The sequence below is a fragment of the Rhamphochromis sp. 'chilingali' genome, assembly GCF_963969265.1.
Source record: "Rhamphochromis sp. 'chilingali' genome assembly, chromosome: 2".
NCBI classification, from domain to species: domain Eukaryota; kingdom Metazoa; phylum Chordata; class Actinopteri; order Cichliformes; family Cichlidae; genus Rhamphochromis; species Rhamphochromis sp. 'chilingali'.
Window position 1 is genome coordinate 38925286 of NC_137930.1, and position 142741 is coordinate 39068026.

General features: G+C 40.5%; 7 protein-coding genes and 1 pseudogene across 12 annotated transcripts; 2 read left to right on the forward strand and 6 right to left on the reverse strand.

The window, feature by feature from the left end:
- Positions 1-8168: 8168 nt before the first annotated feature.
- On the reverse strand, positions 8169-23184 carry LOC308391882 (leukemia inhibitory factor receptor-like; annotated as a pseudogene). The gene is made up of 17 exons (XR_013974769.1): positions 23071-23184; positions 17315-17466; positions 17073-17223; positions 16719-16982; positions 16477-16603; positions 14877-15022; positions 14650-14795; positions 14397-14550; positions 14246-14307; positions 13751-13973; positions 12933-13112; positions 12751-12852; positions 12513-12671; positions 11761-11889; positions 11566-11659; positions 11414-11471; positions 8169-9223 (listed from the first exon to the last, which is right to left on the reverse strand). The product of XR_013974769.1 is annotated as a leukemia inhibitory factor receptor-like (transcript).
- A 4768-nt stretch (positions 23185-27952) lies between these two features.
- On the reverse strand, positions 27953-41091 carry LOC308392823 (leukemia inhibitory factor receptor-like). 3 transcript variants are annotated; one of them, XM_080876086.1, is made up of 19 exons: positions 40698-41091; positions 40452-40608; positions 37766-39734; positions 36410-36555; positions 36168-36318; positions 35818-36081; positions 35381-35507; positions 34595-34740; positions 34368-34513; positions 34125-34278; positions 33972-34033; positions 33465-33687; positions 32872-33051; positions 32690-32791; positions 32452-32610; positions 31123-31251; positions 30928-31021; positions 30768-30834; positions 27953-30431 (listed from the first exon to the last, which is right to left on the reverse strand). In XM_080876086.1, exons 3-19 carry the CDS (start codon positions 37827-37829, stop codon positions 29970-29972), a joined length of 2676 nt encoding a protein of 891 aa, XP_080732212.1. In that variant the 5' UTR covers positions 37830-39734; positions 40452-40608; positions 40698-41091; the 3' UTR covers positions 27953-29969. The 3 variants fall into 3 exon arrangements, with proteins under 3 accessions (XP_080732212.1, XP_080732214.1, XP_080732213.1); XM_080876088.1 differs by lacking the exon at positions 40452-40608; XM_080876087.1 differs by lacking the exons at positions 40452-40608; positions 40698-41091 and having other exon boundaries at positions 37766-40441.
- A 3972-nt stretch (positions 41092-45063) lies between these two features.
- LOC308393013 (leukemia inhibitory factor receptor-like) lies at positions 45064-59359 on the reverse strand. 2 transcript variants are annotated; one of them, XM_080876445.1, is made up of 18 exons: positions 59269-59359; positions 57990-58173; positions 53163-53308; positions 52921-53071; positions 52571-52834; positions 52335-52461; positions 51192-51328; positions 50966-51111; positions 50723-50876; positions 50546-50607; positions 50039-50261; positions 49446-49625; positions 49264-49365; positions 49026-49184; positions 47540-47668; positions 47345-47438; positions 47184-47250; positions 45064-47005 (listed from the first exon to the last, which is right to left on the reverse strand). In XM_080876445.1, the coding sequence occupies exons 2-18, from the start codon at positions 58051-58053 to the stop codon at positions 46532-46534; spliced, it is 2679 nt and encodes an 892-aa protein (XP_080732571.1). In that variant the 5' UTR covers positions 58054-58173; positions 59269-59359; the 3' UTR covers positions 45064-46531. The 2 variants fall into 2 exon arrangements, with proteins under 2 accessions (XP_080732571.1, XP_080732572.1); XM_080876446.1 differs by lacking the exon at positions 59269-59359 and adding an exon at positions 58251-58269 and having other exon boundaries at positions 57990-58124.
- Positions 59360-62805: 3446 nt separating this feature from the next.
- LOC308393015 (uncharacterized protein) lies at positions 62806-65519 on the forward strand. The gene is made up of 4 exons (XM_080876449.1): positions 62806-63115; positions 63763-63918; positions 64152-64247; positions 64443-65519. Exons 2-4 carry the CDS (start codon positions 63847-63849, stop codon positions 64680-64682), a joined length of 408 nt encoding a protein of 135 aa, XP_080732575.1. The 5' UTR covers positions 62806-63115; positions 63763-63846; the 3' UTR covers positions 64683-65519.
- Positions 65520-71896: 6377 nt separating this feature from the next.
- Positions 71897-79519, reverse strand: LOC308393014 (leukemia inhibitory factor receptor-like). Of its 2 annotated transcripts, XM_080876448.1 has the most exons (12): positions 79501-79519; positions 79273-79378; positions 76535-76680; positions 76293-76443; positions 75943-76206; positions 75707-75833; positions 74558-74694; positions 74331-74476; positions 74088-74241; positions 73549-73662; positions 73358-73448; positions 71897-72910 (listed from the first exon to the last, which is right to left on the reverse strand). In XM_080876448.1, coding segments are annotated over exons 2-12 (1395 nt in total). In that variant the 5' UTR covers positions 79337-79378; positions 79501-79519; the 3' UTR covers positions 71897-72909. The 2 variants fall into 2 exon arrangements, with proteins under 2 accessions (XP_080732574.1, XP_080732573.1); XM_080876447.1 differs by lacking the exon at positions 79501-79519 and having other exon boundaries at positions 79273-79476.
- Positions 79520-84677: 5158 nt separating this feature from the next.
- crata (carnitine O-acetyltransferase a) lies at positions 84678-93778 on the reverse strand. The gene is made up of 14 exons (XM_080875383.1): positions 93737-93778; positions 92547-92837; positions 91857-91975; positions 91086-91139; positions 90773-90938; positions 89188-89362; positions 88927-89105; positions 88343-88443; positions 87999-88118; positions 87249-87371; positions 85784-85919; positions 85562-85624; positions 85240-85377; positions 84678-85065 (listed from the first exon to the last, which is right to left on the reverse strand). The coding sequence occupies exons 1-14, from the start codon at positions 93761-93763 to the stop codon at positions 84850-84852; spliced, it is 1908 nt and encodes a 635-aa protein (XP_080731509.1). The 5' UTR covers positions 93764-93778; the 3' UTR covers positions 84678-84849.
- Positions 93779-93837: 59 nt separating this feature from the next.
- Positions 93838-124804, forward strand: ptpa (protein phosphatase 2 phosphatase activator). The gene is made up of 10 exons (XM_080875384.1): positions 93838-94252; positions 96846-96955; positions 98774-98860; positions 99216-99341; positions 99428-99545; positions 99866-99965; positions 101076-101200; positions 103474-103574; positions 117532-117639; positions 123765-124804. Exons 1-10 carry the CDS (start codon positions 94180-94182, stop codon positions 123837-123839), a joined length of 1023 nt encoding a protein of 340 aa, XP_080731510.1. The 5' UTR covers positions 93838-94179; the 3' UTR covers positions 123840-124804.
- Positions 124805-139634: 14830 nt separating this feature from the next.
- ier5l (immediate early response 5-like) lies at positions 139635-142216 on the reverse strand. Its single transcript, XM_080875496.1, has one exon. The coding sequence runs from the start codon at positions 142040-142042 to the stop codon at positions 141161-141163; it is 882 nt and encodes a 293-aa protein (XP_080731622.1). The 5' UTR covers positions 142043-142216; the 3' UTR covers positions 139635-141160.
- Positions 142217-142741: the final 525 nt, after the last annotated feature.

The following is a 142741-nucleotide window of genomic DNA, read 5'->3' on the forward strand; positions in this document are numbered from 1 at the left end:
ATTTTAACAGTTACTGAAAGATGTTTCAATGATCAGTAGTTCATGCAACAGTAAAAAGTGTGACAGCCAACCCCGGTCCATCCTATATTTATATATATCCCTGCAGGGAATGTGTCGTAACGGCAGCTGTGAAAACAGATTCTTAAGGGAACTGGGAACAGTTACATTTTACAGTTACATAAGAAAGTTGTTTTTAGTGTCTACAAAGTAACTGATTTTAAATTAATAACTTAGTAAAGAAGAATTCAAATGATTTGTGAAAATCTGTCAAATTTTAGAACCAAAACTGGGTCTGTGGTGTGAGCAGCAAAATGATTCCAACCTCCAAATAAGCGTTTTTCACCAGTTAAAAGAGGAAAATATTTATTTTGTGTATGTGGCTATAAACAAGTGCATACATGATTGTGGTCAGGTTGAAAAAAATATGCCAAATACAGAGCAATACAAAAGTGGCCCAGACCAATAAAACCAGAGCATAAAGCTTGTAAAAAAACAAAACAAAACAAAAACTATATATGTTTAGACAGCCTATAAAAACATACAAGAATATTCTCATTTTGCGTTTTAAGAAAATCAAGTGCCATTTTACAGTATGTCTCCATGTTTGACAATTTGTTGTTCCACTTTCAGTGAATCTAATAAGTAAAAAAAAACTTATTGTGTTTGGTTCTTCTGTAATTTTCTGACTCTTCGTTGGGCCTGTTGTAGCCTCAGTTTTAGCCAGTTTATGTTACCTCTTCACAGGTGATTCAGTTTCCGTTCTGCAGACTTTGGAGGACGTACATAATTATAACTTTTGTGTATATCAGTTAAGCTATGTGTTTATCTGTGTTTACTTAACTTTTCTTCTTATGCCTCTATAACATCTTTCACCTTTCTGTCATTCAACTAAAAGTTAATTTAACTGAAGAAAGTAAGCAAGTCTGCAAACACCATTTTAAAGAGTGAGAGTGCTTTGAGGTGTTCATATCCTCTTTAATTTATTTTTAATACTTTTATGCTGCTGTATCTTCTTCCATGAAGGTTTAAATATAATTTTAAAGAATTCTTCACACTGCCGGAAACATCAGTCTGATGTAAAAGCACCAAATTACCTTGAAGTCGAGCGAGGTTACAGTACAGTGGATCAGACCTCTCTGACATCAGTGGGAACAGATGCATTAATCAACAGACAGATTTAATTAAAAATACTATTAAATAATAGATGATAGATGAGTAATGATATGAGATCTGATCATGTTGTGATTTGAAACTGTTTCTGTTGATAAGTAAACATGATTGAGCCTCGCTGTATTCAGCCAACAGCCTAAAGACAAGCTGACAAATAACCACAGTGTGTGTGTGTGTGTGTGTGTGTGTGTGTGTGTGTGTGTGTGTGTGTGTGTGTGTGTGTGTGTGTGTGTGTGTGTGTGTGTGTGTGTGTGAGGACAGATCAGTGTGTTTTACTTGGCAACCAAAGTAATTACTGTTCTTACCGTAGGTGGAGCAGCCAACACACACATACAAAATGTTCAATGCCTGTTCAGAAGATGATGAACTGAGTCTTCCTTCAGCTCAGAGAAGCGTGCTGGAGACCACAACACAAGCATATTTAGATATCTGTAAAAAATAATTGTGAAAAAAGTATTTGCCCCCAGCCTGATTTCTTAGTTTTCTTGTTATTTTAACCAACCTCTTTCAGTGCACCATAGGGCAGCTGTGGCTACAATGTAGCTTACCATCACCAGTGTGTGAATGTGTGTGTGAATGACTGAATGTAGTGTAAAGCGCTTTGGAGTCCTTAGGGACTAAGTAAAGCGCTATACAAATACAGGCCATTTACCATTTAACCTGGCCCTGTGCGAAAGTCTTTACCCTCTTTGTAAAATCACTTTTTAGAAAGCTGAGTTCAAGTTCATTAGCCACACCTATTACTGCGAGACCTGTTGAGCCAAGGAATCACTTAAACAGAACCTGTCTGACAAAGTGAAGCAGGTTAAAAGATATCAAAAAGTAACATGACAGTTTCATTCTACTGTCTAGAAACATCAAAGCCACTCTGGTCAGTCTGGAAAGTGTTACGAAGCAGTTTCTCAGGTTTGGGACTCCATTGAACCATGGTGAGAGCCATCATCTACACATGGAGAAAACCTGGAACAGTGATGAGCCTTCCCTTCTAGGAGCCTACCAACATAATACAAGAGAGCACCAGTGACTCATCCAGGAGGCCACAGGAGAACGCACAACAGCATCGAAAGAACTACTGACCTCACCTGTCTCAGATAAGTTCATGAGTCACCAATAAGACCGGGCAAAAATGGCCTCCATGGGAGAGTTTAAAGAGAAAGCCACTGCACTGCTGTCCAGAAAGAACACAGAGGCTCGTCTCACGTTTGCATCTTGATGATCCCCAAAACTTCTGGGAAAATACTCTGTGGTCTGACGAGACGAAAGCTGAACGACTGAAAGATTGTCAACGACAATCTTTCCTAGCACATTAGAGAGGCCCCTTCACTGTCCACTTTTAAAACACGTCTTAAAACCCATTTTTACTCTTTGGCTTATGACACAGTCTGACCCTGATTTTATTGTTTTAATCTAATGTGCTGATTTTATTGTTTTAAATGTTTTGTTTTTTTGTTTTGTTTTTTTATATATATATATATTTTACCTATCTTATATTATTATTACTATTTTTCTCATTTTTTTAACATGCTCAATGTATCATGTTTGGCATGTCAAGTGTACAGCACTTTGTGTTCAGCTGGTGGCTGATCTGAAAGCGCTATATAAATAAATTGCTTGCTTGCTTGTCTGCTTGATAGATTTGACTGCAGTGACAGAGACTAAAGCTAAAGACACTCCTTGTTTATTTTTATGCCAACATTATCGTTTTACTTTTTTTAAAAACATCTAGCAAGGCCTCCCAGCTTCAGAGTGATTTAGGAAAATTTTCACAACTTAACAAGCAGAGAAGGGATCTAAACTTTTACCTCCAAGATGAGCTGTGGTTTCTATATATGACAGGCTCTCTAACTCTACACATGGCAGACTGAGGCACGACTGAACGTGCAGTAAATCTAGAAGGATGCAGATCATTTGACTTGCCTATGGGGTATTTAAAAGATGTTGCAGTTACTCCCGGGAGCATCTGCTGGTCACGTAGTGATCAAAACCCTCACCAAAGTCGAGCTGTTACACTAAAAACAGGAAAAATTGTCCGCAGAGTGAAACAGATTTCCCTCAGAGGACAGTTGGCTGTTCAGGTCGAGTTCACTGGAATGCAACGAGGGGGAGAAAAAAAAACTCTGAAACATCTGAAAGCGATCAGCGAACATGACATCATCTGAGCAAACAGGCGTGATGACATCATACAGTGCAGGAGATCAGAGAGGAGACTGCAGGAGACGAGGGGGGAAAAGAGGAGGCTGGAAGGGTTAACTCCTCATATTTGAAATGACGTTGACTGTGAAACATCCAAAACAGAGAGTCCGTTTAATCCGCACATGTTTCAAATACAAAAGCATAACAAGTACATAAAAGCTCCAGGCTTCATTACTGTATGGAACAATGAGTGGAAAGATCTGCGTGGGGGACCTTTCAGCACTAACCATGGTGGCCAAAAGTTTATGGGTTCAAAAGTAACTGGACATGATCCAGTGGAGAAAAGAGCTGAGCTCACTGGTGGATTACACATGACTGAGAGACTTGGACTGAGATGGAGGTGACAGCACAAGTGATGATAATGAGCCTCAAACACACAATACAAACAGTAACGTGTGTTAGTGTAAGCTGCAGCCACCAGGAATGACAAATGAAGGCAGTGTGGAAAAAACTGCTGTTCCTCCAACGTCCACTAGAGGCAGGCTCTAAAAGTGAGTCAGTCCCATTTAAAATTCTAATTGACTGTGTGCACGTTAGCATATGCTACTTCCGGTGCGGAAACTCCTGTGGGGAGCTTTGTTTCCGGCGCCTGGTTTATGGTCCAAAACAAGTTAAGCAAATGAATGAATCAAGCGGCGATTTACATTCCTATAGATGTCTTGGGCATTTACCCAATATATCTGTAAATGATGTTCATCGACTTGTCGATATTTTTTCCCCGCGCCTCAGAGCAAAAGAGAAAATGGATTCAAATGTTATATTTCTCAGCTGTCCCTCGTTTATCGCGGGTGTTATGTTTTAAAAATAACCAGCGATGGGTGAAATCAAGTAGCCAATTTTATTTTTTGACGGTGCAAAACGTTTCGTGGACATCGTGGACATACAGTACTGCACTTCAGAGTCACACTGCTAGCGATCGATGCAGCGATTCTGTACTGTACAGGAGAGACGTCACGGAGGAGATCGTCTGCAGCGATCAGGACGCAGGACACAATGTGATGTAAAAAAAAAAATAAGCATGCAAACTTGCACTAAAAAATCCGAAACAGCGAGGTGAAAGGTGAACCGCGTTATAGCGAGGGACCGCTGTAATTTTTAAGGTAAGTCACAACATACCCTTCGTACATACTAATGTATAGAAACCCTTACCAGCAATCATTCATTTTTTGTGTGGCTTTTTTCACGGTTTGTTAACATGCTGTGTAGGTGTGTACTTGACTAGCTGATCTCGACATAATGGGGGAAACATCTGGTTTGACTATTCTTCACCTGTAGTTTGAATGCTGAACATTTGCCTGTTTAAATCATAAGACCAGTCACTATACAGAGATGTGCTTCTGAATGTGGACGATGTGTCTTCTGCTGCAGTGATGCAGTTCTGCTTGTGTTGAGTGATGTAAACAACTGATCGATCTAAACTCTTTAAACGTCAAAATTGATCATTAGATTTTTTATGACACAACAGTGGTGAGTGTTCCCACCTTCTGCTCTTTGTAACTTAACGCGATCTTTCCGTTTTCGAGTTTTGGACATGATTTTGGAGTATATGTTCGCAGTAGCGATTGACCGCAAAGTAAAGCTACCGGAAATGTACAACCCCACATCCGGTCTCAAACCAGGAAGTTAGCGTTTTCTCGTGCACAGGGTCAATTTCATAGCCAAAATAAACACGTTTACAGAGAAAGGTTTGGCTATCTACAGACAGTTTGATCCTTCATAACTACATGTGGGGAATTTTTACTTAACATAGTTGTTTGAAAAATTAAAATGTGGACTTAGCTGCTAGCTATTTCGCGTGTTCTAATTCCTGGAGATAAAATACTGCTGTTTTGTCAAATCATAAATAAAATGAATTGCTCTCAATTTAAAAATGTTTCAGTTTTTGTTGTTTTTTTATTTTTGAAAAAACCATAATCTTTTCATCTAAACCAGGGGTGTGAAAATCATTTTACATCCTGGGCCACATACAGACCTGTTTCCTCTTCATGTGGCAAACCACTAAAACTGCTGCTTAAAGATTTATGAAAAACACACGCCCAGTTAAAGTACATAAAGCAGTTTAAGAACACATCAAACACTGCTGAGTTTTTCTACCATATAAAAAATGTTGCTGCAGTAAATCAAAGAAACCTGTTTGTGAAGCTCACCCTAAGAACAGACTGTGGGGACTGATTCTGTTCTAGAGTCAACCTCATGTGGACGATACAGGAACTGCATGTGTTTCTCCAGTGTTTGATTTCTCATCTTGGTCAGAAATCACATGTATCCTCGCTGACTTGTTTTTGTTAGTTTTTTTTTTTCTGTCATTCCAGGAGGGCTGAGGACATGTAGGAGCACAAAAAGAAGGTTGAACTGTTTTTCTGTTTTTATCCATCAAATCCTTTTGTTATGCACAGTAAGTACAGCCAAGCAATTTGAGATTTCAGTGAGTTTTTTTTTTTTTTTCAACTAACAAGTCATCTGAAATGTGAAAGAGTGCCTGACTAAACTGCTGAACTTAAAGCGATTCATGCCTCTGGCTGTTACTAAAGCATGTAGCTCATTTAAACAAAAGAATCTGTACATGCAGAAAGAGTAGAAGTACCTCAGAAATACAGCTAAGTGCAATTGCTGTGTAAATGTATACATTGCACCAGGGCCGGCTCGTGGCATAGGCCGTATAGGCAAATGCTAAGGGCGCCGTCCATCAGGGGGCGCCACGCCAGTGCCACAAATGTTGAAAAGAAAAAAAAAAAAGTTAGTACTATTATTTCTAAATACAAAAAATAATCCCACGTTAATTAAAATGCAAAGTAAAGCTTATTTAATAGAAATATTATTTGTTACAACATTACACTACACTGCTGATGTAGGGGGCGCCACCTAAAATCTTGCCTAGGGCGCCAGATTGGTTAGGGCCGTTTCTGCATTGCACTCCTAATGTGCGACAGTTCTGGTTGAAACAAACTACAATAAAAATAAAATACATTTAGAGTGTATATGATACATATATTCTGAAATCTCTTGGTAAGTAAGGTACAAAAAAAAGAAGCTTAAGTTTGTTCTCTTGGTCTCATGCAATAGTCTTGATATACTCCCACATTGTCTTGTACCCATAGATTGGTGTATGCTTTTCGTCTGAATGTAATATAATTCCTTCCCTTCATAAACAGTCGGAAATGTAGGTGTCCTGCAGAACTAGTCAAAATGTGCAAAAATACTTCAAACTGTGGAACAAGGAATAAAATGGAACAAAAATGTAGCGCTTTCTCACATGAAGAGGGACACTTAGCCCCCCAAGTGAGAGCGCACCCTCATCACTAATGCTGCACTGGCTCCCTCTAGTGTTCATTACTCATTAAGACAACATCAGTGCAGGAGGTCACATGTTTTTCATGGCGCTTCACTGTCAGTTTGAGCTGTTTCTTTACAACTTTTCAAGTTTCATTGGTTTACAGCATTGAATCAAAGGTTATTTCAGGGTTTTTATGAAAACAAATCAACAGAAGAGACCTCTCAGCAGCTACATGAAAGAAAGATGCTTAGTGGAGAGCAAAGCTCTCAGTCATCACTAGTGATGGGAGTGTTTATGTGTTTGGTCACATGACTGCATCACATGACATGACTTCGCTGTCCACACTGCGATGCGGAAGCACCGTCTTCAAATGTATGCGTTTTCGAGAGCGTTATGAAAATACTGTGTTTTCCTTTGGGGAAAACACCGTGTCAGTGTGGACGGGAGGCCAAAATGGAGAACAAACGATGCATTTTCAAACAAAAACACATTAGTGTGGACGTAGCCTCAGTCAGAGATGGCGAAAGATGGTGATATTCATGGTAAGTGTAAGTGTTAGGTCTGAGCTTGCAGGCCCCGCTGGTTCAGAGACTTATCACCCGTGAACAAAGCAAGACAAACAGAGTTCAACCGGTTTTTAACTTGCACGCAAGGGAAGCCTGGTTGGAATCAGGCCCTTGGAGCTGAAAGTTCCTCCACCTGTTCCCAGCCAACCCCAAAGAACCAGTATTCCCTGCAGCCTTTATTCAGTGAACACACAAGCACCACCCATATGGCCATAAAAGGTTAAAACACTGCGTGTGCGACACGTGCGAACACGTGTGTCTCTGTGTGTGACTTCCTGGTTACAACCGTTTTAACAACATCCCTGGTCATAAAAAGGGTCATCTCCCGCCACCCCTGTATACGGTTTAACCCCTTTAACGGTCCACCATATACAGGCGAGCTCCTAAACGGCAGGGAGTGAACATCCCTTACTAGATAAGAAAACCAGAACCTTCAGATGGAATGTGCCTGCAGTTAAACTCTTTAGCTATAACCTTCCCCACAACCCTACATGTGGGGGAGGAGAACAGAAGAATATCTAAACATGCAGTTTAAGGCAAGGTGTAAGGAGTGTAAAATCTTTCACAATCAGCTGTTTATCTTGTTGAAATCAGTCTGATAGAAACACAACGAGCAGCAGCACAGCTCAGCTAATCCCACTCTGTAACTCTGTACATAAAATCTATTGGAGCTTGTGATGTAGATTATTTTGGTTCTTTTTTGAGTCTTTGAGTCGATACACCTACTGAATCTCATGTTACCCCTGAATGTGATCACTTCTCTTTTAGGTGTGAGGGAAAGTTACCATTTAAAAAAAAAATCATTTGCTTGAGTTTACTACATGCATTAGAATAAGTTTAAATAAAGTTTGCATTTCCTTTTATTAATATGTTTTTATTGTTATACAGTATTAAAATGACACAAGGTTCAGTAAACTTGACAACAAAACCAAACAAAAAAAACCTCCAACTGGTAGAAATGTTCTCTGAAGCGACGTTTTACTTCTGATTTTGCACATAAACAAGTTGAAGAATTGTTGTTAATATGGACCTTTTACCGCTTGGCAACATATATGTGCTGATTTGGCCTTCAAAGAGGTACACATGCTTACCATGAAGTCCACTAATTAACCTTAGGGAGAACTTGTAGGAGTTTTACTGTTCTGCTGTTTCTGAGAACATTCGTTTCTTTCTTTCTTTTGCGTTCTTAAAATATGTGGTAAAGGTGGCTCACAATTACCGGAAAGCATGAAGCCAAACTCACTATTAGAAAGCTTGTTTATGACTATAATTATCACTTCTATAGAGATTCATACATGCATGATATATAGTAATCATACCCAGCATCCACCAGGTTAGGGCTGGGCAGTGAGTCTGAGACTTTATTGAAAGGAAACATCTTTTACACTTAAAATTATGCCTGTTTAGTGTGTGACTAAAGCAAAACCCAACCCTAACCCTAGTTGACTCAATGATGAACTGGTGGATGATGGATGAACTATACAGCAGTTAACGATGCCTGAAGTACTCACATAAGTTTTAAATGTGTTCACACATGCAGCAGCTGCTTGGATGTCTTCTGTGGCAACAAAATGTACGTGAACGAATATGAAAGAGGACTGTCTGGTACGTCCTCAGGATGAGTTGCGGTAAAGGTCTCTTCAGGGCTCTGAGGCTGGTATTCATGAAAGCTATCAATTATACATATGCCCTGCTGGATCTGAAGATGTGATTGTGACTGCTGGTCCTCACCCTGCACTCTCAGGTTATATGAAGGGTTAGGAAATACATCATTTCCTGGAAAAGACAGAACGCCTGGCTGAGATGTGAGGCCTGTAGTGGGTAAAGTAAGGGGTGGCTGGAGTTTCTTCAGAAGCTTATTTTAGTAACCTTTGGGAGTCTGAGAGAAGGAAAAAGAAGGCATGTAGTCCTGGCCAACAACAGGCTGTGGTGCACTAAAATAATCATGCAGCTCCGGAACATCCCAGACCTCCCTGTAGTGTCTCTGATCAAAGTGAAGATGACGAACGGTATGTTCATCCTGAAAAATAAAGAAAATGACCTCACATTCACAGGAAAGACATCTGGATTATGATAGTGAAACCAATAAATAATTGATTAGTACAATAGAAGGATGTATAGATGTAGCATATTAGTCAGCCAAACACTCCTTGAATGGCTCCAGATGTGAGTCAGTACAAAGCATTTTAATTTGCTTGTTTACACGAAAAGAAATGAATTTTGTGGTATTAAAAGGAGAAAAAAAGACATTTTACTGATGCAAACATTTTAACTTGAGTTAAAGTTGTGTTTGGTACCGGAAACGAATTGGTTAGGTATTGTTAAGTGCCCCGTCAAAGTTATCCTTTAATGCAGTGGTTCCCAAACTTTTTTTTGTTTTACAAGAAAAATGTTCGCCCCCCTTCTCGCACGTGCACACGCACACATCCTCCAACCACAAACACCCATATTTTGCTCCATTGCGGTTTATTTCACACTTCAAACATTTAGTAAACAATTAAGCAAATGCAAGTAATCTGCAATAAATCACAGGTAGTAATGAAATAAACTACTAACTCTTTTACGTTACGTCTGCACCTACACGGGTATTTTTGAAAACGCAGCTGTTTCGTCCACACGTAAACAGCGTTTCGAATCACCGAAAACGGAGATTTTTTAAAACTCAATTTTTCCGTTTACATGTGGACGAGGAATACAGAGTTCATCACACAGATAGAGACAAAATAGGGGAGACCGGGGATAGTTGTAACATTTCTGACATTTCTGTCTGTAAATTGAAGCTCTTTTAAGGTAGTGGATTCAAAATGTAATGCAAAGTATTTACATGTCTCTTCTATTAAATAGTGCAGCTATTTTCTCTGCAGCACAATTACTCATTGCATGATATGGTCTCAAACACGAAGAGTGAAATGTTACAATTAACCCCATAGTCTGGGTTAGTTGTAACATATCCTGGGGTAAAATGTAACACAATGAAATAAGGGTACTAACAAAACATTAACATGTAATCTTTGTTTATTCAACACATGAATGCACTTACATCCATTTATGTAGCTCTGTGTGTGTGTGTGACAGAATGCAGAAATCTAGCTTTTGAACATATTCCAACCCCCCAAAAAAGACAAATTATGGAATTTTCTGAAACTGAATATTTCATTAATTTTGGTTGGTCTTCCTTGAGTTTGGCCTCATTGGCTCAGTGGGCATTATAACCTACAACTCTTGCACCAATTTTGAGCATAACAATGAAGCTGAAAAAATGTAGTTGTTCACCAGCATCGCAATTCCATTACTTTTTATCATGGCTTACCTTGGTGTGGTTTGCAGAGTGCTTCAGAAAGATGAGGAAATCTGTTTCTTGCACCCATCCTGATTTATTTCCACTACCAATACTTCCTACTGGTCCATCTCTGACACAGTGGTCTGCATAATGTATGTGTGGGAACACAAACAGTGGAGGAATTGTGTTGCCAATGGCATTAACCGCATATACAAATGCGACCAGTGAACCTCTCTCTGCTGATGTCGTTGCCCCAACTTGTTTAATATAAGTTAAAGTAATAGTGTGGTAAGTTGTAACATCTGCATTATTGTTACAACTGACCCAGACTCCTATAGCCATAAACTAGCTAACATTACAGCCAACGGCTAAAACATTAGCACTAAAGACCTACACAGAATATATCCCCATAGACATACAAATAACATAATTTAAGTTTGATGAGTTTAACTGCAAAGCAGATAATGCTATTAAACATTGAAATAAAGTAGAAAAACTTACTTTTTGGCATACAAATTACTTTTTTTCATGTTAAATTGTCTGTGTTTGACGAAATGTGCTGATTTTTCACATGTGATAGCAGAACTGAGTTGGGCATGCACAGGATGAGTCACATCATTTGAAACTTAGCCCTGATTGGAGAAACTGGAAGTGTTACAACTGACCCACGTTATAACTATCCCCGGATAGCAGACATGCTTCACCATATTTTCTAGTCTTTGGCTTAGAATGAAGTTGGTTTGGAAACATATTCAGCTGTGCTTCATCTCCTGCTTTGCGTTTCTGTGGACGCTAGCCACGCATGCTAGCAGTGTCCAAGCGTTTTGTCTCCCCCCCCCCCCCCCCCCCCCCCCCAACGCAATGGCTCTGCGCCCCTCCTAGGGGCGGGCCCCACACTTTGGGAAGGTCTGCTTTAATGTGACAACTTACTGTTAGCCACTCAGTCAGCACTGGCTTCGGGATTGGAGGACAGACTTTGTGCTTGATGCTGTTGGGTTAAAAAATGAATATAAATAAATGGGGGGAAAATGAGAATGAGAAAAAGAGAGAGATTACAATGAAAATAAATGTGCATTGCTTACCATGCCCAGTGTCTATAGCAGATAATTGTGCTGACAGACAGAATAAGAAAAACTGCTCCCAGGGATATCAAGATCAGCATTATCAGTTGATCAGCTGGTGAAAACAATAAATCACATCAAGTAATTCAAAGAAAATGACAAATGTTGACAGTCTTACTAAATAAAATAGTCCATATGGGGAAATAATTAACCTACTCGGGGGATTCAAGGTGACATTGATGGATGAATTACCACAAAGTCCAAATGCTGTTGATGCTGTCACCGTGAAGGTGTACATACTGATGTTCAGGTTCTTTGCAGTGAGGCTGGTGGCTTCAGGATCATCTAAATCAACACAGAGTGACCGCCATTATTACAACATAAATACATGTTTACGATCATCGGGCAACACTGGAGACTTACTTTATTTATCTCAGTTACAAGCTAATCTTTGTGTGTGGAGAAACAAAACCAGGACTTTGTTATCAGTAGTGAAACTTAATAGTGTGATTAAGTGTGTCATCGTCCGAGTGCCAATCAATTTGTAAACAACTCGTCGGCAACATGTTCAGGTTACTGTAAAGGGTGCAAAAAAAATGGTGTCTAAGAATTTGGACATTTTTGGGGTGATTAGTGTGTGTCTGCAATCAATTCAAAAATTATTTTTAATGAATTATTGCATTCACAATCATGTTTAGCCTAAATCTACAGGCTGAGACCTCAAAAGGAGGCTTGTTTTGTTTTTAGACTACCACAAGGGGGCATTGTGTCCATTTGTTAAAACTTGTGTTATTAGCCATTTCCTGATGCAAATACTGGAAGAGGAAGGTCATCATATGCCAGGAGGTAAATACTAACAATGAATTAAACTTCAGCTAACAGAGCACCTATGAAAAAGTGCTGATCCTGTGCTTAATGTCCAGACTGAAATCATAGCTGGCCTGAGTGAGTATGCCTTCATACTGTACCTGTGCTCACGTTAAAAACGTTCCCGCTCTTGTCCTGGTAGTAGAGAATATATCCATGGATGGAAGCAGTCTGCTTTTCCAGAGGTATGGGCTCCCAGGATACCTCAACAGCCGAGTCTTCCTGTTTGTATTTGAGTTTAAACAGCTCGACTCCTATTTCTGGAAAGATGTGACATGCATAAAATACACTGCTGATTGAACCATCGCATTTTGTGAGAAATCACTGAATCAGTCTTACTGGTCTCTCTGATGTAGCCCTTTCTTCTCTGTAGTAGCACCGCAGCTCCCTCAGTGCAGGCGTATATGGACAGCAGGTATCTCCGACCATCTTCAAAGTTCTCTGGAACAACAAAAGGAGCTGTGCTGAAACAGATGCAAATATGATCTGCAACAGTTTTGTAGGCAAAGATGAGGACGTACTTGAAAAAACTGTGGTATGAGTTCTGTTGGGAGGCACTTTCATCCACTCGAAGGTGCAATTACCGAAGACTGGACACCAGTCCACTATGTAGCCACAGCTGGCATTAGGACTATCAGGCCAGGACAGGAAGAAGCTACCATTGCTGCCACTGATCCAGGAGGTCTTCACCTCGGATGTATCTGAAAAATGAGCCTCGTTAAAAAACAGTTTTACCCATGACTCTACATGAAAAATGAACATAGCAACTTTGAGATCATCCATTGTTTTTATGACCTGACTGAAGCAGAGTGTCCCACTCCAAGGACTCTTAGACTCTAAAGCAAGGAGGTGCCCCCTTATGGGCATTAGAAAGAATGCAGTGCAATTTTTAGGGGATTTGGCTTCCCTTTTAAGATGAGGCCAGAATTTCTATACTCTTCATGAATCACTATTTGTAAACTTATAATATATTACATTATTTGAGCAGGGAAATTAATTTGTCAAATTCTGCATTTGTTTTGAAAACCATTTGCTTACAGGCAAATGTACTTTTAAGGCATTTAGCTTCCCTTTGCAGACCAATAAAATGTGCAAAAATGTACATACTCATCATGACTTGGACATATAGAATATAAACACAACAATTACAAATTTGTATACTTATAATAGATATAATCTCAATCATGTGATCATGAAAACTGCTATTCCTTTTCTGCATTAGTTTGGAAAACCTTTTGCTTACAGCCTTCTGCACAGATTAGATAAAATCAAACCTCTTCCCCAAATGGAAATCAAAGTGAGCTTATCTGTAATGTGTGGTGCTCTGTTAGCTTCATACCTAGATTGCTGCGGGGGATGATGATGGTCGATGGTGATGAGCTGCCGTTTATGTTTCTAGCCGTGACAGTGACCATGTACTCCTCACTGGGGTCCAGCGTGAGTGTAAGACTGTGATTGCTTCTGGACACGTTGGTTTGGTTTGACTGATTTTTGTCTTTGGTCTTTGCCCAGGACACTTTGTAGTCAAAGATTTCTCCATGGCTCTGATTGGTCAGTGGCACCTGTGGAGATGTAACATCAAGACCTGAAATGGTAACTGTGTCCTCTGAAACATCACTTTCTAACTGTATAAGTTGTTGCACTGATATTTTAAATACGTTTATTAAAATATATTTTTTTCCCACATAAGTTTATTAATATTTAGTATTGCTTTACAGACTAGCTGTAAGTAAAAGTGTATTTTTTAATTCCACTGGTGACCACTTGAAACTGAGTCAGTTTCCAGACTTAGTGACTTTAAAAAAACACTTTGTAAAAGCCAACTTGGACTCACCTTCCAGGAGATTACAGCCTGGTCTGCCTTCACCTTCATCCACACGTCAAGAGCATCTGGAACTGTGGTGCAACCAGACAAACGACATCTGTTACATTCACACATTTTTAAAGTCTTTTCTCTTAAAAAACAAAAAACAAAAACAACTTACCATCACCCTTCGTGCGGATTTTGACACTATTGCTCCAGTCACCCCATTTCCAGAAATGCTGTGCTGTTCCACATCGGACCCTCACGTCATAGTCCCAGTGTGGTATCAAGTCCTTGATGACTGCAGCTGTGAGGCCAACTCCAATGTTTTCAGTCTGGTAAACCTACAAGGACAAGAATTATGTTAGCTGACTTCAGTGAAGACTTTTACTTTGAAAAGCCAATATGTAAACTTTCTTTTTTAATCTACTCACTTTGGTATTAGAGTTTCCATCACTGACATCTACTTGGCATGTGATGTTGAGATTACTGTACTTCTTCACAGTCCAGCTCCATTTCAGACTGATGTTTCTGGGGTTCACAGTTGAAGCTGCCACTTTGTCTGGAGCAACCATGTGCACTAAAACAAGAGATCACAACAATCAGCTGATCTTAAAGATTAAGAATAGCCTTTTCCCCCTCGTTTTTTCCAAAGTTTTACCTCTTTTGGTCAGGTCCACCCTGTCATGGAGCTCGAGCTTTCCCAGAGGATTAGTGACTGTTAAGGTCCAGTTCCTCTCAGCAGCATCCAGCTCCACTTTTTGCGAGCATTTACCCAATTGATGCATTGGTCCAATGTTGCATGGGCTAAAATGTAAAAATATACACTGCTTAAATATTAACAACAACACAGAGGCACAAACATACAAAACAATATAAAATCAGGAATGGGGGAAAACAGTTTTTCACAAGTCTACTTAGCTGAAAGCAGTGCTGTTGTAGACCATTGCTATCAAGTTAAAGTGCCAAAAATTGCACTTTGGCCATTTTTAACACATCAAGTTAACACATCAAGTTAAAGCTACTGTCAGCTATTCCCTTTTCACAAGGGGTTACCAGAGCAGGTACCCCTGTGTTTTGATTTGGAAGACTTTTATACTGGATGCCTTTCATACTGCAACTGAAGAGGAAATTTGTATCTCTTCCTGAAATCAAACCAGTGGCCTTTATACTATTTAAAAAAAATTGGCCTAAAGTTTTCAAAAATGACCCGTGGAACTGAATCTTTGGCTTGTCTTTATTTGTTGATGCATAAATTCATTATTGCTGTTTCAGTTTATTATCATTTTTAAATTACAACTCACATTAAAAATGATTTTATCCAGAGAAGAAAATAAAAGCCTTTTGGGTGCATCTGACCATCATGTTGACTAAGCCTGATATCAAGCCATTTCCAAAATAAGTCAAATTATCTGTTTTATTATTGATTCATCTTCAATCTAAACACCAACTGCGTACTGTAAGTTTGGGGACTCTGCTACAACAACATAAAACATTTTAATAGATGAAGTTAAATATTACAGTCATGTAATGACGTTTGTTGCTTAACTGCGTAACAGGCTTGTCAGATAATTTGAAACAAATCATAGAAATTAAACAAAGTCAAACATGAAAAATGAAAAACCACTAAAGGCAGGTAGGTACCATTCAGATCTACAGATAAGATTAACACAAAAGAGGTTGGCACCTCGAGATTTATCATTTTTACTGTTTCTACTCTTCTGTATGTATGTTACTAACAAGCTGCAAAAATGTTTCAGGAGCAAGGTTATAGCGGCGTGCAGTTATTAAATTATTAATTTTTATTTTAAAGAATCCTGATAGATGTTTGATTCTCTTTGTGACTATTAATCACAGTGAGAATAAGGAAGAAATGCTTTAAAACACACACACACACACACACACACACACACACACACACACACACACACACACACACACACACACACACACACACACACACACACACACACACAGTGAAGTCTGGTCAGTTTTAGAAAGACCATTCTCCCACACAGTGAACTTTCCCAGTATGAACTACGGGTAGGTTTTTTTTCCCAGTTTATATTTCAGTGCTTTCAAGGTTTAAATTTGGCAGTGAGCCATGATCTTCCGACCTCTGCTACATTTGAACAGGGGTTCCTAATAAAGTGCCGAGTGAATCAGTGAATCCTTTGAAGTTGTCAGATTACATTTTATTTACTTGTTTATAAGTAAACAAGTAAATTGCTTCCATAGTGAACCCTGTGGTTGTATTATACCTTCCATGAAGCTGGTATTTTCTTCTGACTATGGCAAGTTCCTCCATTTTCCTTCCTATATTCCAAAAACAATCGACAGATTCCAGATCCCGGGTTTCACACTGAAGATCACTGTCACCAGGGGGGTCTAAATTTATGGCAAATACCAAGAAAAAACCATAAGAACCAGCAATCTGTATTTAGAAGATAAATTTAAAAAAACAAAACAAAACCATCATCTCAACCTGCTGCTTCATACTTACAGCCAGCGTGAAAACTGGCTCCACTGATGTCTCCTTTGGTTGTTTCACATATTACATCACTCCAGTTTTCTGATTGTTGTTCCAGGTGGACAGTCAGGGCATGCACATGTTCACTGATCTTTTTTTCCATGCCTTTATACCCATTTACATACATTCTCCTGAAACCTTTTCCTTCTGGCACAATGCAGCAGAATGTGGCTCTGCTGCCTACTTCAAGTATTTTATCCTTTGGGAAAACTGATATTTCTGCTGGGCTTTGCATCCCTGCCAAACAACAACAATGAGGCATAATAAGCACAACTGTAAAATGTGTAAGAATTATGAAAATCTAAATGATTTGAATTCAACAATAACCAGGTAGTGTCTTCTGCATCCATGGGCTTGATTGGTTGTTGTATTGGGACCTGAGCCGGACTGAATGGCGAGCACACTGCGATGGTAAATGGGAAGTCCATTTCCAGGAATGAGTAGATCCTATCTGTGCAGGTGCCACAACAACTTCACCCTACAACATTATCACAAACACATTAGAGCAACAGTTCTTTGTTTGGAGGCTACAGAAGTGAGGATTATAGTTACCCATAATAATCTCTTACATTGTGTTCAGGTTTGTCTGCTATGAGAAGCTGCAGCTCGTACACGAGCCCATCTCGTATCACAGAGCAAGAAGGGTCATCTTCCCACTTTAACAGGAGTGTCTGATCGTTGTGGGCAAGAGTTACATTCTGAGGTCCACAACACAACACACCTAAAGGAGAAATTCCATGTTTAAAGTGGAACACTTTAAACATGGCTTAAAAACATAATTGTTGGGCTATTTGAACAGCAGTCAGTAAAGACACAGGATAGTGGTGCCAATAGCGTTACACTTTTCTCAGTACCGATGCTCTGTTAAAGCCTCTGGTTTCTAGTAATGTCACCTTTAGTGCTGTTACCTTTATCAGTGGCAATCCACTTCTTGGATCTGATACTACTAGTCATTTCCAAATCAAAACACTCCTTAAACTCATAAAATAAAACAAACACTGAGCCACCACTGCGAGTTAAAAACCAGTGTGGCTTTTCTCCTGGGTGCTACAATAAAGTTTAACACCCTTAAAAAATTACTGTACTGTATACGGTCCTTATATTCCGTGAAACAATATTTGCTCTTCTGTGAACCTAGAACTGGATCTAATATTTGAATCTGCAGCTACTTTTTTTTTTTTTTTTACACTTTTTCTCTCAGATCAATCTTCTGATTTACAATCTTCTTGACAAGACTGCTCAAAGACATTTTATATCTATTAAAGGATGATACCACAGACCTTTATGGCAGGGTAATTAAACTACTACTTAAAAAGCAGTCACTTGACCCAGCTAATTATTATAGGCCATTTTCTTTTTCAGAAATTCTTGAAAAAGGTTGTTAAACAGCTAATAATTTATCTGCAAAGGAACAATTTATATGAAGAGTTTCAGGTAGGATTTAGAATTCATCACAGTGCAGAAGCTGCTAGGCTACTGCTGACCGTAACATTTTATCACAGGGATTAGAGCACGCTGTAGGTATTACAGGTACTGCACTGCAGTGGTTTGAATTAGTGGTGTGCGGATCGATATTGAAATATCGATTCTTCCGATACCAGTAATTTACAGGGAGTGCAGAATTATTAGGCAAATGAGTATTTTGTCCACATCATCCTCTTCATGCATGTTGTCTTACTCCAAGCTGTATAGGATCTAAAGCCTACTACCAATTAAGCATATTAGGTGATGTGCATGTCTGTAATGAGAAGGGGTGTGGTCTAATGACATCAACACCCTATATCAGGTGCGCATAATTATTAGGCAACGTCCTTTCCTTTGGCAAAATGGGTCAAAAGAAGGACTTGACAGGCTCAGAAAAGTCAAAAATAGTGAGATATCTTGCAGAGGGATGCAGCAGTCTCAAAATTGCAAAGCTTCTGAAGCATGATCATCGAACAATCAAGCGTTTCATTCAAAATAGTCAACAGGGTCGCAAGAAGCGTGTGGAAAAACCAAGGCACAAAATAACTGCCCATGAACTGAGAAAAGTCAAGCGTGCAGCTGCCAAGATGCCACTTGCCACCAGTTTGGCCATATTTCAGAGCTGCAACATCACTGGAGTGCCCAAAAGCACAAGGTGTGCAATACTCAGAGACATGGCCAAGGTAAGAAAGGCTGAAAGACGACCACCACTGAACAAGACACACAAGCTGAAACGTCAAGACTGGGCCAAGAAATATCTCAAGACTGGTTTTTCTAAGGTTTTATGGACTGATGAAATGAGAGTGAGTCTTGATGGGCCAGATGGATGGGCCCGTGGCTGGATTGGTAAAGGGCAGAGAGCTCCAGTCCGACTCAGACGCCAGCAAGGTGGAGGTGGAGTACTGGTTTGGGCTGGTATCATCAAAGATGAGCTTGTGGGGCCTTTTCGGGTTGAGGATGGAGTCAAGCTCAACTCCCAGTCCTACTGCCAGTTTCTGGAAGACACCTTCTTCAAGCAGTGGTACAGGAAGAAGTCTGCATCCTTCAAGAAAAACATGATTTCCATGCAGGACAATGCTCCATCACACGCGTCCAAGTACTCCACAGCGTGGCTGGCAAGAAAGGGTATAAAAGAAGAAAAACTAATGACATGGCCACCTTGTTCACCTGATCTGAACCCCATTGAGAACCTGTGGTCCATCATCAAATGTGAGATTTACAAGGAGGGAAAACAGTACACCTCTCTGAACAGTGTCTGGGAGGCTGTGGTTGCTGCTGCACGCAATGTTGATGGTGAACAGATCAAAACACTGACAGAATCCATGGATGGCAGGCTTTTGAGTGTCCTTGCAAAGAAAGGTGGCTATATTGGTCGCTGATTTGTTTTTGTTTTGTTTTTGAATGTCAGAAATGTATATTTGTGAATGTGGAGATGTTATATTGGTTTCACTGGTAAAAATAAATAATTGAAAGGGGTATATATTTGTTTTTTGTTAAGTTGCCTAATAATTATGCACAGTAATAGTCACCTGCACACACAGATATCCCCCTAAAATAGCTAAAACTAAAAACAAACTAAAAACTACTTCCACAAACATTCAGCTTTGATATTAATGAGTTTTTTGGGTTCATTGAGAACATGGTTGTTGTTCAATAATAACATTATTCCTCAAAAATACAACTTGCCTAATAATTCTGCACTCCCTGTATGCTCTAGAATCAATTTTCATATTAAAATATCGATATTTTAGTACTTTGGGGTAAATTTGTAGTTTTTCATTAACAGGAACAAAGTGGAAAGAAACTATATCATTCGGATTGTCTAAATTGGAAGGAACTATTTCCTCTTACGCCTTTCATAGTCATGTGCAAAACACAGCTGTATAAATGTGTCCAGCCCCTGGCGTGCGCACTCACAACAATGGCTGAGCATAAATGGAGTCATGTGTGCACGTATTTTACCTCCACAAACGGCCGAGGCGCGGTTTGCGATACATGTGGCAAGACAGTGACGTGTTGTGGCAACACCACTAACCTCGTCAAACACCTGAGAGTAAATCACATCACAGAATATGACGAGCTTATGTTGAGGCGAACTGAAGAGGAGGAGAGGGACAGGTGCTGCTAGGGCGAGACAGACGTCTCTCAGGACTCCCTGAGAGACGTCTGTCTCTCAACATGTTCAAATAGGGCACAACTTCAGGTTTTTTATTTCTACATGATAATTCTACATTATTAAGCAATAAAAAAAGTAGTCTGATGTCCTGCAATAATTATGAAGTTATATTATTACAATTACATAATACAATTATATATTGTATTATGAAATACAATGAAACATTACGTTTTTGTACAGAGTATCGGTATCGGATCAGTATCGTCGATACCACCCTGACTTTTACTTGGTATCGGATCAAAAAGGAAATCAGTGGTATCTCACATCACTAGTTTGAATCATATCTGTTTAACAGACTGCAGTCTGTTCGCGTAAATGGAGAGTCCTCTTCACACACTAATAATTATGGAGTTCCACAGGGTTCAGTGCTAGGACAAATTCTGTTTACATTATACATGCTTCCCTTATCATCAGAAGGCATAGCATACATTTTCACTGCAACTTTATCTGTCCATGAAGCCAGATAACATACGCAAATTAGTTAAACTGCATGAATGTTTTAAATACATAAAGACCTGGATGGCCTCTAACTTTTTGCTTCTAAATTCAGATAAAGCTGAGGTTATTGTACTTGGCCCTGAAAATATGGTAGCTAACCAGATGCTTGATCAGGATGGCATTACTTTGGCCTCCAGTAACACTGTGAGGAACCTTGGAGTTGTTTTTAACCAGGATACCGTATGTTTTGCAATGTGCATATTATAACACAAATATAACTAATTTGTAGGACTGCTTTATTCAATTTAGGCGATATCCCTAAAAATAGAAATATCCTGTCTCAGAGTGACGCTGAAAAACTAGTTTATGCATTAATTACTTCCAGGCTGGACTACTGTAATTCATTATTATCAGGATGTCTGACAGACTGACGGGGACTAGAATGAGAGAGCATATTTCTCCTATACTGACTTCCCTTCATTGGCTTCCTGTTAAATCCAGAATTGAGTTCAAAATCCTGCTCCTCACAAACAAGGTCTTGAATAATCAAACCCTATCTTATCTTAATGAGCTTATAGTACCATATCACCCCTTTGACTACGATGACCTGGATGACTGAGAACCTTCACAGACATCACCCCATTAAAGCACTTCAGGCTTACTTGTGGTTCCTAGAATATAGGATGGGAGGAAGGGCCTTCAGTTTTCAGGCCCCTCTTCTATGGAACCAGCTTCCAGTTTGGATTCAGGAGACAAATATAATCTCTACTTTTAAGATTAGGCTTAAAACTTTATTTTTTACTAAAGCCTATAGTTAGGGCTGGATCAGGTGACCCTGAATTTATCACCCAGTTATGCTGCAAGCTGCGGGACTTCCCATGATGCACTAAGTGTTTCTTCTTTAGACACTATGTGTTTATACACCACGGTACATTAAATGCAGTACTTATTATTGTGTAGCTCTCTTCCATAGAATATGTTTGTCCTGTCTTTCTGCCCTAACCCCCAAAGGTTGGGGTCATTTGCCTTGTTCTGTCAGAGGTTTCGTCCTGACCAAAAGAGTTTTTTCTTTCCAGTGTCACCAAGTGCTTATTCATGAGGGAATTGGATTGGATTGAACTGAATATGAGTCTTTGTGGATCATCCATACACACTGATAACCTTCTTGTCCAAATGTGATCACTTCTGGTTTCAGCATGAACATGGTGATGGCCAAAATGCCGGAGTACAAAACTTGCTCTTATAGATTACATGGTGGCTCCATCAAACTTGTATCTGTGTCAGCTTGTTATGTGCTCACTGAAGTAGATTGATCTTAAGTAAATATAAACATCTCTTAAATCTTAATATGCTAAGCAATCTGACATAGCAATGTAGAGCTTTCTGGTTCTGTGTTAAACATCCATTCCTGTGCATCTTTTTGTTTTTAAATTCTTTGTGGGAGGAACTCAGAGGGCACAGGAAGTGTAAAACTGGGCAATGACAGCTCTGCTCTACTTCTGCACTTAAGATGTTATGCAAGAGAAGATGGGGAATTAGCATGTGATTGCCTGCATTAAGTGTGAGGATAAAAAGCAAGATAAAAAGAAAAGCCATGATGCAATCATGTGATGTTGTACAATCAATACAGCTAACTGATACTCATGATAGCAGCACAGTGTTAGGATGATGTGTAACTGGACACAGAGCAAGTCATATTATTTATAAAACATTTTCATGAATAATTCTCTAAAATCCAGCCACAGCACAAACAAGGTCAACAAGTTCACACAAACTAGTGAAAGTAATTACTAAATGATACCTCGGCTTTGTTCTTCAGCTCAGTGATGCTAGTTCAATGCAAACTGTGCATGATATCGATAACACTATTACTCAAAGCCAACCAATTTATTTTGGAATTCCTGAGGAAAATGATGATGAGGAAAATAATATAATTTACACACACATATAAAAATAGTTAAAGACAACATTTATAACACCCACTTATAATCAAATAATCTCAAATCACTCAATCAACGAGATGATGTAGACACACTCCAAAGTCCCTGAAAATGAGTTGCACCTCCACTGTTGCATGCTGATGTAAATTAAGCTTGACCAGTAAAAAAAGACTCCACATAAAAATGATCTTGTATGCACAGGCAGCTGAAACACAGCATCTGAAATCAATATTTCTTGGCTTTATTAAACATATCAGATACCTTTCATACCTGTAGATTATCAAAGGTAAGATGACGACATACTCACCGTTTTCTTGTCCATCTTGTGTATATTTTCCGAAGAGTGAGAGCAATAACAACCATGCAATCATTATCATAATAATCGTGATGATCCTCTTGTGTAGAACTGTTTATTTCTTGACAGAAAAAACTGTCATGAATCAAGTCGAGTTGTTGTGATAGCTATGGCAATTAACATCCGCTCGAAGGTGGTTGAAAAGCAGATTTCTGTTTGATGACTGACACAGACAGCAGGCAAATGTCACTGTCTGTGTCAGGTTACTTCCTGTAGCCTGCCTTCCTCCATAAACACAGTTTGGAAGTGCATTTGAGTTACACTGTTCTAAAAAATAGTAATGTCAAATTATTTTACTGTGTATTTTACAGTTGTGTGTTTTTCTAGAATATCATTACATTTACATAAGTAGACTGTGATCTGACACAGTCTACTTATGTAAATGTAAAATAACATAACATCACTGTAAATGTAATAAAACACAGTTTACTTGTTTTGTAAATATATTTTGTTGTACATATGCATATTTAGATTGTTAAAATACATTCACAAATGTATCATGATTTCACAAATGTATGTCTGTTATTTGAAAGATTGAACTGTTGAATTCAAATTTAATGCTATGGAAAAGTATATAACATGAGCCCTATAAGCTTGTGTTACATCACATAAGTATTATTATCATTGCTAGTTAGGGCGTTCGTGGCTCAAGAGTTGGCAGTTCGCCTTGTGATCAGAAGGTTGCCGGTTTGCGCACCGGCTCGGACGCTCTCCGTCGTTGTGTCCGTGGTCAAGACTCTTCACCTACCGCCTATGGCCAAAGAGGCCGATGGTGCGATATGGCAGCCTCGCCTCTGTCAGTCTGTCCCAGGGCATGCAATCAGTTATTATTTAAACCAACTGTTAACTGTATATTTCTGTACATTTACGTATTATGATTGTTGTTTATAGGTAATTTCATTGTTTGATCACGTAAAAATGTTCCTAATTTAATGTCTAAAAGCACTTGGAAAAGGCAGAATCCCATGTCAAATTAGCGCAACAAACTCTATTTTCATTACTGAAAATAACCGTATTTTTATGGGACAGTTATTTTTTGTTATTTTACGGTCGTATTTTGGCGCCCCAGCTGCTGGAATATTACCGTTTTTTTTAAAGATGTTTTTTCCCCCTATTTATAGATGATTTCATTGTTTAATGACATTAACATGTTCCTAATTCAATGTTTAGCGGCACTTGAAAAAGGCGAGATCCCATGTCAAATTAGCGCAACTAATTGTATTTTCATTACTGGAAATAACCGTATTTTTATGGGACAGTTATTTTTTGTTATTTTACGGTCGTATTTTGGCGCCCCAGCTGCCGGAATATTACCGTTTTTTCAAGATGCTTTTTCTAACAGTGTAGTAATGATTGTGAAATCCATGTGGATCCCACCACAGGAAATGGAGCAGTTGTGTTCTCGTAACTGTGACTCACAGCAGCGAGCTCAGACATGCTCTGAGGCTGTTTACATACCTGGAAGTCAATTACTATAAAAACATCATCCAGAGAGAGAATCAACACATCAAGGAAGGTATCATAAATTCAAGCTTTAAAATTTGGAAGTGTGTTCAATCACCACTAAATACACAATGAAGAATTTGAAGAAGTACTGCAAGTGAAAAACAAACAAACAAAAACACTTCACTGTAAAATGATGATAAAGCCAGTATCTATCTATCTATCTATCTATCTATCTATCTATCTATCTATCTATCTATCTATCTATCTATCTATCTATCTATCTATCTATCTATCTATCTATCTATCTATCTATCTATCTATCTATCTAATTTATTTGAACACTTGTTTATGCACTGTATTGCAAAAAGTCACTCACTCAGTTTCATTTTTTATAGTGCCAAATCACAACAACAGCTGCCTCAGCCTCAACTATCATGTGACCCCCTTTGAGCAAATGCTACGGTGGCAGCGGGAAAGAAATACTCCCTTTTAACAGAAACAGAAACCTCCAGCAGAACAAGGCTCAGTGAGGGGGAGGACAGGAAAAGGACATGCTGTGGAAGAGAGCCAGAGATTAATAATAACTAATGATTTAATACAGAGAGGTGTACAAACACAGTGAGTAATAAAGGTGACTGAAGAGGAAACACTCAGTGCATCATGAGAATCCCACAGCAGCATAGATCTATTGCAGCGCAATTAATGGAGGGTTCAGGGTCACCTGATCCAGCCCTAAGCCATATAAGCTTTATAAAAAAAAGGGAAGTGTCAAGCCTAATCTTAAAAGTAGAGACGGTCTCTGTTTCCCATCTCTATCCAGTTCAGGGAATTCAGGTGTTCCAATCACTTCCATACGTACAGGTGTATGAAATCAAGCATGTAGACTGCTTCTACAAACATTTGTCAAAGAATGGGTCACTCTCAAGAGTTCAGTGAATTCCAGGGTGGTACCATGATCGGATGCAACCTGTGCAACAAGTCCAGTTGTTAAAATTTCCTCACTATTAAATTTTCCACTGTCTGCTCTTCGTGAGATTATAACAAAGTGGGAGTGATTGGGAACGACACACACAAATGATCCTTGCAAATGATATTTTTAGCTTGGCATGACTTGCAACGAGGGGGGATTCTGTGGAAAAACACCCGAGTCATGTGATTTATTTCACATTATTTCAATAAATTCTTCCTGTGTCAGTCATTTAAACCAGAGCATGGTTGAGGGCTTTGTTGCTTACACAGACCACAAAGAGAAAGTTCAGCCTTTCCTGTTCACACACTCACACACGCTTTCTAGAAATTCCCAATCAGGGAAAAATGCTGTCGGTCAGGATGTGAGATTACAGTTATGGTTGTGGTGGTGAACCCCACACACTTTGAAGATATGTCAGCTGTTGGGAAATGTTTTGCTTTTCTTATTTCCTGAAGAATATCCTGTAGAGTTCTCATTGATCACAACAGTCTCCTCAGATTTCAGCATTTAAGACCCTTTAAGTTGGTTTTTGGAGTTACTCTTTAGGATTTAGCTCATTTTTTTGACTTTATGAAAACTCAAGTTCAGTTGACTTCAGTTCATATGCAGATTGTGGTCATTTCAGTCACGGTTCTGGGTCATTTTGACCTAGCATTTTCTGTTTCTTATGTTTTGGAGTTTCTCTGTATTATGATTTATGTCTGATTCTTTAGCTTTCCTGTTTTGATGAGTGTTATAAATCGATGTTTCAGTTTGGTTCTGGTCATGAGTTTAGTTTGATGTTAATTCTTCTTTAAGTCTCGGTCATCTCTGGGTTCCATGTGTTATATTCTATAGTCTGCCTCTCAGTGTCAAGTCTGCGTCTTTGTGATTTGTTTCATGTTTTCTGTTTTATTTTGATAGTCCCAGTCTGATGTCAGTGTGTTCAGTTTTACTTCTCCCCTGTCTCGTTAGAATAATTTCTCCCAGCTGTGTCTGCCTCCTGTTTCCCATTCCCTGATTACTCTCCAGTGTATATAAGCCCTGTGTTTTCCTTTGCTCTCTGTTGTTTAGTTAATGTCTGCTCACCCTTATTCTTGCTTTGTGTTCGGTTTGCTTGCTTGCCTGTTAGTTTACTTGTTTTCCCAGTTTAGTTAGTTTTCTGTTCTTATTTTCCTGTAGTAATCCGGGTATCTTCAGTTCACCTCTGCCTCCGCGAGTCCTGCCTTTGGGTTCAATCCTGCCTGCCTGCGCAGCACACAGCCATGACAATTTCTTTACATTCTGATCGCTTCAGTTACACTGGGGAGGTTTTAAACAAGATTATTTATCTAAAGTGCCCATAAAGGGATCATTAGCTGCTCATTCATAACACAAGATTATCTAAATGTTGTTACGCAAAAAAAATTAAAGTTGCCCTGATTTCAAAACCAATGTGACAGACTTGAGGTATTGAGGTATACTTAGGGGCTTAAACAGTGAATATTCAACAAGAAAGTTTTAAGAAAAAAGAACAAAAAGTCTGTGTGCTGAAAACCACCAAAATTCCAGTCAGAAACTGCACATTCACTGACGTGAGTAGAAAATTTGTACCAACAGACACATTTTATTAAATTTACCTTGAATGGTCATGTATAATAATCTGAAAAACAAACATTCTGCTGACAGCTCCCTCTTGTGGTACTGAAGGGTATACAATGCCTTTTTACATGGCAAGACCAAGGTCTATTAAGTTCTCATTAGTGATCATGATAGACTACAGCTAGTAGTTTTGAAAGGGATTTGTTTAAAATTGGGACGATCTCTTAAAGTCCAGACTCATTTTTGGGGCCACTCTCGAGTGAGCACTGTAGGAGCTGTTGGCACTTCAGTGGTGGTTTTCTGCTTGTTTAGGTTGTACATCTTTTACCACCTATGTGGGTTTTGTGGAGACACTAATATGTGTAATTTCAGGAAGGGTAGAAACAAGTTTTTCTTTTTATGATGCACATCAAGTATAGCCAATTAAATTTCGACTTTAGGTTGTTTTTCTTTTTTGCCTTGTTATTTAAGATTTGCACTCTGAGATCAGCTAATGAGTCATCGAAATGTGAAAAGGTGCCTCAACTACTCAGTTGTAGTTAGAGTAGTTTGTGCTTGCAGCTGCTGATGATAAATCTACTGAAATAAAAGTCAATCAGGAAATGCAGGAGGAGTAGAGGAACTGCAGAAATACACCAAAGTACAACTGCTGTGTAAATGCACTCGTATACTTTGCACCCCAGACATGTAATGTGTGACAGCTCATTATCATCAGTACTGCAGTGCTGGCTCCATCTAGTGTTCACTATTCATGCAAACATCACCACAGCAGATCATCATGGTGCCGTAATGTTTCTCTCTAAACCAAAACTCTTTGAAGGTAACCAGGCAAAATCAAATGACATTAAAACACTTGAAGCTTCTTGTTTTATTGGTTTACAGCATTGAATCAATCGTAATTTCTTGGTTCTTATAAACAAATCAACAGCAAAGACCTCTCAAAGCTACATGGAACTATTCACATTTTTTCAATAAGGTAGGGCACTCATAAATACATAAAATACACATAAATCAGTTTGTCAGTTCTGAGATCCTCTATTGTTCATTTTCTCTTCGCTCCAACATGATCAGCTCAGTTTCTGTGATGATGGCAGTCTGATTCAGACAACAGCACTAAATTGAAAATGCAAACAGCTGACATTTGTACAGAATTCACAGGATTCACATGAAAATAAATCAGGCTTTAGAAAGGCTTTTCTCAAATGTCTGAGTGGAATTTCTAGATACATTTTCTTTATTTACACCGTTGGCTTTTAATTGTCCAACAAACAAAATGAACAAAAAGCAAATTTTAGACTGTTCTAGAGGCCAAGTGGGGACCTCATGGAAATCTCTGGATGACAGGGAGAAATGCGTATTCACTGACAGGTTTCTGTAAAGCCAGTTTTTAGCATCACACTTTTCACAGTGTAACTCGAGCTCAGAGGGTAGTTATTGAGTGTCTGCAGGCAAGCCAGTATCTTCCATGCAAACTGCTGGCAACCTGCAATTGCAAGATTTTCGATGCAGCACTGTATAGCTTATCGTGACCAATTTCACCCTAGTAACCTCCATTAGTCACTCCAACCAGCCTGTAATGCAGAACAGGGATTCCATTACCTGTATTTTTATCAGTGTGTGAGTGATTGCTATTTAGGGGGTTGATGTGTGTTAGCAGTCCTCAACTTTTCCTAGTTGCTTCCTCTGGGGTAAACCAATGTGTCAATGTGGGGAGTTTAGGTTAGGGTGTTTCCAATATACATCACTGAATAAAGCACAAATGTTGTTCAAGCTGTTATTGGAGTTTGTATATGTGTAAATATGTCTTCTTTGTATTATATTTTGGTTTGATATTTGTGTATGTCCTTCGACGCATATATTAAACAAATATGTAAGACTGCTTTCTTCCATTTACGCAACATCTTTAAAATTAGAAATATCCTGTCTCTTAGTGACGCTGAAAAACTAGTTCATGCATTTATTACTTCCAGGCTGGACTACTGTAATTCATTATTATCAGGATGTCCTAAAAACTTGCTGAAAAGCCTTCAGCTAATCCAAAATGCTGCAGCAAGAGTACTGACAGGGACTAGAAAGAGAGAGCATATTTCTCCTGTATTGGCTTCCCTTCATTGGCTTCCTGTTAAATCGAGAATTGAATTACAAATCCTGCTTCTCACATACAAGGTCTTAAATAATCAGGCCTCATCTTATCTTAATGACCTTGTAGTACCATATCACCCTATTAGAGCACTTCGCTCTCGCACTGCAGGCCTACTTGTTGTTCCTAGAGTATTTAAAAGTAGAATGGGAGGCAGAGCCTTCAGTTTGCAGGCCCCTCTTCTGTGGAACCAGCTTCCAGACTGGATTCGACTTTTGTTGTGATTTGGTGCTATATAAATAAAATTGAATTGAATGTGGATGTGTATTTTCTTCATTTGTTTCTTACCCCAGATCTGGGTGGTCTCACGTGAAGCGAGTATAAAAGGAAGCCAGCTGCAGTTGTAGGTGTTGGTTAGTGTGTTGGTGTTACGTTTTATTCGAGCCTGCTGTCGTCTCTTTAAATCCACAACTGACCGCTGGCCAAAGTGACACAGCTGTAACCAGTAAGGAATCACATATTTTCCTCTCGTGAGAAATGGTTGACAGGTGATTTGAACGCACAACCTTCCTGCAACAAGGTGACAGTGCTAACTAGCACCACAACACCACCAATGTACAGAACTGAACTAAAATGTATTGCATGCTTTTAATTGAAGCAAAACATGAAAACAGTAGAGCTCCTTTGAACATCTAGCGGGTCACTGTGTGGATGAGGGCAGCTTGTGTTCCATGCAGTAGTTAAGGTCTCTTCAAGTACGTGTGCAAGGCTTAAACGTGTTCACACATGCAGCCGCTATTTGGAAGTTTTCTGTGGTAACAAAATGTATGTGGACGCACAGGAAATGGGACTGTCTGGTTCCTCCTCTAACTCAGTTGTGGTAAAGGTCTCTTCAGGACTCTGTGGCTGGCATTCACTATCAATTATAGGCATCCCCTCCTGGATCTCGGGATGTGATTGTGACTCCTGGTCCTGTACTATCAGGTTATATGAAGGGTTAGGAAACACATCATTAATTGGAAAAGATGGCAAGCCTGGCTGAGATGTGAGGCCTGTAGTGGGTAAAGTAAGGCATGGCTGGAGTTTCTTCAGAGGCTTATTGTAGTAACCTTTGGGAGTCTGAGAGAAGGTAAAAGGCATGTAGTCCTGGCCAACAACAGGCTGTGGTGGTCTGAATTTATCATGTAGTTCAGGAACATCCAAGACCTCACTGTAGTAACTCTGATCAAAGGGAAGATGACGAACTGTATGTTCATCCTGAAAAATAGAGAAAATGACCTCACATTCACAGGAAAGACATCTGGATCCATATCGATTATGATGATGCACTATACAAGGAAACCAATAAATAACAGAGTAGTACAAATGTGTAGTGGAGAGATTTAGCATTAGCTAGCTAATGCTATAATGTCCAAAACACTTCAAATGGCTCTAAAAGTGAATCAGCAAAAAGTGAGTCAGTGTGCAAACATTTGAATACCCTGTTAATGCGCCCAACTCTACATCTGAAATATATCTGAGAGTTAAGTTGAACTTAAGTTTGGCACCAGAAACGAATTGGTTAGATTTAGGAACACAAAAAAAAAAACTTACCGGTGATGCCAGCCACTTTTCAGTCAGCACTGGTTTTGGGATTGGAGGATAGACTTTGTGCTTGATGCTGTTGGGAGAAAATGCATTAAAATAAATGTCGGACAATGATTGGAAGCAAAAGTGGACAATATTTCACAGAAAATGTATATGCATTGCTTACCATGCCCATTGTCTGTAGCAGATAATTGTGCTGACAGACAGAATAAGAAAAACTGCTCCCAGGGATATCAAGATCAGCATTATCAGTTGATCAGCTGGTGAAAACAATGAACCGCATCGAGTAAATCAAAGAAAATGACAAATGTTGACAGTCTTACTAAAGAAAATAGTCCATATGGGGAAATAATTAACCTACCCGGGGGATTCAAGGTGACATTGATGGATAAATTACCACAAAGTCCAAATGCTGTTGATGCTGTCACCGTGAAGGTGTACATACTGATGTTCAGGTTCTTTGCAGTGAGGCTGGTGGCTTCAGGATCATCTAAATCAACACAGAGTGACCGCCATTATTACAACATAAATACATGTTTACGATCATCGGGCAACACTGGAGACTTACTTTATTTATCTCAGTTACAAGCTAATCTTTGTGTGTGGAGAAACAAAACCAGGACTTTGTTATCAGAAGAGAAACTTAATAGTGTGATTAAAGGTCATTACCCAACAAGTGCTTTGCAAGAAAACGGCACAAAATTCTAAATATTTCAGATGTGAATTCGTATTGTGTACATACACACAGAAAGCTTTGTGTTTTTCTGAAAAATATGTCCTTAAAAAAAAAAAAAAAAAAATCACACTTCAATCAAAACATGAAGTGATGACAGCTGGTCCTAAAACTTTGAACCAGAAAAAGAAGAAAAGATTCTGGTTTAAACCAGGAGGTTGTATCACAGCCGCATTTGAACATACTTAAGGATCACAGTGTGATATTTGTTTTGAGCTACAGCGCACTAAATGCAGTGGTCTAATTGGTCAGATCTGTGTCTTTGCATCCATAGAATCAGAAAAATGGTTCATGGTTCAAAAAAAGAAAAGCCATAACTTCATTGAGCAAAATTACATTGTTGGTGTGAACAACTGTATTAACAATAGGTAAACCTGAAAAATATTTCTAACACACAAAATATTTGCACAACCTTTGCGCGTCCAGTGTGTAAAGGCTTTAAGTGTGCTGTCCTACTAGTGCCAGCAATACATTTATAAACAAACTCAGCAAAATATTGCAGTTAAGTGTGCAATAAAGAACAAAAGGATTTGGCTAAGAACATAATTATTAAAACGTTTTTGTGTCAGACACTTCCCCCCCAATCTGATCTTTTCTGCAACCAAGTTAAACTGTTATAATTCTTAGTTAATTTATCCAATTGCAGTCATACTTTGCTTAAATCGACAGACTGACACCACAAAAAAGGGGGAATTGGTTTCTGTTAAACTTGCACCACAAGCGGGCATTATATAAGTCTATGTTCCATCCAAATACGCTTTCATTTCCCAAACTCAAACACATTTTGAGGCACTGCTGACAGTTAAACAGATGCTGGTAAGAATGTTCATGCTGAGGATCCTCGTAGGTGGAGAGAAAGCTCATCGTATGGCAGGACGTAAACAGGAAGCTGATCCTATACTTAATGTCCAGACTGAAATCTTAGCTGGCCTGAGTGAGTATGCCTTCATACTGTACCTGTGCTCACATTAAAAACGTTCCCGCTCTTGTCCTGGTAGTAGAGAATATATCCATGGATGGAAGCAGTCTGCTTTTCCAGAGGTATGGGCTCCCAGGATACCTCAACAGCCGAGTCTTCCTGTTTGTATTTGAGTTTAAACAGCTCGACTCCTATTTCTGGAAAGATGTGACATGCATAAAATACACTGCTGATTGAACCATCGCATTTTGTGAGAAATCACTGAATCAGTCTTACTGGTCTCTCTGATGTAGCCCTTTCTTCTCTGTAGTAGCACCGCAGCTCCCTCAGTGCAGGCGTATATGGACAGCAGGTATCTCCGACCATCTTCAAAGTTCTCTGGAACAACAAAAGGAGCTGTGCTGAAACAGATGCAAATATGATCTGCAACAGTTTTGTAGGCAAAGATGAGGACGTACTTGAAAAAACTGTGGTATGAGTTCTGTTGGGAGGCACTTTCATCCACTCGAAGGTGCAATTACCGAAGACTGGACACCAGTCCACTATGTAGCCACAGCTGGCGTTAGGACTATCAGGCCAGGACAGGAAGAAGCTACCATTGCTGCCACTGATCCAGGAGGTCTTCACCTCGGATGTATCTGAAAAAGACTCTTTAAAATTAGATTTTACAACATACTCCACTTAAAAAAGGAAGAGGTTAAATCAGTATATATAGTTAAACCTTGAGAATTTTTCATGGGTTTTAAAAACAGTTTCATGCACTTTTAAGGCATTTAGCTTCCCTTTGCAGACCAATAAAATGTGCAAAAATGTACATACTCATCATGACTTGGATATATAGAATATAAACACAACAATTACAAATTTGTATACTTATAATAGATATAATCTCAATCATGTGATCATGAAAACTGCTATTCCTTTTCTGCATTAGTTTGGAAAACCTTTTGCTTACAGCCTTCTGCACAGATTAGATAAAATCAAACCTCTTCCTCAAATGGAAATCAAAGTGAGCTTATCTGTAATGTGTGGTGCTCTGTTAGCTTCATACCTAGATTGCTGCGGGGGATGATGATGGTCGATGGTGATGAGCTGCCGTTTATGTTTCTAGCCGTGACAGTGACCATGTACTCCTCACTGGGGTCCAGCGTGAGTGTAAGACTGTGATTGCTTCTGGACACGTTGGTTTGGTTTGACTGATTTTTGTCTTTGGTCTTTGCCCAGGACACTTTGTAGTCAAAGATTTCTCCATGGCTCTGATTGGTCAGTGGCACCTGTGGAGACGTAACATCAAGACCTGAAATGGTAACAGTGTCCTCTGAAACATCACTTTCTAACTGTATAAGATGTTGCACTGATATTTTTTCAAATAGATTTAATAAAGATATTTTTTATTGCATCAAGTTGTGAGGAAAAAAATGAATCCAACATGCAAGTACCAAAAGCTCTAGTTTTTCTAAAGACCACTTGAGGCTGTCTCCAAAAGTAAGTCAGTTTCCAGATTTAGACCTTACCAAGAGGCCTCATAAAAGCCTTGTAAAAGCCAACTTGGACTCACCTTCCAGGAGATTACAGCCTGGTCTGCCTTCACCTTCATCCACACGTCAAGAGCATCTGGAACTGTGGTGCAACCAGACAAACGACATCTGTTACATTCACACATTTTTAAAGTCTTTTCTCTTAAAAAAAACAAAAAACAAAAACAACTTACCATCACCCTTCGTGCGGATTTTGACACTATTGCTCCAGTCACCCCATTTCCAGAAATGCTGTGCTGTTCCACATCGGACCCTCACAACATAGTCCCAGTGTGGTATCAAGTCCTTGATGACTGCAGCTGTGAGGCCAACTCCAATGTTTTCAGTCTACAAGGACAAAAATTATGTTAGCTGACTTCAGTGAAGACTTTTACTTTGAAAAGCCAATACCTTAGCCTCCTTTTTAATCTACTCACTTTGGTATTAGAGTTTCCATCACTGACATCTACTTGGCATGTGATGTTGAGATTACTGTACTTCTTCACAGTCCAGCTCCATTTCAGACTGATGTTTCTGGGGTTCACAGTTGAAGCTGCCACTTTGTCTGGAGCAACCATGTGCACTAAAACAAGAGATCACAACAATCAGCTGATCTTAAAGATTAAGAATAGCCTTTTTCCCCTCGTTTTTTCCAAAGTTTTACCTCTTTTGGTCAGGTCCACCCTGTCATGGAGCTCGAGCTTTCCCAGAGGATTAGTGACTGTTAAGGTCCAGTTCCTCTCAGCAGCATCCAGCTCCACTTTTTGCGAGCATTTACCCAATTGATGCATTGGTCCAATGTTGCATGGGCTAAAATGTAAAAATATACACTGCTTAAATATTAACAACAACAAAAAATCGAAGAACCCAGCAGGACTGCTAATGTTTTATGGAAGCAAATAAAGGCCCTTTCTCTCACCAGCCTCCACCGGCAGATTTTGTGAGCATTTTCCCAATGCTGTAGTGCAAAAGCATAAGTAGCTTAAATCTTTACCACAAAGGCTTCTGTTGGCTTCTCTGTTTACCACAAAGTAAACACAAAGTATGATGCAGTACTCGATACTACTGTGCCTGAGTGTGGTATCCATTTAGCCCATTAGCTTTCATAGTGAGAGAAAAAGACAAACTAACCGATGTTTGTGCATTTTGGACTGTATATAACAAACATATAAACATAAGAGATTTTCAGTGGTCCCAACTGCGGCCATTCACATATTCCCGTCTACCTCACTAATCCAACAGAGTTTGCTTCATCAATTATTCAGAAAGAGAAAATGAAATGAAATCTAGTACAACAAAGACATTTATATGTAAAGCAGGGAGTGACTGTATAATATTTTTCTGAAATCAGTAGTCAGATTACATTTTATTTACTTATTCTGACTAGCCTTTCTTTAGTCCCATACTGGAGCTCATTGTTACAACAGAGGTGTTGTGTATTTCCTTTTACCTTTCCTGGAGCAGGTATTTTCTTCTCACTTCTTCAACATCCTCTATTTTCCTTGTTATATTCCAAAAACAATCGATGGATTCCAGATCCTGGGTTTCACACTGAAGACTACTGTCACTAGGGGGGTCTAAATTTAAGGGAAATGTCAAGAAAACAAAAAAGAAGAACCAGCATTTAATTACAAGGTACATTTGACAAAACCACAAACCGCCCTCAAATGCTACAGTGCAGTGAAAAAGTATTTGGCCTCATTGTGCCAAATTTAAATGTTTCAAATCATCAAACAAATGTTAACAATAGACAAAAAAAAGAGTAAGTACAAAATACAGTTTTTAAGTGATGGTTTTTTTCATTAAGACAAAATGCTATCAAAAGCTCCCTGGCCTGTGTTGTGTGTACAGTAATTCCTTTTTCTCAGTACTTTGTGTCATACTTACATCCAGCATGAAAACTGGCTCCGCTGATGTCTCCTTTGTTTGTTTCACATATTACATCCCTCCAATTTTCTGATTGTTGGTCCAGGTGAACAGTCAGGGAGTGCACATGTTCACTGATCTTTGTAGTTGTTACATTAGTGCCTTTATAGTTGAGTAGAAACATTGTTTTAATACTTTCCCCATCTGGCACCATGCAGCAGAATGTGGCTGTGCTGCCCACCTCCAATATTTGGTCTCTTGGGAGAACCAGTATTTCACCCTGGTCTGAAGAAGCACAGTGATAAGAATAAACAAGACTGTAAAGTGTTTAAGAATCAAAAAAGATCAAATGATTTGAACTTAATATTAACCAGGTAGCGTCTTCTGCATCCATGGGCTTGATTGGTTGTTGTATTGGGACCTGAGCCGGACTGAATGGCGAGCACACTGCGATGGTAAATGGGAAGTCCATTTCCAGGAATGAGTAGATCCTATCTGTGCAGGTGCCACAACAACTTCACCCTACAACATTATCATAAACACATTAGAGGAACAGCTTTTTGTTTGGAGGCTACAGAAGTGAGGATTATAGTTACCCATAATAATCTCTTACATTGTGTTCAGGTTTGTCTGCAATGAGAAGCTGCAGCTCGTACACGAGCCCATCTCGTATCACAGAGCAAGAAGGGTCATCTTCCCACTTTAACAGGAAACTGTCGTAGTCAAGAGTCACATTCTGAGGTCCACAACGCAAAACACCTAAAGGAAGTGACCACAGGACATTTTATGGTTAAAGTGGAACACTGAGCAATTCTTGAGATAAAAAAGACATAGTTAGGCTGTCAGTGAACACACAGACTCTGATATTTTGTTAATGGCCTCTGGTATCTAGCAGACACAAACAGTGTCATGAACAAGTATAGTATTATAGGCACGTCCATTATGTCTGCCAGATGGGGTGACTAGGACACTAAAACACTGAGGCTTAAAAATGCAGAGTCCAAAATCAGTGGTTAAATCGTGCTGCCTGTATCATTTTTTGGGAGGAGCTGAGAGTAAATATAAAAACAACTTACTAAGCAGACATTTGAAAGCTCTGCTCTATTTTTAGACTTGACTGATGAGGAATAGCAAGGGAACACTTTAGTTTCGAGGAATAACAGGTGATTTTCTGTACCAATTATGTTTTTAAAAAAAAGCAAGATGAAAAAGAAAAGCCACTGTGCAGTCATGTGATGTTGTACAGCTAACTGATGTGTGATTTAAGGGCAAAGATGATGCGCTGCTGGTTTGTAAAGTCTTTTTTCAAACCACTTCATCAAGTCATTGAACATATGTGTCCACACATGGATGTCTGCTATATATTTCTTAATAATACAATAATATTTTTCTCTACAAAGCTGAAACAGAGTTTTTGAGGTTCTGTCAAGAGAATTAACCACACAGGAAGTGATATTATTTGTCAGATATTTGCATTTAAAATGCTCAAAAACTGACAGACAGGAACAAGAAATCCACACAAATTAGTGAAGGTAAAGAAGATAGCTTGCAGACTTGTCTGCACCAGTCTGCCAGTTACAATGACCTTGGTTCTGAAAAATTGCAAACTTTGAACATTTATGTGAAACAAATTTGAATTATCAATTTGATTCAGAATAGGAATTAAGAAAAAAACTATTTCTACACACACAAAATGTTTAAAAAGAAATTATGCACATATTCTTTCACATCCACAAAAATGAGTTCTTGGGCCACCTATGACCACACCTCCACCCTCGCATGCTGTAACTTTATCTTGCTGACACGCACTGTATTTGTTTGTTTTATGACCAGTAAGAATCTGCACATAAAAAAATATCCTGTATACACAATTACAGCCTTTGCTGAAAATGGAGACTTCTTTACTAAAAATATCAGATACTTTCTGTACCTACAGATTGTCACAGAGGTTAGAGGATGACATACTCACCGTCTTCTTGTCCATCTTGTGTGCTTTCTCTGAAGAGTGAGAGCAATAACAACCACGTGATCATGATAATAATAATCCTGATAATCCTCGTTTAGAGCTGTTTGTTTATTTAGATAGAAAAAACCTTCAAGAATTCAGCCGGGTAGTTGCGGTGATAAACATCAGCTCGTCAGAGTGGTTGAAAAGCAGATTCCTGAGGCTTCTTTCATAGAAACAAAAGCATGTTCACGGGGAAGTTTGGGTTTTATTTGAAGAATCCGAGAACAAAGACTCGAACAGGGAAGAGTCACAGTGTTGGTGTCAGGTTACTCCCTGTAGCCTCCCTCCCTTCACATATACAATATGGAAATCCATTTGATTGTGAAATCCATGTGGACCCCACCACAGGAAATGGAGCATTATGTTCTCGTAAATGTGACTCACAGCAGCGAGCTCAGACATGCTCTGATGCTCCAGAAAAACATCGGTCAGGGAGAATCGAGCCTTAGATTCTGAAAAACATGATGATTCCAAACTTGGCATAATGACAGGACCTGCCGGCTCTGATTTTCAGACCAGTTATTGTAAAGCTTTAATTTAAAATTGATTCTTTGCTAAGTTCTCTGTGTAGACACTACACTGGTTCATCCTTCTAGTTAAGTGTTTTTTTTAATGCATGAATGATTCATAGTTCAGTGTTAAGTGGTAAAACATTTCTCTAAAAACAGCCAGGTACGATGACTGGACTGAAAGTGAGAGCAAAAGCAGACAATGTCCAAAGGAAAATGCTAGAAGACCATGAAAAAGTCTGAAGAACTAATGGTTAAGCTCACTTGACCCTTTATACTGGTGCTGCAGTTGTGACATCACTTTTAGGGCACACTGCTTTTTATGAAGTTAATAACTCGGCACTCCAGCATCAAATCCAAATACTTCTCTGAGTTCTTGCACAAAGTAAATAAGCACCAAAAACCACTTAATAATAACAACAACAACAACAACAACATGGCAGACAAAAAGTTGCTGCTGATGCTTTAAAATGTGGAGTCCAAAATGGTAGCTCTATTGTTTGCATACAGTCAAAATTATGTATGCACATTTTTATGATTAGATAATTAAATGTCTGCACCCTTGCTAACCCTGCAGCCAAAACATTTCATGTATCCATAAATAAGTAGGTGCCTATCAAAGAAAATTCCTGTTATTCCTGTTGAAGCTCAACATGTACAAGTATGAGATTTCCATTAGTTTACTCCAGTAAGTGAAACAAAGAATTATTTATCTGCATAAAAACGGAAGACCGTCAGCAAAGGAAGCTGAGGCCATGAAGACCAGCATTAACATTACAGTTCTAGGGAAAAATAAATCTCATTAACATGTATGTACATGCATTTTGTCTCTTTTACATTAAATTGCACAGAAATTAGCGACACTAAATCCCTGACCTCCAAACTCATCTTAAAAACAATTTTAATCCCATTTGTCAAAATTTTATGGTAGTGTAGCCAAGTACAGGATAGGGTAGGGGAAATTAAAGTAAGATGGAGAGAATGGGCCAATAGCTAGATTCGTAGGAGGGATAGTGAGTTGCGTGGAGAAGAATGACTGGAGCCACAGGTAAAGTTGCTATGAATTGTATTAAACTACTTAGCAACAATTTAACAGCATTTCATGAACAGGAATGAAAACATAAAATAAAATACAGTGACAGCAATAATAATAACAGTCAGAATCCTATCTGAGCTCAGATATGTCAGTCTTGCCGGCTTAATAGTCAGTGTTCAGTCAAGTCAAATCCAACAGGTCAAAAGTTTGTGATTGGTGCGATTTCGTCCTACCGCACTGTTGCAATTGTTCGTGAGAGAAGAGCAACCTGCCCTTCTGGGCCAACTCAGAATGGCTGTGGTTCGGTTCGGTTCAAAGGGAAAGGCTCGCCATCTTCCTCGTCAGGAAGAGATCCAGGTCTCACGATCCCATAAAAAAACCTAGCCTGTAAACAACAGGACTATTACTAATTCAGTTCACACTCTAATGATATACATGGCCATATGTAAATAATGTAAGTGCTATAACAAAACAAGCACAAAACATTAATTCTAATTTCTAACTATAGTCTATACAGTGCATCTTAATCATGAATGCAATCTTTAAATCACAATCAGCTTATTCTATCATCAAGGTGCACATTTCTATCAGAAATCAGAAATAAACCATAAACTATGGTAGATTGTTTTTTTTTTTACAGTATTGCCCTTTAACTGAATTACAGGAGCATTTCTTTACACTGCATAGCAATGAAGCAATATATTATTTACACTCAATGTACAGAATAAAATTATGAAAAGAATATACAAAAACCCACAGGCTGTAGTTTTACAGTATGTGGTAACGTATCAGCACAGTAAGAATACACACGGACATCTATCCAGTGCCGCTCGAGCATCAAATGTAACAAAATAAAGTAGATTCATGACCTTTAAGATCAACATTAACTTATTCCATCATCTAATTTTAGTGCATTTAATATTCAACAAGTAATACTAGAACATCATCAGCACACAAGCTGAGTGCTCAAAATGGCTGAACTCCGTGAGAAACCCCGTGTGTTCTCCCACAGTGAAAACGTGGTCAGCTACAGCTGCAGCTATGAGCATTAGGCTAGTTAGCTTTCAATTAGCCTGATTCGCCCAGTCCCAGTTTAACTCACCAGCACACTTCTAATGTTCAACTCTCAGAGAGGATCTTATTCAACTCTCAGAGAGGATCTTGTTCAACTCTCAGAGAGGATCTTGTTCAACTCTCAGAGAGGATCTTGTTCAACTCTCAGAGAGGATCTTGTCCACTTCATCCGCTCCCGCGCAGATCTACAACATTGAAATTGGGCCATTATATTCCCTGTTAACTTCTTGTTAGCTTTTTAGCTTCAAGGTTAGCTTAACAGCTTCTGACTCACCGCGATGGTTTCAAGGTCCGAAATGTTCACAATAAATCAGGTCCGTTTCTCCAAGGTCCATGCAGATCTCCGGTATGGATATTTGCTCAATTTATCAAGTTAATAGTTATCTTCCAGCGAAAAGCTTGACGGTGAAGATCAGCGATGGTCTCGTGGACCTCCGTCTCTCTCTGTGTCTGAGCACGTGACGGTACAGAGCAGGGGAAGGCGGGGCTTGTTCCTTCCTAACCAGTAGGGGTGTTAAATATACTCTTTGGGTTTTATTCTTATATTTATAGTATTTATCTTTTATTATTGATTTATTTTTGATCAACTCAGTGATTAACAGAGTAATGATAAATCCCAATTAACAATAACATGTTGTAGTGCATTACTGAGTCGTGTAAACTCACTGGGTTACAGTAGGTAATATGCAGAGGTGGCAAAAGTACAGACTTTCCTTACTTAAGTAGAAATAAACTGTGTTAAAAACACTCCAGTAAAAACTGAATTATTGAAGAAACTTCTTTACATAAGTAAAAGTGAAAAAGTGCCTACTCTGAAATGTACTCAAAGAAAGTAAAAAGTAGCTCCTTAAAGGACAATTCTACTAACCATTTGTGTACAACTGAACCTTATATAGTAATGTAACAGTAAAATGATATTTTAACATATCTAGAATAAAAAAATCTTCTAATCTAAATTCTAATTCAAATCTGGTATGTAGGACACAAGGAAACAAATCATTTAAAAAATACCTCCTTTCTGTTGCCTACATGGTAGAGGGTGACTTTGCCTGCATACCAAAACAGTCAAATTAGAACAGTCAGGGATTACAGTAGGATTCAGCAGGTGGGGAACACTATGATCTCTGTAGTGGCTCAGCAAAGGGAACATATTGAGAAGTTAATAATTAAGTTAGAATTAAGCAAATTCTCTTCTACACTTGACGTAACCTAAATCTGACCATGAGTACCACAGCCACTGTGCACCAGTCCAACACAGAGCTTTACTGTGAGCTCACCACATTAATGCAAGCTAACCTGTTTATCTTTAAGAAAACTACACAGAATGTTCATGCTACGTTTCAATAAAACTGAGCGGAAACTTCACGGTGTGGGTTTCTATGCCTGAGCAGCTCTTGTAGGCCATCACTTTTGTCCTTCAAAATCACTGCCTTAACAGTGAATTAACTTTTTTTTTGGTTTGATTACATACTTACATTGCATGAGAGTTTATTCACAAGAGTGTAACAAAGATCCATAGATTATTTCTCTGCTGTTGGCTAACAGCAGCTAACAGATAAAAACAGCAGTTCTTTCTGACAGAAAAGTTCAGGATATTCTCAACAACTAACCTCAGTATTAATATCATCTGTCAGAAGTGAGTCTCACTGACTCATCAGCCCATCCAGTAAACGGTGGAATGACAGCCTACCCGGTCCAACAAAGAGCTTAAGGGTGGATCAGGTCGGGAGCAATTTTGCTGTCTGAATTCACTAACTACAGATGAACACTGGCCAGTTTTGGGGGTAACTCTGGGATAAGAGTGTATAATACTGACAAATATTTAATTGACAAAGATCCAGTTTATTATTTAGTGCTGATATTATTCAGATATGTTAAAATATTGTGCATATACAAACAGTACTGGAAATACACCACAGAAACACACACAGTACGAGCCTCCTCAGATTTCAGCATTTCAGACCATTGAAGTTGCTTTTTTTTCCTGTCAGTTTTAGCTGAAGATTCATGGCCAGGGAGCAGCTGTTTACCTGCACACACATGGGGGCATAGTGGCATGTGGCTAGCACTGATGGATCACAGTGGGTACTCTCGCGTACGCCAGCTTCCTTCTACAGTTCAAAGGGTGGATCAGGTCGGGTTTAGTGGTTATTCTAAATGACCCGCAGGTGTGAATGTGAGTGTTTATGGTTGTCTCTCTTTCTGTCTTAGCCCTTTGACAGACTGGCAACCTGTCCAGTGTGTGTGCCGCCTCCCGCCCTATAGCAACTAGGATAGGCTCATGCCCCCCTATGACTTCGATAAGCAGAATAGGACGTATGGCTGTACACAGATGTTTTCAGATATGTGTTGCTGATCTTTAACTTTAAACATTTATTTTTAGCTGACATTTATTTGCTGCAACATCAAAGTGGTGTGACAGCTTGACTTAGCTGTAGACTTCAGTTACTTTGGGATGTTTGTTTTTTTTTTTGTTGCCTGTCCCGTTTGGCTCTTTTGCCATCAGAATTGTTGTCTAAAGGCAAAGAAAGATGCCCAACGGATTTACTTTACCAAATTGACCATCCCAGCCTTGCCGTAATGGTCCATTTGATTCACCTTTTATTGTTCATTTTATTTTCACTTACTGAATACGGGACAGACTTGACTGGGGGAAAGAAGGGGAGAAAGAAAGAGGGAAAGAGAAACAGCTGAGAAGAGGGACGGGGGAGAAGGGCAAAAGACAAAAACCAACAGAATGGGCAGAAAAAAAAGAAGAAAAAAAATGCATATATCAATCACCTGCTGAGAAAGAAAAAATAAAACAAGCAGAAGAGAACAAGAGTAATAGAATAAACAACATCACAATGATATATGGGAATATGACAGTAAATACTAAATGTTAAACATTATTGTGCAGCACATAAGATCAACAGAACACAGTGTGCTTTGAGGTAGGAGCCAAAAGGGTGTAGTTTGTGGGTGTGATCACCCGTGTGTACACCTGTGAGCATGGACGCGTTTGTTTTTTTTGTTTTTTTAAAGGTTCCTTCATGTAATGATCTGCTAGAGGGTGTGGTGGGGGCATAGTGGCATGTGGCTAGCACTGATGGATCACAGTGGGTACTCTCGCGTACGCCAGCTTCCTTCTACAGTTCAAAGGGTGAATCAGGTCGGGTTTAGTGGTTATTCTAAATGACCCGCAGGTGTGAATGTGAGTGTTTATGGTTGTCTCTCTTTCTGTCTTAGCCCTTTGACAGACTGGCAACCTGTCCAGTGTGTGTGCCGCCTCCCGCCCTATAGCAACTAGGATAGGCTCATGCCCCACTATGACTTCGATAAGCAGAATAGGATGTATGGCTGTACACAGATGTTTTCAGATATGTGTTGCTGATCTTTAACTTTAAACATTTATTTTTAGCTGACATTTATTTGCTGCAACATCAAAGTGGTGTGACAGCTTGACTTAGCTGTAGACTTCAGTTACTTTGGGATGGTTTTAAACTTTGTTTTCTGTTAACACTAAAAGTGCCTTTAAAGGGGTATTTTGCTTACAACTTTTTTATTGGTGTGTTTCCAGGATTTTCTAAAAGGTGTTGAACAACAACAATGAAGTGTGGCCAGAGGACACTTAATGGGCATGCCAGCCTTTTATGATCTTGAGGAATAGTAGGGGCTCAAAAAATGAATATTTAGTATGTTCATTAACAATATATCTGGCTCAGTTGTAAGAATGATTAATAAGAAGTTTGTGGCTGAAAGTCATTTAATGATATTTATCTCTAATGGTCATGAATAGAAACCCCAAAACAATTTAAATTTCAGATGACAGTTTCCCTTTAGTGGCCTCAACTGAATGGGCTAAAATAAAACAACCATAACAAATGTATCGTCATGGGGCCGGCCGGGCAGACACAGGGACCATGACATGTGGTACATCACCCAATAAGTGGTAAATGTAATTGTATACGGTACCGGTAAATGACACATTCCAACATTTCCAGAAGGCACATGAAGGGCAACTAATTTTATAGAGATTGTTTTTCTTTGTTAGCCTTTTTATATACCCCCTGACAACAGCTAACAAGCGTTGGGTGCCTTAACTACTCTGCTGTAATTAAAGCAATTTGTGCCTTTAGCTATTGGTGATAAAATAAGTGAAAATAAAAGTGGAAAGAATCAGGACATGCGCTAAGAGTAGAGGTACCTCAGAAATACGCTTAATTATATCCTTATATAGTGTTTGATACACATGCATGTTACGACCCAGCTCAAAAGCCGCAACATAAAAAAGGAGACAAATACCGTTTGTCAGAAGAGGTTTTTTTTTCTTAAAATGGAATACCAGGTTGGCTAAAATGGCTGGTGCCACCAAGGCAAAGACAAGTGAGCTCCCTGGAAGCTTGCCTCAGGTATGCTTTTATCCACACCTGACTAGGTGTGGCCAATTAGCACCAGCTGAACACATTGAGGAGATTAGCGGCTGCAGAGGGACGTAACAATGCAATCATCAACACAGCAGGTCACACAGCCTTCCTGGTGCTGTACTGTTTCTCTCCATATGAACAGACTTTGAAGGAAACCAGACACAATCAAAGCATTAAAAAAAACACTTCTTGTTTGAAGCTTCTTGTTTTATTGGTTTACAGCATTGATTCAAAGGTGATTTCTTGGTTCTTACAGACAGAGATCAACAGCAAAGACCTCTCAGCAGCTACATGAAATATTCACATTTTTTAATAAGGTAGGACACACATAATCAATCGGTCGGTACTGAAGTCCTCTCTTCATTGTTCATTATTTATTTGCTTCAATATGATGAGTTGAGTTTCTGTGGTGATGGCACAGAGATTCAGACACGTCATTAAAGTAAAAATGCAAACAGCTGTAACTTGTACAGACTTTGCAGTCAGGTTTGCAGAGATTCAACACAGAAAAATAATTCAAGCTTTAGAGGGGCTTCTCTCAAATGTCTGACTCAGTGGAACGTCTAGATACATTTAAAGAAACTTTTAGAATTTCTTAGAGATCGGTTAGCAATGCCCTAGGAACATCTAGGATAAACTATGTATTCACTGACAAAGGTCACTGAGGTTTTTGCAGTCTCTCATAATTTGCATGGAAGATGCTGAGCTGGCTGCAAACACTCACCATTTACTCTCTGAGTAAGTGCAACAGAAACAGAAAATGTTCCCTTATAAAGTAAAACGTTAAATGTGATGATAACATTAGTAAGACAAAGCCTTTACTTAGAAGGTGAAGAATCTCCATTTCCAGTTTGTGGCACACTTTTTTCACAGTTTCATTACAGTTCAGAGAGCCGTTAACAAGTTATTTCTAGACAAGTTCAAACTTCTGGCAACCTGCTAGTAACCAAAGCAGTTATCAGTGCAGCACTGTATACCCGTTTGTGACCAATTTCTTGTCAACTGACAGTCAGGGAGCACACATTTTTCCACAGCGACCAGTGGTTGTACTCTCTGATGTGTCCCTAGTATTGTGGGACAGAGCCCTTAAAAATTAAGTACCTTGAGGGATACAATGTCCCGTCATGAGAGCAGTGTTTCCAGAGTAAATTCAAATAATGCCCATTTGGTGCCACTTGGACACCAACAAGAGAAACCTGTCCTTTTCATGTCTTAAAGAGACCTTGATGTGAGCCAGCCACAGGAATGACTGTACAGTAGTATCCGAAACGAACAGACCCCAAAGGTTCAACAGCAGCATCTTAGAGCAGTGTTTTTCAAACCCGCCATTCATACTGTATGTGTCACTGATGTGGTGACAAACAAAATAAATTTGCAGGGCACAAAATCTTTGAAAACCACTAATGCTCTGGTCCACTAACATAATTGGCTAACAACAAACAACTAGGATTATAATTCAGGTGTGAGTGTGTGAGCATCTAAACAGAAAAGCTTTAATGCCAAAATGTACTCCTAGGATCTCATTTGAAAGGAAACATCTTCTATTTTCTGAAAATGTCCTGTTTGTGTGAATGAAACTAAACTCACACCTAACTTTAGCTGAGTTGCTGATGACCTGGTGGATGAAGCTAACCAACTATGCAGTAGTTAACGATGCATAAAGTGCCTGAATAAGGCTTAAATGTGTTCACATATGCAGCAGCTAGTTGGATGTCTTCTGTGGTAGCAAAATGTATGTGGACACACAGGATATGGGACTGTTTGGGTACTCCTCTAACTCAGTTGTGGTAAAGGTCTCATCAGGACTCTGAGGCTGGTATCCACTAAAGCTTCTGATGAAAGGTATTCCCTCATGGACCTCGGGCCCTGATTTGACTTCACGGTCCACACTTTGCAATACCAGGTTGTACGACGGATTAGGAAATACGCCATTGATTGGAGAAGATGGCAAGCCTGGCTGAGATGTGAGGCCTGTAGTGGGTAAAGTGAGACATGGCTGGGATTTCTTCAGAGGCTTATTGTAGTAACCTTTGGGAGTCTGAGAGAAGGTAAAAGGCTTGTAGTCCTGGTCAACATCAGGCTGTGGTGGTCTGAATTGATCATGTAGCTTAGGAATATCCAAGACCTCTCTGTAGTAACTCTGATCAAAATGAAGATGATGACTCGTATGTTCATCCTGAAAAACAGAGAAAATGACCTCACATTCACAGGAAAGATATCTTGGTGCTTAGAGATTAGGATAATGGACTATACAAGGAAATCAACAAATAACTGAATAGTAGAATATCCTGATATATAGATGCATCATTAGCTGGCCAATGCTACATGATATAGTACTGGCCATCTCAACTTACTGGTAATGTCAGCCACTGGTCGGTCAGCACTGGCTTTGGGATTGGAGGATAGACTTTGTGTTTGATGCTGTTGGGTCAAAGAATGCATCAAAATTTAAACAAAAACAATTATTGGAAGCAAAAGTGGCAAATTTCACAGAAAATAAATGTGCATTGCTTACCATGCCCAGTGTCTATAGCAGATAATTGTGCTGACAGACAGAATAAGAAAAACTGCTCCCAGGGATATCAAGATCAGCATTATCAGTTGATCAGCTGGTGAAAACAATGAACCGCATCGAGTAAATCAAAGAAAATGACAAATGTTGACAGTCTTACTAAAGAAAATAGTCCATATGGGGAAATAATTAACCTACCCGGGGGATTCAAGGTGACATTGATGGATAAATTACCACAAAGTCCAAATGCTGTTGATGCTGTCACCGTGAAGGTGTACATACTGATGTTCAGGTTCTTTGCAGTGAGGCTGGTGGCTTCAGGATCATCTAAATCAACACAGAGTGACCGCCATTATTACAACATAAATACATGTTTACGATCATCGGGCAACACTGGAGACTTACTTTATTTATCTCAGTTACAAGCTAATCTTTGTGTGTGGAGAAACAAAACCAGGACTTTGTTATCAGTAGAGAAACTTAATAGTGTGATTAAGTGTGTCATCGTCCGAGTGACAATCAATTTGTAAACGACACGTCTGCAACATGTTTCAGTTAACACCTTAATACTACAAAAGATGCAAGAAAAAACTTGATGTACAGCAAATCAGTTGAAGACATAATTTTTGACATTTTTTAGTATAAAAGACTTTCAAACGAATCTGATATTTTCTGCCACCAATTTGAAGAGTTATAGCCCTTAATATTTCATCCAATTACAACCATAAAACAGGCATGGTTTGTTTTACGTTTATGCCACAAGGGGTTGTTATTTCCATTTGTTAGATCTGGCATTATTAACAGTTTCTAAGTCCAAGATAATGGAAAAAAGTGGCATCATGGTCAAATTAACCCAATAAAATCATCATATGCCAGGAGGTAAACACTAACGATGGATTAAAATCAGCTAACAGAGCACCTATGGAAAAGTGCTGATCCTTTGACTTCTAAGAACCTGGCGCATCAATTGATTCATTTCAAAACCATACACAGAACAAACATTACACCCTATAGGAGGTTCCAGATGAAACTACAGGCTACGTATCACTGTCACATCTGCAATGATTCGTCACCAGGCACGTTTTTGCACATGTTTTGGGACTGTCCTGTTGTATCCAATTTTTGGGTCTTTGTGAACTCTGTGTTATCTGAGGTGCTGGACGTTTTTTATATTCCCAATCCTGGTCTTTGTCTCCTTAATGATACCTCTGAAATCTCCTTAAAACAAATACAATGCAAAATGTTGTTCGCTGGATTCACATCCGCAAAGAAGACTATTACAAAGCAATGGTTCAGTCCTGACATTTGTATGGAATCATTCTGGATACGATGTCTTATCCGTGTTATTAATTTTGAACATACCACAGCAAAATTAAATAAAGCTCGACCCACGACTGTTGAAGTTTGGAAAATCTTCTCATCCAAAGTTATCTCCTGGAACAGGCACTAACTGTTTTTGACTGTGTTTTTGTGTTTTTTCTTTGCTGTCCCTATGCCTTGTGACCAATGTTTGCTTTGCTACTGCAGTTTACAGATGTGCTGTATATGTCTGTACCCCCCCCCCTCCCCCAACCCCGTTTTAAATCAATAAAATGTTGATCACAAAAAAAAAAGTGCTGATCCTATACTTAATGTCCAGACTGAAATCTTAGCTGGCCTGAGTGAGTATGCCTTCATACTGTACCTGTGCTCACGTTAAAAACATTCCCGCTCTTGTCCTGGTAGTAGAGAATATATCCATGGATGGAAGCAGTCTGCTTTTCCAGAGGTATGGGCTCCCAGGATACCTCAACAGCCGAGTCTTCCTGTTTGTATTTGAGTTTAAACAGCTCGACTCCTATTTCTGGAAAGATGTGACATGCATAAAATACACTGCTGATTGAACCATCGCATTTTGTGAGAAATCACTGAATCAGTCTTACTGGTCTCTCTGATGTAGCCCTTTCTTCTCTGTAGTAGCACCGCAGCTCCCTCAGTGCAGGCGTATATGGACAGCAGGTATCTCCGACCATCTTCAAAGTTCTCTGGAACAACAAAAGGAGCTGTGCTGAAACAGATGCAAATATGATCTGCAACAGTTTTGTAGGCAAAGATGAGGACGTACTTGAAAAAACTGTGGTATGAGTTCTGTTGGGAGGCACTTTCATCCACTCGAAGGTGCAATTACCGAAGACTGGACACCAGTCCACTATGTAGCCACAGCTGGCGTTAGGACTATCAGGCCAGGACAGGAAGAAGCTACCATTGCTGCCACTGATCCAGGAGGTCTTCACCTCGGATGTATCTGAAAAAGACTCTTTAAAATTAGATTTTACAACATACTCCACTTAAAAAAGGAAGAGGTTAAATCAGTATATATAGTTAAACCTTGAGAATTTTTCATGGGTTTTAAAAACAGTTTCATGCACTTTTAAGGCATTTAGCTTCCCTTTGCAGACCAATAAAATGTGCAAAAATGTACATACTCATCATGACTTGGATATATAGAATATAAACACAACAATTACAAATTTGTATACTTATAATAGATATAATCTCAATCATGTGATCATGAAAACTGCTATTCCTTTTCTGCATTAGTTTGGAAAACCTTTTGCTTACAGCCTTCTGCACAGATTAGATAAAATCAAACCTCTTCCCCAAATGGAAATCAAAGTGAGCTTATCTGTAATGTGTGGTGCTCTGTTAGCTTCATACCTAGATTGCTGCGGGGGATGATGATGGTCGATGGTGATGAGCTGCCGTTTATGTTTCTAGCCGTGACAGTGACCATGTACTCCTCACTGGGGTCCAGCGTGAGTGTAAGACTGTGATTGCTTCTGGACACGTTGGTTTGGTTTGACTGATTTTTGTCTTTGGTCTTTGCCCAGGACACTTTGTAGTCAAAGATTTCTCCATGGCTCTGATTGGTCAGTGACACCTGTGGAGACGTAACATCAAGACCTGAAATGGTAACAGTGTCCTCTGAAACATCACTTTCTAACTGTATAAGATGTTGCACTGATATTTTTTCAAATAGATTTAATAAAGATATTTTTTATTGCATCAAGTTGTGAGGAAAAAAATGAATCCAACATGCAAGTACCAAAAGCTCTAGTTCTTCTAAAGACCACTTGAGGCTGTCTCCAAAAGTAAGTCAGTTTCCAGATTTAGACCTTACCAAGAGGCCTCATAAAAGCCTTGTAAAAGCCAACTTGGACTCACCTTCCAGGAGATTACAGTCTGGTCTGCCTTCACCTTCATCCACACGTCAAGAGCATCTGGAACTGTGGTGCAACCAGACAAACGACATCTGTTACATTCACAAACCTTTTAGGTCTTTATCTTAAAATATTTTTTATTTTAAGATTAAAATAAAGTCTTAAAATAAAAACTACTTACCATCACCCTTTGTGCGGATTTTGACACTATTGCTCCAGTCACCCCATTTCCAGAAATGCTGTGCTGTTCCACATCGGACCCTCACGTCATAGTCCCAGTGTGGTATCAAGTCCTTGATGACTGCAGCTGTGAGGCCAACTCCAATGTTTTCAGTCTACAAGGACAAAAATTATGTTAGCTGACTTCAGTGAAGACTTTTACTTTGAAAAGCCAATACCTTAGCCTCCTTTTTAATCTACTCACTTTGGTATTAGAGTTTCCATCACTGACATGTACTTGGCATGTGATGTTGAGATTACTGTACTTCTGCACAGTCCAGCTCCATTTCAGACTGATGTTTCTGGGGTTCACAGTTGAAGCTGCCACTTTGTCTGGCACGACCATGTGCACTAAAACAAGAGATCACAACAATCAGCCGATCTTAAGGATTAAAAATAATAATTTAACCAAATTTTATTCAAAGCTTTACCTCTTTTGGTCAGGTCCGCGTTGTCATGGATCTCGAGCTTTCCCAGCCGATTAGTTGCTGTTAAGGTCCAGTTCCTCTCAGCTGCATCCAGCTTTACTTTTTGCGAGCATTTACCTGAACGTCCATTGATGCATGAGCTAAAATGTAAAAAATATACACCACTATTACTAAATATTTACAACTAAATAAATACAGAGGCTAGCAGGACTGCACATTCACTAGGAAGCAAAGTAAGAGTACATTTTAAATTTGTCATTGACTGAACTCCTTATTGCTTAATCAATAACGTTTGGTGCTTTAAAGTTTAGTCTATAGATCCCAAAATGTTTTTGCTTTGATGGTCTTTTAAATCAGAGCATTTCTCTCAACTGCTTGAAACTACTTTTATAAATATTCAGGTTTTTGGGTTTTTTAAGAACTCTGGTGACGAGGTGTAATGTGTGCAGTTTTCACTGCAAATCATATAAAGTGAAATTAAAGAAGAATAGCCCTGAAAACAACTCCACTGTGATTTCATCAAGGACGTTCTCTTTGTAAACTCACTTTTGACCTATATGGCATTACATACTGTGAGAAGCATAACTACTGTTTATCCCATAATTAATCAATTTGTTTTTTGGACTATGTTTATTCTGGGCACTTTATTTTAGTTTTCAAATAATGTGTTAACCATCTCTGCGTGTGTGTGTGGCTTATACTTGGATATGCATGGATTTTACAAAGGAGAGTGGCGCACTTTAAAAGGGAATGTTTTGACAAGGCCTGATATGTTGTAGATTTTCACTCTAACTAAAAGTAGTAAACAGGGCAGCCTGTCTGTCTGTGATAGCACTGGAGTCTGCATGCTCTCGCAGTAGAGCACTTTGCTTTCTGACTATTATTTTTTCAGGTTTTTTTCCCCCAATAAATCATCCTGCAACTGAAGTTGCATAGCAAGTGCTCATTTTTGTAACTTCTGACTACAGATCATCGAGATCATCTAAAAGTACTGTTCATCAACTTTTTGTTCTTCTGAATCTGAAACGGTCTGCAGTGGTTTTTAACAAGGTGTCCAGTGAGGTGTCTTATTTTAAGATTCACACCCTCAGATGCTTCCATACAGGAGACTGTAGATATATTAGGGGTGGTTGGGTCTTATTATACCTTCCTTGGAGCTGATATGTTCTTTCCATTGCAGGATGTTCGTTTGCTGCCCTTCCTACGTTCCAAAAACAATCGATTGATTCCAGATCCCGGGTTTCACACTTAAGATCACTGTCATCAGGAGGATCTAAGTTTGTGGCAAATACCAGGAAAAACAGAAGCACATTTAAAAGAGAACCATTTATTTACAAGATCAATTTGAGAAACCACAATCTCAAATGCTACATCATACTTACAGCTGGCGTGAAAACTGGCTCCGTTGATGTCTCCTTTGGTTGTTTCACATATTACATCACTATAGTTTTCTGATTCTTGGTCCAGGTGAACAGTCAGGGAGTGCACATGTTCACTGATCTTTGTAGTTGTTACATTAGTGCCTTTGTAGTCATATAGAAACATTGTTTTAATACTTTCCCCATCTGGCACCATGCAGCAGAATGTGGCTGTGCTGCCCACCTCCAATATTTGGTCTCTTGGGAGAACCAGTATTTCACCCTGGTCTGAAGAAGCACAGTGATAAGAATAAACGAGACTGTAAAGTGTTTAAGAATCAAAAAAGATCAAATGATTTGAACTTAATATTAACCAGGTAGCGTCTTCTGCATCCATGGGCTTGATTGGTTGTTGTATTGGGACCTGAGCCGGACTGAATGGCGAGCACACTGCGATGGTAAATGGGAAGTCCATTTCCAGGAATGAGTAGATCCTATCTGTGCAGGTGCCACAACAACTTCACCCTACAACATTATCATAAACACATTAGAGGAACAGCTTTTTGTTTGGAGGCTACAGAAGTGAGGATTATAGTTACCCATAATAATCTCTTACATTGTGTTCAGGTTTGTCTGCAATGAGAAGCTGCAGCTCGTACACGAGCCCATCTCGTATCACAGAGCAAGAAGGGTCATCTTCCCACTTTAACAGGAAACTGTCGTAGTCAAGAGTCACATTCTGAGGTCCACAACGCAAAACACCTAAAGGAAGTGACCACAGGACATTTTATGGTTAAAGTGACCTGAACAATTCTTCACAGTCATCGTTGGGCTATTTGAACAGCAGTCAGTGAGGACACAGCCAGTGGTGCCAATAGTGTCGTCACTGCCCGGGCATCAAATACTGATGTTTTGTTAAAGATTTTGTTAAAAACTGTTGCCTAAAATGGAATTCATCTATTCTTCATTTGAGATATCCTTAAAAGGTGTGTCAATTCCCATAGATGTGTCACCCTGTTCAAAATGCCCAGCTTTACAGCAAAACATGTTTACAGCCTCATACAATTTTTCTTTTTTTTTTTTTTTTTGCACTTGGTAACAAATTTCACTCATGCAGCAACTGTTTAAGTTGTATTAAGACTCCTCATTATACATTTCAGGCCCATTTTGACTAGCAAATGGGTCCAAATAGGGCACTAGTTCTCTCTTGCCTCAGCTAATTCAAGTAGATTCATCTGTTCTCCGTGCTGAGGGTCAACCTGCTTTCATCTGTGAAAAGAACAGGTTGTCAGAATGTCCATCACTGCAATCTATGGCAGATGCCACTCGGACGTGACGATGGATAACCACCCTAATGAAGTCAGTTTCTGATTGTTTGGTCAGAAAGATTCCCTGCCTCTCTTCCTTACTCCCACTCATCTCTGCTATCCTCCTTATTCAAGATTGCTTCAGTCACTCCCATACTGAAAAAACCTTCTTTAGACCCTAACAACTTGAACAACCTCCGTCCGATATCTAATAAGTAGTTGCAGTTCAACTTCATTCACACTTGGTTAATATAAAACATCTACAAGAGATTTTAATCTGGTTTTCGTTCATGTCACAGTAAAGAAACTGCTTTACTTAAAGTCACTAATGATCTTCTAATCGGAGCCGACTCTGGTCATTCTCATCCTTTTAGATCTGAGCTCAGCCTTCGACACCATCTTTCACTCTGTCCTTATAAGCAGACTCTCCTCTCTTGGCATCTCTGACCAGTGTTGGTGAAGTTACTTGAAAAAAGTAATCAGTAACTAATTACTGATTACTTCCCCCAAAAAGTAATCCCGTTACTTTACTGATTACTTCTTTTCAAAAGTAATTAATTACTTAGTTACTTAGTTACTTTTTAAAAACACGATTTACAACCTGAAGAGGTGATAAAGCGATAGATCTTTCAGCCCAATTCTACTTTTTCTGCATAATCCATCATATAAAATGTAATCAAATGGAAAAGTCTCTTTTTTTTTACTTGTTTTATCAGTTTTAATCTTTTAACTTTATGGATCAAGCAAAAATTTAATTATATGCAACATTCTCTGACTTGAAGAAATTAGTTTAACATTTAAACCTATTTTCTACACATTCCAGCACATAAAATAAAATATTTTTTGTGTTTACACTCACTCTTTCAAATAGATGCAAGTAAAACACAGCAGAAAATAAATAAAGTCAAAGACTCAGCGGTCCTGTTGCTCTATTTTCACCTGTAAAGCAGGACTGCGGTAGGCGGAGGTTTACCCTGGTGCAGGTGTGCCGCGGTCAGTTGAAGAATCCGCGACTTTCTCTGTGAGTTTCCCATTACGTCATGGCGCACTCGGTGCTTGCTTGGAAGTTTAGGGGTTTTTTCGCTGTAAAAAGAAGTTTTCTTCCCACGCACGATGGACGCTAATGTTTTTGTCACTTTTTATGGAATCAAACTCAAAGGTCAGTACTTCCACGCTTTAAACGCTGCACGCTCATACTCTCTCCCACAATCGATATGTGATCCATTGTTGATCTGCACACAGCTGTTGTCACGAACGGCGCACTCGCTTACGTCACTGTCGTGAGACATTCTCGCAAAAAATCACGGTTTTAGTAACGCAGTAACGCAGCGTTCCTACAGGAAAGTAACGGTAATCTAATTACCGATTTTGCAATAGTAATCCCTTACTTTACTCGTTACTTGAAAAAAGTAATCAGATTACAGTAACGCGTTACAAGTAACGCGTTACTGCCCATCTCTGTCTCTGACACACTCCTCGACCGCTCCCAGTTTATTCAACTGAAATCATTCCACTCTCGTCTATTCCCGGTCACTTCTGGTGTACCCTAAGGTTCAGTCTTAGACCCTCTTCTCTTCATAATATACATCCTCCCTCTAGGTACCATTTTCCACAAATTTGATCTTCACTTTCACTGTTTTGCTGATGACACCCAGTTACATCTCTCCTGCAGACCTGATTCCTCCCTCCCACCTTCTTCCCTTACAGAATGTCTATCCGAATTAAAATTCTGGTTTAGCTCTAATTTTCTAAAGCTCAATGAGGATAAAACTGAAATCCTCCTTATTGGCACCAAATCCAACCTTTTGAAGGCGAAACATTTCTCACTCACCATCGATAACTCCACAGTTTTGCCTTCTTCTCAGGTTAAGAGCCTTGGTGTCACATTAGACAGTTCACTTTCCTACAAGTCTCACATCAGGAATCTCACCCGTTCTGCCTATTTCCATCTACGCAACATTAACAGATTACGTCCTTCTCTTTACACACAGTCCACGTCCATTCTTGTCCACGGTCTTGTTACCTCCCGTATTGGCTACTGCAATTGTCTTTTGCATGGTCTCCCCCAAAAATCCCTCCATAAGATTCAACTGGTTCACAACTCTGCTGCTCGGATTATCACCAGAACCCCGTCCTACCAGCACATCACCCCTGTTCTTCAGGAATATGTCTGTGAAGGTTCTCAGTCATCCAGGTCATCGTAGTCAAAGGAGCTTGCAAAGAAAAGCGTCTGGACTTCTTTAAGTTGCTTGAAGACGTTTCACCTCTCATCCGAGAAGCTTCTTCAGTTCTAAGGTCAAATGGTGGAGAGTCCCAGATATAAACCTAGTGGGAGTGACCCCCCACAGAGGGACAAAAGGACCCCCTGATGATCCTCTAATCGCCTGGAAGTTCTTCTCCTGGAAGTTCTTCAGGAACTTCACTTCTTCTGCTCACCTTCAAGGCCATTCATAACCTCGCACCTCCTTACCTTTCTGACCTGTTAAGCACTACCTTTCCTGCCCGCTCACTTCGATCTTCTTCTGTCCAGCTTGTTGTGCCTTATTTTGGCCTCACCACCACAGGAAGCAGAGCTTTTAGCTGCTCTGCTCCCAGGCTGTGGAGCTCTACCCCCAGATATAAGAAACATTGGTTCTCTCCCCCAGTTTAAATCTCAACTCAAAACCCATCAGTTCAAATCTGTATATTCACTGTTTGTTAATTATATCCTGTGCTTTTGTTTTATTGTTCTTCATAGTGTCATTGTTATATTATGTGTTTTTATCTATTGTACAGTGTCCTTGGGTGTCTTGAAAGGCGCTTTAAAAATTAAATGTATTATCATTATTATTATTATTATTACAGCAGTGGCATGGTGGAGGTCATTTTGTGGAGCTCTGGCAGAGCTCATCCTTGCAGAAAGAAACAGATACAGGTCCTGCTGCTGGGCCCTGTCCAGCTGTCTTACCTGTCTCCTGGAATTTCCCCAAACCTTTCTGATTCCAAGATATTTCCTTTTTTTTTTCTTTTTTCTTTTTTTTTTGGGGGGGGGGGTCACCATTGGTCCAGCCACAAACTACATGTTTCTTTTCCTTTAAGCTCCCTTCATAAATACTTAGATCAAATATTGCAGCCTACCCTGTCTAATAATACTGTTTAATACATTCCACATACCTTTAATACATTTCTATTATTCTGTAATATTTTATTATACATCTTTGTAATTTTTTATATATTTTTGTTTCCTTTCTTCTGTATTGTTCTATTATAATTTGCCTGTAAACAACATTTACATTTCACCTGTAAAAGCCACTCTTCTGTCAGTGATCAATTTTATGTTCTGTCACCCACCCATCGCTCTTTTTTTTTTAAAAAATCACAAGTTTTCTGGGGGAACCTCAGAGGGCACAAATAGTTTAAAAGCCAGTTCACTAACTGGCCACTTGAGAGCTCTTCTCTTTTTACACAATGACTGTTGAGAAAGTTGGAAGGAAGCATTTAAGAAGTTTTGCAAGGGAAGATGGGAAGTTAGAAGCTGACTGTCTGCATAAAGTATGTGGACATAAAGCAAGACAAAAAGGAAATCAATCATGCATTATTGTAGATGTTGAAGACATAGAGCTAACTGTTGGGTTTCAGCCATCATAGCAGCAGAGCTTCAGGGGCAAACATCATAACCACTGCCATGATGCTGGTTTGTGAAGTCTTGCTTCAAAGACAGTTCATCTAGTCATCAACCTCTTGGTCTTTCAAAGTGACCATATTTGGGCACACATGGACGTCTAGAATTTAGGTACTGTTCAATTACACCCACAGAAAAATGTATAATTTGTCAGATATTTGCAATAAAAACAAACTGGGTCAAGAAATCCACACAAATCAGCGGCAGTAAAGCCTAGCAGGGAGCTCACAGTCAAAATAGCCATACTTCTAATACGGCAAAGTGTAATCAAATTTAAACAGGTGGTTAGCAATTAGCAGCTAATGCTCACTGAAATCTGTAGTGTGTGGAAAGCATGATCCCCTGAAACGCCTTGTGTTTGTTATATGAACAGGAAAAACTGCACATAAAAATATCCTGCATGCACACCTGAGAGCATTTACTCATTGGAGCAGCTGAAACATGACATCTTCAATCAAGACGATGAAATACTCACTGTTTTCTTGTCCATCTTGTGTGCTCGTTGTGGAGAGTGACAGCAGTAACAACCATGCGATCATGATAATCCTCCCGTGTTTATTTCTTTGTAGAAAAAAAACTTCATGGATTGAGTCAAATGGTTGCCATAGCTCTGGTGATAAACATTTACAAATGGTTGTAAAGCAGGTTCCTGAGGCTTCCTTTATAGAAACAAAAAACGTTCACACACAAAACACTTTTGTGAGTTTTATTTGAAGACTCTGAAGAGAAAAGTCACCATGTCAGTGTCAGATAACTCCCTGGAGTCGCTCTCCCTTCTCATGTAAGCTTTGGGAAATCATTTCAGTTCATGATTGTGAAATCCATTTGAGCTCCAGTACAGGAAACAGAGCAGTCGCGTTCTCGTAACTGTGACTCACAGCAGCGAGGCCAGACATTCCTCACTTGCTCTAAGATTGTTTTCAGACTTGAAACCTTTTAGAAAAACACTAGTCAGAGAGAGAGAATCGGTCATCAGACTAAGGAAAACACTTGTTATCAGTGGTTCAGAACAGAAGCAGGGAGTTTTTTTTCCAGGTAAACAAAAACAACACGCCCAGATTAAATCTCTTAAACAGAGGCTTCTCAGATCTTGGTTAAGGATGAGATTTCTGTCAGTTCACCTATCAGTCAGTATGCTGCAGTTTTTCCAGTAATGAAAGGGAGGAACAGGAAGAAAGGAATACAAGGAAAATTGAAGATAAGGAAGCTCAATAAGTGCTACATTAAACAATACTTCTTATTAAGAGGCTGTTACAAGCTTTTATGTACTCCTTTTGTTTGGCTTTCCTCCAACTCATCCCCTGACAGCAGTAAAACTGACTCCCCTCCCCCAATTCTGAGTAAAATCCTTTCTGCCTCACCCTGCCCTCTGCTTCCTGGAGTGTGGACATTGGTTGAACATGTCATTTGGAGCCAGTAAATATGGACAGTAAATAAAAGTGTTGCGATGTGCCTGGGATGAGCTCTTAACAGTACAGTAGGACTCACATAGACTGCATAAATGGTGCTTCAGGTTTTTTTCTGTCTTATTGTCACATGTGTATGAAATCAAATCACCTAGCCACGTAGTTTGACTTCACAGACATTTGTGAAAGAGCTCATTGAACTGGTCTAATATAGGATGCTACTGTTGCAACATGTCAGTTTCCTCCCTGTTGAATACTAAGGAGTATGTGGTGTTACTGCAAAGCAGAAGCATTTATGAACCACAGGAAGTTGCTGAAGTGCCTAAAAATCACCAATGCTCTACTTACTCAGTGACTGCAGAGCTGCAAAACTTGCTGACATTAACATCAGCACAGAAACCCGGAGCCAGGGGCTTCATGGCATGAGTTTCCACGGTCAAGCAACTCCTTCGGGTGGTCAGGCACTTAATTTCTTCCATTCATCCATCCTTTCCTGCTTATCCAATTCAGGGTCGTGGCTTTAGTGTTCCGTATACAGAAAATGACTGGAAGAAGACACTATGAATACATAAAGCATTTAATTAAATAAGGGGGGGAAATAAAACCATAAATCATTAAATAAAATTTAATTTTGTGATGTTTTTTTGTCTCTAATATGGTAATAATAAGATAATAACACAACAAAAACTGCTGTTTACACACATACACACACTTTCATGCACAAAGCCACTTTTTAGTTGTCATGAGTGACTGTGAGAAGGAAAATTACCCGAGTCAGTTATCTAATGAAATTCCTCCTTTATCAGTCATTTGAACCAGATCGTAATGACAGGCTTAGTTTTGTTTTCATACAAAGACAACAAAGAAAAGGTTCAGTCTTTCCTTTTCCCACTAAACATCTAAAGAATTCCCTCCACTCCCTGTTTCCACTGAATTTTCATTTCGGAACCACACAGCACTCCAGAAATTCCAGAGAAGGCAAGTGAGTATGTGAGTTTATAATTGCAGTGTTGACTTTAAACTGAGCTACTAGCTGATCTGCAGCTGCACTGAGAGCCGCACTGAGTCACTGGTTTTACTAGATGTGTATTTAGCCACGTCTTCATGTGTGATGTCAGCTGTTGGGAATTTTTTCTTTCTTGTTATCTCCTGTCCACAGAATTATGAAAACACAACGATCCTATTCTAAGGTGTTCTCACCAATGACACACAGCTTCAAACAGTTTTCTCAGATTTCAGCATATAAGAACATTAAGTTGCTTTTTGTAGTCATCATTCTGTGAGACTGTGTACACAGATATTGTCGGGCATGTCCTTTTAAATTATTACATTTATTTTTTTATCACATATACTTACTCCACCATCATGTGGTACAAATTAATACAATTCAGTTGATAAACAGATGTTGTTGTTTTTTAATTCTTAACAGAATAATTTACCAGAAGTGACTTTAAATGGTGCCTTTGCTGCTCATTTATAGCTCTTTTGGGGGGGACGTTTCCAGGATATTTTACTTGGTGTTTCAGAGAAACAATAAAGTTTGGCCAGAGGATTGAGTGGACAACCACTGGGTGTGACAGAGTTTCATGACCTTGAGGCATACTGTGGGCTCAAAATATGAATATTTATTCTGGACAGCACAGTGATGCAGTGGTTAGCACTGTTGCCTTACAGCAAGAAGGTCCTGAGTTTGACTCCTCCATCTGGGCAGGGCCTTTCTGTGTGGAGTTTGCTGGAGCTTCCTCCCATAGTCCATGCAGTTAGTGTGGTTAGATTTATGCAAAAAATTAAGGGCTCAAAAGTCTGTTAGACTGGACTTTTTTGAAACACAAATATTTAGAAAAGCGTTTGATATATGGAGCTAAAAAAAAATTAGGAATCATTATATATGTCTAAATTTTGGATCATAAATTATTTTTGCAAATCAGAGACGCTTAAGCAGAAAATGTTTTATTTTCACTTGCTGAATACGGGACAGACTTGACTGGAGGAAAGAAGGGGAGAAAGAAAGAGGGAAAGAGAAACAGCTGAGAAGAGGGACGGGGGAGAAGGGCAAAAAACAAGAACCAACAGAACGGGCAGAAAAAAAATGCATATATCAATCACCTGGATCACCTGCTGAGAAAGAAAAAAGAAAACAAGCAGAAGAGAACAAGAGTAATAGAATAAACAACATCACAATGATATATGGGAATATGACAGTAAATACTAAATATTAAACATTATTGTGCAGCACATAAGATCAACAGAACACAGTGTGCTTTGAGGTAGGAGCCAAAAAGGGTGTAGTTTGTGGGTGTGATCACCCGTGTGTACACCTGTGAGCATGGACGCGCTTGTTTTTTAAAAGGTTCCTTCATGTAATGATCTGCTAGAGGGTGTGGGGGGGCCACAGCCCCGTCCTTCAGGGCATGAAGCAGGTATGGAGGAGATCAAGACTCCAGACATCCAGAGGCCCCCAGAACACAAGAGACCAAGGAAGACCAACAGAGGGGCAGCCGCGCCACTGTCCCAGAAAGAGCTGAGGAGAGTCCCAGATGAGGGCTCACTCAGCAGCCACGGAGCAGAAGCCAGGGGGAGTTGCAGTGACGCGCCCGTGAGCTCCGCCGGCAGCCAGCCGTGCCTGAGTGACTGAGCCCCAGGCCGAGAGGCCGGGGGCACCCCACCTCCGAAGTGGCCCGAGCGAGCCCCAGGCTCCAGGCCCCGATAAGCGGCCGCCAAGGAGTGAGCCGGTGTGTACCTGGACGCCCATCCCCAGACACAAAGAACCACCAACGCACCGATGTCTGAGGGAGTCCGCCACTGGCAGGGCAAGTGGTGGTAGGGGGAGATAGGCCTCCAAACCTTGGAGGGCCTGAGATGTCCCCAGAGAGATGGCGTCTGATACCCAGCCTGACATATAGACACAGACATACAGGCACACACAGACACAAACATCCATTCCCACCCTCATGCTCTCATATGCACTTACTCCACACTCAACCAACGTGGAGACAGACATAAAGAGACGCTGTACACACGATCACACTCCCCAAGCGTACTCTACGAACCGGGTCTAGGTACCCTTGCCCCTGGAGGGGGGAACTGCACCCAGACCCAGGTGGTGTTACCCTTTTCCCTGCTACCTGCCAGAAAGCAGCCGGTAAGCGCATGGTCCCTCCTGCTAGCCCTCAATGTCTACGTGTATTTAACATTGAGAGGTGGGCAACGACGCCAGGGGTGGGGTGTACACCCTGATGGTACTTTGGACTCCGTGTATCGTGCCCACCCCCAAGATCCTATATGTATGCGTAATGAGAGTGTGAGTAATGTGAATGTCTAAGTTGTGGGATAAAATTGAGGCAGAGGCAGCCAGAAGGGGACAGAGGGGGGAGTGGCCTCCTCTGCACCCTGGTGACATACCCTTACTCCAAGGTCCTGCATGTGTGGGTGGTTGTGGTGGAGCGGGAAGAGGGAGGCAGCTGGAGATGGGGAGGGAAGGAAGGGAGGGGCAAGTGACCCCTCCCTGGGGCCAGCTCCCCCGCTGACCCCAGTAGGCACCCCCATACTCTGCGACCCGCCAGGGAAAGGGGGCCCAGGCCCATCCAGACCGGGGCCCAGTGCAGCAGCGCCTCCCAGCCCCACAGAGCCCGGGACAGTCCACCCAACCCCACCACAGAGAAAACTGCACCCACCCCACCATCCACTTATCTTCCAGACTACATAAGACAATAGACGCCCAGGCTGAGATCTTCCTCCACCTCTCCTGTATCTCCCCCTCCTGCAGAGAGAGTTCCTGAGGAGAGGAAAGCTCCTGCAAGGTGTGACAATTTCCCCCACCAGTTGAAGAGCCCCCCAGGTGGCTCGATGCACCGGCGGCACCCTGCGCCACACTGAAAAAAGTGATATTGTCTCCTTTTAAATATAGCATATTATATTTTGGTATATCTTTTCAATTCAAATGAGTAATTCCTGTCTACATATATAATTCGAGTAACTCCAGAATACATTCCCTGCGTTTTAATCCAATTAATTTTAGTTAATTAAATGTAGCTCAAAATGCTTAAGTATGTTTTTCATAGCCTCCTGCTGGGCCATTTTGCGCATGCGTTAGGACAGGCCACCATTTTGCGCGCGGACTGAAAAAGCGGACGCTGTGTGCTGCAAGCGGGCTCAAGTTAATCGCACAACTTCATATAAAGGTGGTCTAGCTTCGGTAAGTAAACCTTTTACGGTCGTTTTTGTTTTAGTTTTTTTTACCTCAGTCAAAGCATGTTGACTCTTTAAGACGTGTGCACATGGAGAAAGAAGTCTAAGTAGTTGTACAGCTCTGAACTTTGTCGTGATTTGACTTAAGCTAGCTATGTGCTCTATTAGCTACTGCTCTATTAAAAGAGTAATTGTATTGATGCGTTAAAATGTCATATGTTTTTAGTTTAGTTCTGGTGGCACACTTTGTACTAACAAATTATGGAACGAGGCAATTTCTCTGTTGTAGTTAGCTGTAAAGTTCACTGTACAGTCGCCTGCAGTTTTAAGTTGAGAAATCGTCCCTCCCGCCACAACATTGGCATTAAGGAATAGTCGGGTGGGGGAGGGGGCTTCTGAACGCGCCTGCACAGTCAGGGTGCAGTAGGAAATAAATAAGTAGGATTGGCATTGCACAACGTCTTTTGTGCAGAAACAAATAATGGTTGTAAACTGTGGAGGAGAATAACTCAGTGGTTGCCAAAAATGTGAGCTCAAAAGTGATGTGATGGCAATTGCATTGTAGCATTTAATGAAGAAATAACAAAATAATCATACCAATGATTAAGCACCAGTCTTCTTTTTTTCTGTGTGTGTGGTGTGTGTGTGATACAGGTAAATGCTGAATTCCAGTGTATTACAACACTTCAACTGGAGACGACCTTCGCGGCACAGTTGGACAGAATTACACCTCAGTTGATGACAGTTTTCCAGAAGAAGGGCGGTGTTTCTGGGCAGAAACTTGCCCACCACTTGCAGATCATGCAAGAGGTAAATCTGAATATTGCAAATTCTATTTGGATTTCTTTTGTCTTAAGTGGCAGGTCACTGGTGAGTCCAATAAGCCGTTTTAGGTGACCAGCCAAACAATCTAAATTTTGAAATTTCTTATATAAATTTTATTTACTATGTTTGAACTGACATATGATAAAATTTACTTATTGCGAATTTCAGACATTGTTCTTTTTTCCAAATTGGTTTAATCAGCAACTCTCTTTAAACAGGCTGAAAGTGATGTTAAAGTGAAAAGGGAAGCAGTTCTCAGGGCACTTTGCCTCTACCTTGGTGAAGAGGACGGAAGCCTTATTCGGGAGTTCTTTGTAAGTCATTTAAGTCATTGTAAGCAAGTCATCTATACACACACTTTTTAGATAGATATCTGTGTGTGTGTATTACACACACACACACACACACACACACACACACACACACACACACACACACACAAACGACTAGATTGGAATTTAATTGTAGAGTTAATTGTTTTTTCTTTTACCTTTTTATTAAATGTTTAGGACATTGAAGGAGATGATATCCAGAGAGACCTGAAGAAGCACACCATGGGCATTTATGTCATCAACAGGGAGGATGGACAAAATAGACATTATGATGACATTGGAATATTTGTTGAAGGGGAGATAGTCATGGACAACATTGGATCTCTGGCCCAAGCTTGTGCATTGATGCTTGGAGTAATCTATGCACTAAACCTAGCCTTCCCCAAGGAATTTAAGGACTATTATGAATTCATTTAGAAAGTGTTGATGGGATTGGATGGTGAAAAGCTCTCCCCCAAAGTCTTTGGGCTGAAGAACAAAATTGCTACTGGATAGGAAGATTTCTAAAACCACACATCAAGAGAATGCTGTTATGTAAATTACCAATGACTGGTGCTCTTGTGAATAGGAGTGAAACTCTTGTACAACCATCATTTGTTCTGTTATGTTTTGATTGAACATTTTAACTTTCAATAATGAATGTTTCACATGTGGTACATTTGAGTAGCTTGAAGAGCAACTTTGTAATTATTCAGTTATAGCTGCTGCCCTGCGTATAATCAGTGTTAACTCAACCGAATTAAAAAAAAAACAAAAACCATTCATGATTACCACACTGCAGCACACTGGTAACACTTTAAAGACTATTAATTGTTTTGAAGCGAGTATGTTAGGTCAGAAAATATGTAAAACATTCAGAATCTTCAAGGAAGGACTAGAATGGAAAGACAGTGGTCAATAAGCAGTAAGGAAAACACAAGTTTAATTTTAAGTCTAATTAGCTTATTAAAATGCAATTTCTAAATATGGATCGCAGAACAGCAAGTCTGAAACTGGTTAGTTTGTGGATGCATCAGTTTCTAATTGTGATACTTTATACTGCTGGCAGTGTTTTATTCTTTTATGTAAGGAGGGTTTTTTTTGTTTTTTGTTTTTTTTATAGAGGAAGAGAAACATTGGTTAACCTTTCCCTTGTCTGTTGTTTCTGTTTTGTTTGAATACAGCTTTTTAAAGCTACTAGTTCATAGGCAAAAGTTTTGTAATTTGTATTATACAAATTGCAGCAATTTTTCTTAGAGATGTGGATTCTTATTCTGTTTGCAACAAATTTTGCATTAATAAATGGTGTGAAAGAATGTTGTAGTTTTCATTATTGACGTTTTTAAAAACTACAAATCAGGGTAAGCAATATTTTTTAAGTAAACTTAACTTAATTGAAATAGAGAGAAATTAACAATTTGATTGATTTGAATATAAGTTTGGGACATAAGTGTAAAGGAAACAAATTATTCTGGTACATTTAACACGACCTTAGTTGGAATTACTAATAATATTTGACTAAGTCGTATCCACAACAGTTAAGTTAAAGTAGCTTAAAAATATATGTTGGTTTTACTCGCTTAAATTAAATTCAGTGTACTTAAAAAATATTTCTGGATTCAAACAAATTTATTTCGTGCAACCACTTGCCATAAAAAAATTGAGTAAATTGAACAAAACATTTTTTTCAGTGCAGGGCTGGGCCCCCATGCACCCACCCGCCCACAACCCCGGCAACACACCAACCAGGACCCAAGCCCCGGAGGCCCGGCCAGGGCCCCAGCCCAGAGACGGAGCGCCCCCAGAACCTCACGCCCATCCCGGACCCACCCAGGGGCAGCCAGGCTACCAGGTCAGTAACCCACGTCCGTCAGCACAGACCCTCCCCTAGCCCCGCTGCACGCAGCCGCGAGGAAACAGTCACCTGAGAGCCAACAGAGCCAACAGTACTCAACTGTATCGAGTACTGTGAAATTAATATTTTTATGTATTAAAATTGCTACTCCCCTTTGTCTAGAATTATAACAAGCTGAGAACACATTAGGAAACTCAGGTGTTTTAAGTTCATTCGAACCTCTAAGAGGTCTGTGGGTCTCTTGTAAAAGGACAACATCTGCCTGTAGTTTTTTGAGTTGGTTAAATATTTTTAACCTCTTTTCTCTGGAGCCAGCTCCATTTATATTCCATGTAATGAACCTCAGTGTACCCATAGATGTTTGTGTATAACTAGGGATGTATGCTGTGTGCGTCGCTTAGACAGGTGGAGAGAATACGTCACTTGTTCATAAATAAAGAGAAGGAGAGAGAGAAAAAATGTGTGGCGAGATGCTCCCTGAGTCTGACTTTGTGTATGCATAGTTACTAATATAAGTAGGCTTGGCTTAAGTGTGTGTGTCCTAAACGACTGTGTGCGCTGTCTGACTGAAGTAAATGTGCTGCCGTTGAGCGAGCGCATGGTGCGTATGTGTCGAAATAAAGGATGTTTGTGGATGAGTGTCGAAGCAGGTGATCGAGGCAGTGAAAGGAATAAAGAAAGAAACCAAGGACAGGGGTGAGCAGCATAAAACCAAGAGGGGGAAAAGAGAGAAAAAAAAACGAGAAGAAAAAAAAACAAAAACAAAACGTAAACATTCCAATTAAATCACTGACGGAGAGTGACGGTGTTAATTCTGCTATGAAATCACACTTTAAGATGCGATTTGATACTGGTAAGTTAAACAGATGTTAATGCAAGTTAGTGTGAGTGGATAGGGAAATGGTGTAGCTGATTCTTATCTGGTGTGAGGTTAATACAGCCACGGAGTGATGTTGGGGTCGCGGTGGAGCTGTCCGTCCGCGTACAGCCGGTCCACAGCGATGACAGCGCGGGAGCCCTTCTGGATGAAGCCGCGTCGGATTGGGAAGAGGACCCTGCGTCGTTCCAAGATCTCTTTGGGGAACTGGTCGTTCACACTGAAGTCCGTTCCTTTTAATTCCCTGCCGCGGCTTTTCACATGTTGCTTTTGTTTGAAGTGGCCGAATTTGGCCACGATAGGACGTGGTCTCCCGGCCGTAGCCCGAATGGGGCCGAGGCGATGTACCCAATCAAAGACGATGTTCTTCACAGTGTCCTCCGGCAGCTTCAGGTGGGTTTTGATGAAGCTTTTTACCGTGGTCTCCGCGTCCTCTCCAGCGGCTTCTGGAATACCAGAAAATACCAGATTATCACGCATGCTACGAGCTTGTAGATCGATAACTGTTTCTTTTATTTTTTTAATGTCGTTATTGAGCTGGGTAACATTATCTGTGAGACATTTCACCGACTCCCTTAGCGTGGCATTTTCAGCAGCAAGCGTTTCCACCTGCTGCTGGCTGTACTCCAGGGATTCTCGCAAGCATTTAAATTCTCGGTGAAGAATCTCCACCAAGGACAGCCTTGCGTCGAAACTGGACAATCACTTGTCGATTGACTCCAGTATGTCGGCAATATCTTTGCCGGCTGGCGATGTTGAGCCGGGGGAATCTGCCGGGCGTTGTCTTTTCGACGACGGCGTCTCAGGTTTGGCCGGGGAAGCTGCACACTGGGTCTTCTTCATCACGAGATCCTGAAAGCACTGATCAATATAATCTTGGAGAGTCTCTAAACTCTCCCCGTTGTTCTCCAGGGTGTTGGAGATTATTTACACAAATATTGTTAGTTATAAGACAGTTGATAAGTGTATTTGGTAATACTGAAGCTTAAATGAATTTGTTCAAATCTAAACTACCATTTGCTTTAATTTTCCGCCAAAATCTCCGGCGTCTGACGTCAGTTACAACATGAGTCGCTTACCTTGTCCGTCACTTACCTCTCCCTTCCGTCCTCTTACCTTGTCGCTCCTTTGTTTATTGTGCATAAATAGTGAATTGTCCTGACACAATATTGCGTTTCGCTTCTGTTATTACCATGGTACATTGACAAAAACATATACTTTTATTCACAGGATAAAACAGTTGCTTTGTATCACCAATTGTCCAGTGCGATTACAACATACAATATTATTGTCACTGCTACATTTCTGTTATGCTACCAGATATTATTTCCACTGCTAATTAATTACCGTTAAGCTCAAAGGTTATATTAATAAACGGTTAACGAATGTGTATTTATGACGACGATTTGTGAGACTGGTAAACTTACCTTTGTTCGTACGATGGTCTTTCGTTCTACACGGTGCATTTCAAGGTCCTGCACCTGTCCGTCGGTAAACTGTACCTGGGCTTGTTGCAGTGACCTGAAGTTACTAAACTTCACGAGTGTATGCACTCACTCCAAGAACCGTATGATTATAAATATGAGCGTGGTGAAAGTTGGGCAGCACGCTAACGTCTTTTGTCCACTCTGTGTGCTCGTAAGGGTCTAAACCTTTCACTCCTTTGATTTTTTCCTTGTATCTTTTCTTTGTCTTTTCGTTGAGTCTGTCTTTGTACGGACCGGCATTGTTCTCCTTTTGTTTTGTACATTATTTTTTTGTGCGGCAAAGAAAAAACAAGAAGGTATTGGAACCGGAGAATGAACATTTTGCGGTGCCTCAAATGTTTGCATTTGATGCGGTACTTGGATTCAAAGGAGCTTGCCACTTCACAGACACTTCACATGCGCATGGCACAACATAGAAGAGCTACCTCCACAGGACAAGACTTAGCAGTCCATCTGCATCTTAAGGATAAAGGTCACTCTTTCGAGGATGCCAATGTTCACATTTTGGACAGAGAGGACATGGTTTGAAAGAGGAGTGAAAGAAGCCATCTATGTCCACTGTGAGCGACCATCTTTGAACAGAGGCGGGGGTTTACGACACCAATTCTCTGCCATCTATAATCCAGTTTTGAGATCCCTTCCCAGACACCTTAACGCCCACTCACATCCTGGGCCATCTGACCTCAGGAATTCGCATGATAAGGTGGGGCCAGGTTTCACAATGAACACACCAGAAACTCTGGCTGATTGGGACCCACACCCAGTTTCACACCTTGGCTCAGGCGATTAGAGGATCATCAGGGGGTCCTTTTGTCCCTCTGTGGGGGGATACTCCCACTAGGTTTATATCTGGGACTCTCCACCATTTGACCTTAGAACTGAAGAAGCTTCTCAGATGAGAGGTGAAACGTCTTCAAGTAACTTAAAGAAGTCCAGATGCTTTTCTTTGCAAGCTCCTTTGACTACGATGACCTGGATGACAGAACCTTCACAGGTACTTGGATTGTTTTGCCACGAGTTCCCGGCATGCAATGCGTGAAAATCACGTGATTGCTAAACAAGGGGGAGGGTGCATCTGGCCTCCTCGGCTGTAATTGGTCCAGCCCAGAGTCGATCATTTCCAATTGGCCAATCCAACACCTTTCATTATATATACCCTTCCTAAAATAAAAATAAAAATCCATCGGCCCATAAAAACAAAAAATCGCCAGCGACCCACCGGGCAAATGCCCGGTATGCCCGATGGCCAGTCCAGCTATGATAGCTGTGTAAATGCACTTTACACTCCTGGCATGCAACGTGTGACAGCTCATCATTAATGCAGAGCTGGCTCCCTCTAGTGTTCATTACTCATGCCAAAATCAACACCGCAGGTCACACAGTCTTCATGGTGCTTTACTGTTTCTCTGGAAACCAACAACCAAGTTTCTGGCAGTAACCAGACACAATCAAAGCATCACATAAAGCACTTTGGAAGCTTATTGTTTTACTGGTTTACAGCATTGAATCAAAGGTAAGTTCTTGGTTCTTATAAACACAGATCAAAGGAAAATATCTCTCATCAAATTTTTCACTAACATAGGCTAAACATTAATGATCAGTCAGTCGGTTCTAAGGTCACTCTGGTGTGCAATACTTGTTCAATTCAATTCAGTTTTATTTACTCAGCACCAAATCACAACAACAGTCGCCTCAATGCTCTTATTAATGTAAGGCAGACCCTATAATAATACAGAGAAAAGCCCAACAATCATATGACCCCCTATGAGTAAGCACTTTGGCGACAGTGGGAAGGAAAAACTCCCTTTCAACAGGAAGAAACTTCCGGCAGAACCAGGCTCAGGGAGGGTGGGCATCTGTTGCGACCAGGTGGGGTGAGAGAAGGAAGACAGGATAAGACATGCTGTGGAAGCTCCAACATGACCAGTTTAGTTTCTGTAGTGATGGCAGAGCCAGTCTGACACATGAACTGAAATCAGCTGATCATAGTGACAGTGCAAGAACCAATAAACAGGATCGATAGGCAGGTAGACTAGTGATTCCAAGGAATCGTTAGTACTGGATCCAATTCCCATCGCTACGGTTGACTGTAGTTTCCATGGAAAATTCTCTGTAAACACTTTCCATTTAGTTTCCGAGTAAGGGCACTAAAACCGTAAACACAGAAGATTCCTTTCAGAGTAAAAGCTGCATCGTTTAAATGTATTGGTTGCAATGGTAAGGCAAAGCTTTTACTGTGAAGGTGAACACTACCAGTTTCTGGTTTCTGTCACACTCTTCACAATTTCACAACTGCTCAAAGAGGAGTTATCAAGTGTTTTTTAGAGACCTGCTAGTAACCAAAGCACTACATCAGTTTCAAACGAACGACTTCCGGAGCCCATTTGAAGCCAGTCAGGAAACACACATTTTTACATGGCAACCAGTGGTCGCCAGATGATCTCTGACGAGTCTCTAGGGTTGGGCGACTGAGGTGTTAGAAAATAAGGTAACTTGAGGGATACGTTTTGTCATAGGAGCAGTAACCTTTCCTCTTTGTGTCCTAAAGAGAAGCAGGAATGACTGGCCAGTAGTCTGTGTAATGAACAGACCACAAAGGTACAACAGTACCTTAGAGGAGTGGTTTTCAAATATGAAGGGATTCAAATCTCATAGAAAAAATAATATTTTGCCAAATTTTTCCTTTTCTGTGTGGATAATACGTAGGGCTTGCATGATTTTTTTTTTAAAAAGAGAGGCCTCTGTCTGCAGAGATGCAGTTGAATAATAAAGTATGAATAGTTTGAGCAAGGGGGAAAATCATGTGAAACTATGGCTCATGTGAAACTGTGGGGATAGACAACATAGGAAGAGAGGCGCCAGAATGTGTCCATATGTATCTGCACTGTGACCGCTTTCTGACCTGGCCTTAAGCAGGAAACAGGGAAATAAACAGGGCAATGTGACATTTTTCATTTCTGAGAATAGCAGGAGGAATGTGGAGCCAGGATATATGTAGGTAAGAGACAAGACAGCTGCACATACCAACGGTCATAGGATAGTGTGTATGGATTCAGTGATATAGTCACATGTGGGGGTCAGGTCAAAGGTGTTCTAAATTTATTGTGGGCTTAGAGTATAAATGTAACAGACTGAAGGAGCGTCCTTCAGATCTGCAGGAGCACTGTGCACATCTCCCCATGCGCATGTGTAAATAAGGAGGAACATGGGAAGTGAAGTATTCTGTCTCGTGTCTTACCAGGTCAGAATCAAAGGATCGGGAGCAACAGCTGGTCGCAACAGTCTGTTTAACCACGTACAACCTTTTGATTTTGCACCTAAACAAATAAAAGAACGGGTGCTAATGTATACCTTTTACAGGTTTTGAACAAGTATGTGCCTCTTTGGTCCTCAGAAGGTACAAATCAATTCAGTTCAGAATCAGAAACCTTTATTGTCATTGAGCATCAGCTGTTAGAAGCAGCTCTTGGTAGCAGCATTTATAATACATAACAATAAAACCAATAAATAGGTAACAATAAAAACAAATTTAAAGAATACAAACTATCTAATCAATAAATTCAATTTTATTTATATGGAGCCAAATCAGAACAGCTGCCTCAAGGCCCAGTACATTGTAAGGTAAAGACCCTACAGTAATAAGAGAACCCCAACAATCAGACAACCCCCTTTGAGCAACAATGGAAATAAAAAACTCCCTTTTAACAGGAAGAAACCTCCAGCAGAACCAGGCTCAAGGAGGGGCAATCATCTGTCACAATCTGTTGGGGTGAGGATAGGAAGACAGCTCAAAGACATGCTGTAAAAGAGAGCCAGTGACTGGCTCATGTGACTGAAGCAAAACCCAGCCCTAACCCTAGCCGAAGACGATAATGAAGTTGATTAACTATGTTGTAGTTCAGGGGTGGGCAATTCCAGGCCCCGAGGGCCAGTGTCCTGCAGGTTTTAGATCTCACCTTGGGTCAACACACCTGAATCACATGATTAGTTTGTTACCAGGCCTCTGGAGAACTGCAGGAGCTAATTTAGCCATTTAAATCAGCTGTGTTGGTCCAAGGACACATCTAAAACCTGCAGGGACACCGGCCCTCGAGGCCTGGAGTTGCCCACCCCTGTTGTAGTTAATGATGTCTAAAGTTCCTGTGTAAAGTTTAAATGTGTTCACACATCTAGCAGCTATGCAGATGTCTTGGTAGTAATAAAATGTATGTGGACACACAGGAAATGGGACTGTGTGGTTACTCCTCTGTGGGTAAAGTGGGGCATGGCGGGGTTTCTGCAGAAGCCTATTGTAGTCATCTTTGGAAGATGGAGAGAAGGTACAACACATCAGGTCCTGGCTACCAACAGGCTCTAGTGGTCAGAAATTATCATGCAGTTCAGGAACATCCATGACCTCGCTGTAGTGACTCTGACCAAAGTGATGATGATCAAACACATGTTCATTCTGAAAAACAGAGAAAATGACCTCATGATAATGCAATATACAAGGAAACTAATAAAGAACTGAGTAGTACAGTTGTGTGGAGTATAGAGGTAGCATTAAGCAGCCAGACAGAAAGTAATTTATTGCACTCCTCGTTGCGTCCATAAACTGACCTGAAACACACAAGAAATATCAGCTAACAAAAGAAACAACAGTTCCCCGACAGATATCCTGATTCTCTTACAGATATGTCAATATGGGGTCACTAAAATTAATATTGAATCGGTGCGTGACGTTGCCTAAACAATGCTGGATTCTGTAGTTTGTGGTTCCCTCCCAAATCGGACCACAACTGACATGTTTAGCCGAATGCTCTCTTTGTGCTTGATGCTGTTGGGTGATAGAATGCATGAAAATAAATGCCAAACAAAGATTTGGAGACAAAAGAGGCAAATGTGCACTGCTTACCACACCCGGTGTCTGTAGCAGAGGATTGTGCAGATGGACAGAATAATAAAAACTGCTCCCAGGGCTATCAAGGTCAGCACTGTCAAGTAAGCTGGTGAAAATAATGAAACGCATCAAGTAAATCAAAGAAAATGATACAGTTGACAGTCTAATTAAAGAAAACAGTCTTCAAGATGAAAAAAGTAACCTACTCGATGGATTCAAAGTAACGGTGTTGGATGAAACTGCTGTTTGTGCGTTTATCATGAAGGTGTACGAACTGATGTTCAGGTTCTTTTCAATCAGGCTGGTAGCTCCAAGAGCGACTGTATCAAGACAGAGTGACCACCAATATTACAACATAAACACATCTTTATGATCTTCAGGCAACCAGCTAATCTTTCTGTGTAGAGAAACAAAATCAGGAGTCAAACCTTGCAGATTAAATATTTTTCTTCTAGAAATGTTCATAATCAATCAAATATAGATTGCTGTGTTTTTATGACTCCAGTGGGACCATGATTTACAAAATGAGCACCACATTTACTTCAGTAAGAGACTTTAATCAATCAACTGAGACCAAAAGCTCATCAGGTAAATGTTTACTGAAGTCACATCAGTTGAGAAGCAGCAACTTTTTCTTACTTTCATATGACCTGACTTTACTCAGACTGTATAAAAGATTTGACTCATCTGTATCTCATCATACAGTTTTATTTAAAACCCTATGATTTTTAAAGAAAATACTTACCATCACCCTTCGTGCAGATTTTGACACTTTTGCTCCAGTCACCCCATTTCCAGAAATGCTGTGCTGTTCCACATCGGACCCTCACAACATAGTCCCAGTGTGGTATCAAGTCCTTGATGACTGCAGCTGTGAGGCCAACTCCAATGTTTTCAGTCTACAAGGACAAAAATTATGTTAGCTGACTTCAGTGAAGACTTTTACTTTGAAAAGCCAATACCTTAGCCTCCTTTTTAATCTACTCACTTTGGTATTAGAGTTTCCATCACTGACATCTACTTGGCATGTGATGTTGAGATTACTGTACTTCTGCACAGTCCAGCTCCATTTCAGACTGATGTTTCTGGGGTTCACAGTTGAAGCTGCCACTTTGTCTGGAGCAACCATGTGCACTAAAACAAGAGATCACAACAATCAGCTGATCTTAAAGATTAAAAATAATCATTTTAACCAAATTTTATTCAAAGCTTTACCTCTTTTGGTCAGGTCCACGTTGTCATGGATCTCGAGCTTTCCCAGCCGATTAGTTGCTGTTAAGGTCCAGTTCCTCTCAGCTGCATCCAGCTTTACTTTTTGCGAGCATTTACCTGAACGTCCATTGATGCATGAGCTAAAATGTAAAAAATATACACCGCTATTACTAAATATTTACAACTAAATAAATACAGAGGCTAGCAGGACTGCACATTCACTAGGAAGCAAAGTAAGAGTACATTTTAAATTTGTCATTGACTGAACTCCTTATTGCTTAATCAATAATGTTTGGTGCTTTAAAGTTTAGTCTATAGATCCCAAAATGTTTTTGCTTTGATGGTCTTTTAAATCAGAGCATTTCTCTCAACTGCTTGAAACTACTTTTATAAATATTCAGGTTTTTGGGTTTTTTAAGAACTCTGGTGACGAGGTGTAATGTGTGCCGTTTTCACTGCAAATCATATAAAGTGAAATTAAAGAAGAATAGCCCTGAAAACAACTCCACTGTGATTTCATCAAGGACGTTCTCTTTGTAAACTCACTTTGACTTTTGACCTATATGGCATTACATACTGTGAGAAGCATAACTACTGTTTATCCCATAATTAATCAATTTGTTTTTTGGACTATGTTTATTCTGGGCACTTTATTTTAGTTTTCAAATAATGTGTTAACCATCTCTGCGTGTGTGTGTGGCTTATACTTGGATATGCATGGAATTTACAAAGGAGAGTGGCGCACTTTAAAAGGGAATGTTTTGACAAGGCCTGATATGTTGTAGATTTTCACTCTAACTAAAAGTAGTAAACAGGGCAGCCTGTCTGTCTGTGATAGCACTGGAGTCTGCATGCTCTCGCAGTAGAGCACTTTGCTTTCTGACTATTATTTTTTCAGGTTTTTTTCCCCCAATAAATCATCCTGCAACTGAAGTTGTATAGCAAGTGCTCATTTTTGTAACTTCTGACTACAGATCATCGAGATCATCTAAAAGTACTGTTCATCAACTTTTTGTTCTTCTGAATCTGAAACGGTCTGCAGTGGTTTTTAACAAGGTGTCCAGTGAGGTGTCTTATTTTAAGATTCACACCCTCAGATGCTTCCATACAGGAGACTGTAGATATATTAGGGGTGGTTGGGTCTTATTATACCTTCCTTGGAGCTGATATGTTCTTTCCATTGCAGGATGTTCGTTTGCTGCCCTTCCTACGTTCCAAAAACAATCGATTGATTCCAGATCCCGGGTTTCACACTTAAGATCACTGTCATCAGGAGGATCTAAGTTTGTGGCAAATACCAGGAAAAACAGAAGCACATTTAAAAGAGAACCATTTATTTACAAGATCAATTTGAGAAACCACAATCTCAAATGCTACATCATACTTACAGCTGGCGTGAAAACTGGCTCCGTTGATGTCTCCTTTGGTTGTTTCACATATTACATCACTATAGTTTTCTGATTCTTGGTCCAGGTGAACAGTCAGGGAGTGCACATGTTCACTGATCTTTGTAGTTGTTACATTAGTGCCTTTGTAGTCATATAGAAACATTGTTTTAATACTTTCCCCATCTGGCACCATGCAGCAGAATGTGGCTGTGCTGCCCACCTCCAATATTTGGTCTCTTGGGAGAACCAGTATTTCACCCTGGTCTGAAGAAGCACAGTGATAAGAATAAACGAGACTGTAAAGTGTTTAAGAATCAAAAAAGATCAAATGATTTGAACTTAATATTAACCAGGTAGCGTCTTCTGCATCCATGGGCTTGATTGGTTGTTGTATTGGGACCTGAGCCGGACTGAATGGCGAGCACACTGCGATGGTAAATGGGAAGTCCATTTCCAGGAATGAGTAGATCCTATCTGTGCAGGTGCCACAACAACTTCACCCTACAACATTATCATAAACACATTAGAGGAACAGCTTTTTGTTTGGAGGCTACAGAAGTGAGGATTATAGTTACCCATAATAATCTCTTACATTGTGTTCAGGTTTGTCTGCAATGAGAAGCTGCAGCTCGTACACGAGCCCATCTCGTATCACAGAGCAAGAAGGGTCATCTTCCCACTTTAACAGGAAACTGTCGTAGTCAAGAGTCACATTCTGAGGTCCACAACGCAAAACACCTAAAGGAAGTGACCACAGGACATTTTATGGTTAAAGTGACCTGAACAATTCTTCACAGTCATCGTTGGGCTATTTGAACAGCAGTCAGTGAGGACACAGCCAGTGGTGCCAATAGTGTCGTCACTGCCCGGGCATCAAATACTGATGTTTTATTAAAGACTGTCATATCTATCTGTGCTGGTGGATGAATGAACCTACTATAGCAATCCACTTCTTAGAGCTGATGTCATTAGACATTTTCAGGTTCAAACACTACTTCAGTTCTCGAATTCAAACAATGAGCCACCAACAAAAAATTGGATATCGTATTTGAAGTGCATGTTGTGTTAGCCAGTGTTGAGCATCAAGCTATGAGGCAGAAAATTGTGGTGATCCCGTCATGTGCAATGTCCTGTAATGTAGTTATACCCATCAACTCCCATGGTAAAATATCCAACTTTAGAGCAGAAATAAACATGTTCACAACCTGATACAAAAGAGTTTTGGCCTCTGTAAACCCCTGTAATAAACAAAATAAAATCAGTTTACATTTGAGAAAAAAATACATTGTTAAAGTTTACAAAGCAGGCACTGGTGTACAAAGTTATCACAGCATGTCCAAAGGTCAAAACTGGAATGAGATGTATCATTGAAAAATAGAGGAGAGAGAGACACTGCAGCACAAGTCTGCCAGAGGCAGGAGGTAAAAGATTTCAAAGACTCAGAGAAAGACCAAGAAAAGCTTCTCTTCTGCAGAGAGGCCTTCAAGCCAGACATAAGTATGCTAAGGACACGTGGAGAAAATTACGCATAATAGAAGTATGTCCATTAGTAGATACGACAAAATGAGATCTCTTTGGCTAAATTCAATTCAATTATATTCAGTTTTATTTATACAACGCCAAATCACAACAACAGTTGCCTCAAGGTGCTTTATATTGTAAGGTAGACCCTACAATAGTACATACAGAGAAAAACCCAGACTGTTTGGGGTGAGAGAAGGAAGACAGGATAAAGACATGCTGTGGAAGAGAGCCAGAGATTAATAACAAGTCTGATTCAATGCAGAGAGGTCTGTTAATACATATTGAGTAAGCAAGGTGACTGAAGAAGAAATATGCAATGTATCATGGGAATCCCCCAGCAGCCTTCGTCTATTGCAGCATAACTAAGGGAGGACAGGGTCACCTGGTCCAGCCCTAACTATATGCTTTAGCAAAAAGGAAAGTTTTAAGCCTGATCTTAAAAGTAGAGATAGTGTCTGTCTCCTGAATCCAAATTGAAAGCTGGTTCCACAGAAGAGGAGCCTGAAAACTGAAGGCTCTGCCTCCCATTCTACTTTTAAATACTCTAGGAACAACAAGCCTGCAGTGTGAGAGCGAAGGGCCTGATTATTTAAGACCTTGTCTGTGAGGAGCAGGATTTTGAATTCAATTCTGGATTTAACAGGGAGCCAAAAAGGGGAAGCCAATACAGGAGAAATATGCTCTCTCTTTCTAGTCCCTGTCAGTACTCTTGCTGCAGCATTTTGAATTAGCTGAAGGCTTTTCAGGGAGTTTTTAGGACTTCCTGTTAATAATGAATTACAGTAGTCCAGCCTGGAAGTAATAAATGCATGAACTAGTTTTTCAGCATCACTCTGAGACAGGATATTTCTCATTTTAGAGATGTTGCGCAAAAGAAATGCTGCTTATGTTTGGAGAAAGAAGAAGGAGGTTACAGCTCGAGAACACTGTCCTTCTCATACAGAAAAGACTCCCATGAAGATATCTAAAGATTAAAAGCAAAAAAGCAAAGAAGAAAAATCCATCAAGCAAGTCTTGATGCAAGCTTACTCTTCCAGGTAAGGAAATCCCAAAAAGTTGATTTTGTTTATCTGGATTGAAGCCCGAAGAAGTCACTTGGATGAGTAATGAAATATTTCTCCCACTGAAACGATACATCCAGATGAACAGGATCAACTTTTTGGGAATCCCACTGTAAAGTTGTGAGGTGAACTGAAGATGTGACCATTTGTGTCCACAATAGTAATAATAATAATAATAATAATATCCTAGAATTTTGCTCAAAAAAGCTGAAGCAGACTTCATGGGGCCTGTTAGTAAAATTAGCCACACAGCATTTTATATTTTTTGTCAGATATTTGAGTTACAAAAAAACCCCAAACCCACCAACAAGAGGTCCACAATTATCGAAGCTAAAGACCAACAGATAGCTCGCAATGAGGTCTGTGCCCATCTGCTAGTCAAAACGATGTTGAAAATGCAAACTTTAAACCTTTATAAAACATTTAAATGGGTTGGTTATAAAAAACGAATTATCAATTAAAAAATCACCCCCTGTGCAGTTGTTACAAAGGGGAAATTACAGACACTACTTATGCCTTGATTCTGCATCTCAGTGGCTAATGCTTCCTGAAAACTCTGGTGAGTGCAAAGTCAACATAACCTGGAGCTCCACTGCATGTCTTTGGCTTTTAGCATACATAGTAAAGATTCTTTGTGCAAACTCAGGTGTATACACAACTAAGAGCTGAAATCTGAAATCTTCTTTACTAAAAATATCCAATCCTTTTCATACCTGAAGACTATTACAGAGGACGACATACTTACCCTCTCCTTGTCCATCTTGCGTGCTTTGTCTGAAGAGTGAAAACAGTAGCAACCATGTGATCATGATCTTCTTCCTTTGAGGCAATGAGCATCAGCTAACAGGTGGCTGAAAAGCATATGAAGCAAGGTTCAGGTTTTTTTTGAAGAATCAGTGCGCAAAATATCAGAGAGAAGAAGAAAGTTAGTGTCAGGTTACTCTGTGGAGCTGTGCTCCATTCACACACTCACTCTGCAGATCCATTTATATAGTAATGACTGTGAGAGCCAGGTGGACCACACACAGGAAGCTGTGTGTTCTCATAACTAGGACTCAGCTGCCAGTTGGGACACGCCTCACCCACTCTGCTGCTTTTACTGGGAACTGACCTTTTAGAAAAACATCAGTCAGAGGGAGTGAATCAGAGCCAACAAACAGAATCAATCCAAACTTCCTCATCGGATTCATCCCTCCATTACACCTGCTGGAACTAGTGTTCAGTACAGTTCTTGTGCAGTGTGGCATACCTCATCCTCTTCTACCCATTTCCTTCATAAAGAATGGCTTCTTGACAGCCACCCTTCCACTGAAACCATTTCTGATGAGTCTTCAGTGAACAGCAGATGAATCAGCTGAAGGGGCAGCTGCACCTCTCAGGTGTTTGCTGGATTTTTTTCCCCTAGTTCTTAAGGACATGACTTTCAGATTCTGGTCACCTGCTGTAGATAGCTTTGAGGTCTGTCACTTCTTCTGTTATCCACCACGAGACAAGATCTTGCTTGGAGTCCAAGACTGAGTGTGATTGATGGTCATTTGTAGGAGATGAAACTTTTATGTTATGTGTGTTTTTCTGGATTTTTGTTGATATTCTGTTTCTCTCCTTTAAAATTGGAGGCAGCTAATTTCTTTGTGTGTGAGCAAACTTACAAATTAAGCAGAGGATCAAATAATTATTTCACCCAGTGTACACACACACAGACACGCACACTTCTCAGTCCATACAAAGAGCCCTTCTAAGGTCTGAGTGACTGTGAGGGCGAAATCTGTGGAAAATGATGTGTTGTATGATGATGTATTTCTCATAACCTAATCTCTACTTTTCCAGTCATTTAAAAAGATTAATTATCTTTACACAGATTACAAAGAGGGTCTTCAGTCATGACTAACAGAAGAATTCCTTCCACTTCCCGCTTTCCACTGTGTTTTGGCAGCAAGTGACGGTTTAGAAATTTCAGAGAAATTCAAACACGACAGTCAAAATGTGAGTTTGCAGTTTCCCTGTGAGTGTTTGGTTTTAGGGATGGGGGCAAGGTAGACAAAGAACAGGGTCTGAATGAACCGGAACTGAACTTCAGCTCCAGCATGAGCCGCACTGAGTCATTGGTTTACTCAAAGTCTTTTCATGTTTAATTCACTGTAATGTTTCGTCTGCTGGGAAATGTCACCTTCTGACTACAGCAATATAAAAACACAAGTGTCCTGCACAGTTCCCACCAGTCACACACGGCATGAGGCTCCTATGATTTCTGCATTTAAGAACCTTAAAGGTACTTATTGTAGTTGTGGTTGAGTTAAACTGAGTTTATTGACTCCAGAGGAGCCAAATTCGTGCTCATTTTACAACTACACATGTTTCTTTTCCAAATATTTATTTATAAGTGACTTATGTATGTATGTATGTATATATATGTATATATTGTACTATTCTTAGTTAGCGTATTGTCTGTCTTGTCTTAATGTTGGTTTAAAATGGAGCACTGTAACAAAAAATAATTTCCCCCAGGGATCAATAAAGTATTCTGATTCTGATTCTGATTCTGATTTTATGCTTCATCTTTGGCCAAAAATTTGCTTCACGCCGTGTCCTGGAAACCCATCAGGAGCAGTTGTTTGATTCTGTTTGTGGGTGGCCGGTGCTTTTTGGTCAGCATGATTTGAAAGAATAATCATAGGTCACATATTAAATGTTCATGTCATACTAAATGTCCAGTTGGAATAACATTGGACTCTTTCTCATCCTATTTGTTGTTAGTGGCAAATATTTGGGGCTTTCCAGTGTGACTGTATTCACATGGGCAACACGAGGCCAAGCTTTGCTTCGCATTTGGTGTAACACATCAGACTGTTCATGCTTTCATGCTTATGTAGCTTTGGTTAAAGTGTTTTTTTCCCCTAGTGCTAAACAAATTATTCACCATCACCGTCACATCATAAAAAGGGCTTGTTATATATTTTCCAACAGCAATTTTAGCACAGGGGAACTCCAGGCCTCGAGGGCCGGTGTCCTGCAGGACATGTCTTGAAGTTCTCCAGAGGCCTGGTAATGAACTAATTATTTAATTCACGTGGGTTAACCCAGGGTGATATCTAAAACCTGCAGGACACCGGCCCTTGAGGCCTGGAGTTCCCCACCCCTGTTTTAGCAGATTATGAGTCTACCTTCCGACTGTGGAGCCCATTTAAATTCAGTAAATATTATCACCTTCACAGGACCAAGTTGCTGCCACGTGATTGGCTGATTTGTGTTAAACAACTTAACTGGTATACCTAATGAAGTGGCTGTGAGTGTCCATGAACCATGGTGCTAAAAGAAAAAACAAACAAAAAAACGCCACATGTTACCATAAGAATAAAATAAAGAAAAATATACAAGAAACAAGTGCTTTGAACAATATTCATTTAATCATTCTTTTAACTTTGTATTTTTTACATTCACAATAATTACATCGTTCCCATCGTTTAAACTGGCCAACAAAATTCTGTTAGTCAAATGTGAACACACAACCTCATTTAGACTCCAGTAAACATGTTTTAGTGTAATCTTAAAGCCTAATCTTTAAGTGCTGCAGAACAAAGCAACATAACATATGGCCTTAAACCCAGTTAAGGCCATTCGCGATCTATGATTGTGGTGAACTTTTAGACTCTAGTCAAAAGTCAAGTTCACACAGTGTGGGAAAAGTCATCAAGAAGAGAAGGCAGAGTAGAGCAGGGTTGCAAAATGGCTTGCAGCTGTTACTGATTTCCAACAATGTGGTCTCTGGTGGGCTTGATCTAAACTTCTCTGGTTATGTTTTAAACTATGGAATAGTCCAAACATGTTATTTTCTAAAACTTTCTCCTATTTTTACAAGTTCAAGACTAAAAAAAGTAATAAAAACATTTTCACCCTGCGCAGCTTTGTGCATTACACAATGATGGAAGTCTAAGGCACACAAGTACAAACCAGACTGCTAGCTACAGATAACTAGAGATAACAGATAAATATTCTTATCAGACAACGAGCAGTCTTCATTAATGATTTTTTTTTCAAAGTACAGAAAATAATCTGTGTGATCAAGTTTTTAGGGCCCGAGCACTGAGAGTGCGAAGGCCCTATTGTATCTGCTCCGTTTGTTCTTCTTCTTCTTGTTATTATTATTATTATTATTATTCAGGAAAACAAGGGCGTTTTTCAGGGCCTAAACATGCTCAAAAACTCATGAAATTTTGCACACATGCCAGGTCTGGTGAAAAATTTTGTATTTTAATGGTTTTACATATGAGCACTGGGAAATGGCTCTAGAGCGCTACCTATGCCTTGTTAAATGCAGCCCTACGACCACATCGTTTGAGCTACATGTATGAAATCTGGCACACATGTGTATCATGCCGAGACAAACAAAAAAGTCTGTGGGCCCATTGACGCAAACCAAACAGGAAGTCCGCAATTTAGAAGTGAAGGTGACATTTTGGCTCTAATTTTTCCATTTCCACGCCTCAAACTTTTTTGAACTCCTTGGGATTTGGTCGTATAAGCTTCATCTTTGGTCAGTGCCAACTACACACCTGGGCCATGTTAAATTGTGGAGCTTTTGACTTTTCGCGATACGGTGAGCCCGTGGCGCCACGGCGAATTTCGATGACTCGCCATGAAAATCTTATAGCCTCTCATTTTGTCATACATTGTCCGATCTGGACCAAAGAGCACACATATGATAAGGCTCCACCCCTGAACATATTTCAACTGCCATATTTGACATCAGGGACAGCGCCACCTAGTGGAAACAGGAAATGTCATGTTTTACACTTTGGGGTACAGTACTGTGATGGGTGACATCTGCAGCCTCAAATTTCTCTAGGAAGGCCTTAAGGAGTTGGTCTTGGGTTACAGAGAAAACTGTGACTTTTCGCGAAAGGGTGTGACCCCAGCAGCATGGCGAACTTTGATGTCTCGCCATGAAGAAACAAATTAGTGTAACTCAATGAAATCCAGTCTGATCAGTACCAGACTTTACAGGCATGATGTCAGACCCGCCCTGAACAGATTGATGTGCCCATTGTCAGGAATACGCACAGCGCCACCTAGTGGCAACAGGAAATGTCATGGCTTTAATTTTGTTGTACTGATTTTCACAGGTTCATTGTGACCACCTCAAAAGCGGTGAATATCACCATCAGTCCTTCATGATGCTTCAGTGCAAAAATTGTGACTTTAAACTGAACGGCGCATCCTGGTGGCAACGCTGTTCACCATGAACAATGAAGTGGCTTTTGAGGGGCTTGGAAAGTTTAAAAAGTCTTGAAATTTGGCCCACACCTCCAACGTGATGAAGGCTTTGTTGTTATGTGATCATTTTCATTGAATAGCGCAAAATGGCTCCGCAGCGCCCCCTACAAAATTTCAAAACATCAGCCCCTGCTCTGTGTTTTATGTCTGAAACCTGGTAAACTTATACAAGATATCAAGATGTACAAAAAAAGTCTCTTGGAGCAATATCCCAAATCCAACAGGAAGTCAGCCATTTTAAATTTAATGTGTAATTTCGGTGACATTTTCCCCTCTTTTCAGGTACCGTACTTTGACGAACTCCAAGTGATTTCATCATATTGAACCAATCTCCAGTGTGTGGAATCTAAAGACCTTTGTGATGTTAAATTGCGAAGCTTTTTACGTTCAGGGAAACGGGGTGGTCATGGCGGCACGTAGAGTTTCAGTCACTCGCCAAAAAGCAGTAATCTGCTGTCACTCAAAAACACAATGTCCAATCTCTCCCGAAGGTCGCAGGCATGATGAGACTTGAGCTCGGAAATGTTTGCTATGCCACTTGTCAGTATTGGTTAGAGCGCCACCTAGTAGGATGACTATAATAATCATGATTGACCGAGATGAAAAGTAAGCTGGTGGTTAAATGCATGAATTCCATCAATGTGACATCAGATCGGACGTGCTGGTTTTAGGTGTTGGTCGTGGCTCGACGCGCCGCGGTGCGAGGGCCCTCATAACGCTGCTTGCAGCTTTAATTTTTTTTTTTTTTTTTTAAAGATTCAAAGAGTTTTGACTTGTTGGTTTTCGGTCTGATCAGGTGATCATGTGATGGTGAAATATCCAGTCAAAACCACCAAACAGTTAAATTTTCATGCTGTAAACATGTGCTTCACTCATTCTGTGATTTTTTATTTTATTTTATTTATTTTTTAGTAACATCATAAAATCATTAGAAATGTGGAGGACAGCAGTTCTCACTGATTCAGTCTCATTTAAAGTGCATCATAAATCAAACAAATCGGCTGTCTCACTGCAGCATTTGTTTCATCTCCGGAAACGTTCGATTGGAGCCTCACAGTTTGGCTCTCGGCGCTTGCTCCAGCAGTGTCCTCATGTCCAGCAGCGCGTCCACCACTGCCTGAGCCAGCTGTGCTGCGGCTGTTTCTTTGCAGCTATTGAAAGCAGACACTGCAAAGTTGATGTGGTCGTTCATGGGGTTGTAGCACACACCGTACCCGTTGGGGACAACAGGGCCAAAGCACATGACGCAGTCGGTCTGGGATGGGACCTTTTTGAAGATATAAGAAGTAGAGGTTAGCTTGCAGGACGTTTAGATGTTTCAACTCATCTGGAGTTTGTGTTGCTCAAGTTACATAAAAAGAATTACATATACATGAAACCGCCAAGGTCGCAGGGTCACATTTTCTACTTGCATGTGTTGCTTCAGAATATTGTTGTATACCTGACTGGTAGACAGTCGATAGTGTAAGGCTTTAGTGTAGGCGGCGTCTTTCAAGACATCAGGGACGGAGAGGTTCTCTTCGATGGCCTGCATCTTCAGACCCAGCAGGTGTCTGTCGATGGCCTGACCACTGATTGCCTATGAAGGAGAGACAGAGCAAAAGCAATGATTTTTTTTTTTTTCCAGTGGATTCACTAAATATTCAGGTCCCTTCACTTTCTGCACCCATACTGTAGATGTGAGGCGAGAGTCACCTCTACTGTCACTGCAGAGATGTGCTCATTGCTGGACCTTTTACAGTCCCAGTGCTGTGAGCACTCACCATGTTAGTGTATGACTTGTGAGCCTTTACAGCCTTCTCCATGAGATCCACTTTCTCAGAGTTCTGTGTAAACAGGAAGAAGATGGAAAAATCAAACTTGCATTAAACTTGACTCACATTCATTTAACGAGTCTAGTTTAATAAAACCTGAATTTAAACAAGCCATTAAATCAAATAAAAACATTCATTCCTGGCCGCTGTATGATCAGTTTGGTGGCCGACCTGTTTGCTGGGATCGTCAAAGGCTCTGACGAAGGCGGCTGAGGCACGTGAAGCTGATCGTATCGTATCAGTACGACCGAGTCTGAACATCCGCAGGGAGGCGCTTTCATATGTGGCACAGCACTGCTGGTACATCCTGCAAGGAGAGAGGAGAGGATATTTTACCTCCAGGAACAAAAATGAGGAATTAAACTGCTCTGATGTTCAGTCACAGCTCCACTTCAGAAGACATAGTTAATTTAATTAAGATTTAAGATTTACAGAAGAATTTATATTTATATTAAATTCATATAAGAACGAAACTAAATAAAGATGACACTTGTAATCCTACCGATTACAGCAGTTTACAGAAGCATCCCAAAATCATCTCTCTGCTGAGAGATGCTTAAGAGGATCTTGCAGGACCTTTTTAAAAAAATAATTTTTTTTTTACATAACCTGGGTTTAGCTGCACTGAGATGATAAAGAAGGCTAGAAGACACACAGAGGAATAACAGGGAAAATCTTGTAAATTTTTAAATTAAAAGCCCCTACACAGACAGAGCAATGGCTCATATGATGTCCAACCTAGGGCTGGGTATCGTCACTGATTTCTAGAATCGATTCGTTTCCGATTCACAAGGTCCCGAATCCACAATTCGATTCAATTCAATTTGATTTAAATCTGGGAAATTTTGACAGTCAGAAATATTATAATTCAGATCAGTACATTTACATATTTTTGTATCTATAAAAAGGAAGCTGACACACGCAAGACTTTATCAAAGGTGTGAGCATCACAGCAGATGCCTTTGTGTCAAAGTAGCTGAAGATAAAACACAGAAAAACATGAAGGTGATTTTCCTGACCTGGGAATTTATAAAAATATTCTGCAGTACATCAAAAATGAAAGAAAACCATTAATCAACATATGAACGTTAACTCTGAAGTTACAGCGGTTTTGTTAGAGACACGGCTGCATAATTTTAAAAAGTTTACATTTGTAGTTTGGATCTTCTTTTGCTGCTGGTTCGGTCAATATTGTTTGGAGAGAGATAAAACTAACAGCTTTATGATCAGCGCAAAAAGGGCATGGACACAAAGCGCCAACAGATCAGAATCAGCAAGCTGTCGGCTTTCAACCCCGACCGTCAGCTGAGAAAGGCGACATCTCACTGATTCTGATCCGTTGGCGGGTCCGCGCTGTGTGTTTAAGTCTTTGTGCAGAATCCGTGTACCCGCTCTCATTTACTGTCTTAGCTGTTTGGTGGTTGTTGAAATTTTGTGATCTTTCACCTGAGATTCTGGCATTTCGGGAAAAATAAATTTATATTAAAAAAATCGATTCAGGATTTTAATGAATCGATTTCACGTTATCCAAGTCAGAATCGATTTTAATCGATAAATCGATTATAAAAACCCACCCCTAGTCCAACCTCTGTGCTACAGTTAGAAAGCCAGGCACTAACACCAACCAGCGCCTCACCTGTAGTAGGCCAGCTGCAGCGCCATCTGGATGAAGGCATCGGGACTCATCTTGTGGGCTTTTGGGAAGTTTTTTCCAAAGTGTCCGAAAACCATCACCCTCATGTCCAGGTCCTGGGCTAGTCTGTAAGGGAAAGAGGTCACATTTACACTGACTGTTAACACGTATGCAGTCAGCAAGTTTGGACAACATTGTTGTACCAGAGTATTTAGACTATGATTTTCAGTATCATCATATTAAGATGTTCTTCTTTCCTTTACATAAGGAGATGATATATTTCCATTTGCCTTGTTGTGTGCTGCACAAAAGCCCCACCAGAGGGCAGTATGTACTTGTAAACAATCTGCTGAGCTCAGCGAGATGTGAAACTGGCCACAAAGCGTATTAAAGCGGCAGTATATTTAGCTTTGTCCTACCGATACAGATAAGCTAGGTCACACAGATTAAGCTTGAAGAAAACTTTGGATAAAGAGGGTAAAGCTTCTAACTGGATTCATTTTTAGTCCCCAAGAAAAAAAACACAAGTTAAGAAAATCAAGAAAAAAAAAGAAAAGAAAAGAAAAAAATCACAACCCATATGTTAGCTTTTTCATATTCACATGTCAGTACTGAACAAGGTTATCTCTTTATGTTTGTTTTACACACAACTGCTCAAATCTATATCAAATTATACCTGGGTTAACACAAATATTGTCCTGAAAAAATAAAATATTGCCCAAACATGATACTCATCCCAAATGCTGCCCTCACGTGTTCATGCTGTTCTTGGCCTCCTCGATGTCTTTCTTGATATCCGGCGTGATGTGGAAGTCTAATTTCCGCGGCATGGGTAAAGGCACCATGGGAGACCGCACCATCTCAGGCTTCCTCCTGTAAACACAAAGAGAAAACAAAACATACACAGACTCTGTGTTTACACCAGAAAAAGAAATCTGAATGAGTGGATGAGATGGAAATTGAGCTGCAGAGAGCAACTGAAACAAATGTAGTGCTTTCAAACATGTCCAATCACGCTGTGGTGAACATTCCCATACCAGAGGCTCTAAAGGGTTCCTCTATGAAAATAAACTGAAGATAATCTGTGACCTACTTACGTGTACTCTACAACGTGGTCGATCAGGGCTACGATGGGTGGACCTTCAGCCGGAGCGTGCTCGTAGTTTGCTCCACACGCCCCATCCTCTCCAACAATGAACTGGAAGACAGAAGAAAAAACATTTAAGGAAAACACTGCACGTTTTCTCTATTGCTGAGGGATTTAACGGCCTTATTATATTATTATTACAGTAACCACAGTTCCAGTTTATCAAACATCAAAGCCCACTGAAGAGAGACCAAACCACCAGGGTGAGGAAACCAGGCCTTGCTGCAGGAGACAGGTTCAGAAACATCAAATGTCTTGATGCATGAAAACATGCATCCACTCATGTTTTTCAGCTAAAACTGTCCTGCAGTCTAAGATACAGCCACCTTCCTTCAGTTAAACTTGTTGTTTGTTAAGAGTTTGAGGGATTTAAAGGCTCTTCTGTAATACTGATGTTTCTCTTACAACACTTCAAGCTGAATTTAGGCTGAGTGAGAGAGAAACATCTGCATGTACAGACACCTTGGCGTGCAGGCTGTCTAATGAGGTTGTTGCTGTCTTTTGTGATCACTGTTGTATGCACGTGCAGGTCACCTGCAGCGTCTTGTCGAACCAGCGGTTGCCACTGTTCCACTGGCTGCCTCCTCCGTGCAGCATCTGGATGGCGGCACAGCTGCGGTAAAGCTCATTAGACACCCGAGGCATCGCTCCATCCAGACACAGTGTGAAGATGCTCCTCTGGATAGCCAGCACCGACTCTTTGTTGGTTTTATCTGCACACACAAAACAAAAAGTGACTAAACTGCTCCACAGACTAGCAGCTCTCATAACACAGTCAGCGTCCTGTTGGCTCACCTTTGATGAGGTTGAGGTAGGCTTTGCCCCACGAGTCTCGGTGCTGCGTGGTGAGGATGCCGACAGGCTCCGAGTTGGAGTTTGCTGAGGCACTGCAGATCCTCTCCAGCTGGACGCAGAGCTGATCTGCAGTCAGCGGAGTTCCGGCGCTGTTGTACACGTCCAGCACAAAGAACTGGATCCAAGTGGAAGAAAGAGGTTAAGTCAGAAATCAGTCTGCCAGATGCAGATGCAACAAAAGCTGGTGTCCAGACCTGTGTCTAACACATTCTTTGAATAGTTCCTGATTTAAATTAGGAAGCAAAAGTGCTAGAGTGGTAACTTTGGGGGATTTGTTAATCTTTCTACTAGGGTGACATACAAACATTCATCCATCACAAGTGATTAATATACTAATTTGTTTCTTAAAAACAAGCCCAGTCAAAGTTGTTTTTTTTTTATGAATCAAAAATGCAAAAGATGAAGGAAATGATCCTGAAACTAGAAGAGCGCTCAGTTCCTCCTTTTATATGAATCACAAAAGGTTTATGTCTGTGGGTATAGATCTGCAAACCTATATAAATATTACTACTTTGGAAGAATGTATTAGGGGGTAATGCTAACTGCAGGCTAATAGCCTGGAACAAACCCTGGAATACTGTATGGCATTAGCTGAATATCGCCCCCTAATGGTGGATGCAGTGAAGAAAAAAACCCCCAAAAGGTCCCAGTGTTTAAAACTCTCAGCCTTAAAATTAATTACTAACAACAGCAAGCAGCTAGACTCTTAATAAATAGGATGGCTGACTGACTGACTGTGCTTTTCTATTGTTTCTAAAATGCGTAAAGCAGTGCCAGGACTGCTAAAGGCCATGCTCGCTCAGATGTGCCAACTACAAAGCAAGTTTAACATATCCAGGATCGCTTTACTCATCTAGTTTCATTTATTATCACCAGTCAGGATAGGTGATAAAGATAACACATCACTGTTCAATCAAGCTATGAGTGTGTTCACTCAAAATCTTAAAATCTGAAGCAGAGAAAATACATAGCCTATGCATTTTGATTTTTCAGCCCCGGTGGTTTTAGATTAGATAAAACTTTATTAATCCCTCAAGTAGGTTCCTCCGGGAAATCCTTCTTTTTTTAAAAGAGCAAGTAAAAATTATATATATATATTAAAAAAAAAGAAAAAAGAATTCAAACTAATAACTACAGCGGTCCCCTTGTATAACGCCGTTCACCTTTCGTGTCCTCACTGATTTTTTGTGTGCAATTTTGACTCTGAAGTGTTGCACTGTATGTTTGTAAGTTTTCTCCCCAACAAACGCAACAATGTCGACGAAACATTTTGCACCGTCAAAGGCACCTTTGGTAGCACACAAAAGGCAGAGGAAGATGCTAACCATCGCACAAAAAGTTGGACTTCTGAACATCTGTTATTTCAAACATAGCCTGCCGGCCTGTTTCCGTGGCCAGAACACCACACAGGTTTCACGTGGCTGCTCCGTTCAGACCCATGAAAGTGCCGAGTGTACTCTGGAAAACTCGAGTTTACCGTGTTTGCTGATCTCTAACGTCAGGCTGCAGAAGGCGAGCTGCTTACCTGGAAGTTGTGCACTACGGTGATGTGTTTGGGGGGTCGTGAGCTCTTGGCGTGGTTCACCACCAAGTCTCTCTTCAGACCAGGGATCCGGCATGATGACAGCACCTCGTAGTACTGATTCATGCAGAGAGGCTTCCCTCCCAGGTACTCGACCGGAAGAGTTTCACTGAAAGAAAAATATTCTATCATTTACTGCATGCTTCGGTTTGACTGATTAAAACGTATTCAGGATCATGTTATCTCATTAAAATATAAAATTTCATCCCTGCTGAACATAACTGAATAAAAACCACATTTTAAAATACGTACTCACTTATCAATCATTGTCTTAAAGTCCAAAACGCCTGCTATCAGTTTAGCTGCAAACCTGAAGACAGATAGACAGAGATCAATATAATCTATTGAGTTTCAGTGACAGGAGCCCAGAGATTCACAGGGTATGCCAAAGAAAATGCTGAAAAAACATGAAACTTTGACAAGGGAAAAGAAAAAAGGAAAGGAGTAAAGGAAAGGAAAGATGAAATAAAAAGAAGGAAAAAATAGGGGAAAGGGAGGGAGAGGAAATGAGGAAGTGAGAGTGAGAACAAAAAGGAAATGAAGGATAAAAAAGTAGATGAAAAAGTAGACGAAAGAGTAGAAGAAGAAGAGGAAGATGATGCAAGCTTATGAGTGGGTGGAAGGAAGGAAGGAAGGAATGAAGGAAGGAAGGAAGGAAGGAAGGTTCAAAGATCCACATCTTTTATTTACTTCAATGACTGAACTGAATGTGTTTATGATGGACACATGGATTCAGACCTAACCCTAAACACCACATGTTCAGTGGCGTTCACATTTTAGTCTAAAAACATGACATTTAGTCAAAATCTATTTGTTGCATCTTTTTTTTTTTTTTCAAAAAGCCAAAAAAAAAAATGGACAAAATTAATTTGGTCCAACCAGATCCTGTAAAAACAAACAATTCAGTCATCATCAGGGAAATCAAGGTGCATGACTTTATACTGCAGGGAAAGAGACACCGAAAACCTGTTTGGGATTCAGAGCAATAAAGAGACTCTGACATTTGGAAGAAGCTGCATGTGATCACCTTATTTGTCCTTTCTTATCACTGAAGTTCATGCGAGGCAAAACCAACCCAGGACTTGAATGGACGACCACAGGCAAACGATAGTCGAGGTAAGCCACCTGAACCCACCACTGTGACAGCTAAAGAGAGACAAACACACAGATAGGCACTGAGTGGATCACACACCAAGAAGAAGGACACAAAATAACTTTGTTATCAGATTTTCCTTTAAAGAAGAAATATTAGATCTTACAGAAAGACCCCTTAGCCTCTTCCTCACCAACAACAAAAACTAAGATGAGGCAGGACGTCTGACGTCAACACTGCATAAAAAAGGTTGAGAAGAAACTGCTCTAGACAGTCAGTTTTTTTCTACTCTTAGGTCTGTGTGATGTCATACAGGAATATCATTAATATGGTCAAATCAGGCACAGAAGTCACACCCTCCTGTTCTTTGAGAGGGGTCAGCCAATCAGAAGAAAGTTGGCTGTGAGGAGTGTGAGGAAGTGAAATCTGACTTATTTCACACAGAGGAAGAATTAAAAGCCCAAAGTAAGAAAAAGGGGTATTATTTTGAACTGAAATTCAAACAAAGCTACTCTAGCAGAGTCCACAAATGAGAGTATGGAGGTGGAAATAAGCACCATAAGTCTAGTTTAATATATTTAAAGGACCAGAGTGCCAAAAACAAGGTCCCCTTTTTGAGCTCACCCAGTTCTCAGTTTTGGATGCCCTCTTCTCCAGACCCCTTTGCAGCCTCTCTCCAAGCCCTCCAGCTCGCTGAAACTCCTCCAGCAGCCCTTTGGTGTGCTTCAGCTCGTCTGCCTCCACAATGGGCTCTAGGGCGGCAAGGTATCGCTCACAGGTCTGCTGCAAAGTGGGGACAGGCAGGCATGGCAGCCCCTTCTGGTGGGTGAAGTATCGGCCAGCGGCTCGAGTGGCTGATACTGGTTTGACCAAGAAACTGGTCTTCACAAAACCGCAGGTCTTCATCATCCCCACCTTTAACAGAGAAATAAGAGAAATGACATTAAGACAAAAGGTTTGACTGCCACAGCGGATCATCAGCCACTCCCACAGCACATCTCACCACCTCTCGCTGTCCTCATTCATGTCCTGCACCATCCTCCCATACTTCCCTGCCACTCCTGACTTCCTCATGCACTATAACATTTCCTCTCTTGGCACCCTATCATATGCTTTCTCTATAGCCACTTCTCCATAAACACTGTCAAAGCAAACCTCACATCTACAGTGCTCTTTTCTTGGCATGAAGTCACCCTCCTGCTTGCTGATCCTCAACTCTCTCCTTAACCCAGCTTCAACAACCTTTTCCCATAACTTCATGGTATGGCTCACCAGCTTTATACCTCTGTAGTTATTACAGCTTTGCATATTAGTTTCATGGGGAAAACTAACATCACAGGATAATGAGCAGAGGGTCAACAGCAAACCTACAAAACCAGATTATGATTCAACCAAAGAGTATTTAATGTGTTTAAAAGGTGTGCACACATGCTAATCTCATCGGTTTATTGTATTTATGTTGTAGCATCTGCTTTTAATCCAACTTACACAGGCTTGGACTACATTAAAGGTATCTTTAAAGCTGCAGTCACGCTGGTGTTCCACTGTCTTTGAGCTAAATTCACCTTTCACCCACTTCTGTAATTGCCGGTGCGTTAAATATTAGCCACAGCTAACAGCTAACAAACAGAATTTTCCGCCTAGTAGCAGCAGCGAGCTAATTAACTTACTCTAGCTCAGAAAAAAAATCGAGTCTCGGGTGAATTAATTAACGTGGATGTCATTAATTCTGTCAGAGTGTGAAAGCTGAACTCGGGGGGTGGGGGACACACAAACAAACCAACAGTCAGTCCGCTAAAGCTGCCGTTACTCACCACAGATCTGCTGCAAATGCCCCACATTCTGCAGTCGGAGGTAGAAACGCCCACAAAAACACAGAGAGCAGTCCAATGAAGCACAGAGTCCGGCCACCACGATCTTACACAGCTTTATTTTTTTTTTTTCGTCAGGCGGGCGGTGCTGTAGCCTGACTGCACAGCCTCTCTGCAGCTGCTCAGTGCTTTATCTGCTAAAGTTACTCAGCTGGAAAAGAGCCGGGGTGGCCGGCTGCCCCAGATGCAATAAATAAGTGGCAGAGTAGCAGTTATGCGCACTTATAAGTACAAATTCGATGTAACCTCTTAGTTTCTCGTTTTACCTCCACTATACGAAAGCATTAAATGTACTTTAAGATAAAAGTTTGATTTTCAACAATTTGAGAAATCTTGGGGTGCCACTCAGTATGCGAACATGTGGGGGCAGTACTGAGCCATGAGTAATGAGTCTGCCGGGAAAACACACCACGAAGAAGACTGTCAGGCTCGCCATGGCGGAAACAGAGCAGCAGTCAGGTAAAGCTCGGCTTGATGCTCGTGCTCGGCGTCAGCAGTGTGTCGTGTGATGTTTATTTGACGCTTTCAAGGCAGTGACCTTTAGAAACGAGGCTTTAGGGTTTGATTTAAGGGCTGTTAGATGAACCTGGAAGCCAAGAGTCGTCCACACTCACTGACTGCAGGTTCTCCACCTGGGCTGGTTGTATTTGAACTCTGTGGCGCAAATACGGTGATGTTAGCAGACTTTAGCACAGTCTGACAGAGACACAGTCTCCTTACCTGGCTGTGTGTGAGGTGTCAGCTTGCACACAGTGAGTAAAAAGTACTCAGTACTTTCTGGCTGCTAACCGGAGTCAGCACATTGATTAGTGTCGTCTTTAAAGGGGACCTCGATTCCTGTGCTTGAATAAAGTTGTTGAAAACACACTGGAAAGATTATTAAATTACTTTACTAATACTAGGTATTGAATGTCGGTGAACAGGCATATCCTTTCAAGCAGAGAAAAAGGTCTGCAGATGCAGTGTTTGCTTTCAGAGTATTGATGGAGAAGGTCAGAAGGAGCTTCACTGTGTCTTTGGATTTAGAGAAAGCTTATGATAATAGGGCGCTAAGAGAAGAACCGTGGTACTTCTGGGTTGAAGGTGGGTTTACATCAGCGGTCGTCTTTGAGCTTATTTGCAATTCAATTTTATTTATATAGCACCAAATCACAACAAAAGTCGCCTCAAGGCGCTTCATAGATACAGAGAAAAACCCAACAATCATATGACCCCCTATGAGCAAGCACTTTGGCGACAGTGGGAAGGAAAAACTCCCTTTTAACAGGAAGAAACCTCTGGCAGAACCAGGCTTAGGGAGGGGCGGCCATCTGCTGCGACCGGTTGGGGTGAGAGAAGGAAGACAGGATAAAAGACATGCTGTGGAAGAGAGACAGAGGTTAATAACAGATATGATTCAATGCAGAGAGGTCTATTAACACGGAGTGAGCGAGAAAGGTGACTGGAAAGGAAAAACTCAATGCATCATGGGAATCCCTGGCAGCCTACGTCTATTGCAGCATAACTAAGGGGGGATTCAGGGTCACCTGGTCCAGCCCTAACTATATGCTTTAGCAAAAAGGAAAGTTTTAAGCCTAATCTTAAAAGTAGAGATAGTGTCTGTCTCCCGAATCCAAACTGGAAGCTGGTTCCACAGAAGAGGGGCCTGAAAACTGAAGGCTCTGCCTCCCATTCTACTTTTAAATACTCTAGGAACAACAAGTAGGCCTGCAGAGCGAGAGCGAAGTGCTCTAATAGGGTGATATGGTACTACAAGGTCATTAAGATAAGATGGGGTCTGATTATTTAAGACCTGATGTTGATGCACAGGTCTCTGTGGACTATAATGTTTACAGGTGCAGGAGGGTCTGGAGAGAAGAGGAAGAATACATGTGTGCGAATAGGAGGGGCAGGTGTAACGATGATGCTGCAAGGAATAAAAGTAGTGAAGATGGATGAGTTTAAATACCTGGTTGTCAACCATACAAAGCACCAGACAACACTGAAGAGAGGTTGGAGACTGGTGTCGGAGATTTGTGATAGAAGGGTAGCAAAAAGAGTGAAAGTAAATATTAACAAGATAGTAGTAAGACCTGCTGTGATGTATGGTTAGGAGATGGTGACGATGACAAAAAAGAACAGGAGGCTGAGGTAGAGGTGGCAGAGATGAAGATGTTCAGATTTTGATTGGGGTTGACCAGAATGAACAGGTTCAGAAAGGAGAACATCAGAGGGACCGATCAGGTTTAACGTGTGGGAGACAAAGGATGTTAAACATGGAAGGAAAAGAAGCAGACCACAGAGAAGATTCGTGGATCAAACGAAGGAGGACGTGCAGAGGGTTGGTGTGACAGACGAGGATTCGATGGAGGCAGATGATCAGCTGTGGCAATCCCTAAAGGGAGCAGCTGAAAGAGCATTAACCATAGACTGTATATAAAAGATTAATGTAACTGTGATGTCACCCACTAGTTCAAAAATCTGTTTTTGATGCTTTGAGTTTAACTTTTTGGCTGTCACCAAACATAAGTGAGAAAGCGATTGATTTTTGACTCTAAATGGCGATAACATTTACTAAATAAACTTCATGTTTGTTTTGGTAACTGAGTCCATAACATCATCGGGAAAGTGTTTACTCAGATCATAAATCAAGACTGAAGTAGGCTTATTTTCTCATAAACGGCTATACAGTCTAATCTTTGCAACCTGGAGCCACCCCCTGCTGGACATTACAGAGAGTGCAGGTTTACATCTCAGACTGTATAGAAAAGATGGAAACACCCACTGGTTTTTGACTCAGCCTCATTGTTATTCGCCCCCATTTTAGGTTTTTGAGGCCAACGTGACCATATTAGGACAAGAGGGTGAAATTAGATGTTGACTCTAGGGGACTGGCTTGCTTATGGAGCCTCTAGTGGACATTAGAGGAACTGTAGCTTTTGGTGCATCACTTATCAGCTCGAGTGGTTGAAGTTTAGTTAAGAGCAGTGTGCAGCCGGAGCTTTTGGCTCATGGGGATTACTTATTTATGCACTGATGTCATGAAAATTCTCTGTTCTGAATTATTTTTTAGGATCCACTCCTGAAGATGAAGCCCCCGAGGAGGGGGCCAGCTTCACCTTTATGGTGCCCAAGAAAGAAATCAGCATGGTGCCTGACATGGGAAAGTGGAAGCGCTCTCAGGTTGGTTCCTCCCTGTGGGCGTGTGCACGCGTCTTCTTCGAGAGTTGTCTGTCATATTGAACGTGATATAACCATCGACTATGAAGGAAAAGTGTGGCTGTGAGTCGTTTCTGGAGGCTTTCGGCTGTCACATGGTGAAATTGGTGACAAAGATGGTGCTGTAGAGGGCACTCCACCAGAAACCGCCATCTGATTGTTTTGGATGCTACCAGGTTGCCTCTGTTGCCTGTAATTTGTGAGGAAGATGTCATCTGCAACAAACTTGTTAGCAAGTATTCAGTGATTTTTCAGTTTTGGTCGCCTCCTTGGTTACTTTGCCAGCACTGAGGGCGCAAGCACTCGCCACTCAGACAAAATCTTCACATGAGTTCTGATATAGGAGGAGAAGATCTCAAAATTGGAAGCAAAGGATTTTTCCCAGAGTGTTTGAAGAGAAGTCCTCCTCATGAAAAATATCGGCAGCTGTGGCAATCTGCTAGCAACCAGATCCATCACCAGGTGGTTTCCCTAATAAAATCTGACAAGGAGCACATGTTTTTTTCCCCAATGACATGGTTGCTGGTGGGGGGCCCTACTGACTGACTTTAGTAATCAATTCTCCAAACTTCAGCAAACACTCAATAAACCTGTTAGAGGATACTAATTTTTCGTTGCCACCAGTGGTTGCCAGTAGAGCAGGGCGATATGACCAAAAATATTTATCACGATATACATTTGAAAATTTGTGATAACGATATAACTGACGATATAATTGACACTAGACAAAATACTTTACAACTCCACAACTTTATTAGTGCAAAAACCCCATCAATGTATTTTCACTTAAACAAGCTGCTGGTTTTTTTTTTTATGTGCATTAAAGTTGTGCAAATTCCTTGCTGACAGTTTAACCAAAAGGTTGCGTATGGGAAAGGAATTACTGCTGTACCATGTGTGAAACAAAAAATAAATAAATAAATAAAAGACATTTCCAGTGGAAATTGGCCGACATATCCTCAGCATAACCATGTATAATATCCACAAAACTTAAAAAGTGGTTATACACACACAATACGGTAATATTATGTTGAAGCACTGTACGTATCACTCCGCGAGGCTCCTGCCTACGATAGCCGTAATGCTCCGACAATCCATCAAGTTCGTAGCTTAGCAAAGTCGTACTAAAACATTTGACAGATTTTCGAGCGCCGTGTACGACATAAAACCGTTTCGAGGTCAGTAAACAAAACCAGAATTCATACATAAGGCACACGGGATTATAAGGGGACCTGTTGATTTTCAGAAAAATCAAAGGATTGATTTTAAGTGTGCCGTATTTTCCAAACAACACGGTAATAACGACGGCCCGCTAGCATGCTCTACCAAAAATAGTGCTTTGTTGCGTATCTGACGGGCGAAAGCTAAACCAGTTCCACACCACTGAAGTTGCAGCATTTTTACAAACTAATTCTGGTTCATCTGTTTCATTCAATGATCCGCTTTCGCTCTTCTCATTCTGCATCGCAGCCATATGCGTATGTAAACAAAGGCACTGCGCATGCGCGTTTTACCCATATTCTATCGCGATATTTCATTTTCCTATCGTTGCCCAAAATTACACCGGTATTACCGTGAACGGTATGCTATAGCCCAGCCCTAGTTGCCAGATGGTTGCAGACTGTTCTCTAGGCTTGTGTGACTGACCTTATGTTGTCACCTTGTTTGTCACATTGCCAAAATGGAGGACAAGTTAACATCAAATGTTTAGCAGTCACATGTATGCCATACTGCTGGAACACTGGTCTGATGTGTGTTTTTAACTTGCCTCTCTGCTTTCAGGCCTACGCTGACTACATAGGCTTTATTCTGACGCTGAACGAAGGTGTGAAGGGAAAGAAGCTCACATGTGAATATAAAGTGTCTGAGGTACGTGATCTGCTGGTTTTTGTATACTAAACCAGCAGATCTGCTGCGTAGCAAGAGAAACGCAGCAGAGCAGAGCATCAGCTGTCATTTAACGCCTGTCAGGTTAAACTTTGTCTGTAGAGAATATTTGGTGCATTTTAAAGTGCCAAGCTGATAGTTTGGTGATGTTAACCAGAAAATGTGGCCTCGTGCATGTGTCACATATAACCACACTACAAGTAAGAGCAACAAAAATGAAGAAAGCATTAAAATAAAGAATTTCGATTTTAGAGAAACCAACAGGCTTGAGCTGGTTTGTTATCTGCCCCGACTCACGATGGTCCTGCTGCAGTCACTGCCTTGTTACTTTTCCCAGACGGTGGAGAAGCTCATGGATCTTCTGGGAACTCTGGACCGATGGATAAATGAGACGCCTCCCGTCGACCAGCCGTCACGCTTCGGAAATAAGGCGTACAGAACCTGGTTCGCCAAACTAGATCAGGTCGGTACGCTCACACATGTTCTAACACACATCCATGCACATGGGCTGTGGCTAGCAGTTAATTTATTTGTATGTTTTGTTTGTAGGAAGCAGAGGCACTGGTGTCGGTGGTCCTCCCTGCTGATAAACATGCAGCAGCTCCAGAGATTGCTGTCTATCTCAAAGAGTCTGTGGGAAACTCCACCAGGATAGACTACGGCACAGGTAACAGTGCTCTATGTCACTCCAGTTATCAGTTAGCTTTGATTGGTTATGTTGCTACCGGATCTTTATTTCCTCCACAAATCAAAAAAAAGTTGTTGCTCCACCTGAACTTGTTGCAGCTGTTGTTGTTGTTCTTTAGTAGTTTTGCATCGTCTCATCAGTGCTGGCCCAAAGCATTGCTCTGGTCTACAGCAGCAGTAAAACTCAGACCTGGTGCTGTAGTCAGATGCCGAAAAGTGATCTCAGCGGTGCGTTTGAGTGCAGCTCACACACTTTGCAGACTAATCCTGCAGCTGTTTAATGTTCGTTTGTCTCTTCAGGTCATGAAGCAGCTTTCGCAGCGTTCCTCTGCTGTCTCTGTAAGGTTGGAGCGCTCAGGGTGGATGATCAGCTCGCTATCGTCTTTAAGGTGTTCAACAGGTGAGCTGTCACACTAAACTGCAGTATGCTGTTAATGCAATGGTAAATGTTCAGGTTTAAAAATCTGATTTTGTTACAAACTTTAATTTACCAAAAAGCACTGCTCCCTGTTTATTAGTGGTGCAACGGATCACGGTTGATCCATAATCCAAACCGATCCCTCGTGATCCGAAGATTTGAAAAAGAAGAAAAAAAAGTATGCGTATGGTGCGCGTGGTGGGTCTGTCAAGCGATAGTTATGGTCAGTGCTAGCGGTCCAAGTGGAGGAGCAGAGGAGTTTGCGGTATTTAAGCAGCCCTTTGTTGCCCAGTCCGACCGGGCTAAAGCTATTACAAAGGCTATTGGGTGTTTAGCTGCAGATGGGAGGCCGTATTCAGTTGTCCAAAACAAGGGGTTTAAACTATGATGAACGTGCTCGAGCCACGCTATGATATGTCGTTGCGCGTCAACTTTAGTGGCAAGATTGTTCCAAGCATGTATGAGCAGGAAAAGTTTAAAGTTATGGCTGAACTGTCCCAGGCAACTTCTGTTGCTCTAACTACTACAAATGGGTGGACCTCCAGGGCAACGGACAGCTACGTGACCGTGACCGCTCATAATGAGCGATATGTATTATTGTAGGGTCTACCTTACAATATAAAGCACCTTGAGGCGACTGTTGTTGTGATTTGGCGCTTTATAAATAAAATTGAATTGAATTGAGTGGTAGATACAAAGACTGTACTGCCCTATATTGTATCATTTTTAATTTTTTTTTAATAATTGCGTGGAATGAGTCTTGAGTTGAATGTTTTTAACAGGAAAAAAAATACTTCAATAAGTAAATGTTAAATTTGTCTTTTTTCTTTTTTTGCTGATCCGAAATTGATCCGATCCAAACCGTGAGATTTTTGATCCGTTGCACCACTGTTTATTATACTCCCCACGCACTTCTCTTCTTTTTTTTAAACTCTCCCTGCTTTTATTACACTCTCCATAGTTTTTGCTCTCTTTCTCTTTCTAATAACATTATTTCTGACGTTATTACAGACCTGTGCCAGAATGAAACAGTCGCTGCTGAGACTGATCCCTACTACATGCACGTGAACATTGTCCTGATTGTGTTTTCAGGTATCTCGAAGTGATGCGGAAACTGCAGAAGACCTACAGAATGGAGCCGGCTGGGAGTCAGGGTGTCTGGGGGCTGGATGACTTCCAGTTTCTCCCCTTCATCTGGGGCAGCTCCCAGTTTATAGGTAAGAGCCATCAGGTGTTTTTGTGGAGGGAAGCACATGAGATTTCCTCTACATCTTTAGACCAGTCTGCTTGTTAAGTCTAAACTGAGCACTCCTTCATTTCCTCCATTTCCAAAAAAAAAAAAAATCCTTTAAAGTAATCAATTTGTTCAGCTCATTCATGATTATTTACAAGCTGAGATAGAAGTGAGAAGAAATTTTTCATCTAAGGATGACATAACTGGTGGCTTCGAGGGAAGAAGCTACCTGATCCATGTACCTTATTCCAGGAAAGGTGTCTTTTCTCCTGTGGAACTTAACATATGATGCAAACCTCAAAGATTATAACTTATTGGCCACCACTAGAGGGAACTGTGAGGTGCCTCATAGATGCTCTAGATTAGGACAAACTGCGGTGTCAGTAAAAGGAAATAAATACTCAAACAGTTTTCCAGTGGCAATAAAAGAGCGGTCTACTATTCCCACATTTAAGACTCAGCTGAAACCTTGTACCTTTGACCATCTTACTTCTATCTGATGGTTTTTTGTCTTATTTGATTGGTGTAATGTTTTTATGTGAGATGACAGATGTAAATTAGCAGTTTTAGTTTATGTCAATTAGATAAAGAGAAAAGAAAATAATCCTCAATTTTGGTGTCAGACAGTGTCTCATTGAGGTTGGCTGAGTGGGCAGCTATTGTCAGAAGGTCTTTGTATTTTCATTCGTTTTTATTTGCTTTATGTGGGTTTGCTCATTTCTGTTCACTTTTAGCATAAAAGTATTATGTTTTAGTGTCATTTTTAAGTTTCATGGATAGTTTTGCTTGTTATGGTGACGATGGCAGTATTTGTCAGATTGTAAGATTTAAGAAGTTCAGGACAACACAGTATGAGTAAATTTCTCAAACCTAAGCTGAACTATACATATAGGTGTGTGTGTGTATTACACACACACACACACACACACACACACACACACACACACACACACACACACACACACACACACACACACACTTATTTGTTTATTTATTTTTATTTTCTACATTTTGAAAATGTGAAGGCTTTTTAAGTTTGCATACATGTCGTGCAGTGACTGTCCCTGTACACTAGGGGTCCTCAGTCCATTATCGATCAGAGGCAGACATACCAGCCTAACTGCAGCTGCTAACAGTAAACATATTATATCTGGGTCAGTGCGTGAAAAATCAGTGACTCCCACATGAATCAGCTGATTTTTTTCATGTACAGTAACTTTATTTAATGAAGCAGTTTTACCCTCATACTTTAAATATTCTCACAGTTACATGCCTTCAAAGTGTACATATGCAAGTTGAAATTTGGTACTTTTAACTCGTAACCCCCAACTACATTAAACTTTAAGAAAAAACAAAAAAAACAAAAAAAAAAACACCACTCATAACCCAGTTTAAAAATAATGCAAACACTTGCAAGACTTGCATTATTTACTTCAACGTGTGAAGGTTGAAGCTCACTTTAATATCAAAGCCTGATTCTATAAACGCAGGCAATGATTTTAAGTGTAAATAAAAATCGTATAAACCCCTATTTTATTCAAATTAGAACACAGAAACCACTTCAGGTGTTTGAGAAAACTGACATTTTTAAGAAAAATAGGAGCTTATTTGGAATTTGATTTTAGCAACATGGCTCAAAGGTTTATCAGAAGCAAAGGTGGGCAGAAGATGATGCAAAACACTGCATCTACTAACTGAAACAGATTTAAAAAAAAAGTTCCTCTCGCTCTGTTCAAAAGCCTGCACCTCTGATGGTATGTGGGTTCATCATCAGTGGAAAGGCACCATCAGTGCTGAAAGGTATATACAAGCTTTAGAGCATCATATGCACCGTCCAGACATCTTTTTCAGGAAGGGCCTTCCATATTTCAGCAGGACGCTACTAAACTTTTCCAGCTCCATATTTTTGTACTTGGACTCTTTTATAGTAGCTTTGCATGATCATCAGTTTAAAATAATCCTTCTTTATCTTATCCTGGACCTTGAAGCAGCCCTTCAAGTCACCCTTTGTCTGTATAACAAATTGGTACCTCCTCCTAGTTTAAGCCCACCTTTATTCTGATTGGCTGTCCCTCGTAAACATAAGTGGGTGGGCCTTCTGTGCCTGAAATGAATATGAAATTAAGAAGGGAAGTAGCCTTTTTTCCCCCTCTTTTCTTTAAAAACACTTAAAATGAACTAAAACTGCTGTACTTCAGGTGCATAGTGACACGCGTTGTTGAGCATGTGCACTTACGGTCCAAATCTCCTCCTCAGATCACCCAACACTGGAGCCTCGGCACTTTGTCGACGAGCGGGTGGTGAACGAGCACCATCAGGACTACATGTTTCTAGAGTGCATCAAGTTCATCAATGAGGTGGGGAAATCAAACTCCAGCAAACGTCCACCTGTGTCATTTTACTCACCTGGGTGACCCACTGGTTAGAGGAAATATTAACAGCCTGAGGTCCTCTAGGTTGTGCCCCACAAAATTTAATTTTAGGTTTTTTTACTTCAGTTTGTTCTGCCTCATTTGGTACTAGGGCTGCCACAATTAGTCGACTAGTGACGATTACGTCGACTATTAAAATCGTTGACGACTAATTTAATAGTCGACGCGTCGGTTGACGCTTTGTAAGATCCCGAAAGGCGCAGGAATAAGTGGTAGTATTTAAGAGTGTAATAACGGACTGAAACAGAAGATGGCAGCACTACATGTCCTGGGATACCAGCTGCTGTTAAACCCCGAAGAAGAAGAAGCAGTGTCCGGTTTCATAGCTGTGTCCAAATTTAGCGGCCGCATCCTTTGGATGCCGCATTTGTAGGCCAATTACGTTACAGCGACACGATGAAGCCTGTCCAAATTTCGAAGACTCCCCCAAACGTGGCCGAAAAATGAGTCCTTCATTTCCCCAGATTTGAAGAATGGGTCGGGTGTATCCTTCGTGGCCCAACCTATCTTAGAGTTCATAAAGCGGCCCAGCCAATTCCAGTTTTCAACAATGGCGGCAGCTACTTAGTTTTAATATTACTCTTATTATTCTTTCTGGGTCACAAAATAAACGTTTAATATATTTTCAGGCGAGAATGTAGCTGTGTAAATCTCAAATATCTGCTCAGTTTATCAAGACATCACATATTTGCAAAAGTGCTCCGACGTTTTCGGAGATGTCTCTTACCCACCTGCTCAATAGCTAGAGGGTTCAAGGCTCACTAGAGCCGGCGAGAACAGTGATCTCCCGGCACATTATTTTCAAACCCCCTACTCAGGTTAAACATGATATATAAGTCACTCAGATAATTTAAAAATGTAATTGTTTGGCTTTTTTCAGTGTTTTATTTGTTCCTCAGTAAATTGGTTTGGCTGAGATTAAAGTTATAGTTTTTACACAGCTGAATAAACGTCAAACAGAACTGATTAAACAGAAGTGTGAAATGGTCGAGAATTTACTCCAGTGTCCTGTTAAATTTTACATAGAAAGAACAGACGGCTGAGTTTATTAAACTCCACTGAGACAATCTGCAAATTTCATTTAAAAGTTTAATAAACTATCATCTTGTCTTTATTTTCAGTTAGCACATACCTTAAACACTTCAAGCTGTAAGCTAATCATAGCTATATAAGAGGAGACGCATGCTGGTGCAATAAGCTGTACGTTTTACGCCCAGTGGATGCATGATCTGATTAGTCGACTATCAAACTAATCGTTTGTGGCAGCCCTATTTGGTACAACCTTGTTTTGTTAACCTGCTTCAGTTCAACGTTTTTGGGATGTGTTTATTTATTGGGACATATTTTTATGACCCATCCTACACCCCTGTTAAAACTAAATGTTATTACTTTTAAACAGGGTTATATGACAGATCATAATTTTCTTTTTCTTTTCTTTTCTGGTTGCCTGACTATATTTAGAGGTACTTCACAGGAATTTCTACTCTTCTCTTGTAACAGAAATAAAGCAAAGTTTGAATATTTGCCTCCCACAGCAAATAGGGGGAAGACTCCAACCAACAGCTGGTATCAAATTACGGAAACATGTTTTCAGAACTTACCATTACAAACAGTTTAGTTCACTTTTCTCTCTCAATCTAAAAGCCTCGACTCTGAGCTCCAGCTCCTCCATTTCTGATTGTTGCCTGATGGGAAATATTTTAACTTTTACAAAAAATTTTGAATTGAGGTCAGTTAATTTCATAGCATCAACTTTGTGTATAATCTTGCCATGCAAGATAGAAATTGTGGTCAATATGATAGCTGCATGATGTAAGTCTCCTGATCAACCACATCCTAACGATTCTGGAGGCTGTTTGAGAAAACAGAATTTAATGTCACGTTCAAGAAACCAGTTTGAGGTCCTTTAACATTTGTTTCATGGTGTGTTATGCTTGTGGTAGTGGGTATCATAGGATGGCTACACGGTGGTCAAAATTTCCAATTTCGTGTTGACCAGGCACCATTTTTCATTTTCTGTTGTCCAGTTTCGGTGAGCCTGTGCAGGTCTTACCTGCCATGAGTGGCGTAGGAGTGGTGTGGCCTTCTGCTGCTTTAGCCCATCTGCTTCATGTTATGCATTCAGATGATCTTCTGCACACCTTGGTTGTAATTTGAGTTAGCTGCCTTCCAGTCACTTTTCCTGCTCATTCTGATGCTCGGTTTGAACTTCAGCAGGTCGTCTTCAGCATGTCTGCCTGCTTAAATGCACAGACTTGGTGCCATGTGATTGGCTGATTCGGTTAACGACCATCTGAGCAGGTGTGCCTAATAAATTGACCAGTGAATTCATATTCTATACTGTTAGCAGTGTACAACTAAGCATTTTAGATGTAACATATGTTTGTAGATGTATTGTCACCGTCCTGTAGATACACACGTGTTTTGAAGCAGTTTGTCTGCATTCAATCAGATTTTATTTTCATGAATAGGAGCAGCTGAAAAAACCCTTTAATCACATTTAAGCTGGTTTAACAGTAGAGTCATATTGTTTATTTTGTTTTTGTGATTGTGATTTATTTCAGATCAAAAGCAATAAAAAGCTAAAAAATAAGCAAAAACCTTTTAAGAGGGAAAGAAACATTGGAAAACTAGTGTTTCAAGAATTGGCCTTTTTGTAGATGTAGAGGTTAAGCGAGCCTGTAAATGACCTTTGTTAGCAGGACGTCAGCTCCCAGCTTTTATTTTTGTTTCTTCACCTTCACTGTTTGGCTCAACAGTCTCCTCGCTCTGCATCACAATAGGATGTGGGTTTGTCCACGTGTGCGCTGCTGCCATCTAATGGACAGCATGACCACTGTAAATGCATTTAAGATTTTTATAAACCACTTCATCAGAGGGGGTTTAATCTCATTTCTGATTGGTATACAATCTGTGTGTGTCGTGAGACATTGCATGTAGATTTAGCTGTTAGAAGTAAATAGTTGGACCACAGATGAATGTGGTTTTGTCCAGGAAAAGGAAGATGAAGAGGGAGGAGGTGGGAGAAAGGAGGCAGATGGATTTTGTTGGGAACATGCCAGAGCAGGAACCGTTTGCTTTGTTTGGGGTTTTTGGAGGAAAAGGAGGGGAGGGAAGTAGATGAGGGCGTCGGTGGAGTAACTACATCCTTTTCCTCCTTCCCTCTCCTCCCTGACCTCTCCCTCCTCCTCTTCCTCCTCCTCTTCCTCACGGTCATGGAAGGATGCTGCCGCTGTGTCCGCGGAGCTCGTCAGCTGGCTCACAGCTTGTTTTTTCAAGCTTTTGTTTTCTTCTTTATCACTTTTCTTCAACTTTGGTTAGTTTTTATGTGAAACTTAAAGCAGGTAGTGTGTTGATTAGATACTAGCCTACACAACAAGCACGAGGCTGATTCTGTATGTTTGTGGCTGTCTTTGGTTGTTTGTCAAAGTTGTATTAAAGCAACAGATCTTCCTCTGTGGAAACTACCAGAATATTCCCATTAAAATATGTATTGTGTCTCAGTGTTAAAAAGGTTTTGAGATTGAGGGGGAAAAAAGAAAGTCTTTCCAGCCGCACCACACTTACCTCAGCAACACCATAGCATGTCATTGCAAAGGAAGAATAAATGTTTTCTTCTGTATGATGGCATCACACAGGCACAGATAAAAAAATCAAACAATTTCACCCACCAAAACTGGAGCTCAGACTTCTTGAAGATTCTGTTAGTGCGAATCTCCAAAGATGCCAACACCACAAACACAAACTGATCGAGAAATTCAACTCAGGGGCTCCAGTTAGCTGAAGTGAAACAGACTAAGAGACAATCCATAAGTTTTTAGACAATGGCGCAATTTTTCTAGTTTTGCCTGTGTGCACCACCACAGTGGTTTATAAACCAAGCAGTCCAAATGTGATTGAAGTGTAGACTTTAATTGAGGAGCTCTAACACAAGTATTACATCCTTATTATTGTAGGTTCTTTGCCTTACAGTATAAAGCAGCTTTAGGTGACTGTTGTTGTCTGTTTGGTGCTATATAAATAAAATAAAATTGAGTTGAATCGGCAGCACATGGACGTAACTTCGCTGTCTGAAAAAGGAAGTCCCTGCCGAAATACTTAAAACCTGCATTCAGTCTGAAGGCCACCAGACGGTAGTTGATACAGATACTCTTCCTTTTGAAAAGTAATTGGACAGTTCACCAGGAAATAGTGTCATAATTGAATTAAGCAGATTAAAGATCTGAAGCTGATTTCAACTGAACTGGTAGCTTTTCGCATGAACTTTCAATATGAGGTCCAAGAAGATGTTGATGGAAGTGAGGGAGGCCCATCATTGGGCTGTGAAACCAAAACAAACCTGTCAGAGAGGAAGAAGAAACTCTAGCTGTGGCCATATCAACAGTCTGGTACACTTAAAAATAAGGAAAGCACCAACCAGCTCAGCAACATCTAAAACCCTGAAAGATCACAAGATGTTTTTTTTTTTTTTTGGCCTGTCCCGTTTGGCTCTTTTGCCATCAGAATTGTTGTCTAAAGGCAAAGAAAGATGCCCAACGGATTTACTTTACCAAACTGACCATCCCAGCCTTGCCGTAATGGTCCATTTGATTCACCTTTTATTGTTTATTTTATTTTCACTTACTGAATACGGGACAGACTTGACTGGGGGAAAGAAGGGGAGAAAGAAAGAGGGAAAGAGAAACAGCTGAGAAGAGGGACGGGGGAGAAGGGCAAAAGACAAAAACCAACAGAACGGGCAGAGAAGAAAAAAATGCATATATCAATCACCTGGATCACCTGCTGAGAAAGAAAAAAGAAAGCAAGCAGAAGAGAACAAGAGTAATAGAATAAACAACATCACAATGATATATGGGAATATGACAGTAAATACTAAATGTTAAACATTATTGTGCAGCACATAAGATCAACAGAACACAGTGTGCTTTGAGGTAGCATCCAAAAAGGGTGCAGTTTGTGGGTGTGAGCACCCATGTGTACACCTGTGAGCATGGACGCGCTTGTTTTTTTTGTTTTTTTTGTTTTTTTTTTAAAAGGTTCCTTCGTGTAATGGTCTGCTAGAGGGTGTGGGGGGGGGGGGGGGGGGGGGCACAGCCCCGTCCTCCAGGGCATGAAGCAGGTATGGAGGAGATCAAAACTCCAGACATCCAGAGGCCCCCAGAACACAAGAGACCAAGGAAGACCAACAGAGGGGCAGCCGCGCCACTGTCCCAGAAAGAGCTGAGGAGAGTCCCAGATGAGGGCTCACTCAGCAGCCGCGGAGCAGAAGCCAGGGGGAGTTGCAGTGAGCTCCGCCGGCAGCCAGCCGTGCCTGAGTGACTGAGCCCTAGGCCGAGAGGCCGGGGGCACCCCACCTCCGAAGTGGCCCGAGCGAGCCCCAGGCCCCGATAAGCGGCCGCCAAGGAGTGAGCCGGTGTGTACCTGGACGCCCATCCCCAGACACAAAGAACCACCAACGCACCGATGTCTGAGAGAGTCCGCCACTGGCAGGGGAAGTGGTGGTAGGGGGAGAAAGGCCTCCAAACCTTGGAGGGCCTGAGATGTCCCCAGAGAGGTGGCGTCTGATACCCAACCTGACATATAGACACAGACATACAGGCACACACAGATACAAACATCCATTCCCACCCTCATGCTCTCATATACACTTACTCCACACTCAACCAACGTGGAGACAGACATAAAGAGACGCTGTACACACGATCACACTCCCCAAGCGTACTCTACAAACCGGGTCTAGGTACCCTTGCCCCTGGAGGGGGGAACTGCACCCAGACCCAGGTGGTGTTACCCTTTTCCCTGCGGTGGGGGGAGGCAGACCGCCCCGACTCCGCAGCAGCAGGGAGGCCCCACACTCCAGACCGCAGTCGGACGGCCAACTCCTCCTCCTAGCCCCCCCACTCCAGCAGGCCGCAGAGAATGGGGGTGAGAGAAGACTCCAAACCTCCCTCCACCCACTCATTGTAGTGTTGATGCATGTGTGTTCTAAGGTGCATTTAAAACCCAGGAGGGCATGGAGCTACCTGCCAGAGAGCAGCAGGTAAGCGCATAGTCCCTCCTGCTAGCCCTCAATGTCTGCGTGTATTTAACATTGAGAGGTGGGCAACGACGCCAGGGGTGGGGTGTACACCCTGATGGTACTTTGGATTCCGTGTATCGTGCCCACCCCCAAGATCCTATATGTATGTGTAATGAGAGTGTGAGTAATGTGAATGTCTAAGTTGTGGGATAAAATTGAGGCAGAGGCAGCCAGAAGGGGACGGGGGGGGGGGGGGATAGCCTCCTCTGCACCCTGGTGACATACCCCTACTCCAAGGTCCTGCATGTGTGGGTGGTTGTGGTGGAGCGGGAAGAGGGAGGCAGCTGGAGATGGGGAGGCAAGTGCCCACCCGCCCACAACCCCGGCAACACACCAACCAGGACCCAAGCCCCCGAGGCCCGGCCCAGGCCCCAGCCCAGAGACGGAGCGCCCCCAGAACCTCACGCCCATCCCGGACCCACCCAGGGGCAGCCAGGCTACCAGGTCAGTAACCCACGTCCGTCAGCACAGACCCTCCCCTAGCCCCGCTGCACGCAGCCGCGAGGAAACAGTCACCTGAGAGCCAACAGAGCCCCTAACCGGACATGACCGCTACCCCGGGTTGAGCCCCCCAAGGAAGATGCCTCCGGGGAACCCCCCGACGCCCTAAGCCTGTCCCTACCCCCACACCAATCACAACAGTGAAGGCGGGACCAAACTATGACCCCCCACCCCCACTAGGTGATGGAGCTGATCAAAGGAGCCCAGAGCAATTGATCTGATGTGGTGGCAGAGGCTGTATCAAGACTAATGTAATCTAATAGATAATTTCTATATTGGTTAGAATTAAGATTATTTTTATTTTTCCAGTTCATGAGGACTGTTTTCTTGGCTATGCATAGGGCAGTGAAAACCATATGGGCGATATTCTTTTCTGAAGTGACATTATCTAAGCTGCCCAACAAACACACTAGGGGGGAAGTTGGAATGTTACATTTCAGACACTTCGATAAGTCTTCACATATCTCGCGCCAAAACTTCTGAACTGGTGGACAGAACCAAAGAGCGTGGATATAATTGTCCGGTGAATTGGTTTGGCAGTGTGAGCAGTTGTTGGTAGATGTAAAGCCCATCTTGAACATCCGATGACCTGTATAGTGCACTCTATGTAATATTTTGTATTGAATTAATTGAAGACTGGGATTTCTAATTAGATGAAAGGTTTTTAAGCAAATCTGAGACAGAAGTTTAGGTCTAAGTTAACTGATAAATCTGCTTCCCATTTTGCAATAGGAAGTGATATTGATTCATCTGTTTTAGAAAGCCTTCTGTATATTTTGGAAAGTAATTTGGGGGTTTTAAGAGTAAGAAATTGAACCACACTTGGTGGTGTTTGTAGTTCAACTTGACCCGGTTTAAATTTCTTTTTTACTATGGATTTAATTTGTTGATATTCTAAAAATCTTTTCTTGTTGATCCCATATTGTGTAACTAGTCCGTCAAATGAAATAAATTCTGTTCCTTCTAGTATATGTTCTAAATATTTGATTCCTTTACCACTCCAATCTGAAAAGTTTATCATATTATTGTTTTGTAATATGTCAGGGTTGTTCCAGATAGGTGTACGTTTGCATGGGATTAATGAAGACGCCGTCAATTTTAGAAACTCCCACCATGCTGTCAGAGAAGAGCTGATGTTGATGCTTTTAAAGCATCATGGATGTTTGAGCTGATAAATGGTAGATCTGAAAATCTCTAGATTATTGCAAAGTGCTTGTTCTACATCTAGCCAAGGTTCATCTAAGAGGGTATGTTTTAGCCATCCTGAGATAAACTGAAGCCTGTTGGCTAAGAAGTAGTGCTGAAAGTTAGGCAGTTCTAGTCCTCCTTTATCCTTGGTCTTTTGTAGTGTTTTTAAGCTTATACGTGGGGGTTTATTTTTCCAAAGGAATTTGGACATACATGAATCTAGAGATCTGAACCAATCTTGTGGCGGTTTAGTTGGGATCATTGAGAATAAATAATTTATTTTTGGTAAGACCATCATTTTTATAGCGGCAACCCTTCCCATGAGTGATATGGGTAGACATTTCCATCTAGCCAGATCATCTTCTACCTTCTTTAAAAGTGGGATATGGTTTAATTTAGTTAGATCTGCAAGCTTGGGAGAAACATTAATACCTAAATATTTTATATTTCCCGATTGCAGTGGTGTAGAAGAGGAATTATGGAGGGAGCAATTAATCGGTAGAACTGTAGATTTTGACCAGTTAATTGAGTAATCTGATATTCTTGCAAAAGAGTTTATCAATTCAATCACCCCAGAGATATTGGTTTGTGAATTTTGGAGAAAGAGTAACACATCATCCGCATAAAGGCTGATTTTATGTTCCACGTTCTTGCATTTTATGCCCTTAATTACTGAATTCTGTCTAATTGCTGCTGCTAGTGGTTCAATAAAAATTGCAAACAGTGAAGGGGAGAGTGGGCATCCCTGCCTGGTGCCCCTCAAGAGACAGAAGCTGGAGGATGTCTGGTCATTTGTTCTAACACAAGCTGTTGGGGAATTATATAATATTTTTAACCAGTTTATGAAAGAGGATCCAAAACCAAATTTGTGTAAAGTTGCAAATAGAAATTTCCAGTTAACTCTGTCAAATGCTTTTTCTGCGTCTAAAGAGAATATTGTATTTTCGATGTTTTTACTGTATGAGCAGTCTATCAAATTAAGTAATCTACGTGTATTTGTTGATGAGTGCCTACCTTTTATGAAACCAGTTTGGTCAGGATGAATTAAGAGGGGGGTTATTTTCTCCAGTCTCTTTGAGAGAGCTTTGCAGATTATTTTAAGGTCTACATTTATAAGGGATATTGGACGATAGCTTGAGGGATATACAGGGTCTTTGCCTGGTTTTAGCAGGAGATTAATGTTTGCAGAATTCATATTTGATGGAAGTCTGCCCTTTTCTTTAATTTCCAACAACGTTCTGTAGAAAACTGGTGCTAGAATCGACCAGAATTCTTTGTAGAATTCTGCAGCGAAGCCATCTGGACCTGGAGCCTTATTATTGGGCATACTTATCAGGGCTTCCTGGAGTTCACCTGGTGTCAGTGGTGAATCCAGTGCCATTGCTTGAGTGTCTAATAATTTTGGAAGAGTTATGTTGTCCAAAAACTGATCAATTTCTTTTTTAGATGGGTTTATTTGTGGTGAATACAACGTTTTATAGAAATCCCTGAAAATGTTGTTTATTTGTATCGGATCATATATTGTGTTCCCAGATGAATCTTGAACAGCACATATAGTTGTTTTTATTTATTTATTTATTTTTAGCTGGTTTGCTAGAAATTGACCGGATTTATTACCTTGTTCATAATTTTGTAGGCGTAGTCTTTGTACTAAGAATTTTGTTTTTTTATCAATTATCTCATTTAATTCTAGTTTTGTTTTGCGTATTTTGTTCAATGTTTCCTGATCTTGGTGGGACGCGTAGGCTTCTTCTAGTGATTTGATGTTTTTTTTCTAATTCCTGAATATTTTTGTTTTCTTTTTTCTTTTTATGTGATGAGAAAGAACTTATTTTACCTCTCATCACAGCTTTCCCTGCTTCCCATAGAACAGAAGCTGATGTTTCGGGAGTGTCATTATAGTCCAAATATGAAGTCCACTCTTTTTTAAAATATTTAATAAAGTCTTCATCTTTAAGTAGTGATATATTAAATCTCCAGTTTTTTCTTGGCATAGTATTATTCTTGTGCATTAGTGTTAAAGATACAGGACCATGATCGCTGACAGCTATAGGGTGAATCTCAGTGTCTGAAATGTCGTTCAGCAGTGAGCTGCTGACCAAAAAATAATCCAGACGAGAGTAGGAGTGATGGACATGTGAGAAAAAAGTATATTCCTTACTGGTGGGGTGAAGGGAGCGCCATGCATCGCAAAGACCAAAGTCGCTCATATACAGTTTGATTATATTTATGGACTGCCAATTACGCTGAGTTCCCGCTGTATTGAGCCTATCCATGTCTTCATTTAGTCCAAGTCACAAGATGATTTAAAGCTGATGATCACAGAATCGTTTTCATTGTTAGTAAAAACAACTTCACAGCATCTACCAACTCAAGATTGGTATCGAAGAGGTCGGCGTCTACACTCGAGAGACACCCTAATAAGGAGTGTAAACCCAAGGTTTACAACAAAGAGCAAACCACCGGTTATACTCAAGAACAGGAAGTTAATGTTGAACCTTCAAAATATGCCCAAAAACCAATGAGAGAAGTCACAGTGTCTTTATCCACCTTTGTTTTGAAGTTGCACCATTATGCGGGTCAAAAACTTTTATTTTGAAAGGAAATATTCAGTAAAACCCTTCAAAGTAAACACTTTCCATTAGATTTAAGACAGGATTAGCTTGGGATTGCCTGTGTGTCCATAAAATAATGCAAGGTTTCTTTCCAGCTTACTCTTTGTGTCTATAAATACACTTTAAACACACTTTGTTTTTCTTTGTAAACAGTCTGAGATACACACGATAACACACATCTTCAGCGCCCTTTCCTTTCTTGGATGTGTTACTGGCCTAATTCAGTCTCGACTGCCGGCGTGTTTGTCCTCATTTGTTTACTGTTGCCTGTAAGCATACACTCCACTCCATACCCGAGGATTTTCCTCCCATTCACACACATGTGGATACTTCAGACTCTTTTTTTTTTTTTTTTTTTTTTTTTTTTTTTTCATTTAAACACAAGGCTCTCGTGTGTGTGAGAGTGTGTGTGTGTGTGTGCGTCCTAAACATGAGTCACTTCCTTCCCCACATGCTCTTGTGAATCACTCCTTCCTCCAGGGAATACGGGCTGTCTCCACCCCCTCCTCCATGCCCTTCCCCCCCCCATGTGTTCTCATGCGAGGCCCTGGAAAGTGTCTGGAGCTGTGTGAGGAGCCGGGGGTTGGATGAGGGGGATGGAAAGAAGGAAAAAAAGAAAAAAAGGAGGGGGTTGTTAGATTGATTCCCCTCAGGGTCTGGGTTTGGGTTCCTCGGCCCTCCTGGGAGAAAATGGTGGGAAAGCCGTTGATGCGCCTCACTTTTTAATTTATGCATTTAGAAATTCATACATTTGTTTTTGTTTGTGTGTTTCTGAGCTTATGCAGAATGTATTAATTTTGAGGTGATTGCTGGATGAACAATCAGCCTTTTGTTCTTTTTAACATTCATCAAATCACTAAAAGCCCCATAATCAATGTAGCAATAATTATTATTATTTAAAAAAAGCTTGTAATCAGAAGCTTTCTGCATGTCTTTATTGTTAAAAGTGTGACTGAAAGCTCATTATTCATTCGTGTAACAGAGAGACATAAAAGTTAACTGTGAAATGAAAACTAATTATATTATGATTTATATCTCATGTAATGTTTGGTATCATAGCTGAAAAGGAACAATCCACCTGTTAAGTGATGACATATCAGCTCTGTTTCCGGCTCATTCCCAGTCTCTTTGGCTTCTTTTTAGCACCATTCATGTGCAGCACATCTTTTAAGCTCAGTTTTTAATAATTCACAGTGTAGCTACAAATCATGGGTTTGCAGTGTTTTGGTCAACAAAATGTTGGAAATCAGGAAATCATGGCAAATAGAAACTGTGGGCTCTCAGCCTGCCAGCCGTTGGTCAGTTTCTTGTAGTAGCCCTCTCTCGTTTGGAGTTTTTTGGAGTCTTTTTTCACAGGCCTCAAATCTTAGACTTGGTTCTAGATTAGGCTTTGGCACAGACTTGAAAATGAGGATTAAACGAATTGTGTGAATTGGATCTGGCAGAAAACCTACCAAATGGTATCACTCCATTCCTTAGGTGCCTGCTCTGGTTTGCATCTCTGTGTAGAACGATTCAACATGCAGCAAGATAACGTGCTCAACCACACCTCCCAACTTGACTCAAAAATGACTCAAAGACTAAAGAAGACCGAGAGGTTGTCACACTTCCTCTCAAGTCCCATGACCTTGACCCTACTGGACCCTAATCGAGACTGATATCACAGGAGCTTTAGGATCTTCCGTGGAGTCCAAACAACTCGAGTGGTGCTGCCATTGAAGCTAAAGCGAGAGAAACAAAAACTCACAGATTCAGCCTTTGACTGCTGATATTTGTTAAGATGATACCATTTATAATGAAACAGTTTGTTGTCATGTTTTGGACTCCACAGTTTCTATCTTAAATCAGCATTTTATGAATTCAAACATTATCTTCATGTTTCTCTGCATGGAATTAAGAAAGGAGGGTGACAGCTTAAAAAAAGTCTCATGAAACCCTGATTAGAGGTTAATCAGTTATTTATAATTGCAAAACAGTTTCTCTTCAAACTCTGAAATGTCACATTTGAAACTCTAATTACTAACCTTTTGGTGTTAGCAGTGGATCACATGACTGTGTGTCATGGAAGAAGACCCTGCAGTTGTTTGTGTCTTTCAGCTCATTGTTTTGGTTGTAAGGTTTGCAGCGTAGTCTTTACAGCTTTATCAGCTGCTGATTTTCAGCCAATAAACATTTAACTGATGTCTTATCACCTGTTGAAGTTGTGTGCGCTTTTACTCATCTGATCGGAGTCTTTCATACCTTAAACAGTTAATCACATGTCGTTGGTTCTATACATCCAATCAGAACAGTTCTTCATTAGAAATGGAAAGTAGAATTTTCTTTTTGGCATCAAGAGATTGCATCAGTTTCTTTAAGGCGGAAGTTCAGCTAATTTGAGCTTTTTCTTTTTCTCCCTAACTCGATCCTTTGTTCATAGCTTGTCACTCTTTGGAATGCTGTCAGTAGCTTCACGTGACTGCCAACCATAGACTGTCTGCAAAAGGTGGACATGACCCTTTGGTTTCTGGAATCCATGTTTTGGAGCCTTGGTGTTAGCATTTTGGCAACCTTGTTGTTTGCGTCTTTGTGTTTAGAGCCAGAACTGATTGTAGTTAGATGAGATGGTGACATGCTAAGATATTAGCTAACTTAAGACTTTTAAACTTTAATTATTTGATCTTTTTCACATTGTTTACATATTTATTGTCAGTAAAGGACTGTATGTCCAGTTTAGTGACTCCCAGCACATGATATGATATCATCATCAAGCACTTTTCTACACCTTAATACTTTCTGTCAAACATTCACACTCTGGAAAACTTCAGTATTTTTCTCAAGGATACTTTGGTACGCAAGGGATCGAACCACAAACCTTCTGATTAATAGATGACCTGCTCTACCTCCTTAGCTATAGCCATACAAAGTGTTCCTCCAACTTCATAATGAATGTTGTTCCTAGATCGTTAATGGAACTGACCAATCACCTTTCTTTTGACATTGCTTCAAAATGGCCACGCCCCCAACAACCCCTGTGGTTTCAAAGATGTGCCATCATCTGGTCAAAGTGATTGAACACTCACCAAAGCCTCTTACGCCAGTCTGTTTGTACCATACACATCATGTGTTGTCCCTATCTCGCCTTTACAGGTCTATAAATAATTTTGGGCAAATGTTGACTTTTTAGTCTTTTAAGGTCTGCAGGAGTTTACACATTTAGAGTTTTCACTGTGTAAAAGAAAAGAAGTAATGGCCGTGGAAACCTTTCCTACCAAGTAAATGGGTTATATTTGGAATCCTCTGCATCTGATTCAGTTTAAAATGGCCAAAGCTCCATCAGTGGAGAAACTCTAGCCTTATAAAAGCTACCTTTACCACCCACAGGGGGGCTGTTTGAAGCTCTAAGACAGATTTTGGAGTAAAAAGGTTGAAATACTATCTTTTAAAAAAGTATTTAGGCATTGCGATGAAGTGGATTAAGGAGATGTAGAATTTAAACTGTCTCTCTCTTTGTGTGCAGATGAAGACGGGTCCATTTGCTGAACACTCCAACCAGCTGTGGAACATCAGTGCCGTTCCCTCCTGGTCCAAAGTCAACCAGGGCCTGATCAGAATGTACAAAGCTGAGGTACGCCTGCTCTCCCCCCCATCCCCCACCCCCCAGTCTCACTGACCATTCATCAGTCTGACAAACAGCTTGCTGTAGAATCCAAATCCAAAACACAGAGAGAACAATTCAAATCAGAAGTTTACAGATCAGATAAACAGGGGCAATTCTAGGATCAAACCTCATATTTTCATGCACGTGGTGCCTTGCAATTAATATTAATGTAATATGCTTCTTGCAAACACATTCAGTCCTTTTCACCTTTGCAAACCTAAATTGAACTAGATAAACATTTAAATGTTTGTCTTAAAATGTAGTGTCTAAGAATGACTGGGAATAAATAATCACAGTTCTTAATATAATTTACTGGTTTTAACGTGAGAATTTTAGTTGTGAACCTGAAGCAAAAGCTCAATAACTTTGACCATAATTTTCCAAACGAAGTAAAAGAACAATTTGTAGGAAAGCGAATAATAGCTTTTTTTCAGTCCCTTGTACTCCAAGCAATTAAAAAAGCTCATAATGCCACATTAAACATCTGGACAAAATACAAACGAATACTAGAGTTGCTATAACCTGTAACCTGTCTCCAGTAGAGAAGTTGGGCAATGCTTTGTTTTGTTTTTTCAGGGGTGATGTTATCAAAGTTAGGGTTGCTCGAGCCCTGCCAAAAGGGTCTAAACTCGTCAATCCATGTAAAGCACTTTACTTCATTTATTCTAGTGTGTTTGTACCACTCATACCTGTCTTTTTTTATACTGCAAAGGGAGCTGTATCTCTCAGGTGGACCAGTTTATGTGAAATGGATGGTGTGACAGGTATACTGCAGGGTATATTCCTCCAGTTTAAAGTCTTCACTGTGGAAGCAGAATTAACTGCTGTGTGGTGTTGAACTGAAAATCTGCAGCCATGCTAACAGATCACATCTACTGTTTCAATTTTTTCCACATTTTGAATCCTAATTGTAACACATTCATACACGCAGTTGCAGTAATTTTGGTTGTAATAAAGCAATAATACACAAATACTAGCTCTCAAACATCTTAGGTTGCCTGTCAATACATTTAACCCCACAGCAGCCATATTATTGGTGAAAATAGTGGGCATAGACCATATAATGCTTTTTAAATAAGTGAACTATAAAAAAAATATATAACTGTATAGTTATTAGGAAAGATGGAAATAAGTTATAAAGATCTAAAGTGTTTTTTGCAGCAGACTGTAAAAATGTTTATTTCTGGTGTGCAGTTGGACATTTTAAATTGGGAGTCTATGGGTATGGACTCGCTGTGGGAGCCTCAAGTGGATTTTAGAGGAACTGCAGCCGCCATGTTTGTTTCTTCCCAAGTGGGATCTTTTTGAATGTGTGGTCTTCCAAACTGAAAGTCACGGCTGATTTCTTGAAAGATTTAAGTGACGTCTGAAGCTCTTTTCTTTTCTCCTGCTGCACTGCTGTAGCTTTTGTGGTTTCGTGAACCCAGTTAGGCAACATGCAGTCAAAAAACTGAAATGCACACAAAAAAAACATTCTTCTGTAAACTGGATTTCTTGTAATTCTTCACCCGGACTCAGGAAACTGCGTTTTCTTGTTTATGTGACATTTAAAAAGTCAAGTTAACGCCGACTGAGACCAGAAAATGCCCAGACTGGCTGTGCTTTTAGGGAGCGGAGGAGCGAGGCAGGAAAGGGTTAAGAGAGAATGGAATTACGTGTGTGTGTGTGTGTGTGTGTGTGTGTGTGTGTGTGTGTGTGTGGGCGGTTGGGGGGGTTGTCTAAGCCCGTTCTCCCCGCCTGCATGCCCACATCCTGTGTTTTCCAGAGCAGCCTGTGAGTCTTCCCAAAGAGCTGAGGGGCCAAGCTGTCTGCCTTCCCCTCCTCCTCCTCCTCCTCTGCCGTTCCCTTCATTAAATCCTCCCCTCCCTCTGTCCCGACCTTCCTCCGAGCCTGGAGCAACCATCAGCAGACTTGCATTCCTCTCTCCCTTTTCCTGGCCCCACACAGGGTTTCGAGCAGAGAGCCGGAGTAGACCTAGAAAGAGCCGAATTCACCATTTTTAGTCTGAGAGGAGTTCATTCTGGGGCCTCGCTGGCTGTTTTGAAGCATCTGAATTTGTGAAATAAAACACAAACACAGGAAAAACAATGCTAGAGGGACTAGAGGAGTGTGTATTGTAATAGTTTAAATAAAGAAACTGCCAGGATCCTAGTTGCCAGTGATTTTTAGCCCTTTTACAAGTGACATATTTATTTTTCCCCATAATCTTCTGAAATCAGGCAAAAAATTAAGTCTGGAAGGTAGAAAACGCTTTAAAAAACACAGGCCATACTTTTTGTTAGATCACAGTGAGTGTGTAATTTGCTAAAAGAGGTACTTTCAAGTCAAACTGAAGGAAGGTCATGCATTTGCTGAGGAGTGTTTCCTGAAGGTGATTAATAAACATGTTAAAGAGCAACTATTCTACCTTTGCTGTCACATTGATATTAAAATAGGCTACTCAGACACTCGTTTTCACCCAGTGGACCTCTATGCTGTCACAGAGAGAGGAGGTTGCCCATATACCCTTATATGGGCAACTTGAGCACAAAAGACCCAGGCCCTTCTGATTACTAGGACCAGCCAATAAAAAGCTAAAATGGCTAAATGCTACCACTCACTGTTCAAAAATGAGTCCACAATAAAAAAAATAGCTGTATTGGTGTATGTGATGCTAACAATGGAAATTCCAGCAATGCTCACACAGCGCCCACGTGCTAGTCAAAGCCGCTGTGACCTGAAACATACGTAACTTTAAGCCTTAATGAAATGTAAACAGGTAAGTTATTTTAAAAAATCCACCCCCTGTACATTTATGACAGGTTAAACTATCCATAGAGGCCAAAACTCTTTTATTTCTGCTGTAAAGTTGTCCCTTTTAACATGGGAGTCTATGAGGACTGAGTGACCAGTAAAGCCAGCCTCTGGTGGATGTTAGAGGAACTGCAGCCTTTGGCACTTGATGTTTCAGGTCTGGAGTTTACTGCCTGGGTTATTATAAAGCGATCAGGGTGCTGTTAAATTGCTCTCTGATTAAATTAGACGGTGGGTGGGTGAGTAAGCGACTCTGGCGAGTGTTCTTGAGCAGCGGTGCGGCTCGCTGATGTGTTTTTAATCGTTCCTGGAGGACAGCGGAGCTCTGTGAAGATTGGGAAAAGAAACGTAAACAGCCCTTGATAGCAGGAAAAATAGAAGTTATCACCACATAAAATGGTCAGCAGTTAATTAGAGAACAAAATGAACCACTGTAGGTTAACTGCTGTGATGGTTTATCAAAGTAACTTCTCAGTAGCGTTAATTGCATGTGTGTTATTGTCCTGCTAACGGTCTGTGACAGATAACCTACACAGGCTTTTAATGCTGTGTGTGAAGAGTTGGGCTGTGATCAATGACCGTTTGATGCTTTTACAAGTTAAACATTGATTGAATATCTGTTTAGACAAAAGGTCTGTGAGGCGTGTTTTTCCACCCCAGTTCTGCCCACATGATCGTGACCGATAGTGTCACGGCACAGACAGCCCGAACGCTCCTCCCATCCCCCCACCGCCGCTCCCCCCCCAAAAAACAGGTCCGTGTGTGCACACAAAGAGCCTCCTCTGGGCTCCTCCACAACTGTTCTGAATGGAGTCGGCATGAAAGACCGGTGGAAAGAGTTCAGGTCGGGGCGAGCCATTTGCTGTGGCTGGTCTGTGTGTGTGTGTGTGTGTGTGTGTGTGTGTGTGTGTGTGTGTGTGTGTGTGTGTGTGTGTGTGTATATATGTATAAATAAAAATTTTAGGGGTGCAACGATACACAAAATTCACGGTTCGGTTCAGTTCGATACTTTGGTGTCACGGTTCGATATTCTTTCAATACAAAAAAAAAGTTCATGCCTTTTTAATTTGTCATTTATTAAAATTATAAATATATATTTTAACTCAAAAGCACAGTTTTTAAATTTACTGTTGCTGAAACAACAAAGGGATAAAATAATAAATCTGTCTGATCGAGAAATCACTCATCTTTGGAAAAGAGAGTTTATTACAGAGAAATGTCTCTTTCCAAAATAAAAGCTATACTATACGCTTCTTCTGGGCTATATTCTCAGCAGCATATTAAACATATCAGGTCCCCATAAGGAGAATCATGTGCTAACGGCTGTCTAAATGACTTGGGTAGTTTGTAGCATGCGTGCTTGTTGTTTTTGTCTGCTTTCACTTGTCTTTGCACTAGGATGATGTCGGCGTAAAGGTACAATCTGAAACGACGTTAATGCCACAACACGGCAAATCATCGATTAAAATCGATTCTGGCTTGGATAACGTGATATCGATTCATTAAAATCCTGAATCGATTTTTTTATATAAATGTATTTTGCCCAAAATTCCAGAATCTCAGGTGAAACGTCTCAAAATTTTGAGAACCACCAAACATTTTAAACAGTAAATGAGAGCAGGTACACGGCTTCTGCACAAAGACGTAAACACAAAGCACGGACCGCGGATCAGAATCGGTGAGATGTGGCTTTCTCACCCGACGGCACGGACACGGTCGGGGCTGAAAGCCGACAGCTCGCTGATTCTGATGTTTCGGCGGGTCCACGCTTTGTGTTTACGCCCTTTTTGCGCTGATTCTAAAGCTGTTAGTTTTATCTCTCTCCAAACAATATTGACCGAACCAGCAGCAAAAGAAGATCCAAACTAAGCTTCACATAAACATCGTCATGGACTCCCTCTGACTTTTGCTGTTTTGCTTCCACCACAATAAAATCACACTTCATGCACAGCTCTCTCTCTCTCTCTCTCTCTTTCTCAGTGTACTTCAAGAACAGTTTCCTGTCTATCCCCGAAATCTGTTTTCTGCATTATTCGCTTGCTTGTTACGCACAAGCCTATGGTGTTTACAGCGCTGTCGGCCAATGTTTTTTTTTCCTTTTACTCACTTCCGAAAAGAGAACCTAATTTCTGCCGTTCAATAGGCTTCTGAACAAATTTAAACTTTTTAAAATTATACAAAATGCAAAACGCTCAGCCGTGTCTCTAACAAAACCGCTGTAACTTCAGAGGCAACGTTCATATGTTGATTAATGGTTTTCTTTCGTTTTTGATGTACTGCAGAATATTTTTATAAAATCCCAGGCCAGGAAAATCACCTTCATGTTTTTCTGTGTTTTATCTTCAGCTACTTTGACACAAAGGCATCTGCTGTGATGCTCACACCTTTGATAAAGTCTTGCGTGTGTCAGCTTCCTTTTTATAGATACAAAAATATGTAATTGTACTGATCTGAATTATAATATTTCTGACTGTCTGAGGCAAAATTTCCCAGATTCAAATCGAATTGAATCGAATCGTGGATCGAATCGATTCAGGACCTTGTGAATCGGAATCAAATTGATTCTAGAAATCAGTGACGATACCCAGCCCTACTAAACACTGTTTCAAATTAGCTAAAAAATGGCAGTCAGCCACTTAATTACGTAGTTCTCTATTTCTGATATCTGCTGACATTAATTTTACAAGTTTTTGGTCCTCGCGTGGTTCATATTTCCTTTACATTTCCTTTACATGCGTACTCTTTCCTCACTTTCTCATCGTCTTGAGTTCGCCTGTACTTTATTGTCCCCTTTAAATCATGTTTTTCATTCACACTTGTTCTCCAGTTTCTCTGCACTTGTGTATTAGTTTCAAATGTGTGTTCGCTGTCACACAGAAAGTACACATTCTGACAGTATTTCAGAGTAACCCTGAGATCACAGTTAGCCATTTTACTTTTTTTACATCTGTTTGCTGACTCGTGTTTCTCTTCCCCTTAACCTGTCATATACATCTTTGTCTTAGTTTCTCAAATATATTTTGTATATTTTCTTCCCACAGTAGTTCCACTTGTGATATTATCTTGAGTTCACCTGGACCTTATTATCCCCTTTTAGATTATTTGTTTTCATTTACGTCTGCCATATGATTCATCTACACTTTTGTTCTTTTGTTGTTTCAGCTGTCACAAAAAATGTTCAAATGGACAAATTTAGATACTTTTGATATTATATTTCAGATCACAGTTAGCTTGCTACTTCTCTGAAGCAAACTGAGATATTAAGTCTTTTTTCCTGCCTGTTTCCCCTTTGTTTTCAGTGTTTGGAAAAGTTCCCCGTGATCCAGCACTTCAAGTTCGGTAGCTTGCTGTCCATCCAGCCGGCAAAGCCTTGACTCTCATGCGAGGAAACGCGATGGAAAAGACCAAAATCCCAACTCGTTGGAACCTGCAGTTTCCCTTCCTCTGGCGTCCTCACGTGCAAATCCGACAGTAGCAAAAGACAACCACATGTAGTGTGACACCTCATCCCCTCATGGGCACGCGTGTGGTCATGAAAGCTTGCAGATATCCATAACTTTAATGCAAAGGTGGAAGAAGAGCTTTGTGAATCTGGAGCATCACATTTTTGTCATGTTATTTAAGTGATGGATAGAGTTTGAGGGACTTTTGTTTTGTTATCAGGTTTGCTCATTGGTGCTTTATATTTAAATTTGACACTGGAGTGGATAAAAATATGACTTCTTCATAATCTTCTGCCATAGTTCCATCTTCGGTTTTACTGCTTTTTCAACCAAATGTTTGCATTTGTTTTCTTTTTTGCAGATGTACCAATAATTAAATTTCCCATTTTGCCCAAACTTCTCATTCATAATTTGACATGAAAAATGTACTCTATATTTTATACTTTAAGAAATGTATTGTGGGAAAAGTAACGGATTAGATTTGACTGTCTTTGCATGAAAGCTTTCTTTTTCATTAGTTTTCTGTCCCTCGCTGTCACCGTCAGTAGTGTAAACCGGTGTCTTCTTCCAATCCCGGCCCAGTCTGAATCCATTTATTTCATCTGACATCAGCTCCAATAGTAAATACTGTAAATTGACAAACCATGAATAAATTGCTGTGGTTGTTCTGTGCAGCTTTTTCCTGAAAACGCTCACCACAAACAAAAGATTTATGATTTCTCTCTCCTGCTTTACATTTTACGTGTTCTAAAGCCGTTTTAATTTAATAAAAGAGAAGCTATTTTTGTGACCCCCAAAACTTGATTTCATACATTTCACCTCTCTGTGCACTTGATTTGTCTTCATATTTTCAGTGTAACATTAAAGCCACTATATAAAGTCCTGTGCACAAGTCTTGAGCCACCCTTCATTTCTTAATTTCTGGGGGGAAAGTATGAAATGCATTTATTGAAACGTGCCATTTACCATTTTATTGAAACGTGCAAACACCCTTAACTCTCTTAATCAAGCTGCCCATAATTGCACTAGGTAATCTTCAGAAATAGTTCTTTTTCAAGGACGTTCCAAGGTCTTTGTGGGATGCTGGCTGACACTTTCTGTGACTATGATCCCGCCCTACCTCTGCGAAGGTCTGTGCTCTGAGGAGATCAGTCAATGACTGATCATTTCCCACTGTGTTTTTCTGTCAGCGTATGCTTTTGCTGCATTGGCAGTGTGTTTGGGATCACTGTCATGCTGACAAACGAAGGTGCGGCCAATCAGATGCTTTCCAGGTGGTATTACATTTTGTATCAAAATCTGACTGTACTTGTCTGCTATCAATTTTGACAAGCTCTCCAACAACATTGGCTGAAATGCAGTCCAAACCATGACAGAGCCTCCACTGTGTTTTACAGATGGCTGTAGTTAGTCACTGTTGTACTTCAGTGCATACTGACGGTGATTTGAACCAAAACTGAAATTTGGATTCATCACTCCATCAGACCGGTTTTCACTGATTTTCAGTCCAGTTATTATGTGATGTGGCTCATATCTCAGCCCTGTCTCCCTTTCTCAGTAATGGCTTCTTGGTGGCCATTCTTCCACTGGGACCATTTCTGACGAGGGTTCAGTGAATGGTAGATGGATCAACTGAAGCTCCAGAATGCGTTCCATGTCAAAGTAGACCAAGTTTTCTACTACTAGCTCTTTGGGAATCGCCTTGTTGATGAAAAAATACGCCCACCTTTTATAGAGTACGGTGAGTTCAAGGGACGTGTTATTAGACGATGAGGTCGACAGACACATGTATGCAGGTGCTTTTGGAACCTAAATATTGAGAGGTACGTCTCAGGAGCAAGAAATGTTTTTCATTTTTTCATTACTACATCTTTTTTTTAGTTTTTTAGTTTTATGTCTGCTTTCACTCGTTTTAATCTCTTTTCTTTCCCCTCATTTAGTTGTTGAAGTTGACGTTTTCAATAATAAATTTTATTAAAAAGTGGCTTTCAAAACACCCAAGGACACTGTACAGAGCAAATACTCCAGGCATAAAAACAGGAAATAAACACAATAATAGAAGAAAGTTTAAGAGCATGGAGAAGTTATATAGAGTAGGCTATGTTGAGCAGGTGGGTTTTGAGGGACTAAAAAAAACTTTTTCCAGCTAGTTTTATAACTTCTTGTTTCAGGTCTTCTTTCAGGTGCTTCACTGTGGTCACTTTGCATCTTTTTGTCATTTATTGCTCTTTTTTTAGATTTTGTTTTCTGGCTTTTTGCTGTTGATTTTATCTTTGTAATCATTTTTGTGTGTTTGGAATGATTTTACCCTTCATCTCAGTAATTTTAAATGTTTTTGTGATTATTTTATTTTAATTTTTTATTGTTTTGTGTCTCCCTTCATTAGTTTATGTCAGTTTGCTGTCATTTGCTCATCATACAGCTTTGTGGATCTTTTAATCTCTTTTTAGTCATTTCTGCATCTGCTTGGGTCTTTTTTTGTCGTCTTTGCAGTTGGTTTGCTCCATTTGATGTGTCTACAACTGTTTCAGATTGGGATGTTTTCATTTGAATCTCTGTTCATGTCTGTTTTGGTAGTTTTATATCTCTTTTATTTCTTTTATCCCTGCCGCATCATTTTGCATCTCCTTGTAGTCGTTTTACTTCCCTTAAAACATCTCGTCATCTATTGCTCCACTTCACTCCTTTCTTTGCTTGTTTTTATTTGTGTCTCTTCAGGAGAGTGCACATCTTCACAGACACTACACCTCTCATTATGACCATCATATGTCAATTTTGGGGTGTTTTTACATCTTTTTTGTCATCATTTTATGTCTAAATTGTTTATCTTACATTTTTGTGGTGATTTCAGCATCTTCAGTGTCATTTAATATCTCTTTAGAGTCATTTTGTCTTCTCTGTGCAGTGATTTATTATTGTCTCTTTCATTTCCAGCTATTTTATGTCTCTGAGATTCTTCTTAAACCTCATCTCAGTGATTTGACTTCTCTCTGTGGATTCTTTATGTCTGCTTCTGGTTCATTGATGTTTTTCTCCAGCTGTTTGTCATCTGTGTTTTTGTGGTTCGATGTCTTTTTTTGTAATTTTAAATCTCACTGAGATCATTTTTTTCTCTTATGTCATTTCATATCTTATTTTAGTTGTTTTATGCCTGTGCTTGTTTTCCTTCCCAGTGGTTTTTATGTGTCTTTGCAGTATTTTTAGCTTTATGTCATGTCAGTCATTCTTTGCATCTCTGTGTTTGTCATTTTGTAGTTTTATTTTTGTAGTTTTCTGTTTCTTTCTGGTTGTTTTATCCTTCTCGCTTCAATTTTTAAAAAAACTGTAGTTAATTTCTGATAGTTGTTTTTTGTTTATTGTCTCTTTTCAGACTTTCTTTGTCTTTTGCAGTTGTTTTCCCTCATTTTGCAGCTGTCTTTGTGGATTATTTCGCATCACTCCTCAGTCATCCAAGGCTATTTTTTTGGCTATTTTCTTTTTCTTCGTGGTTGTCTTCTGGCTCTTTTTCTTTTGTATCTCTGAATTGTTTTACTCCTCATCTGCGTTGTCATTTAACATCTCTCTGTAGTCATTTTCGTGAATTTTAGTCTTGGTTTAGTTTTTTTTACATGTCCTTTCACTTTTTTGATGTCTCTGCTTTTGAACATTTTACATCTTTGTGGACTTTTTTTTGTAGTTATTTTACACCTCTTTTTATTCTTTGTTTTGGCTGTTATCAGTCACCGTGGTACTTTTACATTTGATTATTTTCTGTTCTGAGACATTTGAATCAAACGAGTGTTTCTCCCCTCTGCGGAGAGAGGCCGAGTCTCGCTGACTCAGATATTGACTTCTCGTACAGTGCGAGTCATAAAGCAGGAGGAGTGAGAGGTCACAAATTCTCTTAAATCGCTCGTTCACGTGACCGAAGGCGCGGTCTGCTGGTGCGAGCGGTTCCTGTGTGAGTTTTACACGTCCTGCTTGTGACCCACAGATGAACTGAGCAGTGAGGCAGATGGATTCTGAAACGAGGGGGGAAAGTGTTGAATATTGCATGAGTCGGTCTACTTTACACTGCTCCTTCATGCAGGCGAAGATTTTTAGTTTTCAGATGTGGCTATCAGGAGTAAAAGAGAGCTCTGACAACTGTGAAGGTCCTTTATTTGAGAAAAGTGGGAAAAAAAGCAAAGTCCTGGAAATCCCCTGACTTCCAGGACTGCAGAGCTGAGAGTAAAACACGACAAGTCTAAAGGCGAAGCAGCGGCTTCAGACTAAATGCTGTTCAACCAGAAAAGCAGCTCTCCTTTCACATTTGTTCAACTGCCGTAAGCTAAAAGCTCCACACATGAGTCAGTGTAGTATGACGAGCCCTGCTCCCTGACTCACAGTCATAAACTCCCTCTAACACACGAGTCCCAGGTCTTTGTGTTGACTTAGTTTGAGAACTTTAGGTGCTAGAGAAAGGTTCAGGACTTTTTGAGATTATAGTTCTGAACATTTCTCAGATTTCTCCCCAGCGTTACGACCTCTGCATACAGCAGGGGTATATTTCCAATTGAAGTAAGACTTTGGGCATTCCTCTGTCTTTAGACTCTCAAGTATCTGCAGTCTGAGGTGTGAGGGTTATTTTTATATGTGTTGATCACTACATAGAAGTATCTTGCTACGTAGTACAGGCCTCTGATCAGAGTGTAAACACAGTCAACAAAGGGGCTGAATGTTCCCGGAACTTTTGGAGAACATCTGCAACTGATGCAACATCGTCGAGCTGGCCTGGGATGACGTGAAGAGGTGGAAGAAATGTGCCAAGTTTTCCTACATTCTCAGAAAAAAACAGTCCGTTGTACAACAACAACAACAACAACAACCTGGTTTGGTTTTTATTTGCTCTTCTTTATTAGACTCGTATTTGAAAATCTGCCCTTTCATCTGTCTCTTCAGGTTCTCAGTAAATTTTGTCCCTCCCTGGTGGGGCTAAGAACTAAAGCCCCAAAAATAAATGTGTGGTAAAGAGTGATGTTTGTGTGGGACACTGAAGATTTGAGAAGAAATCAGTGTTCACTTGACACTTTATTAGGTTCGTCAGGCTTCAGAAGATGGTACGCTGTGGTCATGGACATGGTCAGCAACAATACTCAGGCAGACTGCAGGGTTTCAATGATGCTCAGTCATTAGTGAGGAGTCCAAAGTATGCCACACCATTACTCATCAGACCAGACAACATTTTTTCAGTCTTTTGTTGTCCAGTGTTTTGTGAGCCTCTGTGAATCATAGACTCAGTTTTCTGTTTTTAAAGGACCAGTGTGGTCCTCTGCTGCCAGAACAAGGTTTGACATATTGCACATTGAGAGATGGTCTTCTGCATGCCTTAGTTGTCATGACTGGTTATTCAATTCAATTCAATTTTATTTATATAGCGCCAAATCACAACAAAAGTCGCCTCAAGGCGCTTCATAGATACAGAGAAAGACCCAACAATCATATGACCCCCTATGAGCAAGCACTTTGGCGACAGTGGGAAGGAAAAACTCCCTTTTAACAGGAAGAAACCTCCGGTAGAACCAGGCCCAGGGAGGGGCGGCATCTGCTGCGACCGGTTGGGGTGAGAGAAGGAAGACAGGATAAAAGACATGCTGTGGAAGAGAGACGGAGGGTAATAACAGATATGATTCAATGCAGAGAGGTCTATTAACACGGAGTGAGTCAATCTATCTAAGTTATCTAAGTTATTGCTGCCTTCTTATCAACTTAAAGCAGTCTAGCCTTTCTCCTCTGACCTCACACACCAGCAAGGCATTTTCACTCAGACCTGCTGCTAACTGGATATTTTCTCCTTTCTGAAGTGTTCTCTATAAACCCGAGAGATGTTTATGTGGGCAAATCTCAGCAGGTCAGCACTTTGTGAAATACTCAGACCAGCCTGTCTGGCACCAACAACCGTGCCATGTTCAACGTCACTTCAATCACCTTTCGGATGCTCAGTTTGAACTTCAACAGGTCATCGTCACCATGTCTATAAACCTAGGTTACTGTCATGTGATTGGATGATTAGATATTTGCACTAACAATCAGTCGAATAGGTGTACCTAACATAGTGGCCATTGATCAAACTATGAAAACTAAATGACGATAAAAACTTTTGAAAATGCTCCACAGTCTCTATAAAGCTGGTCACATGACCTGAAATGTAATTTGTGATTTGTAGGATTTTATGCGTTACATCCTGTACTTTACAGTAAAACTACATGATGGTTCCTGCATTATATTAAATTAAACTTCTCATATAGCTTTTGAGTTGTAACTTCAAGACTTTAGAAATATGTGCAAGCAGAAAATTAAAAAGGTATTATATTGCATTCATACATTGTCTTCCACTTATCCGAAGTTGGGTTGTGGTAGCAGCCAGCTACGCAAGATGTTCCAGATGTCCTTCTCCCCAGCCACACTTTCCAATTTCTGCTGGAGGATCCCAACGGATTTCCAGACAGAGATGAGATATATAATCTCTCCACTGGGTTCAGGGTCTATCTCAGTTAGGTGTGCCCAGAAAACCTCTGGAGGCATCCTAACCACCTCAACTGGCTCCTTTCGACATGTAAAATCGACAGATAAAGAGTGATTCAGGAAACCCCAGTGAAGATTCAGAGCTCAAGAATCTCACCCATAAGTGACAAACTGGGGCCCTCTCCTGACTGAGGCCTTTGACATTTTATTAAAAAGTCCAACTTTACAGGAGAAATAACCATTTTTACAGCCTGCTACAGAAACAACTTTGGACTCTGCTGATGATGCAGTCGCTTTGACCATCCTTTATATACAGTCTATGTGAAAAAGGTCATACGTGCCAGTATAACCCAGAGTTTTAAGCATGTTAATAAACTCTGTGCCTGGCCCTCTCCCAGTGGGGCAGACATAGAAAGTATGGCCCTTACTGAAAATGATTTATAGCAATAATACTGAGCTGCCTGACTTTTGTACTGAAACATGAACTGCTCCACAGAAAAAGCCACAATTTAAAAAAAAAAAAAAAGAAAGAAAGAAAAGAAAAGCCAGGCATACACTCCCCTGTTTGTTCCTGTTAGCAGCCTGAACACGTTGCTCAACACCGCATGTGGTCTGTTAAACCAACCTTCTGTTCTCTGCTCGTGGGTTTGTGAACAAACTGATACTCTTACTGTTGTTTTACACTCACACATGTAGAGACAGAGAAATTTCATGAATCCAGAGAGATGTTTGCCTATTTTCTGTCGTCTTTAGGTGAAGCATCAGAATTATTTTACCTGGAAACATGGAGAGCTTTATGAACCACTGTCTCAATTGATCGTTCAGAAGTTTAAGTGCAGCTTGGTGAATTCTTTTGGAGCAGAAATGTGAAGCAAAGAAAGGCTGGATTTCATGGCCTCATTAGGAGGAATGTTTGGAATGGGACAGCTGCATCGACCCGTTCTGACATGTTTGGGCTTGAAATGTGGTCGAGCATGGAGGCAGTTTCTGAAATGGGATGCAGCTGCAGACTTAAGTTGGGGTAGAGTAGCGGTGGAAAGAAACCAAATATTCAAGTAACCTATTGTTCTTAATTTTAAAGCCTTTGTCTTCCAGTTTGAATCGTCTCTCGAATTCCACTGCACTGCAAAGTGAAATATTTCGCTTTTATTCAGCTTTCTAGTTTGTAATAATTTAGAAAAAAATCAGAATTTTAATGGACAGTAACTTTATTCTTCCACTTGGGGACATAAATTAATTAATTCTATGTGTCAGAAATGTGTCGATGAGCTAATAATGTTGGTGTGATGACATTTTAATAATACATGTATTCTAATAACATTTGTGGGTTATACTCATTTCTAGTATGTATGTCATATTTAATGATTTGTTACTTACTTTTTTTTATCCATATAATACAAATCAATACAATACAATACAGTTTTATTTATATAGCATATTGAAAAAGCCAAAGGCACACCAAAGGGCTTCACAATAATGCAGAGAATCAAAACAACAAAATAAAGCGCAAGATGCGTATTTCTGCACATAAGTGCATTAATAAATCAACTGTTAATTCCACTTCTGAGATTTCGCTCTTGCAAACAGGAAATAAACCTTAATTTTTTTAGTTTCAATTATTTTGTCATTTATACCAGCAATTTCTGTAATCTTTTTGTAAATGTATGCATTTTTGTGTCATTTTTAATGTATTTTGCTTATTTACATCTAATGTTATGTACATGTCCTTTATTTTTATATATACTTTATTTTTTTTCTTATTTCTGTTATGGGTACTTTATGTAACATCAAGTAGCTTTTAAACCACTTTACCATAACTGTGTCTTTATAAAGTTTTGATTGGATAAAACTGTCATTTTTAAATGATGTCACAACCTGGTTTTTAGTGTAGAATAACATCCAGCAGACTATCTGACACTGAAACGAGGACGTGACCTGTTTGTTTTTGTTTTAATGTCAAAATGTGACTCTCTCATCAATATGCATCATTAAGTATGCACAGGAGGTGTGGTCTGCTTTTTCATTCTAATTTATGATAATGAGGGCGAGGTCCAGTTGTCTTACAGTGAATGCAAAACAAAGTGGTCCACCCTGGTATGTAAATACAGGGGTGGTCTGTATGTAAATACAGACATGGTTGATTTATTTATTTTTAATTTCTCAATATGTAGGTAAGAGGGTATCGCTCTGTTTACTTTTTTAATATAAATATTTAACTGGCCATTGATTATTTTGATGACAGAAAAGTTATTTTATTTACTTCTTTTTTAAAAAGTCCCCTGAAAAAACCCCACTGTGATGACACCCATTCACCTCCTATATTTGAGTGGAGACAAAAGTCTCAGAAAACATCCCCAAACCTTAACAAATAAATCACAACTCTTTATTAAACACATTAGGCTGGTTTAAGCCATTATTATCCAATATATTCCAGTTGATTCATGTAAATAAGCAAATATCCTCAAACATATAAGTTAGTCATAGAGTTCTGCAGGGTTTTGTACCGGGACCTATAATTTTTATGTTAGGTATGCTTCCCTTTGGCAATATTATCAGAAAACATAGATTTTCATTGCTTTTCAGATGATACCCAGACTCAAATAATTTAGTTAACTACAGATGTTATATGAGACACAAAGGCCAATGACATTAAGTTTTCTACTCCTAATGTTAGACAAAATTGAGGTTCCTGTATTTAGAAACATGGTGACTCAACACATGCTTTAGATGCTACTACTGTGAAATCAAAATGAAACAGTGCATTCAAAAGGTTTTATAGGTGCATAAATCCTATAACATGCTACAACATGCTACAGTAGCAATGCTACTGTACCAAGGCAGATTGCTCAATTCCTGATGCTGTAGGAGGAGTTTGCTGACAAACAAATAAACAGGTTTGACATATTATAGTTAGATCAGTAAGCCGGCTTTCATTCATCTGCACAATATCGATAAAATGCCTAACATTAGAAACAAGATGTCTCAGAGTGGTGCTAAAAAACAAATTCATGCATTTGTTAGTTTTTGGCTGGACTACTTTAATCCTTTATTAACAGGTCGTTCTAAAAACGAATTGAAAAAGCCTTCAGTTGATTCAGAATGCTGCACTGTGAGCACTAACAGGAACAAGAATGAAAGCTCCTTCATTCGCTCCCTGTTAAATCCAGAATTGAATTTAGAATCCTTCTGGTTGGATGCAAAGTCAAGCCTCGTGTCCAAAACATTTTATCCCCGTGCTCTTAGACTGCAGGTTTACTTGTGCTTCATAGAGCTTTTAAAAGCAGAATGGGAGGCATAGCCTTTAGTTGTCAGACTACTCTTCTGTGAAACCAGCTTGGAAGTGTTTTTTGGATAAAGTTTATAGTTATTGTGTTATGCTTCATCTATAAAGTGCTTGTGAAATAGGACTGCTACATCATACTGGTCCAGTCTTTTACCTTTTCCTTTTATGCTGCTACAAACCCAAGGTGATGATTATCTATGATCCTTCACTCTCTGTGGATTTATACCTTTTTAAGCTTGCATCTTTTTCCCCTCTTACCTTTGTTTTCTGCATGTGTCTCCAGCTGGTTCCTGATCTGTTGTTACTGGTCCTCCACCAGTTTACCCAGTGTTTTATTGTCTGTTGTGTGTCTGTTCTCTTCTTTGCTCTCTTTGCTCTCCCCTCACCACCCCCAACCAGTGGCGGCAGATGGCCGACCTCCCTGAGCCTGGACCTGCTGGAGGTTCCTTCCTTTTAAAAGGGTCTTTTTTCTCTTTCCCCCCTCCCTCCTCGTTGTAATCAGGTTTTCTTCTAACCCAGGTGTAGGAACTATGAAAGGCACAACTTTCTATGAAAAGACACAAAAATATCTGATTTGTATAATGAAAGTGACAATTATTAAGATTGCTAACGTATGTAAAAACTTAAAATAATAATGGTGACTACTCTGGACCATTATTTGTTGCATTTATATACATATATAAACCAACAATGCAAATGCAAGATTGGCATTTAGATGCTTCTGGGACTGGCTACTTATGCAGAAAGGCAAATCTGGGGTAGACTGGACAACGTACAATTGAGGTATAAAAAATAAAATTCAAAACTGCTGTTGGTGAAACTTTAAATGTTGCCATGGCACCAGTTCCATATCCTTGAACAAAAGTTTCACAATTTAGAATCGCCAAGGTCTAGATAAAAATGACTGAACATTGAAGTCGATCCCATTAAATCTGAAGGGAGAGTTTTTATAAGACTTGAAAGTGGCAGACTTCTTGTTGGGTTTGTAGCTTCAAGAGTTCTGCGCAGACAGTCTAGCAGTCATCAAGAAAAACTCACCTGCCAGACTAAGGAAGCTGGTGTACAGTATATATCAGCCAAAAGATGGCCAAAGTGATGTTCATCTACATGCCAACCCACTCAGTGATTCAGAGGAATGCTGAAGAACTCGACTTGACCTGACTAGCAGTCAGGAAAACATCAAGCCAAGACTTAACAAAGCCAGAGGTGTGGCTCTATAACATCTGGAAGTCAAAACAATATGCTCTAGCTCTGAAACGGCACCATTGCGCCAAGACTACCATACAAGTCAAACTGTTTGATCAAAACTGCCTTCTACAGCTGTCTTAGAAGGCTCTACAAGCTAAAAAAAAAAAAGAGATCTCTGGCAACAACCTTTGGAAGATGAAAAGCTGCAACTCGAAATTAAGATAACATGGCTAAGGTTGCTCAGATTCATTTTAAGGATTCCCAGTGAAAGAGCTCCAAAAGCTGCCTTTAGACGGACTGCTGTTGGAAAGCTTTAAGAAGAGGTTTAAGATAACCTGAATGAGGACAATGATGTCAGAGTAAAATGAGATGGTGCTTTCATGGGGTGAAGCAAGTGCCAAACCCCAAGAACACATCCAGTGGAGGAGACGTAAATGTTTGCACCAATCTTTTTACATAGAAATGGTGATACACAGGGTTATTAAAGTTAACTAAAACTAGTAGCGGAAAGTATTTTATATTCAGTTAAAATAAAAATTAAAACTGACTAAAAAAATTCCATGAACTTTGGGAAACTAAAATAAAATAAAATATAGAGAAAAAGTTCTTAGTTTTAGCATTTGTCAGTTCAGTGAAATCTGTCATCACAGCTTGCCTGATGAGGCTTTAACAGATGCGTTTAGTTAGACTTCGATGTCTACGAGACCTCGAGTGAACTGATTTTGAAAAGTTAGTTGTACTTATTTCATCACTTATTTCTCCAAAATATTGCATCAAGCATGTGCCATTAATAATGAAAAAAGACTAAGACCAAACTTCAAACAACAAAAACTAAACTGAAATGAGCAAACCTGCTCTGGAAAACTGCTGTAAATGTGCTCCATGATGGCTGCTGTTGTGAATCAGTGCTATAAAATGGGAATAAATCCTAAATTTACCAAAGCCATAATAGTCAGAGCAGAAACCGATTAGAGTTCAGCTCACTTTGTCTGATCCTGATCCAGATCCTGGTCTGCATCAGATCCTGGTGACAAAAACCCTCCCTGACCTCCCTTCCCCCTCCCATCACACAACCTGTCTGACCTGTGTGGTCACTGCTGCCCCCTCCTCCCAGCACACCTATTCCCTACAGTCCACCTCCTCCCCCCTCTTTCACCCCTTCTGCTGTCACATGTGCCCCCCCCCTGCAAACCCCCCAACACATCAAACCCCTTCTCCTGACAAAGCCTCCCTCCCCCCTCAGTGCTGCCTCTGTTATCTTCCCCCTCCTCCTCCTTCTCATCCCCCTTCTTGTTGTTTTTCTTTCTCCAGCACCCCCACATAACAACAACAACAACCCCACATCACCCCCTGACACCTGGTATTGTCCTTTCCGGAGAACCAGGTGACCAGAAAAATTGTGAGATTAGTGAAATATTTGCTATTTTTTTATTGTGCATACGTCCTGATTTGATCTGGATAGCTGGTTAATTTGCTTCATAATCAGATTCTTTAAGAGTGCTAAATGTCTTACTACTGAATAATATTAGCAGATAAAACCAAAATGCATGAAATAACTTTATTTAAACATTTGACTTTGCTTGTGTGTATGTGTGTGCATTAGTGTGTGTGTGCATGGGTGTCAGTCTTTCCCACTCCAGATGGAGGAGCTGTGCATACACCAGAAAACAAAAGCACCATCTACACAGCAGTGAGAGGTCTGAGCCATGAGACATTTCTGGTATCGCTTCGTGTTTTTTATTGTGTTTTGAATCGTGGTTCAGAGCAGTAGGCAGACATTTTCTGTAAATAAATCCCCCTGCTTCCAATTTCCGCATAATTACACAATGCATTATCCACATTGCCTCATCACTTCAATTACAGCCTACCTACTGCAAGTTATTATGGGTAGCGGCGGCTGGAAAAAGCCTGCAGAGCTGGAGGAGCAGCAGCAGTAAGCGATGGATGTGATGTGCTGGGGAAGAGCGATGCCTCACTCTGATGTAAAAAACCCCAAAATACGAGCCAGCCGGGAAGAGGAGGAGGTGGAAAAAGAGGAGGAGGAGGAGGAGGGTGTTGAGGTCTGAGTGATGGAGGGAGGGTCAGCCCGAGGTGGCTCTGCTCTGCATACACAGCCCGGCTGATATCTTCATTCATTGATTTTAAAGAACACCACCAAGTGGCACAGAGCAGAGATAACAGGGCTCAAAGTTGTTGTTTTTTTTTTTCTGGAGGAGGAATTTGCAGGCTGAGATGTGAAGTGTGAGCTATGTCGCATATGGTAGAAGCAGTGCATCATGGGAGCAGGAGGCAAAATAGATAGCCGTTTAGCTCACAGAGTGTCTGATGATTCATTACTGATGACAAATTGGAGAAAAATGAAGAAATGTATTATAATCTAAGAAAACAGTGTTGTGCCTTTGCAATGGCCAATACATACTGTATGTACAACCGCCTCCAAAAGCCTGAATTTTACTGTTCTTAGTTGTTATATTATGTTTAGTGGATTTAATACTATTTAATCTAATGAAAAGAATACATATAATATATTAGCTTCATCGATTAAGATTGATATATGGTCATAAAGAAGAAAAACAGAGTATTTTATATTGTTAACACTCGGAGATGAAATTGACTTAAATCGTGTTAAAAATCATTCTAACCTAAATCAGTCATGAATTTTATAAGGAGTTAGGTTGCTATTAAATTGCCAAAAAGCTCAGTTTACCAGAAACGCAGAGTAAAATCTAGCTTAGCTTTTTTTAAAATACACCAAATAACACTTATAGAGTTCAGTAAGTAATGCTATATCTAGTTTTCTAATCTCTAATCATCTGTTTAATCCATTTAAAAGCTATATTTTAAATTATTAGCTTGTCATTTTTTGAGAGATAATAAATAAGACTAGATATTTTTTTCTGGGATTTATAATCTCTTGTTATAACTTATTAGTCTATGTATAGCCAGCAGGTAGTTAGCTTAGCTTATCTTAGCCTAACCTAGCTTAACTCTGCATAAAGAATCAGTGCAAGACAATGGCCGTGCTTTGTTTAAAGGTACTCACTCATTTGTTTTATTGTTATTATTACTACTATTTTATTTGGATCTTTTTATTTAAAAGCCAGTACCATATATAAAGTGATTAGCTTTCACTGGCCATGTTGTGGTCGTCACGTTGCTGTGAATCGCTTGTGGTGTGTATGTAGCTTAAGCTGAGAAAACTTTAAATCTGAATTCTTCTACTTTTGAATGGTTTTCATATTTCTCCTATTATTTGGTAGTTCATGGTCTCTGCTTGCTGTTTTGCCAGACTGGTATTTATGCAGCACTTTTCTATTTGACCACTCAAAATGATTTCTTACAACCAGAGGGATGCAATGGGGGAAACTCGGGGTTCGGTATCTTGACCAACTTGAGGAATTGGAGATCAACCCACTAACTTTCTGACCCACAGCCTCATCCTGTGTGGACGCCTCTTTATGGCTCTGTAATGTTTGTTTGTCACATTGGTCGCCATAGTGCTGTTGTACCATTTATTCAAGCGCTGATGTCACAACTAGTTGTTTCAGCATTCTCCTGAACAATCAGCCTCTACGCTAGGACAAAACCTCCACATCAGCACTGGTGTAGGAATAGATGAAGTCTCTAATCTGTGCATCTCTGACCTTTTGTAGTGTTATATCATTAAAATGGCACTATAAACCGTCACGATTGTACTCTTGTGTCTTCAGCCCAGCTTTGTCGGCAATGGCAACCACACAAGATTAGAAAAATTCAGAGGCCAGATTTGATGACAAAAATAATGATCATCATTTTTATTTCAACTGATATAAAGTATTTCTTGTCTTGTATGTTATCTTATGCCTCTCTGTGAGGGAAACAGCTAACCTGGCTTTATCGCCCAGTGGTTGAAGCACGCCCCCAACCTCATCAGGAGCCAAAGATATGATTGCACTCCCTAACTTCACTAATTCAAACAATTATCAATACTAACAACAACCAAGGGATACTGAGTTGATAGTGAAATAACAATCATCAGGATTATTTTAACCCTAACAGAAGTCATTTTAATGGAACTTAACGTCACTCTGTACTTTTTCTACCAGTCATTCACGCCCCTGTCCAGCAAAAGTGTGATTAGCTGTGAGTGTATATAAATCCAGATTTGAATAACTGACAGACCTTTGAATGTGACCCAGTAACACACATAACTGTAGCCTCAGACCAGCACACTGGTAGCTGTTGCTGTGTTGTTGTTGTTCCTACAACACTGTAATGTTGCTCCAGGAAGTGTTGTTGCAACTGACCAAACACGCTGCTGTGATGTCATCGGTTTGCAATTCAGGAGGTGGGGGGAAAACACCGGAAAAGTACTGAAGAGTGGCTCAGGCAGTGGCGAGAGCAGCACAGAGAGGAACACGGCGAATAAAAGGGGTCAAACCCAGGACTTTCACCTGGTAAAACCGGGCTCAGAGTCCCCCATGCGAAACAAAAATCAATCCTCAGCCGTTGTGTTTTTTGACAGACTATTTTGCTCTTGTGCTCAGCGGCAGTTTGGTTGAGTGTCGATGACTAAACCTGTTGGTTAGGTCTGAGAACAGATCATGGCTTGATGTTAAAATTTACCCTTTCGGTGCTGGAAAGCCCCTCTGATGGCAAACAGCGGCTTTCAGCTCAGCGCAACTTTAACGCCTGTGCATCAAAGTGTGTCATTAATAATTTAGTGTGAGTCTGTGTGTGTGCATGATTATCAGGTTGCATCCCAGCACCTCATGTGGCAGTCAAACACAAGCTTTAAGGTTTTCATTTTTTATTAAGATTATAAATTTTAACAAATATTTTCTTGAACAGTTTTACCCGGTGATATACAATTTATTAAGCACAAAAATACAAGAATAACAACAAAATATGTAGAGAATGGCTGAATACTCTCTTTATTTTGGTACACATAGTGCTCATAAAGCTAACGCATGGATTCTCAGGTTATGGCTAAAAACATGAGCTTGCCTTTTTAAAACAAAAGGACTAAAAATCAATCATTCTCTTTTATTTATGTACTTTTTGTGTATTTTTGTACAAAGTGAAACTCACAAAACTAAAGCTGGAATCATGAATTGCTGTGAAAGGCTTTGAGCAACAACCATGATTAAGAAAACAATGTCAGACTGTCAGAAATGAGCCGGACTGTTTACTACCACACGCTGGAAGGGAGGTGGGAGCGGAGGTGCAGAGACGACCACGTGGAATAAAGTGTTGGCACTCCATCAAGCGATATGAGCTGCTTCAGAGTCCGTGTACCTTCAAGAGTGTTTTCTGGGGAGTGAGTTCTCGAACGTGGTGCTTCACAGGACGACAAAGCTGTTGGGAGTGTGCAAGATCAGTTTGAGAGTTTCAGGACGGGAGAGGACGGCAGACACATTCAGTCACTTCCAATAATGGACTTTCTGTTTATGACAATAGCTAGCAGTAGTGTGCATTGGATTTAAGGCAAAGGATCCATTTCTGTCAGATTTTATGAAAAGCCTGCACATGACACCAACAACTCTCCCGCCTCTCCCTGTCAAAGAACTATTATCATTAAATTGCTCATTTAATAAATAGCTTTTCTTCTTTTTCTTTTTTTCCTTGCAAAAATAAAGTCGATTTAGACACTGTAAGGGGAGAGTGGGCTCAGCTGGAATGCCTCCATTTCCTCCAATTAGAAGCATTGCTATTGATTTGTAAGACACAAGTGTGCTTTGAGGTACAATTCAGTTGGAGTTGTTGATTTATTTAGCACATGGGATTTTATTATGGCTGACACTGGAAAAGGCGGGCAGGAAGGGGGAGCTGGAACACACAAACTTAAAACTGGAAACTTTCTTTGCCCAATTCTGAAGAAAGGGGAGTACAAGCTGACCCCTAAATGTCCCCATAAGGGCCCAAATTTCTGTAACCTAGTTTCCACAAAATAAGAGGCTAAATTTGCAAAACTGTTAGGGAAAAGTGACAGCTGTAGTTAGCAGCATTGCTGTGAATACAAGCGCTAAAACTGACCCCCTGTTTACCACTTGTGTCTCATGATAAGTTTCCCTCTCCTGTGACCATGCCATGTTACTGAAGGTGCAAAAGCGTCCACATTTCTGCAGAGTTTCTCTCACTTTCTGCTAGAATGTTGCGATTCTGTAAACTTTCTGGGACCTCAGAACGTTTAAAGTTTGAAGCAAACTGACCCCCCACCCCCCCCACCCCCTCATCACCCACACAGGAGCTGGACGCATCACACAGTCCCGCTCCAGCTGAGCCCGCTCTCCCCTCCCCAAAACAAAAAGTGTTCCATTCAAAACGCGACGATGGCTCGGGTCCACGCTCCGAGGCTGGCTAGGGCTTGCTTGCTACAGATCTGCTCCAAGTCCGCCTGCCTGCTCAGCAGCCCCGAAAACCCCGAGCCGAAGATGGAGATCAGATTGGAGATGTTGGAAGTGTCTGTATAGTCCGGGGCAGAGTAGGAGCAGTCCTCGCGTTTGGCCCGTTTGCGAGCCGCCGTGAAGTCCGGCGCTTCCTCCGCGTCCGACGCGCAGCAGCCGAACTCCACCTTCCGCTTCTTGGCTGGGGACTGCGCGCTCTGGCCGCACTGGAGCGCGTCGCAGCAGCAGTCCTGGTGGAGGTAGCCGTTCTCCACCGTGGTCACCACATGCGTGTCCAGGTCCAACACCGTGGTCTTGTTGCAGTGCGCGCTGCTGTTTGCGGGACACTGCTCGCAGAGCGGCGCGGGGGGCGCCTCCATGCAGCAGCTGCGGTAATAGGAGGGCTCCGGCTCTTTGCAGCCGTCCTCCAACAGGGAGCAGCCGGCCACAGTACCCGCCGCCCGGCAATGCGCCGCGCCTCTGTGGCACGGAGAGCCGCACGCGCTCGCCTCCTCTGCGCAGCAAGCAGTCCGCGCCTGCTCCTCGTCCTCCGCGTCCTCCGCCTCCAGATCCAGCGGGTTGAGCTCCTGGATCTCATTGCAGACAGTCATCACCTCCTCGTACTGCTGCATCCTGTAGATCTCCGCGTACTTCTCTTTGATGTAGACCTGCCTGGCGTTCCTCAGCACGTAGGAGACCAGCAGGTTTTTGTGCAGCTTGATTCCTCCTCTCTGCGTCCTGGAGTTGTGGATCTTCATTAAGGAAATGGAGATCAGGCTCTGCGCGTCCACGGCGCACTCCATGGTGCTGATCATTGCTCCGTTCCCCCGGTCAGCCTCCAGCTCCTCTCCGGGAGAGAGAAAGCGGCTCTCAGCTATCTCAGCGGGGCTCGTTTGGTTCCAGGAGAAAGGTTCAAGTGAGCTCTGTGGAGACACATTGGACACAAAGATCCGCCTCCCTCTGAAAGCCAGCAATCATTTGCAGATGCCCTAAAACCAGAATGTATATATAGCCTAGAAACAGCGCCCGCCCACTTCTGCGGGAGCCAATCAGCCGCCTGGGATCTGCTGAGTGACAAGCAGGAGCTCTGGAAATATGTCGCACTCGACCAATCAGCTTCAGGCGGTTCCTCTGTACTATTCAAATTCCACCCAGGCTGTCTACCAGGAATGTCCTCATTTCAGCTGCCTGTAGCTGCAACTCCGAAAACCAGCCAGTCTCTGAGTGAAAGACTTCCACACAGGTTTAAAAGTAAAGAAACTTCTTTATTTTGACGTCTGGATCAAGTAGCTGAAGAAATAAATATTAAGTTTGTTCCCTGCAGTATAATGCAGGGAACAAACTGCTTTATAATGGAAAATAGGGAAAAAAAAGAAAAAGGGTACAATTATAAAAGCAAAAATACAGGTAGGTCAAATCTTTGACAGAAAAATTACAACAAAACTGTGCTTTCTTACATATTTATACATATGAAACATATATATATATATATATATATATATATATATATATAT

Bases quoted from the DNA above. Each gene is read 5' to 3' on its own strand.
- LOC308393013 (XM_080876445.1), bottom strand. From the start codon at position 58,053: ATGATCGCATGGTTGTTACTGCTGTCACTCTCCACAACGAGCACACAA. The intron at 53,309-57,989 runs GTGAGTATTTCA...CACTTCCTTTAG, and splicing joins ACAAGATGGACAAGAAAACA to GTGTTTTGCGTTGTGGACCT. The intron at 47,006-47,183 runs GTAAGTTGAGAT...TCTGTTTTTCAG, and splicing joins ACCAGTGGCTGACATTACCA to GATGAACATACGAGTCATCA.
- crata (XM_080875383.1), bottom strand. From the start codon at position 93,763: ATGTGGGGCATTTGCAGCAGATCTGTG. The intron at 88,119-88,342 runs GTAAGTAGGTCA...TTGTGTTTACAG, and splicing joins GACCACGTTGTAGAGTACAC to GAGGAAGCCTGAGATGGTGC. The intron at 85,378-85,561 runs GTGAGTGCTCAC...TCTCCTTCATAG, and splicing joins ACAAGTCATACACTAACATG to GCAATCAGTGGTCAGGCCAT.
- ier5l (XM_080875496.1), bottom strand. From the start codon at position 142,042: ATGATCAGCACCATGGAGTGCGCCGTGGACGCGCAGAGCCTGATCTCC.
- ptpa (XM_080875384.1), top strand. From the start codon at position 94,180: ATGAGTCTGCCGGGAAAACACACCACGAAGAAGACTGTCAGGCTCGCC. The intron at 94,253-96,845 runs GTAAAGCTCGGC...ATTATTTTTTAG, and splicing joins GGAAACAGAGCAGCAGTCAG to GATCCACTCCTGAAGATGAA. The intron at 99,546-99,865 runs GTAACAGTGCTC...TTGTCTCTTCAG, and splicing joins CAGGATAGACTACGGCACAG to GTCATGAAGCAGCTTTCGCA.
- LOC308393015 (XM_080876449.1), top strand. From the start codon at position 63,847: ATGACAGTTTTCCAGAAGAAGGGCGGTGTTTCTGGGCAGAAACTTGCC. The intron at 63,919-64,151 runs GTAAATCTGAAT...CTCTTTAAACAG, and splicing joins ACTTGCAGATCATGCAAGAG to GCTGAAAGTGATGTTAAAGT. The intron at 64,248-64,442 runs GTAAGTCATTTA...TTAAATGTTTAG, and splicing joins GCCTTATTCGGGAGTTCTTT to GACATTGAAGGAGATGATAT.
- LOC308392823 (XM_080876088.1), bottom strand. From the start codon at position 37,829: ATGATCACGTGGTTGTTATTGCTCTCACTCTTCAGAGAAAGCACACAA. The intron at 35,508-35,817 runs GTAAGTATGACA...CCTTAAATTTAG, and splicing joins AGCCAGTTTTCATGCTGGAT to ACCCCCCTAGTGACAGTAGT. The intron at 30,432-30,767 runs GTAAGTTTTTTT...TCTATTTTTCAG, and splicing joins AAAAGTGGCTGGCATCACCG to GATGAACATACAGTTCGTCA.
- LOC308393014 (XM_080876448.1), bottom strand. From the start codon at position 79,336: ATGATCACATGGTTGCTACTGTTTTCACTCTTCAGACAAAGCACGCAA. The intron at 73,663-74,087 runs GTAAGTATTTTC...GTCTTGATACAG, and splicing joins AATCTGCACGAAGGGTGATG to TCGCTCTTGGAGCTACCAGC. The intron at 73,449-73,548 runs GTAGGTTACTTT...TATTTTCACCAG, and splicing joins CGTTACTTTGAATCCATCGA to CTTACTTGACAGTGCTGACC.